We start from the raw sequence: 140608 nt of genomic DNA, 5'->3' as shown, positions 1-140608 counted from the left end.
ACCTTCAAGGGTGTGCACGTTGTCAGGGTGCCCACATGCAGAGTCAGTTGGGCTAGTGGGGGCCGGGGATGGTCAGTATGGAGGCTGCTTCAGCGTTGGGGCAGACGGGCAAGGACTTGGGGAGCCAGTCTGGGGTCTCAAGGTTGGCGGCAAAAGGAAGGAACAAGAATACTCGGTTCATATTCCAACCCAACGCCAGCTCTAACATTTCTCTGGATATAGACATGACAGGCAGGAACCCGGCCGTCGGCTTCTCCCGGAAGGCCCATGCCCATGATTCAGGCCCGACCTTTAAAGAGGAGAGGGAAGAAACCGGCCGGTGTCCTGGAGGGCGGTGGCGGCTACGGCGGAAGGGAGGGAAAATGATTCAGCCTGCGCTTAACCTGAGAAGGAGGGGCTGGGAGAGGGGAAGTGGGTAAGGCTCAATGGGGGAGAGTTTTGAACTACTGTGTAGCAGCGGAACAAGAGTAGGTGTCTGAACCCCGCAGCAAGAGCGAGCCGGGCATTGCCCCCAGAGGCAACGTCCTGGTTCAGGAAGAGAGAGACCAGGTCCTAGGGGACCACCTTGAAGCGGTGCAGAGGAGGTCTCGGCCAGGGGCAGTGAGGCCCGGCTGAGCAGGCCTCGGCCGAGAGTGTCTTTGGTCGTGAGCCTGCACAAAGGCCAGGAGTGGACCTTGTTGCTCTGGGCAGGCTCTTCTCAGCCCCTCAGTCCTCTGAAAACATTCTGCTCCGTGGCCCTCCCCAAGCTCATTATCAAGATAAACTTCCCCCTCTCCCAGTTCCCATGACAGCACAATATACACCACCTAAGCTCTTGGGTACTCCCCCTCCCTCCTCACTCCTTTACGTGTGCGTATATGTTCCTATCGTTATACTCCATCATTTCCCCCTACCTGTAGTTTATTTTAGAGTCCTTGTCCCCCGTACTAGACTGTGTGCTCCTTGAGGGTCATATCTACTAACTCTACTGGACTCTCCCAAGCGCTCAGTGTTCTGCACGCAGTAGACTATCCGCTCCCTGAGAGTAAGGATCCTGTCTCCCACCCCTTGATCCCTCACAAGTGCTTAGTACAGCACTTAGTAGGTGCTCAGTGAATTCTATGAACTGATCGAATGTTTGGAATCTGACGGTGGTACCGGCCTGAGCCCGGAGAAACGACCTCCATTAGCTGGGGTGGTGCTTTGATTCGTCACTGAAAGTCACGCTTGCTCATGTCCTTTGGACGTTTTGGTCCGTTCTACCCAGGGCCAGCGGGGCGGGGATGCAAGGTGGGGGCCTCACTGTCTGTCACGGTTAACCCCGTGTGTGGTATTCCCCTTTCCCCCACAGGTACGCCACCATATACACCATGTTCCCCGTCTTCTCTCTCGTCTTGGATCAGGATGTGAAGCCGGAAATGGCGATGCTATATCCAGAGCTGTACAAGGACTTGACCAAGGTAGGAGCCTGCTCAGCTGAGGGCCGGGGGAGTGATGTAGGAGACGCCAGCAGGCCGGGGACGTTTTTCTCCTCAGCGCCTGCCCCCCCCCGTGACAGAAATGCCCATGGCCCAGGCGGGTACCGTGTGGAGAATGGCTCCTACTTTGCCCGGCCATTTCTTCTACAGTTTGCTGTGCCACCACTGGGAGCTGCACCGACCCCAGCGGTGCAGTGTGGCTGCAGGCTGCCCCCCCCTTCCCAAAAAGCGAGACGGAGAAAACAAACCATGACCAGAGGAGGACAGACCAGCCGGGCCACAACCCCCTCATCCTCCCCACTCCCGGGCCTGACGACAGAGGAAAATCCAAGTAAACGTCCCAAATCGCACTTCTTCCCAGTAGCCGTCTCAAGGCTCTGGCCCGAGTGGTCCATTCCTCTACTCAGATGGCAGAGCTTCCACCGGCTGTGCCCGAGAGGAACCTGCAAGTGTCCAATGGGAGGTTTCCTTCTGCCCCAATGGGAGGTTTCCTTCTGCCCCAGTGGCAAAATTCCCCAGTGTCATCCCCGCCTCCCTCGTCTCCATTTTCGATGGCCGCATCTGCCATTTGCTCCACCAGTTCCCGAGCTGGACTAACCTCTCCTTCCCATCTCTCCTAGGGAAGATCCTTGTCTTTTAAAACCTTTCTCGTCTGGGTTTTAATCAGTATTTACCAAGGTAAGAGAGGCCCCGGATTTGCTATAATAATAACACAGACCTGCTTCTTTAATTCCGTGCTCATCCAGGAAACTTCAGCAAGCACCTAACCCTCTGCCCGGTCAGCTACCTGTTACTTCTCCTTATGGGATGAGCAGGGCTGCCTCAGGGTTCTGAATTTGGAAACAGTTAATGAATGGTCCTTAACCCCCGTTTGGGAGGTGGTATTTATTGTGTGCTTCCTGGGGGCAGAGCATTGTACTAAGTGTTCATTTCAAGCAGACATAATATGGTTGAGTGCAGGTGAGTGGACTGTGTTGCCCCGGGTTTTTTGAGTTGTTGGCATTGACTGCAAGTGGGGTAAGAGCTTTTTTTGGCTCCTGGGGATCCTTGCACTTTTGACTTGGCCAGCTGGGGTCTACCACCCGTCACAGGGCCCGAAGAGAATCAAGCCAAAAGGACCTGGGTTCTAATCCCAGCTCCGCCGCATGTCTGCTGGGTGACCTCGGGCAATTCACTTCAGTTCTCTGTGCCCCAGTTTCCTCATCTTTAAAATGGGAAGTAAAACTGTGAGCCCCGTATGGAACACGGACCATTTCCAGCCTGGCACACAGTAAGGACTTAACAAGTACCCCCAAAAAACCAGCTCTTTCCCACACTCCTCTCCAAGGTCATGAAAGAGGTATGTGTGTGTGGAGGACCAGAGCCAGCCACACACACACAGCCTTCCTCAGGGGTGCTCTCTTTCAGGCGGCATCATCATGTTCGGGGCCCTGCTGCTGTTCGAGTCCGAGTTTGTGCACGTGGTGGCCATCTCCTTCACCGCGCTGATCGTGACGGAGCTGCTCATGGTGGCCCTGACGGTGCGCACGTGGCATTGGCTCATGGTGCTGGCAGAGTTCCTCAGCCTGGGCTGCTACGTCACTTCCCTCGCCTTTCTAAACGAGTATTTCGGTGAGTGGCCGGCGGGGCCCCCCCGGCGGGGGGGCTGGCCGGACCGTGGTGTTTCTCCGGACATCCCCTCTACCCCCCGAAGGGGCGCGGTTCTCCGGGCCAGCGCTGGGCTGCTCCGTCCGTGATCGCTGGGGGAGCCGGGGAGACGGAGACCAGACGTGAATTAAGGCGACAAGCGATGGGTGAGGGGACATTTGGTTTACCCACCGACCCATCCCGGTCTGCGAATGTTCCCACTTCTTCACGTCTCTCTTCCTCTTCAGCTGTTCTCTTCTCCTCTTCACTGTCTGCCTCCTTGCTAACTCTGTGTCCTTTTCTCTCCCACACCCCATCTTCTTTCCCACAGGGATAGGCAGAGTGTCTTTTGGAACTTTCTTAGGTAGGTGGAGCTATGTGCCATAAAGATTGTCACACTAAACCACTAGAAAGGTGTCATCTTTGACGGTGACCTGGGGTCCAGGTGTGGGAGGACAACTCTCGGGGCCCCTCACACCCTAGGCCAGGTCGACAAACCCCTCTCTCCCCACACAGGGACTCCTTGGGGCAACCAGGTGTCGATCGGGGGTTGGGGGAGAGCACAGGGAGCCGGGAGGGGGCTTTTTATGGCATCCGTCAGTTAGGAAAATCCCCTCAGGATTCCCCCAAATCACGTCCAGGGTCTCAGCTTCAAGTCCAGGCCTGAAGTTAGCCGCTTTTCCTCTCAGAACCCGTTCCCTTTGGCGGTATGGAGGGGCTCAGCCTTTGGGAAATCTTAAAGGGAGTTTAGCAGTGACCGTTCCCCGCAGGCTCACAAAGAGCACAGCTGCCGGGTGGGGAAGGGGAGGTGACAGCAGGGAGGGGACAGAAAACTGGGGGCTATGACGAATGGGAAGGAGGAGCAGACAGGGCAGTGAGGACAGAGCAGGGAGCAAGAGGTCTGCCGTCTCCTCCTTTCACCCTGACCCACCCAAGACTCATTTGTTAAGAGAGTGGAATTGGGAAGAATTAGTAGTCGGTCCCAAGTGGGGCACCTAGACAGCCCAGTCAGGGCCGGCTTCCCCCAAGTAATCCCAGAGTTGATGGGGAAAGGGTGCGGCGGCCACAATCGAGTGTGCTTGTCAGTGATTCCAGGCTGGCCCTCCTCTTCCTCCTTCCTCTCTTCCGTTCTACCCCTCTTCTCCTCTTTCCCCCTCCTCCCCACCCTCTCCCCATCCTCCTCCTGCCCCTGCTCACCACCAACTCCCTGGAAGGGTGCAGGCCGATGCTCTGACTTTGGATTCGGTTGCCTCAGACGTGGGGTATTTCCAAATTACGTTCCCACAGGCGACTACCGCCCAGGTCCTGTATGTCCTGTGCTTGTGGTCATAGCATCTGCTGAAGTAGCCCTTCAGGAAGGGGAGAGGCAGCCCATAGCAGAGCGTAGATATCATTGTGGTGGTGAGCTGCCGGCAGGGAGGCTACGGTGTCCCAGGGCGAGCCCCGGAACTTGCAGCCTCGGGTCGGGGCAGCTCGACCACCCTCCGGCTGGCCTTCACCTCTCTTTTCCCCTTCCTTCTCCAGATGTTGCCTTTATCATGACCGCGACCTTCCTGTGGAAAGTGTCGGCAATCACCGTGGTCAGCTGCCTTCCCCTGTACGTCCTGAAGTACTTGAAGCGCAAGCTTTCTCCCCCGAGCTACTCCAAGCTGAGCTCATAGAGCGACAGCCTCAGTGTCCCCACGGCGTCTGACCCCGCGCATCCGTCCCCCCCACCCCGGTGAGGACGGCGACGACCCCGTGGCCTCGGGACCTCAGGCTTCGGGATGGGCCGAGGAGAGGAAGTCGCCGACCGTGGTGGCCGGAGCCTCCGAATGAAGGCCTCTGAGGGCTGGGGGGCCGGAGTGGGGGCCGGGAGCGACCAGCCGCCGCAGACTATTCCAGAGAAAAGAACAATCCTCTCCTTGCTCCTGTGTTCCAGTAGGTGGTCTTTCCCCTCTTTCGGTCGCTCCACTTATATCTGCGGCCCGACTTCCCCCTTCCACTGGAAATGCTCCTTAATGGTTTCCCTGCTGCCGAGAGATGTCTTTCCCACTCCACTGTCCCGCAGACCCGAATGGAAGTTTGTTTCATGCGCTCTGACAGTTTCCTAAGCGAGTCAAGCCCTTTCCTTGATGCCGGTGGAGAGAGACCCTTAATCCGACACGTTCGGCGTACTAAAATGCAAAAGGTCAAAATGCCAGCGTCTCTATCTGCTACCGCCGTCGCTCTCGTCTAGTCCTCTCCAATCGAACAGGGATTAATGTGCCCGGCTCTCTGCCCAGCAGCACGTGTGGCTTTGGGTTTGGAGGCCCGGGGCGCCTCGCTGTCTCCCCCCGGGACAGTTGACCCCCGGAGGGCTTAAGCTTGGTCACTTCCGGGGGCCGTTGAAACAATGCACAGAGTAGCCAAGTTGCGCCAAGCCTGCAGTGTCTCTGAACGTGACTCGGCCGAGCCTCTCGCGTGTAGAGCCCTTCAGAGACGTCAGTGTGGCGCAGCGTCAGAGGCGCCTCTCCAACCGGTATCGTTCAAGCCGTTCCCGGTCCAGGGCAAGATCCAGCGTCGTGTCCCACTGTAGAGCCGCCCGCCAGGCTTTGCCTCAGCTGATACATTCCCTCACCTTGTGATCCATTCCCCAGGCCACTCAGGTTTGGAAACGGCAGACACACCACCATTAGTCTGGCAGGAAACGTCTTCACTTCCAAGCCGGAGCGAGCCGCGGCCGGACGATCGGGGGCTCGACTCCGGCCGCCAAAACTTCCTTCGCGGACCGGGACTCGCCGGGGTGCTGCAGGCCGGGGACCCCGGCACCGTGATGGAGGAGCCCCCTTCTTCCCTCCCTGCGCCGGGGGGGGCGGTCGGTTGAGCCTTAGCCGGGACGGCGGTTAACGTCAATGGAAAGTCAGTGAACGAGGCACCTTGATTAAAATCATTCTTTCTTGGTTCCTTTTTACACTCACCCTTCTGCTGTCCTCTGTGCACTGGGTGTCCGATATTTGACTGGCGCCTTGCTGTGGGGGGCGAGGAGGGCCGGGAAGGCCTGGAGTGCCCAGAATAATAATAATAACGTTTGCATTTGTTAAGCGCTTACTACATGCGGAGCACTGTTCTAAGCGCTGGGGTAGATACAGGGTAATCGAATTGCCCCCTGTGAGGCCCACGGTCTTCATCCCCATTTTACAGATGAGGGAACTGAGGCCCAGAGAAGTGAAGTGACTTGCCCACAGTCACACAGCTGACAAGTGGCAGAGCCGGGATTCGAACCCATGACCTCTGACTCCCAAGCCCGGGCTCTTTCCACCGAGCCACGCTGCTGAATGGTGACTCCCACCCCCGTTCTCATTATTATTAGCAGCAATCATGAATGGTGTGAATGCTTCTACCGTGTGCAGAGCACTGTAATGAGCACCTGGGAGAGTACCGTACAACAGAACCCGCTTTCTAGTCCCCGGGACAAAGTCACTGGACACGGTGAAGGGGGTAAAGCACGGTTTCTGCCCCCACCCCCTCGCCCCCCTGCCCCTGGACGGAGTCCTTGTGAGAAGCGGCGGCCACTGATGCCCACAAGATGGCGCTGGGATCCCGCGGTGGGAAGGGCTTTGGGCATCTTGGGCGGGATGTGCCCCAAGCCCCTGGTAGCCACTCATTATTTCGAGTCTTGCCCGTCCCCACCGCACCACCACCTGCCTTTTGTCCACTTATATATTATCCGTTAAGCCCTTACCATGTCCCAGGCACAGTCCTAAGCGCCGGGATCGACCCACGCTCCCAGGTTGGACAAAGCCGGGACAGCGGTTGACGTCAGTGGAAAGTCAGTGAACGAGGCACCTCGATGGAAATAATTCTTTCTTGGGTCCTTTTTACACTCACTCTTCTGCTGTCCTCTGTGCACTGGGTGTCCGATATTTGACTGGAGCCTTGCTGGGGGTGGGCGAGGAGGGCCGGGAAGGCCTGGGGTGCCCAGAATAATAATAATAACGTTTGTATTTGTTAAGCGCTTACTACGTGCAGAGCACTGTTCTAAGCGCTGGGATAGATACAGGGTAATCAAATTGCCCCTAGTGAGGTCATGGGGTTCCCAGTCTTAATCTCCATTTCACAGGTGAGGTAACTGAGGCACAGGGAAGTGAAGTGGTTTGCCCAAGGTCACGTAGCCGATACGAGGTGGAGCCGGGGTGAGAACCTGGGTCCTTCCGAATCCCAGGCCCGTGTTCTGTCCGCTAAGTCACACTGCTGATCAACTCTGATGCGACACACTTTTGTTTTCCCGCTTCTCCGAAATGCAGGTACAAGGAGTCGCTCCCGAGGCGATTGAATTCACCACGTATCTGCTTTCAGTTCTCTAGAGTTTGGAGGCGGGGCCAGTGCCAGCAGAGAAGTTGGACGGGGGTAAGGAGGTGCAGCTGAGAGTTACCCTACTCACTGTGGTGTCTGTTAAGTGCTTAATGTATGCCAAGCACACTTTTTAATGATATTTTCAAGTGCTTTCAATGTGCCAGGCACTGTATTAAGCGCTGGGATAGATACAAGCTAATTGGGTTCATTCATTCGTTCAATAGTATTTATTGAGTGCTTACTATGTGCAGAGCACCGTACTAAGCGCTTGGAACGTACAATTTGGCAACAGATAGAAACAATCCCTGCCCAATGATGGGCTCACAGTCTAATCGGGGGAGACAGACGGAAGAGCCAAACAGCACGAAACAAAAACAAGACATTATCACGATAAATAGAATCAAGGAGATGTACACCTCAGTCCACATCCCACATGGGGCTCACAGGTTTAATTCCCATTTTTCAACTGAGGAAACCGAGGCCCAGAGACTCTGTGAAGTGACTGGCCCAAGGTCCCCAGCAGACAAGTGGTGGAGTCAGGATCAGAACCCAGGCCCTTCTGATTCCCAGGCGCGGACTCTATCCGCTAGGCCATGGTGCTTCTAAGCACCGAGTCAGACCCAAGATAATCAAGCCAGACGCAGGCCCTGGCCCACTTGGAGCCTCCAGTAACCCCTCCAGTGACCCGTGAACTCACGTGGAAAGGCTCCGGCATTTCTGGATGACTGATCCTCTTGATTGCAGATACTTTTGAAAAGGAATACCCGAGTTTAACCATCAGACACCTGTGTTTCCCAGATACCCCTGGGAAAAGCAACTCAGTGTAATGGAAATCAGTCAATGGTATTTATTGAGTACTTATTGAGTACAGAGCACTGTACTAAATATTTGTGAGCGTACAATGTAACGGAGTCGGTAGACAGTTTCCCTATTCGCAATGGGTTTACCATCTAAAAAGTCAGGAGACCTGCGTTCTAATCCCAACTCCAGTTCCTGGCTGACCTTGGACAAGTCAGTTAACTTCTTCGTGCCTCAGTTTCCTCATCTGTACAATGGGAATTAATACTCGTTCCCTTAGCCGGAAAGCTCCATGGGACAGAAACTGTCTGCTCCGGTTCTATTTACCACAGTGTGTTTGAGTCTGCCCCACCCTCCAACTCTTCTGGGAGCCCCTCACCCTGCCACGGTGGGATTTGGGGAAGAGCAATTCCATATTTGCCCTCCCCACCCCCTCTTTGGTCCTGAAATCATTCAGTGGTATTTATCGAGTGCTTACCGTTGGCAGGGCACAGGGCTAAGTAGAGGGCAAGACAGTCAGTAGGCGTGATCGCTGCCCGAAAGGAGCGTGCGATCTAGTGGGGGAGAAAGGGGATAAAAACAAATCACACATAGGGGAAGCGGCAGAGTGGAAGGGTAGGTTCACTGATGTTCTGGGAGCTGGGTGGTAGGTATAGGCAGGGAGATGATATAGCGCTGAGGGGATAAAGGCCCGAGGGTCTAGGCAATGCAGAAAGGAGAGCGATTAGCCTGAGGAGATGAGACTTCTTGAAGGAATTAGGGTTTTAGCAGACCTCTGAAGATGGGAGAGTGGTGGTCTGTCAAAAAGGTAGGGCGAGGGAGTTCCGGACAGGAGGGAGGGCTGTGCCCCAGCCCGACACAGGTCGATGGAGGGGTAGGGGCCGTCGGGGCCGACCAGACTGAAGCCAGGCCCACCACTGGGCCCGAGCGGGGTCTGAGCGGTGGTGGGCAGGTGGTAGGAGCACCCCGCCACCCGGGAAATGGACCCGGCCGGCTTCCAAACCGGCGGGAAGAGAGCAAGAGCCCAGGGCCGGGAGCCTGGAGACCCAGATTCCAGTCCAGCTCCGCCCCTGGCCCACCGTGTCCTCTCAGGCGGGTCATTTACCCTCTCGGACTTCAGTTTCACCTTCCGTAAAACGGAGGAAAACCCCCCGCTCCTCCCTGCCCTACAGGGGTGTTGGAATAATCATGTCAGGTATTGTTGGAAAAACGAAACACCCGACCCAGTCAAGGTTCTTCCCACTTGAGTGCCAAGTCCCCGAGGGCAGGGGAAAATACACACGTACACTCGCTCCCTCACTGAAGATACAGATCCGGAGGCATCGGTGCCCGAGAAAACACACATACACGGGGGTGGACATGATAAACACAGAATCGCCCTTCCCAAATCCCCCCCCCACGGGGCAGGGCGAGGCCCTCGGGACCCCAGCTGCGGTGGCAATTAGGACATCGGCCCCAGGTGCGGCGGGGGGAGAGAGCACGAGGAATCTGCCGCCGCCTCCGGCCCGTCGCCCAGGCTGGCACCGTCAAGGGGGACCGGAGGGGCGGGCGGACCCTCCGCCGATGCCCACTCCGATGTTCTTGCCCCCCGACGCTCGTGGGGTCCACGGAGCCGGGACGAGAGACGAAGCCGAGTGGGTCGGGACTGAGTCCAGGTGAGCAGGGAAACGGGATCCCCACCCCAGGCCCCGGGATGCTTCCCCTCTCCCCCCTCCCTCGGGACCCCCCAGTGAGGGTGGGGGGCATCTGACCCAGCTCTGCCCAGCTCCCCTCCCCCCGCCCGGACCGAGGGCGTGGGTTCTAATCCCACCTCTACCCCTCGTCAGCTGTGTGACTTTGGGTAAGTCACTGAACTTCTCTGCGCCTCAGTGACCTCATCTGCAGAATAGGGGTGAAGCCTGTGAGCCTCATGAGGGATCACCTGATTACCTGTATCTACCCCAGCGCTTACAACAGTGCTTGGCACATAGTGAGCGCTTAACAAAAACCATCCAAAAAAAAAAAGGAATTGCGAGAGGGAGCCGACTCGGGGCCGCATTTTTGATGGAAAAATGTGTGCCGAATCCAGCAGGGGACGCCGGACACCACGAAATCGCTTCTTCCCTCTCCCTCCTCCCGCCTCCCTCTTCCCTCCCCGAGAGCCCGTTCCTGCCTTCTCCCTGAATCACACCGTTTGTGCATCCACCTGGACCCTTGTCCCCATAGCCCACCTGATCCCGGTCCCAAGATCCATGAGAAGCCACCTGGATCCTTGACCCGGGAATCCAGTAGCCCTGGGGTAACCCAAGCCTTCTGTGCGGCCTGTAGGGTGTGTGCACGGTGGGGAGGGTCTGGAAGCGGTCACCGGGCCAGCCCGAGGCAGTGGCCCTGGGCAAGGGGCAGTGAGGCCCCAGCTTGGGCCCGGCTGGCCCGGTGCTACGGCCAGAAGAGAGACCCCACACCTGAGCCTCTCGTATTCCACGGGGAAAGGCCGAGGGGCGTTGGAGAGAGCAAAGGAGAAGGCTGGGGGTCAGCCCAGGGGGCTGGCTCTGAAAATAACAATAATATGTATTGAGCACTTTCTCTGTAGCAAACAGTGATTTCCCCCAGGTGGAAAGATGTCTGCCGGGGTCAGTGCTGCGCCCCGAGATGGCATAGCTTTGGATGGTAGCCGATCTGTGCGGGCAGAATGGCAGAACAGGTCACATTTGAGGTGGTACCAGTAGGCCCCATCAGGCAGAGATGGTGACCAAGGGGGCAGCTGTTTGGAGCAGGGCAACCGGCGGGGAGCCCGAAGGAGCGAGACCGGCTCTCTCGGGGCAGTGGTCAACCGGTGAGGCAACCGGTGTGGTGACCGGCATGGTAGCCAATGTGGTAGCCGGTGTGGCAACTGGTGGTGGCAAGCTGAGATGGTAACTGGGCCTACCTGATGGACATGGCAGGTGGTGTGGTAACCGCGGTGCTCACCACGGGCTAAACAGAGTGGTCACCGATGCAGTTACTGGTGTGATCACCTGTAGAATACCTGGTCCGGCAACCGGGGTGGCAATTGGTGTGGTAACTGGCATGGTTTCCGGCACTGTAACTGAGGTTGTTGCTGTTATCCTTTCGGGAATTGTTGTCATTTCTGAATTGTTGAATTTACCTGAGATTTCCTCCCTGGGAATCTGTCATCATCAACGCATATATTCATTGGTCACTCACTCTGTACGCAACACTGCAGTAAACGCTTGGGATCACAAAGTCACCCCTCCTCCTGCTGATGGTGCAGCGAATGGAGGAGCTTACCGGCTGTCCTCTCCTCTCTAGACTGCGTGCCACGTGGGAGCCAGGGGTCAGGAAATATGCCCAATGTCCCGGCAGCTCCATCTCCGGCCCCCACCCAGCGACTGGCTAAGGTTTCCCAGCTCGGGGTCCCGACCTTAGTCTGTCCCCCGCCTGGCGTGCCCTGTGGGGACCCGGATCTAGGGTTGATGAGCAAAACTATCCCAAGCCACCTGCTCACTGGGTCTGTGTCCCCAGAGTTGATTGAGTGTTGGAAATGAAACCCGGAATACAGAAGGAATGGCTCTGCTGGCCGGCAGAGGAGAAAGCATCAGGTTTATCGTGTAAAGTTTCTATACCAACCCTAGCTCCTAGAGTATTAGAGTTTATTGAGCACCCACTGGGTGCAATGCACTGTACTAAGCTCTTGGGAAGAACTAAATCATTTATCAGTTGCATTTATTGAGAATTTCCTGTGTGCAAGAACACCATCCTGAACATTTGGGAGGGTACAATGCAACAGTTAGTAGACATATTCCCTGCCCACCGGGAGCTTACATTCTAGAGGAGAGAGATTTAAAAATAAATTATGGATGTAAACGTAAGGTGCTGTGGGGCTGAGGGCGGGGTGAATATCGAGTGATTAAAAAGTACAGATCTAAGTGCATTAGGTGACGCAGAGGGGAGAGGCAGTAGGGGAAATGAGGGGAGGTTTTCAGAGGAGATGCAATTGTAATTAGGCTTTGAAGGAGAGGAGAGTGGTGGTCCATTGGATATGAAGGGGGAGGGAATTCTAGGTGGTGGGCAAGGGGTCGGTGGTGAGATAGACGAGCTCTAGGTACAGTGAGTAGGTTGGCTTGAGAGGAGCAAAGCGTGCGGGCTGGGTTGTAGTAGAAAATCTGCGAGGTGAGATAAGAGGGAGTGAACACTCAGGGGTTACGTAACAGGGAAGCAACACATACACCGCCCACGGAGGCCTTTACCTTCTAACGGGAGAGACAGAGTCATAAAGATATTTACAAACAGAATGGTCAAGGTCAATAATTGAATGTATACGACTGAATATCCACAAAAATGCTGAGGATGGGTAGGAATAAGTCCATAAACGCTCAAGATGACTGATGGGCTATACGACTTGGGATGTCGGAATTAATCAGGGAAGGCCTGTTGGAGGAGGTGGGCTGTCAGGAGAGCTTTGACTATGGGGAGAACTGGGAGGTGCAGCATTGCCTCGTGGGTAGAGCACAGGCCTGAGAGTCAAAAGGACCTGGTTCTAATCCCAGCTCCGCCACTTCTCCCCTGTGTGTCCTTGGGCAAGTCACTAAACTTTTCGGTGTCTCAGTTCCCTCATCTGCAAAATGGAGATTAAGACCGTGAGCCCTATGTAGGACAGGGACTGTGTCCAACCTGATTATCTTGTATCTACCCCAGCTCTTAGAAAGTGCCTAGCACATAATAAGTTCTTAACAAATACCATAATCATTATTTATTATTATTGTTATTATTAACAATATTATTGGTCTGATGTGGGGAGGGAGTTCCATGCCAGGAGAGCAGCCTGAGTGTGGAGAGGGAGGTAAACAGGCCACAGAGCGTTGGGAATGGCCACTGTGTTAGTGAGGAGGATGGTTTCATCTGGGATCCAGCACTCCTCCGGCCCCATCTGGGTGGAGGCCACCCACCCACAGCCTCCGGCCTCCAGGCCTCCACGGTCCTGAGCCGGCTCGCCTGGGCAAGGTGGCGTCTGCATGAATTGGGGAATGGAAGGGCAGAATATTTGTCCAGTTGCTTTGCCCCATGGAGATGTCCCAACTGGATAATTCCTATCCTAAAATGGTTGTGGGGGTTTTTTTGGCCCTGAATCATCTGGTTGTGTTGTCTACATGGGCAAAAGGAGGCGAGTCAGGCTCCAGCTGCCTGCTCCTTGGGCTGGGTTCAGCCTGCTTCCAGATGGTTTTTAACAAGTGTGCGGGCACCCTGGAGACTACAAGTCTGCTTGATTGACAGGTGTCGATGAGGGCTTGCCCTGCCCCCTTATATATCGCTCCCACCCTGGGGAGATCCTCTGGCTGTGTTTGTGGACCGGGAAGGAGACAGAAAAATAGAGTATTTCAAACCATTTAACTCCCCCCTCATTGACCCTCTCTGCCCCTGCCTCCTGCTCCCTAGGTTTGGCTGTGAACACCACCCCCCCCCGCCCGATCAGTGTGAGGGCGCTAAGGCAAGGGCAGAAGTAAGATTCTCCATTTGCAGAACTGGATGGGGCATTAGGCTCAGAGGGGAGGAGACCCATGGAAGGGAAGGGGAAGATGGACAAAAGAGAGGGACTGCGGAGCTGGGGATTGGGAAGAAGAGCAGGATCGGGTACGTGGGAAAAGTAAGATCAGGAATTGTGAGGGAAGCAGGACTGGAGATGGGGGAAAAACAGGGCCAGGGATTGGGGGGAAGTAGGATTGGGGATTGAGGGGGAGCGGCCTGGGAATGGTGGGAAAGCAGGGCTGGGAATGAAATGGGAGCAGAAACCAGAAATTGGGGGGGGAAGCAGAGCCAGGGATTGGGAAGGGTGAGGGTTGGGGGCAGGAGAGGAAAGGGACTGCAGGTTGGGGAAAGTAATCCAAGCAACAGCGCAGGTTTAATGGAATCGCGCGGCAGGAAGCTAATGAAGAAGGAGACCTCGGGCTGAGGATAATGGTGCCAGGCGGGGAGTGGGTGGGGTGGGGCCGGAGGGAACCAATGATGTCCCGGGGCCTGAACGGGGGATTAATCCAAACGGAGAAATGATGAATCAGTCATTCTCCACCTCATCCCGTTCAGTGAGACTGAGCGGGGAAATGGGAGGCAGCATTAGAAAAGAAAACTTGATTTTTAAGGTCTTCAGCCCTAAGTGATTGCATCCCTGGCCCCCCACTCTCATGGTTAGGGAGGGACCGACTAACACCCCTGACTCTCCCTCAGTGAACCACCACAGACCATCCAGCACCCCAGATTCTTCCCTCTCCATCCCTGACTCTCCCCCAGTGACCAAGCGTGGACCATCCAACACCCCGACTCTCCTTCTCCATCCCTGACTCACCCCCTCAGTGTCTTGCTTGAGGTCAGACAGCAGTGGCCCCGAGCAGAGGTGGGATGAAAGCCCCTCCCCTGCCTCCAGCCTGTCAGGGGGACCCACGGTGACATCAGGGAGGTGGTCCTGACCAACCTGATGTCTCGATGTCCACCACACCTTGTGTTCGATTGTCGTCGTCCCAACACAGTCTCCTAATTTACCATCCACTGGATGAACAGGCCAAATCAGGGCCCTCCCCTGGTTTCAGAGATTCAGGGGAAAGCATACTGGGCAGAGAGTCTGGAGGCCCGGCTTCTCACCACAGCTCAGCCTCGGGAGCTTCTGCATCTCCTCGGACAAGTCACCTTTCCTCTCTGGGCCTCAGTGTCCTCAAGGTGTGAGGTGAAAAGAATATCCTCTGCCTCTCCGGGCCTCACCCGAGTGTCATGACCAGAAAATGCTGGACCCTGGGGGTGGCCACTGGGGCCCCGAGCCTGGGCTGTAGCTGGGAATAAAGGAGGCAGCCTGGCAGGCAGATGGATGGAGGGTCAGACAGCTAGATGGGGAATTCAGAACAGTTTACTGATCAGGGAACAGAAATTGTCCTAGCCTAGAAACGGAGTAGACCTGGAGCTTGGGGCTCAGGCCGGGCCTGGGGTAGGAGCGGGAAATCAGGCTGCCTCTTTGGACTCCTGATGTTAGAGGCTGGACAGTTCCCAGGCCAGTCTCTCTCTGTGACTTTACAGATGTGATGTCCCTTTCCCCCTAAGTGAGAAATGCACTCGAATTGCAGCAGGAAGGATTTGGGATAAACTGTAGGTGCTAATGGTTGAGACCCGTCACCTCTGCCAAGGCCAGAACACAGACTGCAGGCCGCAGCTGGCCACCCTTCGGTACGGTCGGCCTAACCAGGCCCTTCATCTCTTTCCCAGCAGTGACCCTCCAAGGGCACTGCCCAGCCAGGACAGGGGGTGGGAAGGTGGTGGGCCGGAGCCTCGAGGGATTGTCCTGGCCTCGCTCCCCGCTCTGATGAGAGGAAAACTGTGCATGGCCCTGGGCTGGTCAGAGCTGATTCATGGTCTTCGGAGTGGAAGATCTGTCCAGCGGCTGAACAGTCACCGTCACGACGGGCAGAGGTGACCACACACTGCTGCAGCTCTTGGGAGGGATGGACGGAAGGAAGGAGGATGGGACGGAGGGAGGGAGGAGGGGGTGCTGAGGACTCGGGCTCTGAGCGACTTCTGCCGTGCCCTCCGCTGCTCTGTGTGGCCAATGGCCCCTGGTAACTCAGGTCACCAGCCTCTCAGCTACCTCTGGGGCTGAGCCTCCACTCTCGGCTGCCTCTCCTTCCTCTCAAACTCATCTTCCTAAGTGTCTCGCTTTCAACTCTCCTGTCTTGCACCCCTGGCTCACACCCTTCCCCCCACCTGGACTTCCCTCCCCCTTCAAATCCACCAGACCACGGCTCTCCCCCAGTTTCAAAACCTCCTGGTAGCCCACCTTCTTCGGGAAGCCTTCTCTGATTCATTTTTCTTCCCCCACCCCTCCGCCCCAGGTCTTATCCTCCCAGCTATTCATTCATCCGTATTTATTGAGCGCTTACTGTGTGCAGAGCACTGTAGTAAGCTCTTAGAAAGTACAATCCAGTAATAGAGAGAGACAACCCCTGCCCACATCAGGCTTACAGTCTAGGTGGCGGGTTGGGGAGTGGGAGGAGACGGGACGACAGACATCAAAACAAGTAAATAGGCATTACTTGGCCATGCATACCCTTAACACTCCTGCATATGGTCTATTATTGCGTTACTTTTTTTTTTACTCATCCTGTACTACTAATAGTAATAGCAGTCACTGCAATAGCAGCAGCAGCAGCAGCATTTACTGAATGCCCTCTTGGTGTGAGGCACTGTACTAAGCCCTTGGGAAGTGCAGAATAACAAAGTTACATATTCCCTGTCCGCAGTGAGCTTTTACCCTAATGGGGGAGACAGACAAATGTTTACAACTCGAACAGGCAGAAATAGAGTAGTCATATAGACACGAGAGGTAAGGAGGTGTAAATTCATTTTGAGTGCCGGACTGGGCTGAAGGGATGATATGGCTCAAGGGGTTGGGGTGGGATTTTAGGAGGACTTTGAATGTGGGGAGAGCTGGGGTTTGGCAGATGCAGGGAGGGGGAAATTGCAAGCCGGGGGACGGCGAGAGTGAAGAGATGGAGGCGGGAGAGTTTAGAGCAAAGTACCACTGGAACGTTTGTCTGGGAGGAGCGCAGATAGTAAACGGGGCCCGAGTTGGAGAAGATAGTTGGAGAACGCGGAGAGATGTGAAACCAACTGTGGGGAGTTTTTGTCTGATACAGACAGCACGGGGAGCCAGCGAAGCGTTATGAGAAGAGGAGAGGTGTGGGCTGAGCGACGCTTCAGGAAGATGATCCGAGCAGCGGCGGCGGGCGGTAGAGATGGGAAGGGGGTGAGTCTGGAGGCTGGGAGAACCGCGAGGAGGCTGGCACGATCATCTAGCCTCGGCGAGAACAGAGCTTGCCCCTGGGCGGTGGTAGTTGGAAGGGAGTGGATCCAGGAAATTCTGGATGGGATAAACCGGGTTTGGCAGCGGACTGGCTGGGAGAGTTGAATGACGGAACGGGGTCAAGGGTCGCATCAGGATGTGGGCTTTGGAGATGGGAAAGATTATTCTTATTAGTGTATGTGTTAAGCACATACTGTGTGTCAAACATTGTTCTAATCGCTGGAGTAGATGCAAGTCAAGCAGGCTGCGCACAGTCCCTGTCCCACGTGGAGCTCACAGTAGAAGTAGGAAGGAGAACAGGCTGCGAAACCGAGGCACAGAGAAGTGACTTGTCCAGGGTCACACAGCAGGCGGGGGTTGGAAGAGCCAGGGTTAGAAGCCAGGTCCTCTGACTCCCAGGCCCCTGCTCTTTCCACTAGGCCGTGCTGGTGGTTTTGTCAGCCGCAATGGGAAAGTTTGGGGGAGGAGTGGGTCTGGGGGAAGGATGAGGAACTGTGTTTTAGTCTTTGTTGAGTTTGAGTTGTCCTCAGGACGTCCGAGCAGAAACAGCCCGGTGGCCAGAGGAGATGCGGGTTTGCAGGTCAGATGAGAGGTCGGGGCTGGAGAGGCGGATGTGGGAGCATCGGCCGTACACAGGTGGGACCTCAACCCGTCCGAGCGGGTCAAGTGAGAAAGGGAGCCAGAACAGGGAGTCTAGGGAGACGCCCAAGGCGCGAGGGAGAGGGACAGAGCCGGCGATCGGAGAGGGAGGAGGAGAACCCAGACAGGAGGCTGCATCAGCAATATCTAGGCCTGGGAGGGTTTGGAGGAGGAGGAACCATCCACCTCTTCATTTTCCCATTCTGTTTTATTCGTCCTATGAATAATTTTTAGTGGGAAAGCTCTTTGAGCTCAGGGATGATGTCTTTTCCTCTATTGCTCTCCAAGTTCAAAGTACAGTGTTTTGCGTACACGAGAAACAGCGTGTCCTAGTGGATAGAGCACATGCCTGGAAGTCAGAAGGGCCTGGGTTCTAATCCCGCCCCATCCATTTTCTGCTATGTGATCTTGAGCACATCACTTAACTGCTCTGTGCTCGGTTATACGCTGAGGAGCAGCGTGGCTTAGTGGAAAGGCTTGGGAGTCAGAGGTCGTGACTTCTAATCCCAGCTCCGCCACTTAGCCGTGTGATTTTGGGCAAGTCACCTCACTTCTCTGGGCCTCAGTTACCTCATCTGTAAAATGGGGATGAAGACTGTGAGCCCCACTTGGGACAGACTGCCTACCTCGTATCTACCCCAGCGCTTAAAGCAGTGCTCGGTACATAGTAAAGCGTTTAACAGATACCATTATCATTATCTCACCTGTAAAATGGGGATTAAGACTGTGAGTCTCTTGGGGCGACATGGACTGTGTCCAACGCGATTAGCTTATATCTACCCCAGCACTTAGTACAGTGCCTGGCACATAGTAAATGCTTAATGAATGCCATTAAAAAACCCAACATGAGGCGCTCAGTAAATATTATGGATTGCCTGTTTGGGTACAGGTGTGCCTGCAATTATGCACGTGTTTTCGTGCGCGTGTGCTGTGCTAGTCCAGGCTGATCTAGAGAGAGTCTCACTGTCCGGCCGAGGGTCTCTGGGAGGGGGTGGTGGGGCTCTTAATCCTGCAACCTTGGAGACCGGAGCCTCCAGAGCGTTAGAAACGGTCCTCTCTCTAGCAACGGGGAGCCTGTGAAGCGCACCTCCGGGCCAGTAAAGCCGCCGCGGCTCCGCCCGCCCGGAGGATGCGGGGGGGAAGCCGGGGAAGAGGCTTTGGCACCCTTAGGCACTTTGAAAATAGTTTTGGTTCCCCGGCGATGTGTGCCACAATGATCCCCTGAAACAACAGCCGCCTAAAAATAGCCTTGTTTTCTGTCCTGAGCTCCTTTTAACTCGGTTAGTCATCCCCGACCCTTAAAATAAACCGGAGAGCAGCCTCTCCTGGTAGTGGCTATAAACAAATTTCGGAGGAGGGAAGAGGAGGAGGAGGAGGAGGAGGAGGAGGAGGAGGAGGAGGAGGAGGAGGAAAGAGGCGAGGGCGGCAGGGAAAAAGGAGAAGGAAGATCGGAGGTCTGCAGCACCAGGCACGGTCCAAAGCCTGGGCCGTGCCGCCAGCCAGGACGATCGGCAGCCAGGGGTCTGGATTCTGCTCTCTGGGATCTATCTGCGCGCTCGGGACTCCGGCTGCTGCGCTCGGGGCTCTGAACTCTGCGCTCTGCGCTCCGGCCTCTGAGCTGGGCGCTGTGCGCTCCAGGCTCTGCGTTCTAGGCCCTGCGCTCCAGGCTATGCGCTTTGCGCTCCAAGCTCTGCGCTCCGGGCTCTGCGCTCCAAACTATGCCCTCTGGGTTCTAGGCTCTGCACTCCAAGCTATGCGCTCTGCATTCTAGGCTCTGCGCCTCCAGGCTCTGCCCTGTGCGCTCCGGTCTCCGCGTTGGAGACCAGCCTTCAGTGCAAGCTCCCGCTGTTGCAAGCTGCAGCCGCCGCCCCGGGGCCTGCGAAAACTCCCTCGGAGCTGGAGAGGGGCCAGCGTGCCAAGGCAACGGCATTAAACAGAGGGAAACAGAGCGGGGGAGCCCGTCATTTCGGGAGGGAGAGCGCTCAGGGCAGGCTGCGAAAGAAAGTCCGGGGCGCTCTTGTCCCCCCTTTTAAAGGGGCAGCGGCCGGCCGAAAACCGACAGGACCAGACACCCCGGCTGACCCCAACCGGCCGAGGCTGGGGAGCTATTTGGGCACGGGGCTGAGTGTGCACGGGCGTGTACGCGTGGGGTGTGTGTGTGTGTGTGTGTTTCTAAGTGTCTGGGTGTGTATCCGTGAGCAGTCGCTTCAAATTTTGGCTGCGGCTCTTCCCGAATCTGAAACTTTTCCGGCTGAAGGCATCCCCGATTTTCCCCCGCGATTCCCGTGCCCTCCATCCCCCCACGGAGTCCTCCCTGATCTCCATCCTGTCCCGCCCCTCTGGGACACGGGCGGAGGCGGCTGTCCTTTAAGAGAGGGTGACCCTCTGGTCTCCCCGAGCGACTGACCGCCCCGCAGCTTAAAGGCCGCCAGCCACCTACGTTTAAAGCGGCAGCGGCATTTTCGAGTCTCCCCTCCCTCCCTCCCTCCCGCCGGTCTCTTACGATCTCATTTCTCAAAGGCTTACTGCATGCCAGGCACTATACTGAGAGCTGGGGTAGATACCAACTAATCAGGTTGGATGCAGTCCTTGTCCCACATGGAGCTCACCGCTTTAATCCCCATTTTACAGATGATGTAACTGAAGCACAGAGAAGTGAAGTGACTCCCTTAAGGTCACACAGCAGACAGGTGTACTTTCCAAGCTCTCAATACAATGCTCTGCACACAGTAAAGGCTCAATAAATACGACTGAATGAAGTGGCAGAGCCAGGATTAGAACCCAGGTCTGTCTGACTCCCAGGCCTATCCCATTAGGCCATGCTGCTTCTCTATGAAGAGTTAGGGTCCAAAGTTCACTGATCCAGGCAACCCAGCCTCTCCCCGAAAGAAAGACCCTCCCTCTTTCTAGGCCTCAGTTAAGCCGAGCGATGACGGTCCCTCTCTATAAGGCCGCGTCTGCTCTCCTCTCCAGCCGATGTCCCCTATGGCATTCTAATCCATCAGAAATGAATAATATTTACGGAGCACCTACTATGGGCAGCCCACTCTATTGGATGAGTACTTCATGCAAAGCCCTGATCTGACTTGTGAAGAACTGGTAGAAGAAATATAAGAGGTGAACCCTGCCCCTAAAGAACTCACAGTCTCCTGGGGAAGTAGGGAACACAGATTGATTCATAGATCATATGAGAGTAAGCGGGTGGAGAGAAATAATAACAGTGGACTTCTGCATATGTGCATTTTCAATTATTCTATTTCCTCCTTACATAGTACACCTTTACCCATTTTATCCTTGACTTTCCTTCCTCCTTCCACTGTTTGTAAATAATTTTTACCCGCCTCCTCCATTAGATTATAAATCCTTGAGGGCAGGGACCCAGGTTGTTGTTTATTTTTTCACTGTACTCTCCCAAGTAGTATAGTGCTGTGTACTCACAGTAGGCACTCAAAAAATGTCACTGATTGATTAGGTGGATTAATACATTGATGAAAAATAAACAGCCAAGTCCATGAGAGCTGTGGAAGCTGATGGGGAGGTATGATCTCGAAGAGTGGGCTTCCTGGAGGAGGTGACATTTGAGGCAGGAACTAAAATGATAAGAACTGATACCATTCAGCTTCCCTGGGACACCAGGGATTTTTCCTAGCACCAGTTCTCCCAGAACTTTCAAGCAGGTTCACGAGGAGTCCTGAAAGGAGCTCTCCTCCCCTATATATACACCCCCCCACACACACACACCCCCAACACACACACACCCCCAACACACACACACACACACACACACACACACACCAGATCTCCCCATTGTGGTGCCTGGGGAGAAGAAGACTTAATGTGCTGCCCCTGTGACTGATCCATCTGGCTGGATTTTTCCATTCTCTCTGCCCCCTCATGGCTTAGAGACAAGTGGTTTCCCCAACAGGACAACCAACCCTTGGACAAAGTCTCCCTGGGTCAGCTCCCTGTTCCACCCAGGCCAGGACTGTCCTGCGGGTCACCTGGAGGAGTCACAGGCTGGTTGCCCTCTTAGACTCTGACCCTCTGGTCTGGGTTGGGCCATCCAAAAGCCCTGACTCTCCCTGCAGTGACCCAACATGCAACATCCAACACCCCTGACTCTTCCCCTCTCCATCCCCGACTCTCCCCGTCAGCACGGACCATCAACTCCAGTTCCATCATGAGGTGGACGAGATACCACCACAAACCCTCCGGTGGCATTCTCTCTGACACCCTCCCCTTGCGATGAACTCCCTGCCGGATCACGGCCCTCCCCGTCTTCAAAGCCTCTTGAAATGTCAGCCGCCTCCCATCTAGGAGGCCTTTTTTGACTGGTGCTCACAAACTGCAGGCCTTCAGTCACCCCATCGGCCTCCTTAGCACTCCTGTGTGGAATAGTTCATTCAGTTGCCGATCTTCATTTTATTCTGCCTGTATTTCTGCCTGTTGTGTGGTGGGTATTTGCCTCCCTGTTTGCCCATTAAACTGTAAGTGCCTCAAAGGCAGGGACCATGGGTTTTATTCCTATTGTATGTCCCCGACCCTTATACAAGGCCCTGCCACAGGCAGTTCCCACTACAGTGCTTTGTGATCACTCGGCCTTCTCTTGGGTGACCTATACACAATAGGTGCCCAGTACAGCACTCTCCCCTCAGTAGGTAAATGTTGACCACCACCTGCATCACCCCCAACAAGGGGAGTTTATTTAGCACCCGCAATTCCCAGAGAGAATCCGCCCCCGCAGTGAGTTGTCATGGCTGGTGTTTTCAAGGGTCCCATTTTGCGGGTGGGGGTTGACCCTAGTGCCAACTCCTCTTCCCTCGAGTGATCCCGGGGAGGCCTGGCTCTCTGGTCTTCCAGCACTGGAAGCCACCCTGGGGACGGGCGGGCAGTCACTCATGGGGTGTTTTACGCCTCCTCCCCAGTACTGTGGAGAGCTGCCAGGGGTGGGGGGCCGGGGCCGGGGGAGAGAGCCGGAGGGGGAAGGGTTGAGAGGGGAGCAGTGCGGGACAGGCTTTGAACGGGCCGCCAGACGTCTGGAGGAACCCGAGTGCGCCTTCCTCAGAGCGGTACTTCACTTTCAGTGAGGAGACCGCAGAGCTCCTGTAAAATACTACACGGGCCCGGCTGGGCTGGGGCTGGGCTGGGACTAGAGTTGGGACTGAGCTGGGGCCGGAGCTGGGACTGGCTGGGGCTGGGCTGAGTCGGGGCTGGAACTGGGACTGGGCTGAGTCCGGGCTGAGGCTGAAACTGGGCTACAGCTGGGATTGGGCTGGGTCTGGAACTGGGACTGGACTGGAGCTGGAGCTGGGACTCGATTGGGGCTGGGTCCGGAGCTGGGATTGGGCTGGATCTGGATCTTGGACTGGGCTGGATCTGGAGATGGGAATGGGTAGGATCGTGATCTTGGACTGGGCTGGATCCGGAGCTGGGACTGGGCTGGGGTTAGCGCTGGATCTGGATCTTGGACTGGGCTGGATCTGGAGATGGGATTGGGTAGGATCGTGATCTTGGACTGGGCTGGATCTGGAGCTGGGACTGGGCTGTTTCTGGAGCTGGGATTGGGCTGGAGCTGGAGCTGGGACTGGGCTGGGTCTGCAGTTGGGACTGGGCTGGATGTGGGGCTGGGGCTGGAGCTGGAACTGGGTCCGGGCTGGGAAAGAGAACCGGGCTGGGCGGAGGCGGGGTCCGAGGCCGTTGCGATCTGGGGTGTCCGGCCCCCGTCGGGGCCAGGCGTCGGGCTGGGAGCCGAGCCCTCCGCCCTCCGCCCTCCGCCCTCAATCTCGGCGGCGGAAACCCTGGCCCGGCCGGCCCCGCTAGTAAGAGTCATTTCGCAGAATGCGATTTTCCTTGCTGACGCTGCCAGGGGAAGCTCGTGTCCAAATTTCCACCGCGGGGGAAGCCTACGATTTTACATAATGACTTCAGCATGCACCCCTGGACCCCCGGACCCCCTGACCCCCGGGCCCCCGGACCCCCGGACCCCCAGGCCCCCGGACCCCCGGACCCCCCGACCCCCCGCCCTACGGGGGCGCAGTTTGTCTCGCCCCGGCCGGTGGGGGGCGTCGGGGGCGGGGAGGTGGAGCCCCCTGTCGGGCTGCCGGCGAAGCGGGACCCCCGGGGGCTGCAGCCGGGAGGGGGGCGGGGGGCGGGGGGCGGGAGGGGGAGGGGAGAGGAAAGGAGCGGACCCTGCAGCCGTCGTGATGTCAGGGGTGGGAGGGGGAGGGACAGGAGGGGGAGGAGGAGGAGGCCGGGCCTGCGGGGGGGGGGGGGGAAGGGGAGGGGAGGGCGGAGGGGGTGGGGTGAGGGGGGCGGGGGGTATTTTCCAGGTTTAAAAAGGCAGCGGCCTGAGCGCTCCGCTGCGTCAGAGACTTTGAGATTCTTCAAACTCGCAGAGACAAACCCGCCCGGCTGGGGAGGACTAGGGAGGGGGCGGATTAACTTCACAGCGGCCCCCCCCAACACACACACACACACACACACACGCACACACACACAAACACACATCCCAGCTCACACAGGCACATACACAACAGTCCCGTCATTTCGGGACTGCACAGGACCAGAGCCCTCCCCCTCTCTCTTTTTCTTTCTCTCTCTCACACACACATACACACACTCACGCTCAAAACACACACACACCCCAGCTCATACAGGCACATACACGACAGTCCCGTCATCTCGGGACGGCACAGGACCAGAGCTCCCCCCCTTCTCTCTCTCTCTCTTTCTCCACACACACACACACAGCTCACACAGGCACATACACAACAGTCCCTTCACCTCGGGACTGCCCGGGACGAGAGCCCCCCTCTCTCCCCCTTTTTTCTCTCTCTCTCTCTCTCACTCTTCCACGCACACACACCCAGAGATTCACACCCACACCCCGCTACATCCACGTCTAGACCCCGACCCTCCACCAGCCCCTTAGAGACGCTTTCAGAAGGAGACCCAGACACTCAGACCCCCACACACCCACACGGACGCGCCGGCAAAGATAGCCAGGCACCCCGCAAACCCTCACCCCTCCATGCCATCTCCCTGGGGCAGCTGCTGTTAGCGCAGGAAACGGCTTGGAGTTCCTCTCTTCTGGAGGGCGGGGGTGGGGGGTGGGGGCCGGAGGGGAGCAGAGCGCTCCGCGGAGTGTGGGGGGCGAGGGCAGAGGGCGCCTCGCTCCGGCCGCTCCCGCCGGGTGGATGCCCGGTCCTGCCTCCGGCCGCAGCTCCAGCTTCCCGGTCACCGTGTCCGGCTTTCCGCTCGGGCCTCCGGCCTCGGCCTGTCGGGCAGCCCGGTCGGGGGGTCTCCAGGTGGCCGCCGCCTCCATGAAGTCTGCCGAGGAAGGTAAAAGCGGGGTCCCGTCCGTCCGAGCCACGTCGCCCCCCCCCCCTTTCTCCCCCGGCTGCGGGATGCTTTGGGGGAGGGGGCGGGGATGACCACGGGGCTGGGGAAGCAACGTGGTTTAGTGGAAAGTGGAGCTCCGCCACTTGTCTGCTGTGTGACCTTGGGCAAGCCGTTTCCCTTCTCTGGGCCTCCGTTACCTCCTCTCTAAAATGGGAATTAAAACTGCGAGCCCCCCTCCCCCCGCCCCGGCCTTGGGGCGATCTGATTTCCCCAGCGCTTAGGACAGTGCTCGGCCCACAGTGAGCGCTTTACAAATACCATCACGATGAAGACGGTGTCGTTATTATGTTAAGGGGTGGGCGGGGGGGCAGTTCGGCCCGAGGAGGGGGTCCGGAGGAGCTCGAGGCGGGTGGTCGTCGTCCCTTTCCCTCCCGATTCCTCTGCCCCGGCCCTTGGATCCCGTTTGAGTCGAGGGTCAAAGCCAAGGGCCCCAGGATTCCCAGCCAGGATGGCTGGTCCTGGAGGGGCGTTGGCGACTCCGACTGTCTCTCCCGGAGTTCGAGCAGAGGGAAGGGTCTTGTGCCCGCCACCCCACCCCTGGAACCCTCCTGACATCTAGTAGGGGACCCCAGAAAATCAACTTCCCGAAGAGAGGAAACGCCAACCTCGTGAGCGCTTTCTCCCACTCCTCCCTTTCTTGTGGGAGAGACGGGGGCGCAGAGACGGGGAGGCAGAGACAGAGAGACGGGAGATGGAGTTGTTGGGGAGACGGAGATGAGGGCGAGACAAACGGGGGGAAAGGGGAGAGGGAAGGAGGCAGAGATAAGGAAGAGAGGCAGAGGGCGGGAGTAGGGACAGAGACACGCAAGAGAGAGGGAGACAGAGAAGCAAAGGTAGAGATGGAGACACAGAGAGAGACGGAAGCAGAGATATCCCCAGCTGAGATACCCCGAAGGGGGTCAGAGACAGGGAGAGAACGGGGGGGGGGCGAGAATCGACCCCAAATTTCCTCTGGTTTTAGATCTCGAACTAGGCCGCGGCGCCACCATCGCCGGCAAAAACCGATGCCCTCGTGGCGTTATAAAAGACGGGTACTGGGCGCTTCCCCCATCTCCCCTCCTCTCTTTCCCCCCATCCCAACGGGGCGGATCCGGAGAAAGTTCAAAGAAACTACCGATCGACCCTCAGGCTCGAACCCCGAGGAGCCGGAGCCTGGGCTTTGCACCCTCCGAAATCCGAGGGTCTCTTGCCCCTTGACCGGGCCCCGAATCGCGTTGCAGGAAGCGAGGGGCATGTCTGTCAACTTTTTCTTCTCTCTTTCCACTGTCTCCCTTCTCCCATCCGCCCGTTGGGTACAGAGCACTGCGCTAAGCGCTTGAAGAGTACGCTACAACAGAGTTGGTTAGACGAGATTCCGGCCCACAAGGAGTTTATAGTCTGGGGTGGTGGGGGGGCGCGAGGGGAGACCCGTAAAAAATAAATCGGGAATAGGTGCAAAAGAGCTGTGGGGCTGAGGGGAGGTGGTGACTATCAAGTGCTTAAATGGGGCAAGTGCACAGGCGACGCAGCAGAAGGGAGAGGAAGAAAGGGAAAGGAGGGCTGAGGCGGGGAAGAAGGCCTGTGGGAGTCCTCTGCTCGCCCTTCTCCCCCTTTTTCCCTTTCCCTTCTCCGCTCTCCCCGTCCCCGGGTCTCCCATATGCTTGGCACACAGTAAGCGCTTAACAAATGCCATTATTATTATATTCTAGTGGGCATCCCTCGAGCTTTGTATATGGACGTCAGCAGAGCCACTACGATCCTGCCCCGGGCCCTCACATAAAAGTAATAATAATAATATCATAATAATAATGATGGTATTTGTTAAACGCTTATTATGTGCCAATCACTGTTCTAAGAGCTGGGGCAGATGCAAGGTCATCAGGTTGTCCCACGTGGGGCTCACAGTCTTCATCCCCCTTTTACCGATGAGGTAACTGAGGCACAGAGAAGTGAAGTGACTTGCCTAAAGTCGCACAGCAGACAAGTGGAGGGTCGGGATTAGAACCCACAACCTCTGACTCCCAAGCCCCTGCTCTTTCCACTAGGCCACGCCGCTTCTCCACCAAATGCTCTCCCGGCTCCGGAGGTTCAGGCGGTGCGGCCTACAAATTAGTACGGCCTAGTGGCTTGAGCGTGGGCCTGGGAGTCAGTAGGTCGCGAGTTCTAATCTTAACTCCTCCACTTGTCTGCTGTGGGACCTTGGGCAAGTCATTTTGCTTCTCTGTGTCTCAGTTCCCTCATCTGTAAAATGGGGACAAAGACTGTGAGCTCCGCGTGAGACAACCTGATTACCTTCTATCTACCCCAGCTCTTAGAACAGTGCTTGGCACATAGCTTAACAAATACCATTATTATTATTATTGTTGTATTATTGTTATTCTCTGTGCCTCAGTTCCCTCCTCAGTAAAATGAGCCCCACAGGGGACAGGGACTGTGTCCAAGCCGATTTGCTTGTATCCACCCCAGCGCTTAGAACAGTGCCTGGCACATAGCGCTTAACAAATACCATAATTATTATTATTCTCTGTGAGAATAATTCTCGAGACTCTGAGCCCTTCAGGGGACAAGGACTGTGTCCAACCCGATTTGCTTGTATCCACCCCAGCGCTTAGTACAGTGCCTGGCACATAGCGCTTAACAAATACCATAATTATTATTATTCTCTGTGAGAATAATTCTCGAGACTCTGAGCCCTTCAGGGGACAAGGACTGTGTCCAACCCGTTTTGCTTGTATCCACCCCAGCGCTTAGTACAGTGCCTGGCACATAGTAAGCGCTTAACAAATACCATAATTATTATTAAATTATTATTCTCTGTGAGAATAATTCTCGAGACCGTGAGCCCTTCAGGGGACAAGGAGTGTGTCCAACCCGATTTGCTTGTATCCACCCCAGCGCTTAGTACAGTGCCTGGCACATAGTAAGCGCTTAACAAATACCACAAGTATTATTATTATTATGGTCCGGGTGCGGGGTCCAAGCTTGGGTCGAGCTCCCTGGGTGGAAGGAGCCCGCGGCGCAAATAGGCCCGGGACCCGCAGAGTCACGCACTGCAGCGCATTGCGGTAGACACTCCTCCGCACCCGGAGCCCCTCCGAAGAGAAGGTCTCTAAACCTGCGGCCCTAACGGGAATCCCGTCGAAGAAGCCCCCAGGCCAGGGCCGAGAAGGCCGGAGCCGCTTTAGAGGAACGGAAACAATAACAATAATAATAATAATAATCGTGGTCTTTGTTAAGCGCTTACTATGTACCAAGCGCCGTTCTAAGCGCTGAGTAGACCACAAGGCAATCAGGTTGGGACAGTCCCCTGTCCCACATGGCGCTCACGATCTCAGTCCCCATTTTACAGATGAGTGAAGTGACATAATAATCGCAATAATAATAATGATGGGATTTAAGTGCTTACTATGTGCCAAGCACTGTTCTGAGCGTTGAGTAGATACGAGGCAATCAGGTCGGGCACAGTCCCTGTCCCACATGGCGCTCACAGTCTCAATCCCCATTTTACAAATGAGGGAAGTGAGGCATAGAGAAGTGAAGTGACATAATAATCGTAATAATAATGATGGGATTTGTTAAGCGCTTCCTACGTGCCAAGCACCAAGCGCTGGGGGAGATAGAAGGTCCTCACGTGAGGCTCACAGTCTTAATCCCCATTTTCCAGATGAGGTAAATGAGGCCTAGAGAAGCGAAGTGACTCGCCCGAAGTCACACAGCTGACGAGTGGCGGAGTGGGGATTAGAACCCGCGACCTCTGACTCCCAAGCCCGGGCTCTTGTCACCAGGCCATGCCGTTCGGTACCGGGCCTGTTGGGACCCCGGGTCTACTCCCCGGTTTCGAGCCCAGAAATCAGGTTTTGGGGTCCCGACCTCTCTCCTGAAGGGGCCGGGGGGAGCGTTTCGCACAGAGTGTGGGGAGAAACAGGGGCGGGTTGCCCAGTGGTAGGGTCGGCGGGGGTAAGGGGGAGGGGGTCCACAGGATCGCATAGTCGGGGAGACCCAAATTGGGGGTGAATGTGGAAATGTAAAGAGTTTCCCGGGGCCTCGGGGGGTCGGGGGGCGACCAGGGGAGGAAGGGCGGTGGCTCCTCTCCATCTGTTGAGGTGCCGGGACTCCTGGCTTCACTGTGGATCAGCTGAGAGATCAGCTGCAGTGGGCCCATGAGAGGGTGTATGCCGCCGGAGAGTTGTGTACCTTCATACACACTGGGCGTGTACACTCTGCGCCCCCTGGGTGGGTACACTATGGTACCCGGAGGGGTTCCATGCCCGCTCGAGCGTGCACTCACTGGCTGTTTGCACTATGGTTTGGGTGCGGGCATTAGGGCATACCAGTGTCTGTACACTTCGGTGTGATGTTCGCAATGCGGTATGGGTGTGTATACACTACGGTGCACTATAGATGCCTAGGCTGTGTGTGCGTCTCTGTGTCTACACCGCGGCAAACCATGCGGTGTCTGTACACTGTGGTGTCGCGTTCGCCCTTTGGTATGTGCGTGTACACATTGTGGTGCCCTGTGGGTGTCATCGCTATGTGCCCTTAGTGCGTTTGCACCGTGGCGTGTGTATACGTCATACCGTGGGTGTCTATGCTGTGTGTCCTTTGCACTGTGGTGTGCGTGCATATTCAATTCAGTCGTATTTATTGAACCCTAACTGTGTGCAGAGCACCGTATGTGTGTACCCTGAGGCATACCGTCGGTGTCTACGCTCTGTGTCCTCAGTGCGTTTGCACTGTGGTGTGTGTATATGTGCGTGTACCCCGAGGCGTACCGTGGGTGTCTATGCTATGCGTCCTTAGTTGTTTGCCCTGTGGTGTGTGCATATGTGTGTGTACCCCGAGGCGTACCGTGGGTGTCTATGCTATGCGTCCTTAGCGTGTTTGCCCTGTGGTGTGTGTGTATGCGTGTACACTGAGGCATACCGTGGGTGTCTCTGCGGGGCCTTGTACCCTAAGATATGCTGCGCGTTCTCAGGGAGGTGAGCTTGGGCCCTGGGACGTGCACACTGGGGTGTACCATGGATGGGTAAGCTGCGCCTGCAGCGTGAGGTGTCTGGGGGTGGGCGTGTGTTTTTGGTGTGTTCCCACCGTGTCCACTGGGAGAGATTGCCCCGGGGCAGAAACTCTCGCTAGGAATGGAGCCCGAGGGGAGGAGGAAGGGGAGGAGGAGGAGGAGGAGGAGGAGGAGGAGGAGGCTGCAGGCTAAACGTCTCTGGGCCCCAGCGATTCCTCTTCGCCGCCCGGAGCGTCCAGCGGGGGGCGCGGGAGAATAATAATGACGGTATTTGTTAAGCGCTTACTATGTGCCAAGCACTCTTCAAATAGTAATTACAGTAATGAGGGTATTGGTTAAGCGCTTCCTGTGTGCCAAGCACCGTTCCGGAAAGGAGAAACAGAAGCGGCTCCATCGGGTTGCCTTCCTCGTGGGGAGTGTCGTGGTACACGCGCACACACACAAACACACACACAGACACACACAGAGCACAGGGATGTATCCCAACCCCCCTCCTCCTCCTCTCTCTCTCTCTCTCTCTCTCTCTCTCACACACACACAAGCAAACCCACTGCCGCACACATACCTGACTACTTGTTTGGTTTTGTCGTCTGGCTCCCCCTCTGAGAGTGTGAGCCCGTCGTTGGGCAGGGATGGTCTCCCTCTGTTGCCCAATTGTACGTTCCCAGCGCTTAGTCCAGTGCTCTGCACACAGTAAGCGCTCGATAAATACGGTTAATGAATGAATGGACACACAAACACACCCCCACCCTCTCGCACGCACCTCACCCCAAGCACTCACACCCCCACCCACGCCTACACACACACACACCCCTCACATTCAGCCCCTCCACAAAAGCACACACACACCTCACATTCGGCCCCTCCACAAAAACACACTTACCGGGACTTTACACCTACAGAGACGCGCGCACACACTCGCACAAACACGCTCACCGGCAGTCGATCGTGTTTGCGGAGCGCTTACTGTGCGCAGAGCGCTTGGGCGAGCCCAGTGTAACAATCCGACACATTCCCTGCCCACAAGGAGCTAACAGTTTAGAGACGAGTTTATGGTCTCCCCACCCACGGATACGCCCACCGCTCACCTCAGTGTACCCGCATACTCCACAGCACACGCAGTGTGTACACCCGTGGAACACCATGGGATCTGCGCACACGGGCACCCTTAGAGAAGCAGTGTGGCCCGGTGGGTGGAAGGCGGGCCTGGAGTCAGAGGGACCTGGGTTCTGGTTCCGCCTCTGCATTTGTCTGCTGTGTGACCTAGGGCGAGTCTCTTCACTTCTCTGGGCCTCAGCTCATCTGTCAAATGGGGAATAAGACTGTGAGCCCCATGTGGGACGGGGACTGTGTCCAGCTACTCCAGCGCTTAGAGTAGTGCCTGGCACATAGTAAGCGCTCAACAGATACTACAATAAGAAGAAGAAGGATAACCCAGTGCACCCACAGTGTACACCGGTGTCCAGAAAGAGCGTAGACCCCTTCGTCCGTATTCACACGCTCCCACGAAGGCGCACACACTCAAAGATGAGGGCAGATGCTGGCATGCATGCCCCCCTCCTTTCCGGCCTCTGGGGCGGGTCCCTCGGTCAGTGCCAGGTGGGCATCCCGAAGGTGACCCCGGCGTTGAGGTTGGCACGGCAGGGTCCGGTCTCCGAGGGCCGCTGGGGCCCGCCCCAGGCGCTGGACCGTGCGTTCAGGCGCGAAGGCCTGCGCTAAACCCTGCGCGCTGGGGCGCAGCTCCGCTCTAGCTCCCCGTTCCGTGGAGCAAAGCCCGGGACTCCAGGAGGACCGCTGAGCACCTGGCTGGGCACCGCTGCGTATAATAATTATAATAGTATTATTATTAAAATGATAGTGATGGCATTTGTTAAATACTGTATGCCAGGCACCGTTTAAGCGCTGAGGTAGCTACACGATCATTATGTCTTGCCGAATTGTCCATTCTTAGTACAGTGCTCTGCACGTAATAAGCGCTCAATAAATGCGATTGAATGGATGAACTGGATTGGATCCAGTTCCTGTCCCACACGGGGCTCCTGGTCTTCACCCCCATTTTACAGATGAGGGAAGCGAGGCCCAGGGAAGTGAAGTGACTTGCCCGAGGTCACCCAGCAGACAAGTGGCAGAGGCGGGATTAGAATCCAGGTCCTTCTGACTGCCAGGCCCGGGCTCTTGCCACTAGGCCATGCCCTTTCGGGGGTCCTGTCAGGGCCTCCGTGGAACTGACCCGGGCCGGCGACTCGAACCTTTCGATGTGTTGGGAAATCTCCTCCTCCTCCTCCTCCTCCTCCTCCTCCTCCTCCTCCTCCTCCTCGTCCTCCTCCTCCTCCTCCTTCTCTTCGTCCTCCTCCTCCCTCCTTTTTCCTCCTCCCCTTCCTTGCCCTCGGAGGAAGGCTGGGAAAGAAGTCCCCTTTTCCCCCTGCCCCGTACCCCGCGGTAAAGAGAGGGGCGGAGGAGAAAGAGCGCAGAAGGGAGGGGAAAAGCTGGGGTTGAACTTCTGCTTTGGTGTGTGGAAAGGCAAAGGAAAAGAGCTGGTTGGACGAGGGGGTCATTCAGTCGTATTTATTGAGCTCTCCCTGTGTATAGAGCACCGTACTAAGCGCTTGGAATCCCGGCTCCGCCACCTGTCAGCTGTGTGATTTTGGGAAAGCCACTTCACTTCTCTGGGCCTCAGTTCCCTCATCTGTAAAATGGGGATTGAGACTGTGAGTCCCACGTAGGACAGCCTGATTACTTTCTATCTACCCCAGCGCTCAGAGCAGTGCTTGGCACATAATAAGCGCTTAACAAATCCCATCATCATTATTATTATTATTGTTATTCTCTGGGCCCCAGTTACCTCATCTGTAAAATGGGGATTAAGACTGGGAGCCCCGCGTGGGACAATCTGATTACCTTCTATCTACTCCAGCGCTTAGAACAGTGCTTGGCACATTATAAGCGCTTAACAAATACCATCATTATTAGTAGTAGTCGTAGTATTAAGGGGGGGAGAGCCCCCCGGGGGTGGGCGCGTCTACACTGGGCCGGGCTTGTCTGCACCTGCGGGGGCCCTGGGCAGGGATGGGAGTCGCTGCTGGGTGGGGAGAGGGAGAGGTGGAAGAACCCGGGGGCCCACGGACCCGCCCGCCGGACCGTCCCAACGCCCACTCCACCGATGGTCTTTGAGGATCGATCAGTCAATTGATCAATCAATCAATCATATTCATACATGCATTCAATCGTATTTATTGAGCACTTGCTGTCTGCGGAGCACTGTAATAAACGCCTGGAAAGTACAATTCAGCAACAAGAAGAGTGGCTTAGTGGAAAGAGACCGGGCTTGGGAGTCAGAGGACTTGAGTTCTAATCCTGACATTGCCACTTGTCTGTTGTGTGTCCTTGGGCAAGACGCTTAACTTCCCTGTGCCTCAGTGACCCCATCGGTAAAATGGGGATTAAGACTGTGAGCCCCACCTGGGACAACCCGATTGTCTTGTGTCTACCCCAACGCTTAGAACAGTGCTTGGCACATAGTAATCGCTTAACAGATACCATTATTATTATTAGAGACAATCCCTGCCCACAACGGGCTCACAGTTGAGCGCTTACTGCTTGCAGAGCACTGGACTAAGCGCTTGGGGGAGGACAATACAACAGAGATGGTAATAATAATAATAATTATAATGATGGTATTTAAATGCTTACTGTGTGCCAAGCACTGTTCTAGACACCTCTGCCTCTCTGTCTTTCTGTATTTGTGAGCGCCTTAATCCCTCTGCCTCTGTCTGTGCTTCTTTCTATCCATAGCTCTGCCTGTCTCTCTTTCTGGTCCTGTCTCGGCCTGGGTCTCTCCGTTCCTGTCTCTGACTCTCATTGTCTCTCTTTGCTTTTATCTCTGTCTCTTTGTCCCCGTCTCTTTGCTTCTATCTCTGTGTGTCTCCTCTGTTCCTCTTTCTGACCGTCTCGGTGTCTCGTTTTCTGCTTCTGTCTCTGCTCGTCTCGGTCTGTCTCTTTGTTTCTCTCTTTGCCTGTGTCTCTCTGTACTTGCCTCTATCTCTGCTTGTCTCTGTGCTTGAAGAAACAGCACGACGTAGTGCATAGAGCACGGACCTGGGAGTCAGAAGGTGCTGGGTTCTAATCCCGACTCCGCCACTTGCCTGCAGTGTGACTTTGGGCAGGTCACCTCCCTTCTCCTGTGCCTCAGTTCCCTCATCTGTAAAACGGGGATGAAGACTGTGAGCCCTCCATGGGACAACCTGATTACCTTGTATCTACCCCAGCGCTTAGAACAGTGCTTGGCACATAGTAAGCGCTTAACAAATACCAACATAATTATTCTCTGGGTCTCATCTGGCAAATGGGGATAAAGACCGAGCCCCACCTGACGACCTTCTATCTATCCCAGCGCTCAGAACGGTTCTCGGCACGTAGTAAGCGCTTAACCAATACCATCATTTGTCATCTATTTATTATAATATTATTATTATCTTATTCTCTCGGCCTGTGTCTCTGTGTACCTGCTTCTGACCGTCTCACTGTCCCCCCGTCTCTCTCGGCTCCTCTCCCTGCCTGTCTCTCTATACCCATCTCTATTTCTGGGTGCTTTTTTCGGTCTCCACTTCTACCCTGGCCTATCTCTCTGCTTAATTTCTGCCTCTGCCTGTCCCTCTCCCCCTCTCTATCTCTGCCCCCCACCCCCTTCTCTTGTCTCTGCCTCAGTCTCCCTTCTCCCCCGGCCTGCCGTGGCCCCCAGCAGGAGGGAGGTGGGGAGAGAAAAGGACGGGAGGCCCTTCTCTCTCTCTGCTCCTTACGTAGGGGGAATTATTTTAAAAAGGAGGAAGCCGGCTGGTCGGCGGAGCTCGAGGGTTGTTTATACAATCCCGGAAATATCAACAGGGAGGGCGGGGGTGGGGGTGGGGGTGGGGGAGGTGGGGGGCGGGGCGGGGGGTGGGAAGAAAGAGGGGGGAGGGGGAGGCAGAGGTCCGGGCCTAGAGTCACATTACAGTCGGGAGCTGGAGCGAAGAGGAGCTCGACCTCCAGCCCGACCCCCTCCCCAGCCCGGAGGTCGGGTCAGCGGGTTAGCCCCCGGGACGAGGGACAGAGACAGAGAGATCGAGAGATCCCACCCAAGAGACCCCCCCCCCAAAATCCGCGGCCGGGACCTCCCGCCCCCCCTTCTTCCCCCCTCCCCGGGCAGGGCCGAGAGGAGGGGGCTGGACGACAGGTGTCCAGGCCCAGGAGGAGACCCCCCAGAGACGGGCAGAGACTGGGCTAGAGGGAGAGAGAGAGATAGAGAGAGGGAAAGTTGCTCCCCCTCCCCCAGTCCGCCCCCTGCCCGGTCCGGGGGGGGCGGTTTGGACCAGGCGGGCCGGGCGGGGGGCGGCCGGGGGGTCCCCAGCTCCCAGCCATGACGAGCCTGGAGGAGGATCAGGAGTTTGACTTTGATTTCCTCTTCGAGTTTAACCAGAGCGACGAGGCCGCTGCCCCCCCCGAAGCCGGGCCCGGGGCTGGCAAAGGTGGGTGACTCGAGGCTCCCCCTCCCCAGTGGCCCCCCGCACATGTCTTCTGGACAGCGGGGTGCCCGGGGAGGGGGCGGGGCCGGTCCTGGGGAGCAGAGGTTTGGAGGGCACTGAGCCCCAGACGTGAAAAAAGTTGCTTGGTTTTTTTTTGGGGGGGGGGGGGGGAGGGAAGGTGCTGGTCCCGGGGCTGGAAGTTTTGGAGGGAGTTAAGGCCGGGAGACTCTGAGGTGTGAAGGAGGAGTGGGTGGGCTGGTCCCAGGGCACAGAGCTGAGCCCGAGGGGTGCAAACGTTTTGGGGAGAGGGGCTGGGCCGGGGACTCCAAGTCTGGGGGGGGGTGCTGAGGCCGGGGGGCGGGGCGATAAGATAGGGCTGGTCCTGGGGGGGAGCGATTTGGGGGACGCGTCCACTTCTGACCCCCCATCTCGGCTGGGGTGGGCGGGTTTGGGGGACTGAAGTGGGGGGTGTCACCTCTGTCCTCTTGGCTGGTTGTCTGGGTTCGGAAAGGTCAGCCCTCCATCCCTGTCTTTCCCAATGTCCATAATCCCCCTCCCCCCGGCTGCCACCCGGGAAGCCTGGGGATTTTGAGACCCCCTGAACTGACCCCCCCCCCCCCCCGGGAGGCCCTAAGGGATGACCCGCAGCTTCCTCCGGATCAGGCCACGATGCCCGCTCTCGGCGGGCCTGGCATTTCCCCACCCCCCAGCTGGGTGGCAGGCTGAAGAGGCACAGGGCTAGGGGTTCCCCTTCCCCGCCTTCTCGCCCAGACGAGGGCTCAGCATGTTTCCGTACCCCCACACCCCAGTGACAGTGACAACACCCCGTTGTAGCATCCAGCTCCCCTTGGATTCTAGCTTTCCCTGGGCTTTCTGAGAGGGTGGGACATACCGTACTCTCCCAAGCGCTTAGTGCAGTGCTCTGCACACAGTAAGCGCTCAATAAATGCGATTGACTGATCATTAATCAGTGGCATTTATAATAATAATGATGATGGTGGCATTTGTTAAGAGCTTACTATGTGCCAAGCACTGTTCTAAGCGCTGGGGTAGATAGGAGGTAATCAGGTTGTCCCACACGGGACTCACAGTCTTAATCCCCATTTTACAGATGAGGGAACTGAGGCCCGGAGAAGTGAAGTGACTCTCCCAGAGTCACACAGCTGATAAGTGGCGAAGCCGGGATTAGAACCCACGATCTCTGACTCCCAAGCCTGTGCTTTTTACAGAGGACTGTATTAAGTGCTTGGGAAGTACATTACATCAGAGAAGCAGCGTGGCTTAGGGGAAAGAGCAGGGGCTTGGGAGTCAGAGGTTGTGGGCTCTAAACCCGGCTCCGCCACTCGTCGACTGTGTGACTGTGGGCAAGTCACTTCACTTCTCTGGGCCTCAGTCACCTCATCTGTAAAATGGGGATTAAGACTGTAAGCCCCGCGTGAGACAACGTGATAACCTCGTATCCGAGAGCTTAGAACAGTGCTTGGCACATAGTAAGCGCCTAACAAATACCATCATCATTATTATTTGTTACAACAGAGTTGGTAGATATTTTCTCTGCCTTATTTTCCTCGGCCTCTGACTGTACCCGGGACCCCAGTCGGGTCTCCCTGACTCATTGGCTCTGTAAAAAAGTCCCCACCCGGCCCCCATTTCCACACCACACTCCGGTCTCACCTCTACCCATGACAAATGCACCTGTGGGTTCAACGATGGTGTGGGCTGGTAGGGTCAACTGGCTCCTCTCTAAACAGGCCCAATAGAGTTCCCAGGAATCTCGGGGTGCAGTGGAGAGCTATTACCACCTTCAGGCACCACCACCCCCACTTCCTCCCAACCCCGATCCAGCCCACGGCCTTCTCCTCTCCTCTTGGAGAGGACAGAGCTGCCATTTAGCTCAATGACCAGATAAAACCAGACCGGACCTCGCCCTCCGTGGGTGTCCATCATGGGCAGAGTTCTGTGCCGGGCACCCATCACGGGCAGGGTGTGTTCTGGGTGCCACTGGGGAAAAGAGTGGGTGATAGGTACTTGTCGTGGTCTGGCTGGATGCTGGGCACTCAGTTACGGGCAGGAGTTGTGCTGGGTAGTCGCTGTAGACTGGGTTGGTGCTGGATGCCCATTAGGGCAGGATGTGTACTGCGTGTCCGTCGTGGGCTGGGGAGTGCTGGGTGACCGCAGTGGACAGGACTCAGTGTTGGGTGCTTGCTATGGCAGAGTATGTGCTGGGCGTCCACTGTGAACAGAGTGTTTTCTGGGTGCCCTCTGTGGATAGAGTGCGTTCTGAGTGCCCGCCGTGGAGGGCAGACATCAGAAGCCTGAGCTGAGACTCCTGTCCTCAAGGAACTTACAGTCCAGTGGTGAGACGGCTGCCATAAATTGATGATTATGGACATTTAGGACATAGAGGAGATCGAATCATAATAAACCCTGGTGGAGAACGAACAGCTAAGGTTTAGGGGCAGAGGTGGTTGATGGAGTGACATGACCAGGAAGTTGGGGCGATTCCTCCTGTCTTCCTCTTTCCTTCATCTTCCTCTTTCCTTCCTCCTCTCTGCTCCTCTCCTTTCCCCCCTCTCCCTCCTTCCTGTCTTTCCTTTTCCTCCCTTCTCTCTTCCCCTCTCTCCTCTTCCCCCCTTCCTCTCTCTTCTCTTCCCCTCTCTCCTCTTTTCCCTTTCCCTCCCTTCTCTCTTTCCCCCTCTCTCTTCTCCTCTGTCTCCTCTCCTCCTCCCCACCCTTTCCTCTCCCTGAATTTCTCCACACCCTCCCAGTTTCTGTTCTTTGGCTAGTGTATTTTGCGGTCTCATCTCTAAGCTAAAGTCCAACCTCTTCCTCGGAGAGATTGGCTGTGGATTCATTCACAAGAACTTGTCCTCCCCTGGAATCCCAGAGCAGGACTAGCTCTCGTCCCCTTCTAATTTCTCCTTCCTGCCTACTTTCTCCTCCTTTCGCCGTCGGGGCTCCGGGGTCGGGACAGGCTGGGGCACCTTTCAGGTCGACTCCGAGGGGCAGGAACTTGAGTTTTGGTTTGCATTTAAGAATTTATACGGCATAAATAACTGATGAGCTCGACAGGCTGCAGAGAGCAGGCTGCAGGCTGCCCCACCCTTTCTGTATTCAGATCCAGGTTTCAGCCCAGGACGCAGGGTGGGTTGAAGGTGGCCATCCTGGGCAGTAGGTGATGGACTTGGAGTTCTCCTCTTCCTCTTCCTTTTCCTTCTCTCCCTCCTCCTCTTTCTCCTCCTCCTTCTCATTTTCCTCCAACCAGGCGAGATTTCCTTCCGCAGCTGAGGCCGAGGCAGAACAATGATTCCGTTGAGCTGTAATCTCCTTATCCCCCTTTAATGATTGCCAGCAAGTCCAGGGGTCTGAAGAAATCAAAAGTAACTTATTTATGGGCTTAAACCATTTTATTATGAATTTTCATAACTGGCCTTGTGCCTCCGCTCTCCCTTTGCCCTTCGTTCCAAAAGTGATAATGCCAACTGTGGTATTTCAGGGCTTGCTATGTGCTAAACACTATCCTAAGCGCTGGGGTGGATACAAGATAATCAGGTCAGAGAAAGTCCCCATCTGACACGGTGTCCACAGTCTAAGTAGGAAGGAGAACAGGTATTGGATTCTCATTTTCCAGAGAAGTGAAGTGACTTGCCCAAGGTCATACAGCAGACGAGGGGTGGATCCGGGACTAGAACTCAGGTCCCCTGAGTCTCAGGCCTGTGTTCCTCACCCTAGGCCATGCTACCGGTCTTCAGTGGGCCGGTTGGCTTCTTGTTTATGACACAAGAATCGCCTTAAATTTTGAAGGAATTATTTTGGTTGCCCAAACGCTTTCCTTTCTTCTTTTAGCTCTCCACTTTGCCTCCTCTTCCTCCCCCTCCAGTGGGACGAGGCTGGCTGACCTACACTCCTGCCCCTCGACCTCTCCCAAGGGACCAGGGTGGGGTCAGGGAGGCTGGCAATTTCTTGTCCATTTCTGTTGGCATCTTCAAAATGGTCAGGGGTTAATGACATCAGAGAATGTTAAGGGATGGGACTGTACTAGGTGCAGAGCACTGTCCTGGGCACCTCCTGTGTGTAGAGAGAGGGAAATAAACACCCCTTGTATTCAGAGCTCTGCCAAAGAGCAAAAACTAAGCACCCACCGTGTGTAGGGCACTGTCCTGGGTACCCACCTTGGGGGGTTCTGGGATGCTGGGGGAATACAAGGAAGAAACAAGAAGAGAAGCAGCATGACTTAGCGGATAGAGCCCGGGCCTGGGAGTCAGAAGGACCTGAGTTCTGATCCCGGCTCCACCACTTGTCTGCTGGGTGGCCTTGGGCAAGTCACTTCACTTCTCTGTGCCTCAGTTCCCTCTTCTGTAAAATGGGGATTAAGACTGTGAGCCCTATGTAGGGCAGGGACAGTGTCCAACCCGATTATCGTTTCAACCCCAGCACTTAGAACAGTGCCTAGCACACAGAAAGCGCTTAACAAATAACATACTTATAAATGGGGAGGCGAAAGGCAATTCCCCCCCCCCCACTCCCCCCACCCCCGGGTCTAAAGGGACAGTCAGAGGCGTGAGAGGCCATCTGGAGTCGAAAAAGCATGGCCTGTCCTACCTCCTCGCCCTGCCTGAGATGGAGCCGCTGCCCGCCACGGCTCCATCTCAGGCAGAGCGAGGCGGTCCTGGCTCCCCCAGTGGCCCCACTACGGTCCGTGGGCGGCCAGGTGTGGCCAGCGGGACCGGACGTTAACTTTCCACCGCCGCTCAGCTCTCCAGCGGCCGGACCCGAGGCCCCCGACCTCCACCAGACCCCCTCCCTTGCACTGAGGCGCGCCTGGTTCTGTGCAGGAAATGTGCCTGCTTTCATGGTAATCTGCCCCTCCATCTCTCTCCCTGCCGGGTCAGATCTGCCAAACCCACGGAAAATAGAGCACGCTAAGGGCTTTGATCGGGGAGAGGCAAGAGGAAAGATAAAAACCCAAAAGGCGGGGGTGGGGCCAGAGGCCGGGCCTGTGCTAGCGTTGACCCAGTGTCTGGGGCATCTGCAAACTAACGAACCCTCAGAATCCCTTGGCGTGAGTCCAATTTGACCACGTTTGATGGACATTTCCCGCTCATTATAATTAAAATAATTACGGTATTCGTTAAGCGCTTACTATGTGCCAGGCACTGTACTGAGTGCTGATACAGTGCCCAGAACAGTGATCTGCCCTACGTGGGTGCCCAGAATGTGGCCCTGCCCACGATAGGGGCTCAGAACAATCCTGACGATGAAGGTGGCGGGCCTCAGGATTACTCATAAGCCGTCGGGAAGAAAGTTTGGAGTTGTCCCCGAGCTGGGAGCAGAGCCCACGCCGACACTGGGACCGTGTATACCATTCAGGGCCCAAAGCAGAGCGCCCGGCTGATGGCGGTGCCCGAATTATCACCAGGGTAACGCTGCCGGTACCTGGCTCACAGCCAGAACGGGCCCAGCGGGCCGTCGGCTCGCCCCGTCCAGAGAGTTGCCATTCTCAAATGTATTTCTCCGGTGGGCAGAATCGAGGACGGGCCCCGGAGCACCATTGCTGAGTGCAGCTTGGGAGCGGAGCACTGGGCTGATCAGACACCAGGTCGCCCACAGCCTACAGTGGGCCAGCGAGGTGACAGTGAAGGAAACCGGGGTTTCGTGTGTTTGGCCAGACTGCCAACTAGATGTGAGAAAGGGCTTCTTTTTTTCTCTCTCTTGCTTTCCTCCTTTCTCTCTCTTGCTTTCCTCCTTTCTTTTTCTTTCTTTCTTTCTTTCTTTCTTTCTTTCTTTCTTTCTTTCTTTCTTTCTTTCTTTCTTTCTTTCTTTCTTTCTTTCTTTCTCTTTCTTTCTTTCTTTCTTTCTTTCTTTCCTTCTTTCCTTCCTTCTTTCCTCCTTTCCTCCTTTCCTCCTTTCCTCCTTTCTTTCTTTCCTCCTTCCCTCCTTCCCTCCTTCCTTCCTTCCTTCCTTCCTTCCTTCCTTCCTTCCTTCCTTCCTTCCTTCCTTCCTTCCTTCCTTCCTTTCCTTTCCTTTCCTTTCTTTCTCTCTTTCCTTCTTTCTTTCTTTCCTTCTTTCTTTCTTTTTCTTTCTTTCTTTCTTTCTTTCTTTCTTTCTTTCTTTCTTTCTCTCTCTCTCTCTTTCCTTTCCTTTTCTTTCTCTCTTTCCTTCTTTCCTCTTTTTTTCTCTTTCTTTCTCTCTTTCCTTCTACTCTCTTTCTCTCGGGCCAGACACTGTATTAAGCACTGGGCTAGATACAAGATTGTCATGTTGGACACAGTCCCCGCCCCACAAGGGGCTCACAGTCTTAATCCCCATTTTACAGATGAGGTGACTGAGGTACAGAAAAGCGAAGTGACTCGCCCAAGGTCACACAGCAGGCAACAGGGCTTTTCCTCAGTCGTCAAACTCCTCCCCTTGGAAAAAGGCAATGTAAATTTGTTGATAAGCCGGAGTTATGGGTCACGTGGGCATCGGGGGATTCACTGAGCTTTTCTACAGTGGACCTATCTTGGTCAGTGGTGGGGAGCTGGACACTCACCTCTTGCCCATTGACTCTCTGAGGGCAGCAGTGGGCATTTTGAAACCTAAAACTCACTAACTCGCATTTTCTGTGCGGTGTTCTTTTATTCTCTAGACTGTAAGCTCGTTATGGACAGGGAATGTGTCTATTGTTATAGTGTACTCTCCCAAGTGCTTAGTACGTGTTTTGCACATAGTGTGTGCTTGATAAATACTAATTGAATGAATGAATCCCAAGCCATTGGTTTGAACTGGGCACTGACGGGTTTACTGCAGTGTGTGCGTGTGTGTAAATAAGAATTGATAATTAGCAGAACTGTGGTCTTCTGAGCGTAAATAAGAACTGAGAAGTAGCAGATATACTGTCCTGTTGGCATGTGGGTGTGCATGTAAATAGGAATTGATAACAAGCAGAACTGTGTTGGTGTGTATGTGGCCGTCTGGGTGTAAATAAGAACTGAGAAGTGGCAGATCTATTGTATTGTTGTATGTGTGGGTGTAAAATAACCTCAAGTTACATCACACTCCTGTTGGATATTATTGTTAGCTGGAAGGAAAGTAAGAGTTTGGTTGAAAATTAGTCTATCCAGGAGGTTACATTTGACTCTCTATAGAGGCACTTCACTGTCCCGTGAGGTGTATCTGGGGAGGCTGTGCCTGCGGTGGGGCTGGTTGAGGGGGTGGAGGGGGACAGATCGATGGATGCCATTTTCTCTCCCCCCGTACAGCCTTGTCTTATCTCAAGAGGAGGTCAGTATGTTTTCACAGGTTTAGGTTTGTTTGTTTGGCTGCCAAGACTTTGTGTCGTGGGGCTATGAGACAGAATGCCCCATAGAGCATTCTGGAAACAACGCTTGGTGAAGAAAATGTGAGTCAGATTAGAAAGGACTTCTGAAGTGAGAGTTGCGCGAGACTGGCAGGAGATCTCGCCCGCTTTGGCTGGGGGTGGGGATGGACTGGGGCACGGCTAGGGCTGGGGCTGGGGTAGGGACTGGCAGACTTTGAAGTTGATTCCCTGACCTACTCTCACTCTTACCCTCCTCTCCTCTCCCATCCTTTTTTTAAACGGTATTTGTTAAATGCTTGCTATGTGCCAGGCACTGTATTATTATCATTATTATTATGGTATTTGTTGAGGGCTTAGTATGTGCCAGACCCTGTACTAAGCACCGGTGGATACAAGCAAATCATGTTGGACACAGTCCCTGTCCCGCAAGGGGCTCCCAGTCTTAATTTCCATTTTACAGTTGAGGTCGCTGAGGCCAAGAGCAGTTAAGTGACTCGCCCAAGGTCACACAGAAGGCAAGTGGCAAAGCTGGGATCAGAACCCAGGTCTTTTGACTCCCCCCAGGCCCGTGCTCTACCCACTCGGCCATCCTGCTGTCCTGTGATTTTTGAGGGTGCAGTGCGTCTCAGCCTACATGGGGTTTGCTCGAAATATGCGTAAAATCATTCTGCTTGCATGGAGGGATGTGGAGCAAAAGTCACTGGTTCACGCAAAGTGGAGAGAGTGCTTAGTGGGAGACAACAGGGCAGGCTGTGTCTGATTTGAGAGAAGTCCGCCCGACCCACCCTCCATAAGCAAGAAAGTTTCTAAAAATATTTTTCTTCTGGTTGGAGTATTGGCGTCAGTTCATCGTGGCCACTCTACCTGGGCATTCATCAGCAAGAGCACTGTGCGGTCACTGTACTGAGCACAGGGTGGGGTCTGAGCATTGATCAGTATGAGCATGGCGTGGTCACCGTGAGTGCAGGGAGGGTGCCTGGGCGTTGATCGGTGTTTTTATGGTGCAGGGAGAGTGCCCGAGCATTAATCAGTGTGAACACTCTGCAACTATTGTACTGAGCACAGGAAGGGTGCTTAGGCATTGATTAGCATGAGCACTGTGTGTGTCAGCACTGAACTGAGCATGGGACGGTGACATTGATGAACCCTGGGCCCTGGGAGCACAGTCAGGGAGGACGGGGGAAGGATGGTATCCTTGGAATAGCCATTAAACAGGAGCAGGCCGGGGTCTCTCTAGACCACCCGTGGGCTCAGCGGCTAGAGCAGTGAGGGCAGTTAAGGAAGCCGACACAGGTGAACCCTGAGTTGTGGGGTGGTGAGGGACACCTCCTCAAATGCAACACCCATGTTTTTGGGGATTGGAGGCCTGACTGGCCCAGAAGTCAGGGGGACCTGGGTGCAAATCCCAGCCCCGCCACTTGTCTGCTGTGTGACTTTGGGCAAGCCACTTAACTTCTCTGGGCCTTAGTTACCTCAGCTGTCAAATGGGGATTAAAACTGTGAGCCTTACGTGGGACAACCTCATTATCCTGTATCTACCCCAGTGCTTAGAACAGTGCCTGGCATATAGTAAGCGCTTAACAGGTACCGTAAAATTCAAAAATTAAGTTTTAAAAAAAGGCACAGTCACTGTCTAAGTACCCCTGGAGCTTAGCCCCGGGCCTGGGAGAGAGGGCCAGTGTTTGGGGATGAAACAGGGTGGTGAGATGGGGGGTAGGGGTGGTGGGACGGGGCCGGCCCTCGGATGGGCAGGAAAGCAGCATTGGATTGGGGAAGGACTCAGTCCTGGGAGGAAGCTGCCCCGGAAAGAGAGCGGTCACTCTGTCATTGTGGTGTGCACACACACACACACACACCCATCCACCCACGGTGTTTCGTGGTTCTGATTCAGCCCGGGCATCGATGCCTTCCACTCAGGCGTTTGTTTCATCTGGTCACCCCGGGCACTGGGCGGCTTTCCTGAATCCCTGCTGGGGGTGGGCAGTGGGAGCTGGTATTCCCAGGTCTGACCCCCCTCCCCCCCACCTCCCACCCCCTTGTGTTCCTGCAGCCCTGGGTCTGTGCTCTGACCCCTCCACCTCACCAGCTCCCTGTGTACCCCAGTAAGGTCCACATCTGTGGCCTGCCACCTCCCCAGCCTCCTGTGTAGCTCCGGATCTGTGCTCTGACCCCCCTGCCTCCCCATGAGGAGTTTCCAGAGGGCCGGGGGTCCGCGCGCCCCGGCGCAGCGTCCAAGCCCCAATGAAGGCCTGGGGTTTGTGAGGGTGGGCAGGGTCGTGGGCATTTCCCGGGGGCGGGGACGCTCTCCTCACCCCAGCCTCTCGTTCCTGTCTTGCAGAACACTATAACTACGCACCGCCGAACCTGAGCGCGGCCCTGCCGCTAGGCATGGCCCCCGCCACCGCCTGCCTCGGCCTGCAGGCCGCCAACCCCGTCATCTCGGTCATCCCGTCCCCCGGCCACCCCGCCGGCTACGGCACGGGCCTCGACAGCGGGCCCCCGGGCTACTACCTCGCCCCCGGCGTCCGGCCCAACGGCGGCCCCACCCTGGAGAGCCCCCGCATCGAGATCACTTCCTACCTGGGCCAGCATGGCGGCGGCGGCGGGGGCGGAGGCGGAGGCGGCGGAGGCCACTTCTTCCACGAGGCCGCCGCCGAGGACCCCGGCCCGCCGCCGCCCCCCAACTCCTCCTCCTCGTCCTCGTCGTCCTCCAAGCGGCCCCCGGCCACGGCCACGCTCAGCTTGCCCAACCTGGAGGCCTACCGTGACCCCTCCTGCCTGAGCCCGGCCAGCAGCCTGTCATCCCGCAGCTGCAACTCCGAGGCCTCCTCCTTCGAGTCCAACTACTCCTTCCCGTACGCCTCGCCCCAGACGTCTCCCTGGCAGTCCCCCTGCGTCTCCCCCAGGACCACCGACCCCGAGGAGGGCTACCCACGTGGCCTGGGTGCCTGCACCCTGCTGGGCTCCCCCCGCCACTCGCCGTCGGCCTCCCCCAGGACCAGCGTCACGGAGGAGAGTTGGCTGGGGCCCCGGGGCTCGCGTCCCTCCTCGCCCTGCAACAAGCGCAAGTACAGCCTCAACGGAGGCGAGGCGGCCCCCTACTCGCCGCGGCCCTCGCCCACGCCGTCGCCCCAGGGCTCGCCCCGCGTCAGCGTCACGGACGACACCTGGCTGGGCACCTCCCATCAGTACACCAGCTCGGCCATCGTGGCGGCCATCAACGCCCTGACCACCGACGGCACGCTGGACCTGGGCGACGGCGTCCCCGTCAAGGCCCGCAAGACCGCGTTGGACCACGCGCCCGCCGCCGCCGTCGCGCTCAAGATCGAGCCGGCCAGCGAGGACCCCGGGCCCCTCCCGCCCCTCGCCGACCTGTCCCCCGAGGAGTTTCCCGGCTTCCAACACGTCCGCAAGGGGAACTTCTGTGAACGTTACCTCTCCGTGCCGCAAGCCCCCTATCACTGGGCCAAGCCGAAGCCGCCGTCCCCCACGGCCTACATGAGGTGAGGGCCCGGGCTGGGGGGCCGGACGGAGGCCCGGCTGCGGGGGGCCTGGGGCGGAGCCGGGCCGGGGGTCTTGGAGGAGGGCCGGGCCGGGACGATGCGCTGACAGAAATCCAACAAGCTCCCAGACGGTTGGTCATTTGGGCTTCGCTTCCTGCCTTTCTTTCTGCCCTCTGATCCTCTGAATTTAGTCCTAGCTTGCCTCCGGCTTAAAAGAGCATTAAGTCGTTGCTATTTAGCCAGTTGGTGTTTAGACACCTCCTCTGTAAAGAATGCTGAGCGCCAGTTGTGTGCAGAGTACTGTACTGGGCGATTTCTGTGGACAGAGTGTTTTACTAAGCTTTGGGAGTATACGGCAAAAGTAGGAAGGAGGGTAGTAGTGGATTTATTATCCTAGTGTTTGTTAAGTGCTTACTATGTGACAAAAGCGCTGTTCTAAGCGCTGGGGCAGATATAAGTTTATCAGGTCAGACAGAGTCCCGATCCCACGTGGGGCTCACAGTTGATGAGCTCCTTGAGGACAGGGATCGTGTCTGTGAACTCTAGAGAAGCGGCATGGCATAGTGGAAAGATCATGAGTCAGAGAACGTGGGTTCTAATCCCGACTCTGCCACTTATCAGCTGTGTGACTTTGGGTGAGTCACTTACCTTCTCTGGGCCTCAGTTACCTCATCTGTCAAATGAGGATTAAGACTGTGAGCCCTAATGGGGATAACCTGATTATCTTGATTCTACCCCAGCGCTTAGAACAGTGTTTGGCAGGTAGTAAGCGCATAACAAATACCATCATTATTATTATGTGTTTTTTTAAATGGTATTTTCTTAAGCGCTTACTCTGTATCAAACACCGTTCTATGCTGAAAACAGTGTTTGACACATATTGTCCTCTCCCAAGTACTTAGTACAGTGCTCTGCCTACAGTAAGTGCCCTTTCAATGTCATCGATCGACTGATGGCCTCTGGTCCTCCCCTCAGGGGAATGACCGAATGACCGGTGAGTGTCAGTCCAGTCCCAGGGCTTGGTGACCTAGGCCCTGCCCGGAGTTCCTCGGTCACTCTCTGGTCCCTGCCGTTTGGAGTTCCCTTGGGACTCCTGGGACTAGGGGCGTGTAGGTGAGCAAAGGTGAATTCAGGCCTGCATGGCAACACTCCCTCTCCCAAACATCTCCGTGAAAGTTAGGAGCAACGGGGCCCAAGCCCGGCCCATGCAATCCGGACCTCCTCAGCTTCCGAATGTTGGATTCCCCAATCTGGACTTGGGAAAAATCCATCCTGCTGTCAGGGAGTGGGGTGGAGTCTTGAATATCTTCTGAACAATCTGGCCATCTTCAAACTGAGCCCTAGGGGCTGTTGTTGCTCACTGTGTGGTAGTTTTTGTGTCTTCACTTCATTAGGTCCCTTCCTCCTTCCTCGCTCTCAGTCCACGAGCCCCTTGAGGTCCAGGGACTGTGTCCAGTTCTCCTAGCGCTCAGGATAGTGCCGTGAATAAAGTAGGTGCCCCATACATCCCACCATCTCCCTTCACCGCCTCCCAGGGCGGTCCTCGGTGCTGCTGACGGGAGAGGCAGGGGTTCCCATTGGCAGGAATTTCTCGGGCGACTGTGCCGGCCAAACTTCTGGTGTCTGTGTCTGCCGGCCACAGACGGCCCCTTGTTAGCTGCGGGCCGCCCGGCCTCCCCTCCTGCCAGCACAAACACTGACCCCCGGGGGAGCCGGGCAAAGGGGGCCCCGACCGTCTGTGGCAGGTAACGCCTTTCCGCCATGCGTTGCCTGCGTCAGCAGTGTTGGCCGCTCCCGTCCGGGCCGGGGGCCCGGATACCCCAGGGGCACTGTGACGTCAGTGGCGGGCCTGTCCACGGTGGGCTGGTCTCCCCCACCCCCCCAAACCTTGTGTCACCTGGTGCGGAGAAGGAGCCGGACTGCGCCCATGGCACTGCTACCCACGTAACAAAAACCAGAGTGTCCGGCATCACCTGGACTCTTCCTCTTCTTGCATTTTGCCCCACCTCAGTCCTGATAGGCTGTGAGGATAATAATAATTATTATTGTGGTATTTGCTATGCCCTTGCTATGTGCCAAGCACCGTTCTAAGAGTTGGGGCAGAGGCAAGGTAATCAAGTTGTCCCACGTGGGGCTCACAGTCTTAATCCCCATTTTACAGATGAGGCAACTGAGGCGCAGGGAAGTTAAGTGGCTTGCCAAGGTCACGCAGGAGACAAGTGGTGGAGCTGAGATTAGAACCCATGTCCTCTGACTCCCAAGCCTGTGCTCTTTCCACTTAGCCATGCTGATCCGGATTTAGGGGGTTCCCAGATGGGGAGAGGGGCCCTGATCAAATCTGGTCCAGGGAGCAGCCATGATGCAGGAGAAGCATTTCCCTAAACACTTGGGTAATTACATAATAAACAGACCAGACACTGTCAGTCAGTCATATTTACTGAGCGCTTACTGTGTGCAGAGCACTGTACCAATCACTTGGGAGAGTACTTAGGGCTTAATATTTAGCCATGGAAGGCTCATAATCTAGAAGGGGGCAAACAGACCTGTTGAACCAAGACAGTGGGAAACAAAAAAACCCACAAAACTAACTATGGCGAACACACACACACACGCGTGCGCACAAACACACACACACACACACACACCTACTGACCTTGTTTGTGTGGTCGGATCTGCTCTTTGCGGTGTCTGGTGCTGTTCTTGCCTTGGCCACCTTTTCTCATCATTGTCTTGGAGTTTCTGCTCAGAACGAGCCAAGCCGCTCCTCTCTGGACTCCAGTGCCCCAAGGTGGTCTTTCTGCCCCTGGGATCTCCCAGCCCACTGGTGAGATTTCCCTACAACGTACCCCCTGCCCCCCTTCTCCTCCCCCAGCACACACACGCATGAACACACGTAGACACACTCACACGTGCCCAGCCGGGCATCTGAAATCAGTGAGATTCAGACGCTTTTCTCCTGGTGTCTGAAGTATGACAAACAGTCAGGGTTCCTTATCACTGGGGAAATGCATTTGACCTTTCTCGCCATGAGGAACTGAGGCATTTTTCTCTCCTACAAATCATCTGATGGAGGTTCCTCTTTAGGCAGGCCAGAGGCAGGCAAACGACACTACCCTAATTGTATTGATTTTTCAAACTGACCCATCTGTTGGAGGTGCCCTTTACCCTTGGCCTTTAGCCTCGTCTTCAGGAGTCAGGGAAGGACGGACAGGACACTGAACACTCAAAGTGACCCGACTCCTTTCCTCGGACACTCAATAGGGCTCCCCGCTTACCCCTCCCCACCCCCTCCCACGCACTGTCCCCAGCTCTAGACCTTGAGGGCTTTGGTTGCATTTCTGTAGGTTCCGTGAGAATGAAACCAAGATCAAAATCAGCAGAAGGGGCTAGAGAGTCTGTGGCTGGCAGAATGAAGGCCACTCCATCCTCTGATGCTGCTCTCGGGCTCTTCTCCTCGGGTCCCGGCCCCACAGGGTTGGGGGCAGGCCGACAGGCAGCCTGGCCTTCCCCTCCCCCCTGCGGGACCAGTCCGCCCTTGCGATTCATCACTTCTGGCAGCCTCGCGCTTCTCTCCCTTTCCCCGGCCGGGGGCAGGAAATGAAGTGTGTGATGAAGATAACCTCAAATAGGAAATAGCTGCGACAGGCTGTTCAGAAACTGTTGAACGCGCCACGGACCTCCCTTTATCGGCGAGGCTGCTGCTCGATTGCCGTTTGGTGCCTATCAGAGTTCACGGAGGGTCTTCGGAGCCCCGTTCCACTGAACCCCTCCACCCCCTAAGGGTCCTCGGGCTACAGCTCGGGAGGATTCTGCCGTGCTGGCTGAGAATCTGGAGACCGGCCGGCGGAAGTGGGGGCGGAAGGGGTAGGCGTTCTTTGCTTTGCGCTGGGGTTTTGTCGGGTTTGGAGCCGTGGGTATGGGCTTGCGGCCTGTCTCCGATCAACCAGTCAACCAATGATAGTTGCTTTTGAGCAATTAATGTGTGCAGAGCATGGTATGAAGCACTTGGGAGAGTACACCAGAGCTAGTAGACATGGTCCTTGCCCTCTAGGAGCTGACCGTCTACTGTATGCAGAGCAACGTGCTAGGTGCCTGCTGTGTGCAGAGCGCTGTTCTGTATCCCTACTATGTGCTGATCCCTGTACTGGGCCTCTACTGTGTGCTGAGCACTCAACTGGGCACCTACTTTGTTCAGAGCACTGAAGCGGGCACCTTCTGAGAGCAGAGGTGCTGTATTAGGCATCTTCTGCGTGCTGGGTGGACTCCATGCTGTGCGTAAACTGTGTTCCTGCCCTTGAGGAGTTTACGGTCTAATCCCCGAAACTGGGCTTCCTCAATCCATCAGCGGGACGAGGGCTGAGAGGGAGGGGAGATGAAACGGTGCTGGAGGAAGTGCAACTAGTGTGGATTTCCCCCGTCCCCCCTCCCCCACCCCCGTGAATGGGATCCCAGAGCCCCGCCCACGTAGATCCACCCTGAGCCACTGCCGGCACCATCCCCAGGAGTGGTGAAGACGCAAGGAGTCCAGGCCACCAAGTGTGGCCACGCGTTGGAGCCGCCCTTGAGCAGGGGGATCCCCCGTTCTCCACGAGTCTGGGACAATGGGTTGCTGTGAGAGTTGTCCGGCTTCTCGACGTCTTCTTCTCCCTGTCCCACAAAACCTGGGTGGAGGGAGCGCAGGAGTGAAGGGCAGGGCACTGGACGCAAGGATGAACGAAAGGCCAAGACACCTTCCCTCTCTGTCTCCCCCGTTCCCATTCAACTCCTGCAAAACCAGAGCAGCCCTCCAGGAGATGGCCCCCAGGTTTGCCCTGTAGAAGGCTCAATCTAGTCCTTGCGGCTCGCCAGGTTAAGGACTAACCCTGCTCCCTGTCTTCAGCCCGGCCAGGTCTCGGCCGGAAGCCATGAGGGTGGACCCAAAGCCAGGATCTCATTTCTCCTCCCTTTGGTCCTCCACCCCCCCCCCCGAGACTCTCAGAGGCTCTTGTGTCCCCTCTGTGGGCCAGAAGTCTACAGGTGGCCTGGGCCAGCCTGGGGGGAAGGGGTGAATGACTCAGCCCGAGGAGACCAACAGCCCATAGGCCTTTGGAGGAAGTTTATCACTTTGCTAAAAAAAAATCCTCTAGCAATTGGCAAAACAGGCCGTGTGTCCTCTTCTTCCCCCACCACCCGCCCCAGCCTCAGGTGGCCTCCGCGAGCCAGCCTCCGGCTCCTCCAGGGCCATGGGGCTGTCTGGCCGGCAGGCCAGTGGGAAGGGGATCCCCACGGGCAGTGTGATGGGCAGCGGTCCTGCTGAGGCGGATCCCAGCCGTCGGAGAGGACACGTGCATTCACTGTTAATCTTCCATCCCCTCTCCCTCTTGATTTGCAGCCCGTCTCTGCCAGCGCTGGACTGGCAGCTGCCGTCTCATTCGGGGCCCTACGACCTGCGCATCGAGGTGCAGCCCAAATCCCACCACCGGGCGCACTATGAGACCGAGGGGAGCCGGGGGGCCGTGAAGGCGTCGGCCGGGGGCCACCCCATCGTCCAGGTACCATTTCCTGCCAGGCTGCGGCGGTGGGTGGAAGAGAGGGGCAGTCGGACAAGCAATCGATCAATTGTATTTCTAACGCGCTTACTGGGTGTGGAGTGCTTTACTGAGCACATGGGAGAGTACAGTAGAACAATATGCAGACATATTCCCTGCCCAAAATGAGCTTCCTGTCTAAAGGGGTCAGTCAGTTGTCCTGCGCTATACACTGCTGGGACAGCTCGGTGTTTGGCTGGCCTGCCCCCAGTCTCTAGGGAGGCCAGAGTGCTTGGTTCTCTGCCCGAGGGTGACAGTCTAGGATCTAAAGTTTCTGTCTCCTATATGGAGGAGGTTCAGCCATCTGATTCTACACCAAAGGGGAAGTCCAATGTCCAGCCACTCTGTCCTCTATCCATAGGTCTACCATTTATCCAGTTCTGTGCTTTGCAGTGAGAGCCTGGTGACCATCCGACCTGTCCCCTGTTTGGTGCTATACCATGGGGACAGTCCACTGTCCAGCTAGTCTGCCCTGTAGGTAGAGGGTGACCATTTGGCCGGTTTGATTCTGCTGGGGCAGCCATTCTATGCCCTGGCCTGTGCAGACGTATGCCCGGCTGCCTCTCTGCCCACTGTCTCTATGGTCAACGTCCAGCCTCCTTCCACCACCGTGTCCTCTGCTACTGCAGAGTTCCATGGCTCTAAAGTGGCACCCGTGTTCTCAGAGACTGGGGGAGAGAGGGGGAAATTCAGTGGCTCTAGGGTGACAGGAAGCTGGGGTTCCTGTCCCATTCTCCATTCTGCAGATTTGTAGAAAGGGTCTCGTGTGAGGAAATTGGAAGAAAAGCACTGAGGGAGAAATAGATGAGAAAGATGTCATTAGTGTGATTTGGCAAGCCCCTGCTGGCATTTGTCCGGGTCTCGGGGATGTGATGGTCATGTGACCCAAACCCTGGCCCTCGTGCCCTCTGGTGATGCTTTAACTGAGGGAGCTGAAAATGGAGGTGGGGTGTGGGGGCGGGGTGACTGTATGTGTGCTGGGGGCAGTGAGGCTGGAAAGCGCTGCCTCTCCCTACTGGTTCTAGCTGGGGGTCACAGGCTAAGGTCCAGTTCTGCCTCCCTCCGCTTCCCCACACCCTGTGTGGGCAGCCAGGGCTCTGGGGGAACCACAGGAGAGCCTTGATGTTTGCCACCTGATCAGTGGTGGCCAGTCATGAATTCAAGAATAATTAATCATGGTATTCATTAGATGATCACGGCTCACCGAGCTCTGCACTAAACAGTGAGCTCAAAATGAGAGAATAAGGTGGGATCCAGTCCCTGTCCCACATGGGGCTCACAGTCTAAGAAGGAGGGAGGGAGGGAGAGCAGGTATATTATCCCCATTTCATAGATGAGGAAGTCAGAGGCCCAGAGAGACCAGAGGGACCGCAGGCCAGGGCCTGAGCCCCAGCTAGAAACTGGGTCTCCTGGTTCCTGGTCTTGGTCTTTTTCCACTGGGCCACATACATGCCAAGGGACTTTCTTCTTAAAGTGATTGCCTTTTCTTAAGACTCTCCCCACTGTCATCTCCTCGGGAAAAATCCACCGGGAAGAATCCTGAGCAGCGACTCTCGGTTCAGCAGAAATCTGCAGAAAGTTCTGCCTCACCCCATTTGCCTCTTCCAGCTCTCCTCTGCCCACCATAATGGCCTCTGCTGGGGGTTGGGCCCCAGAGTCCTGTGCTCCCCACCAACCCTAGTGGACACTGCTGGGCCGAGGGGGCTGGGAACCTGTGCCTCCTGAGGGAACAGTTTGTTTTCCGCACCCACCATGCCTTCTGGGGCTTCACGCCCACAAACCCGAAGCACTTTTTCCTCCGGGGCAGGCCTCAGTCCATCCTCGGACACGTGTTGGGTCACCATGGCTTTGGGTGCAGGGGGAAGAGGTGGTGGCCATCTTTGGCATCTCTGGAGTGGCTGCTCTAGTCACCGAACAATTGTAGACTGGTTGCACTTGAAGGGCCGGATGAGTTGCTCCCAGGCCTGGGGCCTCACCCACCAGTGGGAGAGAACGGAGAACCCCGGCCTCCAGGCCCCAGTCCCCGACCCCTCCCCGCTCTCCTCTGCCAAATCACAGCCTGGTCCTCCTTTTCTCTGGGCCGAAGTCTTTCCAGCCCCTGGGGATTCCCTTGGTCTTTGTTGGTGAACCAAGAAGACCCTTCTTGAAGCAGAGATACTAAGAAGGTGCCCCAGGCTAGTGCCCTTCTGCTCTGACTGACTCCCTTACCCCCAAAACAAAAGCTCACTCACCTCTCTTCACCTCCCTTCCAGCTCTCCTCCCTTCATCTCTCCCTCCCCCACTCCCTAATAATAATAACAATAATAGCATTTGTTATTTGGTCACTGTATGCTTAGCACTGGGGTAGATACAACATACACAAACTGGGCTCAGCCCCTGGCCCACACTGGGCTCACAGTCTAAGTAGGAAGGAGAACCAGTGTTTAATCCCCATTTAACAGAAGAGGAAAGTGAGGCACCGAGAAGCTAAGTGACTTCCAGCATGGTCTAGAAGTTAAAGCTTGGGTCTGGGTGTCAGAGAAACTGGGTTCTAATCCCAGCTCCACTACTTGTCTGCCAGGGACCTTGAGCAATTCATTAAATTTCTCTGTGCTTCCATTACCTCTTCTGTAAAATGGGCATTAATCTTGTGAGCCCCATGTGGGACATGGACCGTGTCCAAGCTGATCAGCTTGTATCTTCCCCAGCGCTTAGTACAGCGCTTGGTACATAGTAAGCACTTAACAAATACCAGTTTAAAAACCACTTCCTTCCACAGTCCTTTCTTTCCTTCCATGCTTCTTTACTCTTTCCCTCTCTCCCTCTCCTTCTCGTTCTCAATCTCTCTTACTTCTCTCCTTCCTTCCTGCCTCGCACCCACCCCCTCCCACCATTCCCTTCCCTCATCTTTCTCTATGTCCCCAAGGTTTTAGCCATGAAAAAAACACATGGCACAGAAGAACCTGAGAAAACTGCACCCCCTTCCTCCTCCTCCACCACCACCACATCCTCCTCCTCTTCCACCATGCCCTCCACCTCCTCCTCTTCTGCTTCTTCCTCCGCCTCCCCACTTCCTCCTCTTCCACCTCCTCCTCCTCCCCAAGAGGGAGATGAGGACGACCGTGATGAAGGAGTTTTCCAGTGACCAGAGCCGGCAGAGGCCAGGCCGGGACTATGGAGAAGGACCCCTCCAACTCCCGCCCACCACCCCGTTTGAGATTTCCGGAGGGCCCACACTGAGCACTGGGGGAAAGGGAGAGGGCAAGCCCTGGTAGGGCAGGAGACCCAGCCCCCGGGAGCTTCGTTCCCAGGCAGCCCAGGAGCAGAGCGTCTCCCCAGCATACTCCCGCGGGCCGAGCTTGGAAGCTTTCCTTCCCGCTGCCGCCGTCTGACGGTGGAGCTGGCTCTGGGGATGGCGTGACTCACTGTGCCGTTTCCCCACCTCATAAACATTTTGAAAAAAAGATGGTTTATTTTGCTTCTAGCTTAAGATGTACTACATTAAGGCTTTCACCCAATGAGACGCTCTAGAAGAAATTGGGCCGAGTGGCCTCGTCCCCCCCATCCCCTTTTCTCTCCCTACCCCCATTTCTCTCCTCTCTCTCTGTCTCTCTCCTCCTTCCTTTTCATCTCTCTCTGGCCCCATTCCCCCCCTCCATCTTCTCTCTTCTTCCTCTTCTTCTCCCATCGACCCACCCCTCCCCGCTCCCTGTTCCCCAGCCTAGGTTTTGATGTACAGAGCCAAGTGCCAGCTCCCAGCTGGTTCTTTCCTGGGGCTTAGGCTGTTACCCTGGGTTCAGGGCTGTGTCTAGTAAAGTTGAAGCTCTCTCCTTTTGCTTTGTCTCCAAGCTTCCTCCCTCCCCTAACCTGGGAGTCCATTGTGGGACAGGGACTGTATCCAACCTGCCTCTGGCCTGGAATGCTTTCCCTCTTCATATCCAACAGAAAATCAGTCTTCCTGCTTTCTAAGTCTTACTGAAGGCACATCTCCTCCAAGAGACCTTCCCTGACTAAGCTCTCATTTAATTTTCTCCCACTCCCCTTGTGTCGCCCTGACTTGCTCCCTTTATTCGCTCCCCACACACTGTCCCAGTCCCACAGCACTTTTGTCGACATCTGTAATTTATTTCTATTAATGTCTGCCCAGCCCTATAGGCTGTAAAGCTCCTTGTGGGCAGGGAATATACCTGTTACATTGTTGTGTTGTACTCTCCCAAGCGCTCAGTACAGTGCTCTGCACATAGTAAGCGATCAGTAAATAAGATTGATCGATTGACCTGCTTATTTTGTATCTTAATACATTGCTTGGCACATGGTAAGCATTTAGCAAATACTATAATAATTATTATTATTTGCTTCTGGCCTGCTGTCTAACCTTGGGCAAGTCACTTTACCTCTCTGAGCCTCAGTTTCCCTACCTGTATAGGCAGGGGGAGAGGGGGAGATCCTGTTCTCCCTCCCTTTAGGGCTCCGGTGAGGTTCAGATGGGGCAGAGGGTGTGCACCTCTACTAAGCATTTGGGAAAGTATAGCACAAATGCTTAGTAGAGTGCTCAGCATGTAGTAAGTGCCCAATAAATACCATTGATGTTGACCAACCATTCAAGACCCAGAAGATCCCACGGCCCAGGGGAATGCAGTTCTCCCGGTGGTAACCGGCGCCTGGGAGATTACTGGGGTGCTTCCGCCTTCCTCAGACTGTCTGGGGGCACTTCACCCCCATCTCTCTGGCCACATAGGAATGGCCATCCCAGAAGTTGTGGCTGAATGGGAGCTGGGGTGACCGGTAGTGGTGGGTTGGGAAAACAGGTGTGGAGGGTGCACAGATGATGAGAGGCTCCCCAGTCAATTGCATTTATTGAATGCTTACTCTGTGCAGAACACTGTACTAAGCGCTTGGGAGGGTAAAATTCGACAATAAACAGACACATTCCCTGCCCACAATGAGCTTACAGTGTAGAGGGGGAGACAAACATTAATATAAATAAATAAATTCCAGATATGTACAGCAGTGCTGTGGTGATGGGCGTGGGGGTGGTGAATAAAGGGAGCCAGTCAGGGCAACGCAGAAGGGGAGTGGAAGACGAGGAAAGGGGGGCTTAGTCAGGGAAGGCCTCTTGGAGGAGATGTGCCTTCGATAGGGCTTTGAAGTGGGGGGAGAATAATTGTCTGTCGGATATGAGGAGGGAGAGAGTTCCAGGACAGAAGCCGGACGTGGGTGAGAGGTCAGGGTGAGATAAACGAGATAGACGAGATGGAGGTACAGTGAGAAGGTTAGCAGTAGAGGAGCAAAGTGTGTGGTCTGGCTGGGTTGTAGTAGGAGAGTGGCGAGGTGAGTTAGGAGGGGGCAAGGTGATTGAGTGCTTTAAAGCCAGTGGTGAGTTTCTGTTTGATGCAGAGGTGGATGGGCAATCACTGACATTCTTGAGGGTCCCCCATTTTGGGACCCTTCATCTCCACCCTCTTCCAGTCCCCCCAGGCCTTGGGTGGTGGTGGTGGTCTGGGGGAAGAGGGGGCTGCCATCAAGGAAGTGATCACTTCCTTGATCTTCTCAGTGTCTCTGAGGGAGGCTAAGAGTCTTGGATTCCTTCCCCTGAGGGGGAGGTGGGGCGGGAGGGGGAGAGGAGAGCAGGGGAGGAAGGGGAAGCTCCCACATGAGGGTGGGCAGGAGGAGAGGGGAGCTTGCTCAAGGCTGCCAGAGTGAGGATGAACCAGGAATAGAGTTGAGTCACCCAGCTCAAACTTCAGGGCACAGACCCAAGAGGAATTTGAACTTCTCTTTTTGAGGGTCCAGATGAGTGCTAGTAGCAGGCCAAGAGCCTTGCCATGACCCTCCAGCCCAGGACTCTGCCACCAGTGGGGACACTGGGACATTTGGAGGAACCATGGACTGGTTGATCTTTTGGACACCCATCCTCTAGTTAGGGATGGACAGTCCAACACCCCTGACTCTCCCCTCTCTATCCCTGACTCCCCTTCCCATCCCTGACTCTCCCTCCAGTGATCCAGAATAGACCGTTCAACAGCTCTGACTCTCCCCCAGGGGTCCAGCATGGATGCTTGTCCGTGGATATTTTTTACCTCCATCCTATCCTGCTGTTGTTTCCAGCAGCAAAGCTTCCTGTAGGCACAAATCCTCCATTCTCTCCCCCAAATCCAGCCTGCATTGTCTCCCCATGGACTCCAGACCCTCCTGGAGTGGGTTAGTCTGTGTCCTTCCCCGGAAGGGCACCATGACCCGGGGAACCAACTTGTTGGGGAGGTGAAGCAAGGGGAATGGGGGAGAAGGAATAGTGGACTGTGGGGGAAGCTGGAGTTTTTCCTTTCCAAGTCATCCCAGCTCTCCTCTCTGGCAAGTGGAAGTCCTCTCCTCTCTCTGTTGGCTTCCTTGTCTGGCTCCCCGGCTCCTCCTGCCCGGCTCCTGGGAGAGCAGATATCTCAACCCCTGACTCCAGAGGAGGAAACAGGCCCAGGGAGGTTGTGACACGCTAGAGATCAGCCAGCAGACCTGGGTCGGAGCCGGGGTGAGAACCCGAGTCTCCGGACTCCAAGCCCTGTGGCCTGTGCATCCAGAAGTATTCCCAGAGCTGGACTGTGATGGAGGGGTGGCTCCCCGGAGCCCTCAGAGTTAGGGATCTAAAGGAAGGAAGTGCCAGAGCCAGGGGAACTCCACCCACTGTGAGCGCATCGCTGGCGACGAGCTGAGGACGAGACCCACTCCTCGCTCTTCGGCAGCCAAAAATAAATCAATCAAATCATGCACATCCCCGGAGACTCGCCAGGGATTCTGGGAACACCCATCCTCACACCTGCTGCCTTCGGCTCTGCAAACGAGACCCCAGAGATTGTTCCATCAGTCGTAGGTGTGGTGCCTGGGCGGGCCGGCTGGCTCCTGCTGGCCAACGGGTGATGGTGACTGTTGCTGGGTTTGTTGCCGTGGGGGCCAACGTTCAGTGATGGAGCTAGGGGTTGGGGAGGTAGGACCGGGCAACTGTGAAGGGAAGCAGGCCTCAGGGACCCAACGGGCCCAGAGAGTGGCCATCTTCGGGCTCTCTGACTGGATATCTTCAGGTTTGGGCCGGCCCTGGACTGAGGTTGACTCAGATGTCTGTTGTCCCTGTCCCCCGCTCACCTCACGCTCTCCCCTCATGGTCCCTGTAACAGCATCACTGGACACTAAGTTCTGCTCTAGCATCTTCTGCAGCCCGTGGCCTCTCTCCCTTGAAGCCTCCTCCTCACAGCAAAAGCGTGGCCTAGTGGAAAGATCACGGTCCTCGGAGTCGGATCTGGATTCCCGCCCCAGCTCTGCTTCTTGCCTGCTATGTGACCTTGGGCAAGTCACTTAACTTCTCTGGGCCTCAGATCCCTCACCTTAAAATGGGGTTTAAGACTCTGAGCGCCATTTGGGACATGGACTGTCTCCAACTTGACTAACTGGCAACTACTCCAGTGCTTAATACGCTGCCTGGCACATAGTAGAAGCAGCAGAGAAGCAGCGTGGCTCAGTGGAAAGAGCACGGGCTTTGGAGTCAGAGGTCTTGGGTTCGGATCCCGGCTCGGCCACTTGTCGGCTGTGTGACTTTGGGCAAGTCACTTCACTTTTCGGTGCCTCAGTTCCCTCATCTGTAAAATGGGGATTAAGACTGTGAGTCCCACGTGGGACAACCTCATTCCCCTGTGTCTACCCCAGCGCTTAGAACAGTGCTTGGCACATAGTAAGCGCTTAACAAATACCAACATTATTATTATTAGTAGTAGTAGTAGGTGCTTAACAGGAACCATCAAAAAATGCATTTCTCTGTGCAGCCCAGTGATGGCCATGGATGCGCAGCGCTGTGTGAAGTCGTGGACCTATGCAGACTAATGCATGGCAGCAGCATATCTGGCCAACAGACAGTGAGGAGGATGCCCAACTTGAATGCCCCAGCTTCTGGACTCTGCAAGGGCCCAGGGTGGTCAGGGGTCTCTCCAGACCCCCAGCAGACGGACCTGCCCACAGGGCATCTTTTGTTAATAAAAATAATAATAATAATAATGATACTTGTTAAGTGCTTACTATGTGCCAAGCACTGTTCTAAGCAATGGGATAGATACAAGTTAACCAGGTTGGGCACAATCCCTGTCCCACATGGGCCTCACACTCTTTCTCCCCATTTTACAGATGAGGTAACTGAGGTCCAGAGAAGTTAAGTGACTTGCCCAAGCTCACACAGCAGACAAGTGGCAGAGCCAAGATTAGAACCCAGGTCCTTCTGACTCCCAGGCCCGTGCTCTATCCACTAAACCACGCGGCTTCTGATCCTTAGGTGTGGCAGTGGGAGCCTTGGGGCAAGAGTCAACGCAGGCAGGAATGAGACAGATCTGTCGGGACCCGCTGAGCGGGTGCTGGCAGGGTTGGGTGGGCAGGGGTCTCTGCCCACAGGGCCCCTCCCCCCGCCAGGGATTTCCAGGGATTCTATCTTTCCTGATTGTTACGTTTGTGAAGCAGTTTTCTTTTTCTCCATTTCTTTCTCATCCAGAGGGTTCTGTTGGGTCAGGGCTAGCCTGCCAGAAAGCTGGGAGTTCATGGGAGCACCAGCAAGGCCGTTGCCTTGGAAATAAGCAGCCGGTTCCTGGCCAGCCTCCTCCTTCGTTCCAGTCAGTGGCCGCTCCTGGGCCCCGCCATCCCCCGCCGGGCTCCCGGGAGTCCCGGGGGTCCCGGGGCTGAGGGGCAGAGGAGGGGGCCAGATGGCAGGTTACGAGCCCGGCTCAGTCACCGGGCACCGCCGGGTTGTCGGCGGGAGGAAAGTGATTAATTTTTTATACGTCTGCCCCAGTAACAAGACATCTGCCCTTGCTTCTCGAGGCGATATTTCGGGACCCAAGGTTCTTTCCTCCCCTCAATTGCCAATTCCATAAAAAGTGAAGAATTTTCATGGGTCAGTTCCTCGCCCCCGCTGCCTGGGGGAACAGACAGGGCTGCCCAGGCCCCGAGTTTTCTTCCTTCTGAGAAGCAGCGACCCAACCAGGCCAGAGAGGGCAAGCAACCCGTGGGACCTGGAAGCCAGCCGGGCACCAGAATCACGCTGACCCCCAGAAAACGGAGCAGGGAGTGGGCAGGCAGGTGTATGTGACCAGCCGTCTGGCAGTCACCGGACTTAGTGCTTTGTGCTGCCCGTGCCCAGGCTTGGGCCACCAGGCTTGGCCTGACCTTCCCTCGGCCTCTACAGGGCAGGATCCGCGAGAGGCCTAGGCAGGAGGCAGAGGTGGGACTAGGGGATGGTCGCTAGACAAGGGCAAGGGAATCAAGCACCCCCACTCTGAGGAAGAGGAAGCCAAAGGGCACTTTGTCCCTGGCTTCAGGTGGAAGAAGGTATTTTGTGGAGGATGCAGCAGGAGAGATTTCAGGTAGAAGTAAAGAAGAACTTCCCGACGAGCAGGGGGATGAATGCTGGAACGGGCTACCGAGGGAGGGGGTGGAGAGAGCAGACACCTGCCTGTCCTGGCCAGAGTGACACGTTCACCTGCCTGGAGGCAGAGTGCTGAACCAGATGGCTGCTCGGGCTCCGGGGTTTAATGACTCCAACTGCGAGGTCCTGACCAGACAGAGGTGGCCACGGATAGGACTTTTGCTGGCTCATGGGAGATCCCGTCTCCCTTGGTGTGGGGCTGTAGCCTGGCTGACCCCAAAACGGGCAGGAGTCCAGTGTGACCTCTAGACTTAAGCCCTGCAGTGACGGATTGCGGTGTTCAGCTGCTCTGTCTGCCGTGTGTATGTTCAGCATCCATCCTCCCTCCGTCGGCATTGCTGCAGCTGAGTGTCATGGCTCAAAAGTGGCAACTGGGCAGGGGAGATGTCTCTGAAGTGAAGGTGGGGGTTCGGGGATCTCTCAGAAACGGACTGTAGATTTAGGGGGATTCTTCACAGCGGTACATGTGACGTCCTCGTGGAATGCCATGAGTCCAGCGTGACCTGCACAAAGTCATGTCCGTCTCAGGTTTGGGAGCTGCACTGGCCACCGCTGGTCATCCCTGCTGGGTGGGGGATGGACTTGAGTTTGGGCCTGACCCCTTGGTCGGACCAGGGGCTGGGGTTCAAGGCTACTGCAGCCAGTCTGGGAAGTGGGTCTTTTCCCCGGAACCTGACTTTTGTAGAACGAACGATCATCACGGTGGCATTTGTTAAGCACTGACTATGTGCCCAGCACTGTACTAAGCACTAGGTCAGGTATAAGACCATTAGATCAGATGGAGTCTCTGCCCCATATGGGGTTTCCAGTCTCAGGGTCAACTCTGTCCCTCCTTTCCCAAGCCCAGCAGCAGCAGGACTCCCAGCAGCTCCTGAGCTCTGGATACCCAAGACTGCAGCCATTCAATTTGTAAAAATTGTGTGTGTGTGGGTATTTGTGTGTGTGTTGGTGGTCGAGGGGGAGGGGAAATGGGTGCCTGTCCACAACTCTGCCCAACTCCAAATTTCCCAGCCCGGAAAGCTTCCCGGGTACCAGCTGTACTCCTGTTGTGGCTTACGCGCCTTACCCGGGGTAAATGCGTCACGAGACTCTCCGGTCCGTTCCTGGCGGGAGATGGCTTCTCAGCATGGCTTTAATCAGGAACGCTCATTTAGTGTTTCGGTGCAAAACATTCTTCAATCAGAAGATAATTCAATTTTCTCTTCTCTGGGAGCACTCTGTGCCAGGCTGTGAAACGTCTTTATTTACGGTGTCTTATTGTGTTTTCCACGTAGTGGTGATTGAGACTGAGAGAGTTGCAAAGAAAGAGAGATGCAGAGAGAGATGAAGAGCGGTGCAGAGGGAGAGCGAGAACAGAGGTAGGGATGCAGAAAAAGATTCAGGGAGACATCAAGACCCCCCAATTTCCTTGAGTTTCTCCCCTATTTTTGAGGCAGTGGGGAAATCCAGGGCCGCCGGCCAGGACGCAAAGAGAAGCCTCAGTTCAGAGGTAGGCGCCTCCGAACTTTGACAGAGAAGGGAAGTCTGGGTTCCAGCCAGAGCTGTGTGTCTGGGAAAGAGGACAGAGTACCACGGGACCGTGGGCATGTTCAGTCTTCAACACCAGCCTCCGATTCTGATCCTTATGAGGAAATGGCTTCGTCATCATCCTCGCCATCATCCGTATTAACTGAACACCAAACAGTGTGCAAAAGGCGCCCATCGTGAGCAGAACACTGCTAACCTCCAGTGTTGTACTGGGCACCTAGGGTGTACGGCCACTTGTCAGCTGGGTGACTTTGGGCAAGTCACTTCACTTCTCGGTGCCTCAGTTCCCTCATCTGTAAAATGAGGATTAAGACTGTGAGCCCCACGTGGGACAACCTGATTCCCCTGTGTCTACCCCAGCGCTTAGAACAGTGCTCGGCACATAGTAAGCGCTTAACAAATACCAACATTATTATTATTATTATTACGGGGCACTCTCTGTAGAGATTTGATGCTACTATATACAGAGTACTGTACTGGGTGCATATAGTGTGCCAAGCACTGTACTGGCCACCTAGTGGCCGACGCTCAGTCGAAGCTTTCTCTCTCTCACCTCCCCCGAGACAGGCCCAGCCCCAGGAATTTTGTTTTCCCAGTGAGGCTCCCAGGGTTTCCTGGCCTTAGAGAAGAAAGGTTCCCTTTCTTCGGCTCTGTTTGCACAGGGCCGCTGCGGAACGCAGCTGGCCCACCGAGAGAGCTGCCTCTTCCGGCCGGGGCTGTGGCTCGGGCCCCGCCTCTGCCCCAACAACCTTGGCCGGCGACGGCCACTCGGAGGCCCAGATCCTGGCGCTGACCGGTTCAGGCTCGGGGAGGACCAGGGGGCAGCAGGACGGTGCTCGCGATGCTCTCACTGCCCAGGGTTCCCAGGACAAAGTGGAGACGCTCATGGTCGGTGGTGGAGGGACACCAGTCTCAACCCCAGTGAGAGTCGGGAACACATGGTAGCCTAAGGACCAACAACCCGGCATGGCTTCTGGACTCCCGCCCTGGATCCAGAAAGCCATAAATTACGATTCTAAAAAAGCATTCCCAGTCCTTCCTGCTGGAAGCATTTGTTCTGGCTTGTCCTGACCGCCCAGATAGAGGAGCTCTGGGGCCCCGAACTGTGTCCATCGTGAGAGTGGACCCTCGTATTCGAAGAAGGCCCCGCTGATGGGTCAGTCTGTTTGCGTGGCCAGAACGGCCAATACAGGACCCACAGTTCTCACCATTATGTACCCAAAAAACCCCATTCCTTCTTGTGTTTTTTCTTCTTTTCAGAGTATTTGTATACTATGCACTGGGGTAGATACAAAGTATTCAAGTTAGACACAGTCCACATCCCACATGGAGCTCACAGACTTAATCCCCATTTTACAGATGAGGGAATTGAGTCCCAGGGAAGTTCAGTGGCTTGCCCAAGGAAGCACAGCAGATAAGTGGCAGAGCCGGGATTAGAACCCAGGTCCTCCTGACTCGCATTATTCTGGGGGTGGTGGGAGAGGATGGGTGCTTCAGGCTGCAAACCGAGTTCCAGAATTATCATCGCAAAATCCAGGGTTCCAGAGTGAGTGTGAGAATGTGTAGACGTGAGACATAGAGACAGATGGAGAAAGATGAGGAACCAGATTCTATCAGAAAGCTCATCATCTTTTCCTCCTTTCACACATTCACCAAATGTTACCCAGGAGGGTAGCAGATGGTCCAGCCTGAGAAACTCCCCAATCCTGAACCGAGAAATCATCCCTTTCCTCAAATTCCAGCAGCTGTCAAAACTGCTTTGGGAAACCCAGGGAAACACGGCATCGGTTAAGGTGTAAACACTGCGAGACACATGTGGACTGTCTGTCCGTCTGTCCCACAAGAGCCAGCTGCAGTGCCCACCCCTCAGTATAGTGCTTTGAATACAGTAGACACCCAATGCAGCGTTCTACATAAAATAGCTATTAAGAACAGTGTTTTGCCCAGAGTAGGTGCCCAATAGCTCAACTGTAAAATGGGCATTAAGACTGTGAACCCCACGTGGGACATGGACTGTGTCCAACCTAATCAGCTTGTATCTCCCCCAGCCCTTACAACAGCGCCTGGCACATAGTAAGTGCTTAACAAATACCATTAAAAATAATAGAATGATCTGCTCAGAGTAGGTGTCCAGTGCTTCCTGTATTGAAGAGACAATTCATTACAGCTCGTGGCTTTAGACCTAGGGTCTGAAAGTGGGTCAGGAAACGGTGTCCTTTTCTGCGGAGGAACCGTTACCCGCCGTACAAGTTGGAGGCTGGTGGGCCTTGAGGGTGCCACGGCCCCACAAAACCCTATTCAACCGTTCCCTGCTTCGACAGAGAGCCAGTCTGAATTATTCCTTTCTCATGAGACGTCGCTTAAGCGGGCAGCAAAGCGTGGTCTGTATTTGTATCTGTCTCTCGCCCAGATTTGCTGACCGCCCAGAGTAATTACCAGCTCTATTTTCGGGTCCCACTCTAAGTAGGCAGCAGTGCTAGGTGCTTGGCACTGGAGAAGCTAATTGTGCCCAGGTCACTGCCCCGAATTCCGGGCGGTCAGCTGTGGCCGACAGTGGGAGAATATGCTGGCTGAAATTCCCACTGGCACGTTCCGACGCTGTGCTTCCATTCCGGTGCTCTTCATTTCTTGGCTTAATGGAGAAAATCTCCGCCACAGGTCCACTGTGCTTCTATATGATGGTGGTCTCTTGGTTCACTATAGCCGAAAGCTGGAGGTCTCTCGGTTCACTGTGGCTGCTGCTTCATTCATTCATTCGGTCATATTTACTGAGCACTTATAGTGTATGGAACACTCTACTAAGCACTTGGAGGAGTACCACGCAACAGTAGGCAGGGACATTTCCTGCCCACGGTGAGCTTACTGTCTAGAAGATGAGCTTAGCTTTGGGAGTCTCCTGGTTCACCGTGGCCTTAAGCTGGGGATCTCTAAGTTCATTGTGGCCATGGCTTTTTTTTTGGGGGGGGGGGTCCCCTGCTCACCGCAGCTGTAACTTTAGGGGTCTTCTGGTTCACTGTGGTTGTATGCTGAGTTCACTGTGGCCATAGTCGAGAGGGGGTCTCCTAGTTCACTGTGGCCATGGGCCTGGGAGGGTGTACAGGAGGGAAACCAGCACATTATTGTTATTATTATTGACAATAATAATAGTATTGGTTTAACACTTCTATGTGTCAAAGACTATTCTAAATGCTGGAGTAGATACAAGTTAATTAGGTTGGACACAGACCCTGTCCCACATGGGGCTCACAGTCTTAATCACCATTTTACAGATGAGGTAACTGAGGCACAGAGAAGTGAAGTGATTTGCCCAAGGATACACAGCAGACAAGTGGCAGAGCCAGAATTAGAAGCCAGGTCCTTCTGATTCCCAGGCCCATGCTCTATCCACTAGGCTGTGCTGCTTCTTGGTTCCCTCACGCATCCTGGTGCCCCTGTTGGCACAGCCAGATGGATTGCGGGGCTGACCTCAGTCCCGAGAGATGAATGGGAGGTCATTCCTGAGACTTTGCCCTCTGCCTTGTGCTGGGGAGGTCTGGGCCCAGCCAGAGGCCAGTTTGGGATATGTCACAGCTGTCCCTACAAACCCACAAGTTGAGCTCCTTATGGATTCGAAGGGCTGACCAGCCCTTTCCCGGGACCTTTCCCAGGGTCTTTTCCTGTCCCCATGCAGGGCACCGCTCCATTCTGCCCCCAGCCCAAAACGTGGATAGCCAGCGCTGCCGTGTGGGTCAGCCGCCCGGGGACCGCTCCGGGCACCTGTTAGCTGCCGGACATCAGACGGCAGGGCCCTTTCGTCTGGGGCTGCGTGGATATTGGCCCGGTGCCAGGGCAGGGGCCCGGTAGAGTTAATGCAAATCACATGTGCCGCCCGCTTCCTGCCCGGCGAGCCAGGCGTCCGGCCCCGTCCGGCCCCCGTGCGGCCCCGCCTGGCTCTCGTCCACGGGCGGAGCGGGACCACGCGGAGAGAGGAACGGGGGAGCAGAGGCACTGACTGCTGCCGTTAATTAAAAAACAGATCGGCCCATGAGAATCAAAACCAGAAACCACTGAGAGGTGCCGAGTCCAAACTGGGTGTCAGAATCATCTAGCTCACGTCCAGGGAGGCCCAAATGGGTAGGAAAACTGAACACGCTGCCTCACTCTGTTCTCCCTCTGTGCCTCTCTCTGTGTCTTTCTCTCTGCCTGTGTTCCCAAGTCTCCACACCATCTTTTTCTCTGCCTCTCTCTGTCCACTGGCCTGCTCCCACTGTTACTCGCCTTCAGCCTTTCTCTCCCTCAGCTCCACACCCTCAGAGATATGAGTGATGGGTGCATGTTTATCCGGGATTGTGGTCAGGACAGGGTGCGCCTTTGTGTGGAGATGGTCAGTGTGTCTTCGCGGCTGCTGAGGCAGGTCAAGACATTTTCCTCAGCTTTCCACCACCTTGGCTGGCATGGTGGAAGAGGTCCTGGGGAGGGGGTCGGGGGGCTGGGAAATGGAACAGGTCCCCATCTGCCCCCGCCCTCTACATCTGCCCCAGCCCTGCCCTGCCTCTGTCTGTCCTCCCATCCTGCATCTATCAACCAAGGATTTTTATTGAGCTCTTCCTGTGTGCAGAGCACTATATTCATTCAATTATATTTATTGAGCAATTACTGCATGCAGAGCACTGTACTAAACTCTTGGGAGAGTACAATATAATAATAGACACGTTCCCTGCCCACAGTGAGCTTACAGTCTAGGGGGGAGACAGACATTAATAAAAGTAAATTACAGACGTACATTCTAAACGTTTTATATTAAGTCTAACAAAATTGATATACACAATTCCTGCCATCAGGAAGCTTGTAGACTAGTGAGAGGGACTGTTAGAGAGAGAAAAGTTACCAGCCCACTCCTCCTGCAGGGAGCATGCGTGGTTGGGTCAAATGCCATTACACTGTCCAGAGAATGCCGAGAAGCAGCATATCCTAGTGGATAGAGCACGGGCGTGGAAGTCAGATAGACTTGGCTTCTAATCCTGGATTCTAGTCTCTTGTGTGGGACAATTTGCTTCATTCTCTGTGCCTCACTTCCTCCTCATCTGTAAAATGGGACTTAAGACTGTGAGCCCCACGTGGGGCAGGGACTGTGTCCAACCTGATTAGCTTGTATCTACCCCAGTGCTTAGTACAGTGCCTGACACATAGTAAGCGCTTAACAAGTAGCATTAAAAAAATAATTTCTGGAAGGAAGGAGAGAAATCCAGCTGACCAGGTGGGGTGTCCACAGAGGTCGGATCCTGGGTCACATTTCTGAATAGTGAGGGATGACTTTGTCAGGGCTACCGCTCGACTGGTCAGGGCCATCACTTTGCTGGTCAGGGACACTGCTCAGCTAGTCAGGCCCTGCTGCTCAGCCTGCCACTTGGCTGGTCAGGATCATCACTTGGCCAGTCAGGGCTACCCCTCGGCTGGTCAAGGCCACCACTTGGCTGCCCGAGCTGCCGCTCAGACGTCAGGGCTGCCGCTCTGCTGATCAGACTCACCGTTTGTCCGGTCAGGTCCCGGCATGCACATTCCTCCATGTCTGGCCCTGAAGCATCTCGGGACCGGGACACGGGTGCAAATGGGAGGAAACTGGAGAAGGGTTTTGTGCCTAATTTGCACACTGTCTTTACAGGAAACAAAGAGTCCAGTTTGGCTTGGCCTCACGTTAGAGATGCCAATATCCAGTTCCCCGGTGCAGAGTCTGCCAGCCGGGGCCAGACGCTCCAGCAGACTTAACCAATTAGGGGCGGGAGGGCGGTGGCGGGCGGGTGAGCCGTGGGGAGGAGGGGGGCTCGGCCCCCTCCTCCCCATCTGGCGGCCGGATCGGCTCAGCACGAAAACCACAAATATTATTACAGAGCGGCCTGCTGGGACGCCCTTGTGGCTCACAGATGAGCGAGTCGCCAGGTGAGGACAGAGGGAGGAGCTTCCATTGACCCGCCCAGGGCTGGGCCTGGCCTGGGCCTCTGGACCTCCTGGGCCTCTGGACCTCCTGGGCCTCTGGACCTCCTGGGCCTCTGTTCCTGGCCAGGGCCTGTGGACCTTTGGACCGCTGGACCATTGGACCTGAGCTTGGGCTCTGGGCCTCTCGCGGACCGGCATCTCAGCTGACGCATGGGGTTTGAGCTCCTTTTCCCCTGGAGAAAGCATATCTCTCAGGGCCAGGTGCTCAGTCCACTGTTCAGCACTCAATCCAATGCTCAGTGAACACTGTGGATGAAGATGACTGGGGGTTGGGATGACTAGATGATCCTGGGGGGGAGGGGAGTAGCCTGGGCGGCCTGGCACCCTGCGTGAGCCCTACCCCCAGCTTGCCCAGAGTTTTCCCCCGGGCATCCGCTGGCCTCAGAGGAAAGGGAAAAGGGGATCGGCAAGAGAAGGGCACATCATGGGGTGAAGCAAATTCCCATCCACAAGCTGTATTTCCCGAGACACCCCGACTCCATCCTTGCCTTCGGCCTCCGGCACACTTGGGTCACTGTATTGAGTGCCTGGAAGCGTCGAACACCACGCTAAATAGCTGGTGAGGGGGGATGTGCGAGCAGTGGAAAAGATATTGTCCCTGCCTCAGGAGCTTCCAGTTTAAAGGGGAATTCAAGCTGACATCGAACAGTAAATGAAAGTTTCAGAGAGCCAGAGCATGTCTGTGCATGCTCTGGATTCAAAAATCAGTGTCAGATGGACAGATGCGTGACAGGGAGGATGGGGAAATGAAGCAGGGAAGACTTCCTGGTGGATGTGCACTACAGCTATGCAGAGGGGTTTTAATGGGGGGCAGCTCGGGCAGGCTGTGGTAGAGGGTGCTGGTGGCAGGGTGAAGAGGGCGGACAGAGGGGTGAGAGCGGAGAGCAGCCGACCCTACTTCGGGCCCTGCGAGATCTGGGCACCCCTGGGGGCCTAAAGCTGAAAGCAGAGCCGGGGTCTAAGGCGGCCCTTTGTAGAATAACGAGGCATCTTCTAAGCGCCCTTGTAATTGCATCAATATTGCGCGGCCCCAAGCCGGGGGAAGGGGCCGGCGGGAGGCCCAGCGTGCGGCACCTGTCCCCAATTCTCCCCTCGCGCCCGGGCCCCTCGCGTATAAAAGTTTCATTGATTCCTCGCCGCGTGTGTGTGTGCACGCACTCAGCCCGGCTCCGCTGTCTGTTCTCTCGCCAGCTGCACGGCTACCTGGAGAGCGAGCCGCTCACCCTCCAGCTGTTCATCGGGACGGCCGACGACCGCCTGCTGCGGCCCCACGCCTTCTACCAGGTCCACCGGATCACCGGCAAGACGGTGTCCACCACCAGCCACGAGGCCATCGTCTCCAACACCAAAGTCCTTGAGATCCCCCTTCTGCCGGAAAGCAACATGCGTGCGATGTAAGACCCTCCCCCCGCTCCCCGTCGAAAACCAGTCCGTCAATCGATCGATCACGTCCTGGGTGCGGAGCACTGTACTGAATGCTGGGCAGTCACGGTCCCTTCCTTCAGGGAGCTATTACCGGTGCAGAGATGATAATAATAATTGCGGTATTTGTTAAACGCTTACCGTGTGCCAGGCACTGTACTAAGCTAATCAGGCTGAACACTGTCCATGTCCCACCTGGCGCTCAAAGTCTTAACCACCATTTTACAGATGAGGTACCTGAGGCACAAAGAAGTGAAGTGACTTGTCCAAGGTCACACAGAGCCCAGATTGAGACCCGGAAGCTGACCCCTTTTTCCTCTGGGTTGCCCAGGTGGCCACGGGGAGGGAGGCTTAGGTGAGGGGTCCTATGGACATTGACCTCCCTGGGCAGACTGGCTCCCAGCCGGACTGGGGAAAGGGGTTCGATGGTCAAGTCATGCTAGGTCCTTGACGGGACGGGGGGGGTCCCTGCTTGGTCATATTAGGTCCGTGCCCGGGTGGGGGTCCAAGCCGGGTTGGGAGTTCAGGCTAGCGGCGAGGCCCTGGGAAGGATTCAAAGGACGAATCCCTCTGCCCGACACCAGCAGCGACACCAGCAGCCACTGGGGAAAGGTGGGGCATGGAAAAGCGAGGAGATGCGGTGGGGGGCAGCGGGACTTACTGAAGCGCTTAGTACAGTGCTTTGAACACAGGAAGTGCTCAGTGAATACGATTGATAATAATAGTTGAAACTGTGAACCCCACGTGGGACGGGGACTGTGTCCTACCCGCTTTGCTTGTATCCACCCCAGCGATTAGTACAGTGCCTGGCACATAATAAGCGCTTCACCAGTACCATAATTATTATTATTATTATTGCGCTCTTCCTCCCAGCTCTCTGGCCCTCACACCCCTCCAGCGCCCCTCCCCACCCCACCCTGTGCGTGGGGGGGGCGTTAACCCCTTCCAACCACAAGGAGATCACCCAGCCCCTGACCACGTGTCACGTGGGCAGCTGTGAGCGGCCACTTCCGGCTTCCTGCCTCCTCGTGTGGTGCACCTGGGACCGCCCCCGTGACTCCCTTTTCTGGTGGGGGAATGAGCCCAGAGCTGTGAAGTGTAGGAGATTTAGTAGCAGCATGGCCTAGTGGAAAGAGCATGAGCCTGGGAGCCAGAGGACTTGGATTCTAAACCTGGCTCCGCCGTGTGACCTTGAGCAAGTCACTTCACTTCTCTGGGCTTCAGTTCTCTCATCTGCAGAATGGGGATCCAATACCTCTTCCCCCTCCTACTTAGAATGTGGGACCTAATTATCTTGCAGGGCTTAACACAGGACTTGGCACATAGTAAGCACTTAACAAATACCACAATTAAATGATAATGATAATTATTATTGTATTGAATACCGGAAATGGGATGGCCCCTTAGCTCAGCTAGAGCTAGCAGGAGACCCTGTCACAGGCCTGTGGAATAAGGCCCGGAAACACTGTGAAATTGTTCACAGGCCTTTCCAGCCATCCGTTCTGAGCGACACAGCCAGCCGCTATGATCTATGTCCCTGTGGTAGTGCGTTCGGCTGGGTGGCTTCATCTGTGTCAGACTTTATATCACTGGACAGTTTGGTGTCCAGCCGGTCCAGCCCCTGGCTGAGATCATTGTGGCCCCGGACACCTCTCTGTATCAACATCCGATCAATCAATGGTATTTATTATTATTATTATATTAATATTATCCCTCTACTTGCTAAGCACTTACAAAATGCCAACTGTGGTACTAAATGCTGGGATAGATACGAGATCATCAGGTCAGATAATAATAATAATGATGGTATTTGTTAAGCACTTACTGTGTGCCAAGCTCTATTCTAAGCGCTGGGGTAGATACAGGGTAATCAGGTTGTTCCACGTGGGGCTCACAGACTTAATCCCCATTTTACAGATGAGGAAACTGAGGCACAGAAAAATGAAGTGACTTGCCCAACGTCACACAGCTGATAAGTGGTGGAGCCGAGATTAGAACCCATGACCTCTGACTCCCAAGCCCGGGCTCTTTCCACTAAGCCACGACTGTCCCTGACCCACATGGGGCTCACTGTCTAAGTTGGAGGGAGTAGAATGTAATCCCCCTTTTACAGATGAGACAGGCAAGTGACAGAGTCAGAATTAGAACCCACATCCTCTGACTTCCAGAAGGGCAGACTGCTTCCCTATAGGCAGACGCTATCCTCCCCCTTGTAGACTGTGTTTCCCCCTTCTAGACTGTGAGCCCGTTGTTGGGTTGGGATTGTCTCTATCTGTTGCCAAATTGTACTTTCCAAGCACTCAGTACAGTGCTCTGCACACAGTAAGCGCTCAATAAATACGATTGAATAAATGAATGAATGAAAACATAAATCTACCTCAGCCACAGGTCCTGACACTGAGTCCCCCTACTTGGAAGTGTCCCCGTGGCCACGGGAGGCCGGAAGGGGAAGCGGAAACTCTGGGACAAGGGAGAGTCGGTCAGCCAATTGTATTTATTGAGCGCTTACTGTGTGCAGAGCACTCTACTAAGCTCTTGGGAGAGTATGCTTTAACAATATAACAGACACATTCCCTGCCCACAAGAAGCTTACAGTCTAGAGGACTGTAAGGTTGGAGCCCCAGGGGTCAGTGGCGAGTGGTCTCCCGCCACAGACGGCTCAGACGCCTGCATTTGTCTTGCTTAGCATCGACTGCGCCGGGATCCTGAAGCTGCGGAATTCGGATATCGAGCTCCGGAAGGGAGAGACGGACATCGGCAGGAAGAACACGAGAGTGAGGCTGGTTTTCCGCATCCACATCCCGCAGCCCAACGGCCGGACGCTCTCGCTGCAGATCGCCTCCAACCCCATCGAATGCTGTAAGTGGTGGCTCCGACTCCCGGCACCGACCTCGCCTCCCCTCCCTCCACCCCCTCCCCACCATCATTCATTCATTCAATCGTATTTATTGAGCGCTTACTCTGTGCAGAGCACTATCCTAAGCACTTGGAAAGTACAGTTCGGCACCATCGACCGGAGCGATGAGAAACAGAGCAGAGCAAGGTCCTGGCCCTGCCGCCCAGAGCACAGAACAAGCCCCATTTCTCAGTTCCCTGTAATTTCGGGGAGGTCGGGGGTGAGGAATTGAGTAGGGTCCCATGGGGCATCCGTGGCCCGTGCGACCAGCTGGTGGCTTGGATCATCAATGGTATTTATTGAGTGATTACTGAGTGCAGAGCCTTGTGCTAAGAGCTTGGGAAAGTACAGTTCATCAGAGTTGGCAGACAAGTTCCCCGCCCGCAGTGAGCTTACAGTCTGAAAGACAAGGGTATTGTGAAACCGCTTACTTTGTGTTCCACACCGTACTAAGCGCTAGAGTCAATTCAAGATCGACTGTTCCAGTGCCACTCCCTGATTCCCGATGGGCTCACGGTCGAAGTGGAGGGAGGCACGTAAAGCATCCGAGAGCAATGGGCTTCTGGCGGTGATGAATGTCCGGGGCTGCTGAACCAGATAAAGAAATCATTGGTTCTTGTGGGGCGAGAGGGCATCCTTGGTCGCCAAAATGTGGAAGTGCACTTTCTGGGTGCAGAGACCCAGGGCACTGCAGGAGGTAGACCTTGCAAGGGGTGGTAGTGAGACCTAGAGACCCCCGAATTGAGGGGGCACTGGGGAGGAGGAAGGGAAAACAGAGGCAGAGAGATAGTGGGAGGGGAAGACTGCCCTTCATGACAGGATGCTGATGGACTCTGCAGGTGCCCCCAGCTCCCCTCCCTCCTGCAGGGGCACTCAGCTCCGGCCTCCACGGCACAACTCGAGGTCCGCACACGGTCAGAAGCCCTTTGTTCATTCATTCATTTATTCAATCGTATTTACTGAGTGCTTTACTAATTGCGTGGAAGAGTACAATATCACAACAAACACAATACAGCAACAAACATTCGTGCGGGATGTGGGGAGAGGAGGGAGATGCTTGGGTCTGTCAGGCAGTCAGTCTTATTGAGCCCTTACTTTGTGCAGAGTACTATACTGAACACTTGGAAGGGGGGAGCAATATGACATTATAACAGACACATTCCCTGCCCACAGTGAGCTTTCAGTCCAGTGGGGGAGACAGACATTAATAGAAATAAATAAATTACATTTGTGTACAAAGGTGCTGTGGGGCTGGGAGAGGGGGATGAATAAAGGGAGTCAGTCAGGGTGATGTAGAAGAGAGTGGAAGAAAAGGAAAAGAGGGTTTAATGAGGGAAGGCCTCTTGGAGGAGATGAACCTTCAGTAAGGGTTTGAAGGGGGAGAGAGTAACTGTCGGATGTGAGGAGGGAAGGCGTTCCAGGCCAGAGGCAGGACGTGGGTGTGAGGTCGGCGGTGAGATAGACGAGATGGAGCAGGCTGGGTTGTCGTAGGAGAGTAGATGAGGTAGGAGGGAGCAAGGTGATTGAGTGCTTAAAAGCCGATGCCCATCTGTCTGTATTCCAACACGGCTCTCTCCTTCCCATGTGACCCCCGCAGCCCAGAGGTCTGCCCAGGAGCTGCCGCTGGTGGAGAAGCAGAGCGCCGACAGCTACCCCGTCATGGGCGGCAAGAAGATCATCCTGTCCGGACACAATTTCCTGCCCGACTCCAAGGTCATTTTCGTGGAGAAATCACCAGGTATTCATTCCCCTCAGAGTCCGGAGCATCCTGGGGTGGGATCCAGGTAGGGGTCCGGGGTGGTCCGGGACACCGTCTGGGCCATGGGGGTATTGGCTCAATGGCTCGGGTACAAGTTCGCCACGGGCATCAGGGCAATGGCTGCCAACAGCTCCCTCACGGCTCCAACTGTGGCTAACAGGAATCACGGCTGTGGGGTTTGGGGCCCCGTGGGATTTTGGATCTTCCCTGAGATGTGCCCAGACACAGATGCGCCCTTCCACCTCATTTGTATTTATTAAGCAGTTGCTGTGTGCAGAACACTGTACTAAGTGGTCGGAAGAGTATAATTTAACAATAAACAGACACATTTCCTGCCCACAAAGAGCTTACTGTCTGGACGGCCAGATGGGAACCACCTGTCTCTCTGTGTTGCTGTCTTTCATCTCTGATTTGGTCTCTGCCTCTCTCTGACTGTCTCCCTCTGACTCTGGCTCTCTCATATCTCTGTGCAAACCCTCCCTATTGCTAGTCCCAGCTCTGGTCCTGTGGGTAGTGAAACTCTCCTTCCCCTCTGCATCATCGGCACCTAAGCAACCCTCACTCAAATGGCTGGGGGCCCTCCTCTAGGTAATAATAATAACAGTGGTGGTATTTGTTAAGTGCTTGTTACGTGCCGGACACTCTACTAAATGCTGGGGTGATTAGAAGCAAACCGAGTCGGACACAGTCCCTGTCCCAGGTGGGGCTCACAGTCTCAATCCCCATTTTATAGATGAGGTAACTGAGGCACTGAGAATTGAAATGACTTGCCCAAGGTCACCCAGCAGACAAGGGGCAGGGGTAGGATTAGAACCCATGACCTTCTGACTCCCAGACCCATACTCTATCCACCATGCCATTCTGCTTGTGGGATTGTAAACTCCTTGTGGGCAGGAATCATGTCTACCAACTTTATTGTACTGTACTCCCTCAAGTGCTTGGTGCAGTGTTCTGCACCCAGTAAGAGCTCAATAAATACCATTAACTGCTTGATTGATCTCCTCGAGCAGCCACTGAACCATAGTAATTAGGCAGATCTCTTCTGGTTGGGCCAGTCAGCCCACAAAAGGCTCAGGGCTGCTAACGGTCTGTGCACCTCGAATCCTCCCTCCCCTTCAGCACAGGCCTGGATGTCTCCCTCCCCTTCACTCGGCTGGGGGGCTTTGGGGCACCACAAAATGGCAGGCCCCTCCTGCCATGGATGCGAAACAAACTCAGGCTGGTTTACTTTGTAAATGGAGCTGAAACTGTGTGTCTGAGGGAAGAATTGTCAGGCTGGATCCAGGGAGAGAACCAAGCTGTATTTTACTGGGTTAAATGTGGACGTGGAGGAGAAGCAGAGTTCAAGATGGGAGGAGGGGAAGGAAGGAGAAGGGAAGGCACAAGGGGAGGAGAGAAGGAGGAGAGGAGGGAAAGAGAGGAGAAGGGAAGCGACAAGGAAAGGAGAAGAGGAGGAGAAGGGAAGAGACAAGGGGAGGCAGACAGGAGAAGAGGAGGAAAGCCACTCAGAAAGGAGAAGAGGAGGAAAGCCATTCGGAGGGGAGGTTTGAAAGGTGGAGTATTGAGTCCCTCTGGGTGCAGAGCACTGTTCCCAACAGCTAATAATGATTTCTAACTGCCAAGCTCTGTATAAAGCTCTGGGGCAGATACAAAATAATCAGCTGGGGCATGGTCGTTGTCCTACGTAGAGCTCACAATCTAAGTAGGAGGGACCAGTTTTGGGATCCCCACTTTACAGATGAGGAAACAGCCCCAGAAAAGCTAAGTGATCTGCCCAAGGTCACACAGCTACCTGGGCAGATTATCGCACTATGTATCTATTGGATACAGGTGTTGGGCGAACTACTGGGTGCATATATTGAGCACCTACCCAAGCAGAGTACTGTACCGATATCTACTGGCTACAGGGGATTGTAGTGACTGCTTGAAAGCCAAAAGTGGGAAAACAACAAAACAAACCACGGTCACTGCCCTCACAAAGTTTACACTCTTCTCACTTTCCTCTTGTCCCACCCAGAAAGAGATAAAAGTGTATTCAGCCTTACCCCTACTAGGTATTTCTTCATTCAGGCAAGTGTCTCTGTAGGTTTAATTCATCATTTCCTGCCTCCCAACCTACCATCACCTGCTGATGTAACCCAGCCTCATTTGCTTCACCCCATGACAGACTTTCTCTAGCTGTTTTTCGGCTGAACCACTAAGCTCAATTCGGATTAAAAACACAACCATAATGTCAATTATCCTCCCGTCTCCCTCTGGGATCTTTCTTTTCTTTCTTTTTTTTTTTATTTGGGAAACCACCACTTGTGAATAGAGCAGGAATGAGGGCTGATCTCTCTGAGGAAGTTGGAGGATTAAAGGAGGTGATTAAACTCATCTGAAAGTTTGTTTTTTTCCTTTCTCTCTTCGCCCTGCGTTAAAGTTTGTCTCTCTCCATCTCTCTCGCTTTTTCTCCTTCTCTTTGTGCCCGTCTTCCTTGTTGCTGGTCTCCTCTCTGTTGCTCTTCCCCTCACTCCACCCTACACCTGCATCCCGAATCAGAAGCTGGAGGTTAATTGTACATTTCCAGCAATCATGTCGGTGCCCCTCCCTGCCAGAGACTCGAGATGGGTGGCCTGGCATCCAGGTGGTGCCTGCTTCCCTGGGCGATTGTCTCCTGGAAGTCTGGGGTTCTGGGGAGCCCTGGAGGCTTCCGGCTGCCCCGAGCTTGTGTTTCCTCCCTCCGCTCCGGGGAAGGGCCGGGGCCTGGGTTGGGCACTCCGAGGAATCTCTCTAGTCTGTGTACTGGGAGCTCTGCACCCTCCACGATTGTCTCCTGGAAGCCGGGAGATCTGGGGCAGCCCAGAGGTTTCCGGCCTCTACCTAGTTTAGTGTGGTTCCTCCCTCGGCCCCAGGGAAGGGTCGGGCCCAGGGCTGGATGCTGGACTTTGGGTAAATCACTTAAGTTCTCCGTGCCCCAGTTACCTCATCTGTAAAATGAGGATTAGGACTGTGAGCCCCACGTGGGACAACCTGATTACCTTGTTCGTACCCCAGTGCTTAGAACAGCGCTCGGCGCATAGTAAGCGCTTACCGAATACCAATATTGTTATTAATGAGAACCAGCGTGGTTTAGCTGAGAAGCACAGGCTTGGGAGTCGGAGGACGTGGATTCTAATCCCTGCTCCGCCACTTGTCTGCTGTGTGACCTTGGGCAAGCCACTTCACTTCTCTGTGCCTTAGTTCCCTCGTCTGTAAAATGGGGGTTAAAACTGTGAGCCCCACGTGGGACAAGCTGATGACCTTGTATCTCCCTCAGCGCTTAGAACGGTGCTCGGCACATAGTAAGCACTTAGGAAATACCATTATTATTATTATTATTATTATGGGGATGAGGATCAGGGGGAGGTACTGGGGTCTCTGGGAAGTGGGGATTCTCTGGGCTCCTCGTGCAGGGTGCCTGTGTCTCCCGGCGGGGGGTGGTTGCTGCTGAGGTGGCCAAGATGACTCATAGGAAAGGGAATCCCTGAAGAGGAACCCTGTCTGTACTTGACTTGACGGGGAGGCGGAGGCGGCCCCGGGCTGGGCTCTGCCCTTAACCCTTCGAAGATGCTTTCTGGCCTTGGAGGAGGAAAATAAAGATGAAGCCGCCCGGGGGGTGGCATGCGGCCCCCTTGGGTTTCCAACTGAGGGGGCGAAGTCACTGTTTGCAGCAGAAGCAGCGTGGTTTGGTGGCATGAGTGTGGGCTTGGGAGCCGCAGCTCGTGGATTCTGATCCCAGCTCCGCCACTTGTCAGCTGTGTGACTTCGGGCAAGTCACTTCACTTCTCTGTGCCTCAGCTACGTCATCTGGAAAATGGGGATTAGGATGGTGAGCTCCATGTGGAACAACCTGATGACCTTATATTTAGCCCAGTGCTTGGCTCATAGTAAGCACTTAACAAATACCATCGTTATTATTGTTATGATTATTTGTCCACAGATGGCTGGGCCGGACTCATCCCCGGCCAGACCCGGGAGCTTTCACTCTTTCCGATTCTGCTTCCCTGGAATAATTCTGCAAGCAGGGTGTCTGAGGCAGCCTTAGAGAGAAAGGCCTGGGGCAGGTTAGGAGAGTAGGAGACAGCATGGCCTGGTGGAAGAGAACATCCAGGAGTCGGCAGACTTGGGTTCCCATCCCAGTTCTTCCCCCGGCCTGCTGTGGCCCCTTGGGTCGGTCGCCTAACCTCTCTGAGCCTCCGTTTCCTCTATAGTAAAATGGGATTGATAAAATCCCTGCCTCTCCTCACCACCCAGGGATGACTGAGTGAAAAGGAGACAACTGTTGTGAAAGCTCTTTGGGGAAAGGAAAACGTGCTCACCATGGCAAGGGATTCTCTTTCAAGGGATTATTCTTCCAGTGGCTGATTAGTCACCAATCCGCTGTGGAAGATATGGGCAAAGCCGGCACCCACAGGGGCAGAATTCACTGCCAGAGCAGGGGCAGGACACCATACCTATAGGACCAACGGATGGAAACAGGGAGGGGTGAGGGGGAATAACCGGTGCCCCCCACCGACCTTCGCATTGCTCGTACCTCATCTTGTGATGTGGGCACTATCTGAGTGTGTGTATGGAAGCCAGGCCCGTAGCAGCCCTTCATCGGCACTTGGGGAAGAGCCCCCACCCCCAGGATTCTCTGCCTCCAAAGTCCACTGGGCGAGAAGGAGTCAGGTGACCCCCCCCCCACTCACCTGGCCTCGGCAATGCAACGTGGTACACAGTGGTGTCCCTTGTATCAAGCAGTACGTGAGCTGTGTAATGTGTACCCGGCAGTGCAGGGTACATATTTAGCAGCACACTGTACCATGGTACAGTGTGTAATAATAATAATCATAATTATGGTATTTTTTAAGCACTTAACTAGGTGGCAGGCTCTGTACGAAGCGCTGGGGTGAATACAAGCAGATTGGGTTGGACAGAGTCCCTGTCCCACGTGGGGCTCCCAGTCTCAATTCCCCATGTTATAGATGAGATAACTGGGGCCCAGAGAAGCGATGTGACTTACCTAAGGCCAGACGGCAGACAAGTGGCGCCATGATGCTTCACTGTGCGTGTGCAGTAATGTGCTACACATACGTAATAATTCACTGTGCGTATGCCACAGGGCACTATATGTATAATATGGGTGGTGGATGTACAATGTGTGCAGAATGCATGTTCGTGTACAATGTGTGCAGTGCATGCGTGCCCTGGGTACGCAGCAGGGCACTGTACCTGCACAGCATAGGGGGTCGTGTGCTACAACCACCTGGATGAGCTCTGTATATACGGGTCCTCCCCTCTCCACCCCCGTTATCTCCCTTCCCCCTCCTCTCCGCCACCCTCACCTCCCAACTCCATGTTAGATTTCCACGGGACAGGCCCAGGGCTGGGGAGTGGGAGACAGAGGCTGCTGAGCTAAGGGGCATCTGAAACTCTCCCCAGAAATTGATGTAAGCCTAGCCTCTCGGGGAAGCAGCGTGGTCTAGTGGATAGAGCACAGGCCTGGGAGTCATGGGTTCTAATCCCGACTCCACCACTTTTCTGCAAGTCACTTCGCTTCACCTCTCTGCGCCTCAGTTATTTCATCTGTGAAATGGGGATTGAGACCATGAGCCCCGTGTGGGACAGGGATCGTGTCCAACCTGACTACCCTGTATCTACGCCAGTCCTCAGAAGAGTGTCTGGAACATAATAAGAGCTTAACAAATACCAAATCCCTTTCCCACCTCTGACCTCACCAGGGCCTCCTGGCATCCCTGAGATGCAGGAAGTTGGGGTGGGGGTTCCCCCCATTTTACGGGTGAGGACACTGAGGCCTGGAGAGGTTAAGTGGCTTGTCCAGGCGGTCACCCAGAAGAGAAGGGCAGAGGCAGGATCCTCCGACCCGCAACCCTGCTCTTTTCTCCCTAGGCTACTTCTTTACGTCAGCCTGCCTCCCCTCAGCCTGGAGGCCAACTGGAGTCCTAGAGGCAGAGGGGACACACGGACACTGGGGCCGGGGTCGGGGATGAGGGAGGCAGGTTAAAAACCAACCGAGGGTTTCAGGAAAGCTCTTACCTCCCCTAAACAAACTCTAAACAAACTCTCGGCTCTTTTCATGTATGTGGCGGGCGGGGGTGTTGGGGGGGGGGGTGGCGGTGGGGAGAGCTCGGCTCTAGAAAAACACGGCCGTGCAGATGACTAATTGTCATTGTGTGTTTGAAACGGCCTCTCTCTGGGCCTGGGGAGTGTTGGAACAGAGCAGCGGGGCCCTGTTTGTGCAGAAATCTGCTCGCTGCTGGGTGTGGGAGGGAAGCCGTCCTGGTGACTCAGGCTGTGGGGACTTCCCCAGTGATTTGGAATATTTTTACTTCTGGGCTTCTGCACAGTTTCCTCCCAGCAAGGCAGGCGGACAGGCAGGCAGGCAGCCCTTGATAAGGCAGACACACAAAGGATCATTGAGGAACGTGTCTCCCCCAACCCGCCGCCGGGCGGAGGCGGGGGTCCAGGGTGGGTGGGAGGAACAGATCCTACCGTTTCCCGGGAAGCGGGCCGGGATGGAGTCCCTGGTCCGGGTGTCCCAAGCTGGGCTTCCAGGGCCACTGGTCCGCCTCGGACTGACTCGGGAAGGAGTTGGAAGAGGGTGGTGTCGAGAGAGAGCTTTAGGGGCCAAATGTGATGTGTGGGGGGCAAACCTGGGATCTAGGGATGGGGATGGCACTTTTCCCCCATTTCTTAGACAGGGCCGAAAGGAGGGTCCCGGAGGCTCCCCTCCCACCATCCCTTCCTCCCCCGGAGCCGGTCTGGGTCCATCGCCCCCATCTCCGGCTTCCCGGCGGGCGCTAGAGGGGGTTCCCTCAAAGGAGGCCCTCGTGGTCAGCGGGGCCAGAGGCCCGGGGCGACCCCAGCGAGCGGAATGCCGGCAATGCGTCTGCTTCAGGCGGGTGTTATGTCTGTAATTTGAATTATTTGCATTTTGGAAAGGTATGAATTGCTCTGGTGGAGCGGGTTTGGGCCCGGTCCAGGAGGGCGTAGCCGCGGGCGCCGGACCAGGCGGGCCAGAGCACATGTGACACGCGCACAATGGAAACTTCTGTGGCTGCTTCGGCCTCCGCTCCCGCAGGCAAATTGGAACGGGGTGAGGAATCCCACAGGCTCGCTCGGCAGCGGGAGCGGGAGGCCTGACCGCCCTCTCCCTGGCTCTCCCTCCCCCGGCACCGTGGGGTCCCCCCACCAAAGAGCCTCTGGGTGACCCCCACTCTCCACCTCCTTGCCCCTCTTGGGCTCGGCTGTATAAGCCTGCAAAACATGTTTACTGTCAGAGGCTGACGTCGGGCCTGAGGTTTCCCTTCTGGAGCGAGGCCCAGTCCGGAGGCTCGGAGATTTCCCTCTCGGTTCACCAGACGTAACATGAGGAATCGTCTCCTTGTTTTCATTCCTTTCGGGCCCCGCTCCGTAGACCTTTCTCCTCCTTGGGCTTTTGTGAGAAGAAATGGCACTGGAGTCTCCTCCGCTTGCCTGCCTCTGTCCCACCCTCCTTCCTCAAAGCAAAGCTCTGGACATTCTCAAGAGGCTCTCTCTCTCTCACCAAAATAGAAAAACCCCAAGTGCTAGCCGCTGCCAGCTCCCTCGGAAGGCAGCAGAAGTGCCCACCCTCTGTCCTTCTGTCCGACATCCTTCCCTCCTCCCCCAACCAGAACTCGTTGTGGGCAGGGAATGTGTCTGTTTGTTGTTGTATTGCACTGTCCCAAGTGCTTAATACTGTACTTTGCACACAGTAAGTGCTCAGTAAATACGATTGAATGAATGAATGAATGAACGAACCAAGGTGCTTTCCCTCCTCTGTTTAGATCGTGAGGCTGAAATCATCTTAGGGGCGGGCAATGCGAGCTCGTTAAAGTGAAAACATCAGAAGCTCGCACAATCCAATGGGAAGAGGGAGGGGTGAATTAGTTTAGGGATTCGTTCATTCATTCAGTCCTATTTATTGAGCCCTTACTGTATGCAAAGCACTGTATTAAGCACTTGGGAGAGTACAATATAACAATTAACAGACACATTCCCTGCCCACAATGAGCCTATAGTCTAGAGAAGTCCTGTCCTCTGCGATTTCCATCTTTTTCTTCCAAAAAAAGGAAAAATCTGCTATGCTTCCATGCCAAGAGCGGGATCAGATCAATACTCTGAAATTCCAAGCTGGAGCTGAGCAGGCACGGAGGTTCTGACCCTCCGAGGCTGAAGAATCATATTTATTAACCGTTTACTATGTGCCTTGCACTGATCTACGCGCTGGGGCAGATGCAAGATAATCAAGTTGGACAGAACCCTGTCCCGTATGGGGCTCACAGCTTAATTGGGCAAGGATCTTGTCTACCACGTCTGCTGCATTGTACTCTCCCATGTGTTTAGCACAGTGCTCTGCCCATAGTAAATGCCCAATAAATGTCCTTGATTGACTGACAGAAGCAAGATGTGACCCGGCCCCTCCCTTTATCCTGTGGTGTGAGGTGACAGCCCCAGAGAGGTTTCTGGAGTTGTCAGAGTCCTGATGGTTTCAAGATCAATTTGAGTTTATTTTTAGTGTCTCAGTATTATTTCCTGGAGGGACAGAGGGCCCTTGGAGGATCCATTCTTAACACAGATAGAGAAAAGCATCTGGAGAATGGATTACTCCGTATTCCTTGTGGTCCTGGAGAGTGGATTGCACTGTGATCCTCGTGGCCCTGGAGGATGCACTGCAGTGTGATGTTCACGACCTGGTGAATGGTTTGCAATGTGGTACCCGTGACCTGGTAAATGGAGTGGTCTGCGACCCCTGTGGCCTGGTGGACAGGCTGCCCTGTGATCCTTGTGGCCCCAGCAGATAGATTACCCTGTGATCCTTGAGCCCGGGTGGATGGACCATTCTGTTATCCTCGTGGTCTGGCAGACAAGATCGCTCTGTGACCCTCGTGGTTCTTCTATGGGGCCTCGACTCCTTAGCGGGGCCTCCCACTTGGCTCTGAGCCCTGCTTGCTTCCCACCTTTCTGAAAGGATTATCCCCTCCCAAACCCAGCCCAGTTTATTTTTTACACTGGGGCTTTTGCGTATTATAGGTCTTTTCTCCCCTTTTTTCAGGAGAAACGGGGTGGGGGAAACGACTTGGGTTGATAGTGGAGTGGGGTGGTGGAGGGGGAGAAAGAGCCTTTTTTAAATGTTTTTAAGTAACTCAGAATGCTTTCACTTGAAAAGTCATTGCCTAAAACTCACGGCATAGCGGTTGACTGTGCACAAAGGGGCATCTGTGCACAAGGAATATTATTTGCAGACATTCATCATAAACCAGGCGGCCTGCAGTGACACTCTTTGCTGAGCACAGGAGGTAGAAGAGACGAAAGGCTCCCTCACTGCGGCCCTGTTTCCAAAAGAGCAGCAGACGGCGGTGGGCGGGGCCAGGTCCAAAATAACGACATTCACATCTTCCCCACCTAGGCCGCAGCCCCTGGGTTGGAGGAGACTGGCCTGAGCACCCCCACCCTGCCAACTCCTGCCTGCTCCCATCCGTGTCTACCCGATGGAGAGCGGAATCCACCAGCTCATGCCCTTCCCACCCTCCGGTCTGATTGGCTGCGTTTGAGATGGCGTTGGGCGAGGCGTTGTCCATCCGTGTGGCCTTTGCTCTTTATGCCAGGGCCCCCAGTGGGTGTCGGGAACCCCAATCACGGACCAGTTCCCTCCAGAGGCCCGATGGCGGAGGCTGTCCTCCGCAAATTAACCGTACCCTTCGTGCTTCTGGTAAGGCCTTTCCCTTTGGGCTGGCTCCACGCAGGGGCTCACTTAAGGTCGGTCTGGGTTGCCCAGAGAGCGGGCTCGATGCCCGAAGACGGGGAGGCAGATGGGCCAGGAAATCAGTCTCTTTCTCTTTCTCCTAGATGGTCACCACGTGTGGGAAATGGAAGCCAAAACTGAGAAGGAACTGTGCAAGCCAGTGAGTATCCCTCCAGCACCCCCTGTGCCCCTTCCCCGCTCCCCAGTAGTAGTCCCCTGAGAGGCTGGGAATGGGGGTCCTGGCCCCAAAGGCCAGTTGGGATATCAAGGTCAGTGAGATGGTCAGGGCGAGGTGGGGAGCCTGAGACTTGGGTCACCCCCGTCAGGAGTTCAGCAAGTGCGGACCGTGTGTCCAATAGGTTCAAAAAATGTTTGGAATGGATTTCCCTGTCCTCGGCCCAAAGACGGCTGCTTGATGTTATCAATGAGTAGTATTTATTGGATGCCTGCTGTGTGCTGTGTACTGGAAGCCTATGTTGTGCTGAGTGCTGTAGTGGCTGCTTGGGAGAGTATAAGAGAAAGGACAGGCTGGACGCCTCTGGCCTCCAAAAAAGTGATCCCAGGGAGTAGCAGGAGGGAGCTTAGGGGAGGGCTATTTCTGGGTGCCCTCTGCCCTGTAGCAGGGCATCTCTCTCCAGTCGTGCCTGGGCAAAGCTGTTCCTCACCAGGGCATCGGCAACTCCATTCGGCAGTGGCTGCAGGGTTTGTCCTGCCAGGATAGGGCACACACTGGGCACATGCCAACGGCTTCCCTCCGTGAACATCCTCACGGCTTCTGGTCCATAGTCCCCTGCCTTGGTGTTCAACCACCTTGGGGTGAATAAATCACTGGCCTGGGAGTCAGAAGGACCTGGGTTCAAATTCCAGATCTGTCACTTGTCTGCTGTGTGTGACTTTGGGCTGCTGTGTGTGACTTTGGGCAAATCACTTAACTCCTCTGTGCCTCAGTTACTGCATCTGCAAAAGTTGGATTAAGACCGCGAGCCCTAGGTGAACTGTATCCAACCTGAATAGTGTGTATCTACCCCGATACTTGGTACTGTCCCTGGCCGGGCAAGTCACTTAACTTCTCTGTGCCTCAATTACTTCATCTGTAAAACGGGGATTAAGACTATGAACCCCATGTGGGACACGGACTGTGTCCAACCAGATTATTTCACCCCAGTACTTAAAACAGTGCTTGACACAAAATAAGCACTTAACAAATACCATCATCATCATTATTAAGTGCTTAACAAATACCGTAAAAGAAAGAAAAAAGAATACCACCAGCTACCCACTCGGCAGCCCCACAGTCCAATCTTCCCCATATCCCTGCAAAAGAGGGTCAGGGGTGAGGGGGAGGGAGGATTCATCTTCAACCCATCTTTAAGCTGCCTGACTCGGAGCTATGGCTGCCCCTCCAGCGAGAAGGGGCCTGGGCTGCCACGGTCTGGAAGGGGAACAGGTCGTTCGAAGCCTCGCCAGTGGGAGACACATGTAGATGTAAAGGGAGCCCCCGGTGCTGACGGGCTGGGCCAGACACCCGCCAGCGTTTCAGGGGCGGCGGGGGTTGTGTGGCTTGGGTGTGGGCATGTGTGTTTTGGTGTGGGTGGCTGGGCCGGGGTGTGTGTGGTAGAGGTGTGTGGGGATCTTTGTGGTATTAGTCGTGGTGCTGCGTGTGTGTGTGTGTGGCAGGGGGTTGGAGAATGGTATCGGGTCCGGTCGTCAAAATCTGTACCAGCTGGTTTGCTTGCAACTGAGTCTTCAGGGCATTTGACCTGGGATCATTTTTGCCACTCCTGGAATGGGCCGACAGTTCCTTATAGGTCCAGCTTCTCCCCCCTCCCCACTTCCCACTTCCCATTCAAGGTGATGGTAAACTCCCATCCTACAGACACTAAACTCGCCCCTCCTGAAATCCCAAGACACTCGCCCGCTCCCTCCCCGCTCTCCCAGTCCCATGCTTATCTGCCATTGCCCCCTCTCTACCTCTCACCATGCCCATTCTCCCCACTTTATTCATATTGATGTCTGTCTGTCTCCCCTGCTAAACTGTTGGCTCGTTGTGGGCAGGGAACATGTCTGCTAATTCTGTTGTATTGTGCTCTCCCAAGTGCTTAGTACGGTGCTCTGCACACAGTAAGAGCTCAGTAAATTAGATTGAGTGACTGATTGATGGTGGGTGGGTCTTGCAGACAGTGCCCCTCTGCTCTCTGCTTCCTCCTAGGCCTTTCCCTCCTCCCCATAGCTGGCTGAGGTGGGTAAATTCAGTTTGGCCTGGCGAAGTCTAATTCTATCGCAATTCACCGTGCCACCAAGGCATAAGGTTGATCATTTAACCTGGCAAGGGAAAAATCAATCTCCCAAGTTTCCCAAAATGCTTCCTTGGAAGAGGTTTTTGGGTCCCATTTCATCTCAAATTCCAGGGCCATCTTTAGGAAGCTCAGCTTTCCAAGTCAGGGAGGTCAACATGCCTCCTGCCCTCATCAAATTCAACTCAACTCACTGGTGTTTATTGAGCACCTACTGTGTGCAGAGTGCTGGTCTGGACACTTACCATGTGCAGAGTGCTGGACTGGGTGTCTACTGCATGCAGAGCAGTGTCCTGGGCAGCTACTATGTTCAGAGTGGTGGATTGGGTGCCTACTTAGGTTATGGAAAAACCATATAACAAGGGTAATTCGGGGTTCCTCTGAGCAGTTTCTGCACCGACTGGGAGACTTGTGACATTGCCCCAAACGTACTGGACACACTGCCCTTCCAGCACCCTCCTGAGTGATCCATCGATCAATCGATGGATCAGTCGGTCAACCAGCAGGATTTAGTGAGTGCCTAGTGGGTGTCCCGGATGCTCGGGAAAGAGCAAGAGCAGTAGAGACACGATTCCTTGGGAGAGGACAATACATTCCCTGGGCCCAAGGAGCTTATGGTCTAACGGTTGGAACGATTTGAAATCCAGCAAATCCCACCAGCTTTCTGGACACGGACCCTCTCCTGGTCCTCTTGGTGCTGGGAAATTTAATATTCCAGATTCATTCATTCATTCAATCGTATTTAATGAGAACTTACCAAAGGCAGAGCACTGTACTGAGGGCTTGGGAAAGTATGATATAACAATAAACAGACACATTCCCCGCGCACAACGAGCTTACAGTCTAGAGAGGGACAGATGTAACATAAATAAATAAATTACAGATATGTACATAAGTGCTGAACCTAAGTGTCTGTCGGATTTGAGGAGGGAGGGTGTTCCAGGGCAGAGGCAGAGCGTGGGTGAGGGGTCAGGGGCAAGATAGACGAGATCGAGGTACAGTGAGAAGGGTCATATTAGAGGAGCGAAGTGTGCGGACTGGGTTGTGGTAGGAGTGGGATTCCAGCTGTGTGTCCGTCAGGTCCCAGAGGTCCCGGATCAGCGCGCAGGCCTGTGGCGAGGGGGGCACCGGCCGGGTGGGCCTGGGGGATCTGACCGGTCCCCTTGTGTCACTTCCATGTGCAGAATTCACTGGTGGTGGAGGTCCCGCCTTTCCGCAATCAGAGGATCACCAGCCCCATCCAGGTCAACTTCTACGTGTGCAACGGCAAGCGGAAGAGGAGTCAGTGCCATCACTTCACCTACCTTCCGGCTCATGGTAATGACATCTTTCTAACCGTGGGCGGGGGCAGCGAACGCTTCCCGGGCTTTTTCTAGACGGCCGGGGGGCCCCCGTGGGGGCGGTTCCGGGGGTCGCCGGGAGACCTGTGTCCCGCTCTGCCCCCCGCCGAAAACGTCCCCACCGTAGACTCCGGATTGGCCCCCCGCCACTCTCGCCATTAGGGGCCACGTGGAGGGAGGACAACTGGCCTAGGCCGCCTCCTACCAGACTCCGGCCGCTCGGGGCCGGGGAGAAATGGGGACTGTTTCAGCTTCGACGCAGCACCTCGAGACCACGGTGGTGTGTTTGTGGGGGGGTGCAACTGTAGTGAGCAGGACCAGGGGAAGGACCCTGGCTCGAAGGCCTGAGAAGTGACCCGCAGGCCCTAGGGTCTGGGAGGTTTCGAAGCCCTGTTAAGAATCCCCATCCCCGCTCCCCCCAGCGCCTTCCTCCTCCGAGGATTTCTGATGCGCGTGTGACATTTCGGACCACCGGGCTCATTAAGACCGTTCTGGAAACCACCTAGGGCACCCCCACCCCCGGAGCCGTCGGGCCTCTCGAGCACCCAGGAGATTCATCTTAAGCCCCGTGCCAGTTTCTTGGGCTCCTAATGACCGGGGGGAAGTGGCGGGGAGAAAAGCAGGCCGCCACTTGAAACCCCCGCGTGCTCGGTTCCCGGGCCTGTCTCCGGCCTGCGGCTGTTTGTGCTGGCTGGGGCCCCCGGTCCCGTCCTCTCGCAGCCGTGACTCACCTGGGTTTTGCCCGTGGGGGCCCCTGCGAGTCCGGCTCGTTAGCAGCCTCTCTCTCTATCAGATGGGCAGCCGCCGCCTGCACACCCGCCGCTTCATTTCAACTCGCCGCCGTCCCGAGGTGCGGCTGGAGCTCTGGCAGAGCGAGGCGGCTCTGCTCCTAAAACAAACAAACAGCCTCTTCCTCCCGCTCTTCCTCGGCTCCCCCACCCCGCCTCCTCCTCCTCCCCCTCCACAGACTCTACGTTCTTCTCCTCCTCTTCCTCCTCCACGTCTTCAGTCCATCAATGGTATTTATTGAACGCTTGCTACGTGCAGAGCAGTGTGCTAAGTGCTTGGGAGAGTACGATATAAGAGAGTCAGTAGACACGATCCCTGCTCAAAAAGATCTTCCAGGCTAGTCTTACTCCTTCTCTTCTTCCTTCCTTTCATCTTCCTTTCCTAACTTTCCCGGCCCCCCGCGGCCCGGTCCCTGGCCAAAGAATCTCCCAGCGTCCGTCACTGGTCAGTAGTTTTCACGCAGGAGCGGTGGCCAGGGAAGGCCCTGAGGTCTAGAGGTATCGTCTTAGCAGTGCCAGGCTACGGCCTCATTGGGCAAACATCCAGAAGGTCTTCTCGGATGGACGGACGGAGGGACAGATGGACTGCAGAGGGTGTTAAATATGATAGCTGCCTAGTATATTGGAAAATGAGAGGTAGGAAGGATCGCATGTGGCTATGTCAGCATATCTCCTGGTTAACTTGTCCCCATGAATGAAGGCCCCTCTAAGAATTGTGTGTTCCATGTTAAGCATATTTTATGTTTGAATGAGGCGTTCCTGGATCAAGGCGCAACCGATATATGTAAATTAAAGTGTTCGGTTTTGCAAAAGCAAAGTGGATGTGTCTTAACTAAGCTGCAGGCTCAGTAGACTCGGAAGGCAGTGTGGCCTAGTGGAGAGTGTACAGGGCTGGGAGTCAGGAGACCTGCGTTCTAATCCCAGCTCTGCCCTAGACCTGCTGAGGGACCCTGGGCAAGTCACTGCAACTCTGTGGGCCTCAGTTTCCTCACCTGAAAAAATGGGATTGAGATTCCTGCCCTCCCTCCCTCTTAGAGGGCTAGCCCCGGATGGGACAGTGATCGTGTCCGATCTGACGATCTTCACACGGGGCCGGACAACCAGTGCCCATGGTTAGAAACCGCTGCCATTCTGGAGAGTTCAAACCGGCCCATTTAACAAGTAAAATACAGCTTGTCAAAGAGAGTCGTCTTGAGAACGAGAGCCAGCAATGAGCCCCTTGGCTGGCAGCTCCTCGGATGATTGAGCTGTTTCCGCATGCCGCCCAAGGCAGAGAGAGCGAGAGAGACCGAGGAGAATATAGAGTCTGAGGCCACAGGGAGGAAGCGTGTGGCCTAGTGGGAAGAAAAAAGCCAGAGGATCCAGTGCCCAATCCCTGCCGGGCACCTTGGGCTAGTCACCTCACCTGCTGGGCCTCAGTTTCCTCCTCTGTGGAATGGGAACGACGAGCCCTGCCTCTCCCGACCTCGCAGGGGGCATTGTGAGAGGAAAGGGAGTTGAACTCAGTAAGCACTTTGGGGAAATCAAAGCTCTCGGCCAACCCGAGGTGTAATCTCAACCCGGTAACAGTCTGAGGTAATAGTCACGACGTGCGTACTGGTCAGAAATATTTCAAAGCGACAATCAGTCAGTGAATCGTATTTATCGAACACCTAAGGGGCGACAGTACAATAGAGGTGACAGGCATGATACCTATCCTTGAGACGCTTACAGTCTGCCGTGGGTAGAGAGCTGTACCGAGAGTTTAGGAGAGCATAATAGAATTAATACTGGTGGTATTCATTAAGCACTTACTGTGTTTTTTTAATGGTATTTGTTAAGCACTTACTATGTGTAAAGCACTGTACTAAGCGCTGGGGTAGGTAAAAGATAATCAGGTCCCACATGGGGCTCACAATCTAAGTAATTAGAAGACCAGAACTCTGCCCCTGAGGAGTGGAAAATCGAGCAGGGAGGCAGACCCTGAGGGAGGAGTCACCACTCTTCTAGGGGAATTTTAGCAGGCTCTGGCTTGAAGTTGTTTTGCATTCAGGTGCAAAGATTCCCTTTTCATTGCTTCTTAGTGGAGCTGGGAGGCATTGGACTGGGGTGGACAGTAAAAGTGTGAGCGAGCTGTCCACCCCCGCCAGCTGGGAGAAGCAGCCGCAGAGCGAGTGCGAGATTTTCACTAGGAAAGTATTTCTCAGAGGCTGGGTCTGGGGGACCATCCAAGCAGCCGGTCCCAGTGGCTAATTGGATGAGAGAGGTGGCCTCCAGGACCTAGGAGGACAGGCTGTGGTCGGTGGCTCCAGCTGGGCTTTGGGGAGCACTGGGGCATCAGGCCAGCGGGACCACGGAGCAGAGTGGACTCTGGATTTGACCGCCAGCTATGGGCCAGACAGCACAGCCCTCCTGCGGTGGACAGGGAAGAGAGGGCAATCCTCTGACCAACGACTCGGCCCCAGACCCATCCTGAGCCGCAGGATGGCCGGCGAAGAGAGCAGTCCGGAGAAGGGGAAGGACTGGTCCCGTCCTCGGTGACCATCGGCTGTCGCGTCTGGGACTTGGGCTTAGGCGGGGAAGCAGGGCCCGGAGGCCAACGGTGACCACAGGTGACCCTGCAGCCAGACCAATGCCCAGTACGTCTGGACACTCCCAGGGGCCGCTGCAGCATGGGGCTCGTGCCCGGGGAGCGACAGAAAGCACTTGTGACCAGGGAGGAACAGAGCCGCTCGCCAGGACCCAAAACCCTGGGCCTCTCCTTCCTCTCCACATTTGCTAAAAGACCGGATATCCTCACCAAACTTCCATAGATGCTCCATCCAGTTCTGCTTCTCAACCCTTTCCCAAACCCTACACTAGCCCCTGCCCAGCTCCCCAAAGCCCCCATCCTGCCCCCCACATCAGCCCCAGCTCCCTCTCCACCACCTGCCCAGGGAATGAATTACTGGAGCCTTTGACTCAATGTGGCCCTCACTCACCAGACTCAAGGCCTGCCTCAGCAAAAGGTGGTGGGACCAGCACCATCCTGGTTCAGCCCCTCAGCCCACCAGGCCCAGGGCTCTGCCCCCTAAGGGAGCACCAGGACACTTGGGCTGATTGCCTTCCTGGACACTCGGCCTTATGGTCAGCAGTAAGCCATCAACACCCCTGATTTTCTCTTCTCCATCCCTCATTCTCCCTTCAGTGATCCAGGACAGCCCATCCAGTACCCCTGACTCATCCACTGACCCACCACGGACCATCCAACATCCCTGATTCTCCCCTCTCCTTTCCCTAGTGAGCACACATGTCCACTTGTCCCTGAACCTATCCAGTCTGCCTGTCCATGAATTTGCACCACCACGTGACTGCTTGGCAGGATACTGGACCCCAAAAGAAGGAAAACAGGATGGTTTACCCTTGAATCAGTTGGCCTATGTATGACCACCTACAGGAACACCCCTCTCCTGTGAAGAGCTCAGTCAATGGCCCAGACTGTTGTCCAGGCAGATCTTGGGCTTGTCCAAGCAAACGTCCAGCAGGCATTATCAACCCTGACCAAGACATAGGGACATATGAGACTCACCTGGAGCTGGGTCCAGTCACTGGAAAGGTCAGAATGAGCCTCTTTTGGTCACCGCAGGAGTGACTGGATACATCCACAAGAAACTTTCGACGAGAAGTCAGATCGGGAGTCACTGGACTGCAGGTCCTCCCCCTCCCCCTCAACCTGACCCGGTTGTCCAGACCCAGTCTCCTGCCTATCTTCACAGACTCCGGCCAAGCCGATCGGGAGAGGGTCCCCCCTGGGGTCTGTTTGTGGCTGATGTCAAAAGGGAGCTCGGGTCAGTCAGCCCCATCCCCTAGAGGCCAATTCTGATCGAGGCCCTGAGTAGGCAAGGACACTGAGGCCATATGGCTTGCAGAAGGGCTCTGGAGGAGCCATCTTGGGTGGGAGAAGGAAAGGGAGGCCCTGCAGCCTCCTGCCTCCAAGCTCGGCCCTCAGCAGGGCCAGCGCTGGATCCCATTTTGGTCATTCTATCCTCCCCTATCCCCGACATTCTTCCACAACTGCCGGGCCTCTGCAAGGTGGTGCGGCTCTCACCTGCGCCCGTGGTCAGTGACTGACAGGCACTGGCCGGTGATCAGCACATATCCACAGCTGATGAAGGCGGATGCCTGAGCGAACCATTGCCCTGGGGTGACCCAACCTTCCAAACATACACCGACATGAACAAAGGTGTAGATAGATGCCCCCCTACCTGTCCTGCAGAGGAAGGAGCAGACCCTTGGCCAGGAATGGTAGCCCCCACCATCCTCTGGGAGCCTCTGGACCCTCACCTTCTCCACAGACACAAGCAGAGAGGCTCTGAGATGCCTGGGCCCAAGGGTGGCCAGAGGGTTTGAATTCAGAGCTAGAGGCTGGACTGGGCCAAGGAGAGGGGTTGGTTCTTCCCAGAACCACTGGTTCCAGCACCGATTCGGGCACCAGTCTACTGGTGTGTCCCCAGCTCCGGAGCCCGCATTTCCTCGGCTCCAACCCGCCCAAGGTGGCTGGGTCACCAGGTCAGGCCGGGCGGTCCTTCCATATCGCTAGGGACGTTGCCCTTATGTGGACGTGATGGGGAGCCAGGATCAGAGAGGCCAACCATCGCCGTGGCCGAGGGCAAAGGAATTCTGGGGATGCTGACCGTGGATGGCGGCCAGCCAGACCGAAGAGGACGGACAAGAGTGACACAGAGCGTTGGGGCCTTGGGACCGGGGGCAGCCCCTCCCCCTTCCTCTTTCCACCCCCTCCCACCCCCCCAGTGACCGGTGGGTGGGGAAGGAGACCTGATGTGGACCCTCCACCGATGAAGCCCCTCTCTTCCTCCCTCCGTGCCTGGGTGGTGAGGAATGAAGCTCCCGCACCCCTGAGACCCGAGGCCTGAAGCAACACCTGTCAGCAGCAGCCTCGATCAGAGACCTACTATGTGCAGAATGCTCTACTGAGAACCTACAGTGTGCAAAGCATTGGACCAAGCTTCTGTCGGGTACCAAGAGCTTAGTACAGTGCTCTGTAAATAATAAGTGCTCAATAAATACCATTGATTATTCGATTGTACTGAGCACCTGCTGGGTGCAGAGCGTGGTTCCGAGCGCCTACTGTGTTCAGGGTGTTGAACCGAACATCTATTGTGTGTGCAGGAGTACGGAGCCTCTAGGGTGTTCAGGCCACTATACTAGGCATCTAGTATGTGTAGAGTACTGCACCACACACCTGCTGTGTTCAGAGCTCTGCACTAAGCAGCTACTGTTCATTGAGCCTGTGTAAGGTACTTGGGAGCATACAGTAGAAATGAAAGATGTGGTCCCTGCTCTGGAGCGGCTCACCAGCTATCCACTGAGGAATTTCAACCCCTTTAAGACTCGCCTCCTCCAACTGCCCGTTTTTCCGAGAGGCCAATCCAACCGTAGGACGGGGTCAGTGTCAGGGTGGATGGGAGGAAGGGGGAGAGGGGCAGAATGGCAACCGGTAGAGTCTCGGTCGGACTCGCACGGGACAGACGGAAGGTGGTTTCGCCGCACGATTGCGGCTCCCGTTCAGGTCTCCGTCCGTGCCACTTGACATCAGCCAATGTGGGGCAGGGCCTGGTGAGGTCTGTGCTGGGGAAGGGTCCCCGAGGGCCCTGGAGAGTGGACAAGACCACCTAGCTGACCGGCCACACAGGATGCCCGCTTCCCCTCCATCCCATGAAATGGGGCAATTCTGCTCCGGTCCCACCCTCCTCGGGGCAGTTGAAGAGGCCCCCGTCTCCTTGGATGCTGGCCTCGGGAGTCAAATTCCGCTCTCGTAAACACGGACGGCCCGATCTGTCCACTAGTGGGCCCGCAGGGGTCGGATGGTGGGGCCGGCCGGACCAGCCTCACCGGGACCACCTCCCTGGCCGGTTAGGGGCTCGGAATCACCCACGGAGCCGAAAGATCTGTCCGGGCGCTGTGGCCGTCGTTCGTAATAAACACGATCCCGCTCCGCCCTCCACGTCTCATGGCCTGTTTCCGCTCGCCGGGCACAATGTCAAACCCAAACCCGCGCCCCTGGCTCAATGTGATGCCTGTGGCGTGTGACCCGGGGGGTCACTCCGGGGTCCAAACTGCGGGGAGGATCCCTCAGGCCGGGGCCTGCCAGGGCCCCCGGTCCACGCCGGTCTGAGTGCTCCGGGGAGTCTGGGTCGGGGGATGTCTGCAGGGCCCGAGTAGTTTGATTCCTAGCTGCCCAGAGGCATGAGCCCCTGCTGCCCTTGGCGGCCCCAGCTAAAAGATGGAGGTGGCCCAAGAGCCAGCCGACTGCCCTGGCACTGTCACCCTGGCATAGCCGCTAGGCCTGGAGCCTGCCCAGCCTCTACCTTAAGAGCCCCGAGGAGCTTCCGGTTCTTTGCTCTGACCCCTCTCCCCAAATGCTCCGTGACCCAGCTCCACTCAGGCAGATAGGGTTGAGGAAGCGGAGTCTCACTGAACCCGGGTGGCTTCCCAGGCCCCTCTGCAGGGAAGGAACCCCGGGCAGCTGTGGGGCAGTGGTGGGTAGTGGACTGTGGTCCTCTTTGGGCTTTTCCAGGGCTGCATTATCCTGGTGCCCCCTCCCTTGCCCCTTCTTCACCCCTATACCTCCACCGAAAGAGATGCGCCCCAGAGCTCCAGTCCTCTGTCTCCCCCTTCACAGCCAATAAACCTCTTTGGAGTGAGAAAGCAAAAGCAGGATGCCTGGCCAGAATTTATTACAGCATTCGTTACAATACCGGGCTCAGTGCCGGGGGAAATACAGAAAATGGGCCCGGTCACTGGCCCACATGGGGCTCATGGCCTGAGAGTTAAAGAGAGCAGGGATATGATCCCCATTTTACAGATTAGGAAACTGAGTCCAGAGAGGTGAAGTGAGTTGCCCGAGGTCACCCAGCAGGCCAGTGGCAGACCTAAAAGTACAACCCAGGTCCCCTAACTGACTGTCCCACACTCTTTCCACTTGGCCCCTCTCGGCACCAATAAGCTGGCCGTGCTTCCTTAACAATGGGTGGGGTGGGAAGGGGCCGACCCTGGCTCTTACCAACGTGGCCTCCTGCTAATGACCGCTGGCCGTGAGCTTAACTGGCCGTGGTAAAATGAGGAGAGAGCGCCGCGGGTGAGGGGGCGACCTAGGGAATCTGGTCAGCGTTGACTGGTGATCCTGGTTCTTCCAGCGTCACGTGGAGGCTGGAAGGGGGACCCCTATCCAGCCCCTGTCCAGGACTGCCCTCTTGGCCCTGCTGCTAAACTCAGGGGAAGGGAGGTGAAGATAAGCAGAGGGCCAAGCCAATGGCCTCTCCCCGCTGGCCAGCATCTGGCTGCCCTGCGCTGCCCGTCCTCTGCCCCTCGTCACTCAACTTCCCCACTCCCTCACCCTCCCGCAGATCCCCAGGCTTCCCCACCCAACCCCGGCCCAGGGCCCAAGCTCCTCTTCTCTGTCCATCAAGGCGATCTCTGTCTGGGCTCCCGGAGGCGGCTGATATCACCGCTCTCTGGCTCTTACTGGCTCAGGCTGAGAAGCAGCGTTGCCTAGTAGATAGACCACGGGCCTGGGAGTCAGAAGGACCTGGGTTCTAATCCTGCCTCTGCCACTTGTCTACTGTGTGTGCTTGGGCAAGTCACTTCGCTTCTCTAGGCTTCAGTTCCCTCATCTGCAAAACGGGGATTAAGACTGGGAGCTCTATGAAGGACATAAATCGTGTCCATCCTGATTACCGTGTATCTACCCCAGCATTTAGAACATGTCTAACACCTAGTAAGCATTTAGTAACAGGTACCAGAAAAAAAAATAGAAAAGGCCCTGGACCTTGCGGACCAGAACTCTGGTCTCCCTGGCCAGGCCAGGACACCGGCCAATGCTAGGCCACGTGAGCCAGGTGGCTTTGGCTTTCTTAAATAGTATGATTGCCTCTCTCTGATTGAAGCTGGGTTTCCCTCAGAGTCCAGCCAGGTGTGGTGGGGTCCCGGGGGGGCAGCGGCCGGCACCGGTGACTGCCCCCTAACATCCCACTGGCCAGGCAGTGCCAGGAAAATCGGCTCCAGCCCAGAGGGGCTGCCTCTCCAGGTGAACCCACCCTGGATGGGGCCCAGGACTCAGACTGATACTTTCGAAGGTGTCTCTGATGTCGGTGGTTCAAACTTGGCAGGAACCCCCCGAGGGGCATGAGCAGTTCATGGTGTCTTCTTTTCTGTCCGCCTTCTTCCTGGAGCCCGTAGGGGTGGGGGGTGGAGCCTGCCAGCTCCCTAAGAAGGAGAAGGAATTCCTAGCTTCCAGGGGGACTCTGAATTGTCTGCCTTTGGACTGGAACCTGTCAAAACCTGATTGAGTGATTGATTGCCATCTTAGGCCAGCAGATCTGGCAGGAGGGAAACCATGTCTGACCCGACAGCTAGCTTCAAACATTTGACTTCTTCCTCTGACGCCAGCTGGGTCACACCCTGTTTTCCATTTAACAGCAGGGTGACCCTCTCCATTTTTCTCTCCCTGCCGACCGCCTCGCCTCCACACTGGCGAGCAGAGAGCTGGGGGATGCGTCGAGAAGGGCCGAGAAACTCGGCCGGGTCTGGGGTGGGTCAGGCGCCAGAACGACAGCTGGATGGGGAGAAAAGGGGGAAGACCCTTAAGGTTGCGGGTCAAAGGGGTTAAATTTGTGACCTCTGAGTCCCCCTGGCTCCCACCAGCTGCCCTGGGAGCGAGAAGGGAAAGATATCAGATGCCAAGTGGGGTGAGGGGCAGTCTCTCAGGAGAGGGGGCCTAGTCCTAATGGCATTTATTGAGCACCCACGGTGCTTGTCCAGTAGTAAAGCTATTTCTTGAGTGTTACTGTGTGCAATTCACTGACTCAAGCACTTGTCTGGAAATAAAGGTATATATCTACCTGTCTAGTTGTCCTTCATACCCCAAAAAGACATCACTGACAGTGAAGCTCACCCGCCTGTCTTTGTGAATGCGGGGTGCACAGCCCTGGCCGCAGTGGGAGAACAAAAAGCTGTTTCTTGTGGTGTTGTCATGTTTCAATGTTGGTGGCTCCTGGGCTTCTTTTCTTCTTTATCTCCTTGCCTCTCTCCTTACAAAGCTTTTGCTTGAAGAGAGCGGCTTCTTTCGTGGTGGCAGCGCACCACGCTGGTCTGTCCTCAGCAGTAGACTCCCGGTTTTCTACTAAGATCCAGCGTTGTCTGAGGTTTTGTTTTACCGTATCCTCAAAATATCCTCAAGATGTTTCTTCTGCCCTCCTGGGTATCGGTTTCCCAATCTCAGCTCTCCATATTCAGCAGCTGTTTGGATCTCCTGCTGTCACTCATTCTCACAGTGGAACCTGATTTCGCTCCAGAACGTCATTATCCACCATCTTGTTTTGCCATACGATTGTACATCTGGCCCGGAGTGACCCTCGGGGAACTGCTCAAGGAGCCAGATGTGGTCCGTGTGTGGGGTCCGGGTCTCCTGGCCGTAGAGGAGGTTGAACCACACTACCACTCTGTAGACCTTCAGTTTGGAGGTCTGGAGCCCGGTACCTCATGGCCTCCATCCTTTGACTGACGTCTCCAAGAGGTTGTGCTGTCCTTCTTGATTCTGTTTTCTACTTTCTCATTTCTCGTGTCAAGAGTCAGTGGTCTGGCTAAAGTACAGGAATTCTGAAATGGTGTTCAGCTCTGCGTTTCTAATATAAATATATAAATTTTGGGCGGGGGGGGGGGGGTGTAGGGCCTCTGTGGGGCAGGCTGATACATTGCCACCATTTTCTCTAGATTTGTTATCATCAGCCCAACGGGCCTGGTGTATTTGGCAAATCATTGATTTGCATCTCTTCTTGGGCGTGGGCCTCTAGGATGCAAACATTTGAATAAAGAAGCTTTGTATACCATGAGGTTATAATGTCACCTTATTGAGCACCCACTGGTGATGGTGCACCTTATGAACACCTGACTGGTTGGAAAGCTATTTATTGAGTGCCCGCTGGGTGCATTGTACTGTACTAGACTGTGAGCTCTTTGGGGGCGGGTTATGTATCTATCAAGTCTATTGAATTGTACTCTCCCAGGTGCTTAGTATAGTGTTCTGCACACAGTAAGCGCTCAGTAAACACTATGGATTGACTGATCTCTTTGGAAAATGCACCAGAGGCATTCCCTGCCTACAAGGAGTTTCCACTCTAGTGGGAGAGACTGACAGAGAGCTATTTACAAATAAAGCAATCAGAATAAACAAATTGATAGTACAATAGATTTTATGGCTATGCGCAAGTGCTAAGGGAAGGCATAAACCCAGGGGAAGCAGCATGACCCCTTGTCTGTTGTATGACCTTGAGCAAGTCACTTAACTTCTATGTGCCTCAGTTACCGCATCCGTAAAATGGAGATTAAGCTTGTGAGCCCCACATGGGACATGGACTGCATCCAACCTGATTAACTTGTATCTACCCCGCTGCTTAGTACTGGTACATAGTAAGTGCTTAACAGATTCCGTAAAAAGACAGGAAAAAAAAGATGTCAGTCAGTGCTAGAAGAGGCTGATGAGTTGACGGGCGTTGGGATGTTGGGGGTTAATCGGGGAAAGCTAGTCGGAGGAGGTGATTGGGCTGACCTCCGGGCTGGGGGGGGCGACCAGAGCCAGGATATGACTGCAGTAAAGGCAGCAACAGCAGCAGATAATCGCTCGCTCGCTCTGGCCTCTTTCGGAATCATCAGGAAACGCACCAGCTAGCTGGCGTGTTTTGCTTTGTCTGTCCACCTGAACTCGGTTCGGGAACTGCCGGAGAAACACACGGGACCAGACTGTACATCAGTGGCTGAGGGCGCATGACGGGTCAGGGGAGAGAACGGGGCGTCTGGGAGGCAGGACAACCCCAGGTTCTGGCCTCGGCTCTGCCTGCTGGGTGACCCCGCACAAGTCACTTAACCTCTCTGGACCTCAGTTCCGGCATCTGGGCAGCGGGGAGGCCGGTCCCGGCCTCTCGGGGGTGTCGTGAGGAAAAAACAAGGGAGTTGACGTGGGAGCGCTTTGGGAAACTCAAAGCTCTCTGCAGATCGACACGGTGTCTCGTTGACAAGATGAATTGGCCGTCCCCTCCGCCCGGCCAGCCCCATGCGGGGGCAGGGGGTGGGGGGCTTGTGGCCCCTGGACTTTGGTCAGCTTAGAGAGGAAGCGGGCGGGGTGTCAGGGCTTTGGTGTGAAAAGTTCCTCCAGGATGGGCGGTGCCTGCCTGGCTTCTGTGAACAAGCTCTCTCTTTCTCCCTCCAGGGGCTGCTCCTTTCCCTCCTAAACCACCGAGCATCCTCTGCTTAAAGGCCCGGTGTCCCCGCGGATGCCTGACATGGGCTTCTGTTGGCGGAACTTGGCAGGGCAGAGACTGAGGAGTCCTGCTCAACCAAGCGGGGCCGGGATTTCTGGAGGAGGAAGAGCAGACGGCTCAGAGCAAGAAAGGATGCCCTCGGGGTTCCTCGGAAACTCAGGCACACGCTGCTCTACCTTGGTCTCCCGTAAGCCCGAGGGAGTGGCCCTGTTCCCAACGTAGCCCGGGGTGAAGGTAGAGGAAGAGAGCGCACTGACGCAGCTTATTGCCATAATAACAACAACAACAATAATAATATAAAGCAAGTATGCTGCTTATTAAGCTCCTGCTACGTGCTGAGCACTGGGGTTGAAACAAGGTTATGAGACTGGCCACAGTCCCTGGCCACAATCTATCTTATCCCCAGTGTACAGATGGGGAAAGTGAGGTCCAGAGAGGGTACTTGACTTGGCCGAGGCCAGGCAGCAGGACCGGGAGTTGGGACTCCTGAGCTCCGTCCCCTGGGCCGTGGTCTTCGGGGCCGCAGGTGTTTGATCTGGGCTCCAGAGACCCCGGGATTCCATCTCTTGAGTGTGGGGACCAAGGGGGCCACTGAGGAATCCATCCAGGCCTGACCCGGGCTGTGCCCGCCGGGGACAGCAGGTGGGATCAGTTGGGAGGACAGGTCCCAAAGGGCGGAGGATGAAGCAGATGGGGGGTCAGGAGGAGCAATCTTAGATCCTCGAGATCTTCGATCGGGCTTCACCCGGGGAGGGGTGAGGGCAGCCTGGGCCATGCCTGCGGGGATCCTGGGGTCTCCCGACACTGGGTCACGGCACCCCAGGAACTGCCAGGAGAAGCAGAGTCCCACCAAGGCCAGAGGACTGGCAGAAGGCAGGTGCGGTACCTGAGGCTTCTTGGAGGGGTGTCTGCCCCCACTGCCAGCCCCAGCCCCCACCCCCACCCCAAACCACAGCGGACAGGTGAGAGGGTGCCCAGTAGGTATCCAAGGATGGTTCTTTACCTCACCCATCCGTTCCCAGTTCGGTGGGGGCTGCCAGCCTCTCTGGGAACAGAGGGTCCGGCGGGAGCCCAGCTCGCCCAGCTGCGGGGGAAGCTGACAGGACTCAGACCTCCTCCTCTGGATGCTTGAAAACCCCCCTGGGGGTCCTGGGCATCCCAACATGTCCCCCGCCCAGGAGGAATTCAGAAAGTTCAGGAACCAGCATCGGAGAAGCCTGCAGGTCCCTCCCTCAATCCGTCAATCCATCAGGGAAGCAGCACGGCCTAGTGGATAGAGCATGGGCCTGGGAGTCAGAAGGACCTGGGTTCTAACCCCGGCACTGCCACTCGTCATTTCATTTCTCTGGGCCTCAGTTACCTAATCTGTAAAATGGGGATTAAGACTGTGGGCACTATGTGGGACGGGGACTGTCTGCCGTGATCAACTCATATCTATCCCAGTGCTCAGATCAGTGCTTGACACCTAGTAAGCACTTAACAAATACCATTACCGTTACTATTATTATTACTATCATTATCAATCAATGAGAGAGATTCCCTGCAGGCCTGCTAATGGCGCGGCAGCGCTCAGGGGCTTGGACGAGGACAATAAAAGCGTCCAGGAGCAGCCGGTGGAATGGGTGGGGATTGACAGACAGAAGGACACCCCGGGTTTCTACACAGAGAGAGGAGACCCAGAAGAGCGAGGATAAACCAGGAGTAGCCCGGTACTGTCAGGGTGAAATAGCAGAGTAATCAATCGAAAAGTCCAGGTGAACCTAGACCTGGGTGTGGGGACCACAAAATACATGGAACCGATGGTGACTGTTGCAAGCTATGTGTCGGACGTTAACGGGCGAAGGGAGCCTTCTTGGAGGAGGTGGGATTTAAGGAGGCTTTGAAGATGGAGGCAGCTGTGGCCTGGCAGGTTGGAGGCAGGCGGAGGGTGCGTCCCGGCCGGGGAGACGGAGATAGCTCAGGGAAAGCTGGCGCAGGTGCCCATCGATCGATAGATCGATGGGATTTATTGAGCGCCTACTGTGTTCTGACCAGTTGAACCCCGGCCCCTAGTCCCCAGTACTAAAGCCCAGCAGTGGAGGTGCTGGGTCAGAGGCCAAGAGCCCACAACTCAGGTCACGGAGGATCGGCCTCCCGGACTCTCAGTGAGTCCCCGCAACTAGCCCCCTCCGCCCTCCCTCAGAGCACCCGCGGGCAGTGTCTGGCGGCAGCCCAAGGTGGGATCGTAGGTTGGGGGGTGGGGCTGAGGTCCCGGGTCAGACACGGACACCTGTTCTCTCCGGCTGCTTCACCTCAGCCTGGGCTCTGAGCTCCTTCCCAGCAAACCTCCGGTCCAGAGTACCCGTGGCTCTGCCAGCTCCCACCCACGCCTCTCCCCTGGCCAGGAACGCCCACCGTGCTCAGGCCTGACAGCCACACCCCTCCCTCCTCCGGAGCACTTCCAAACAGCCACCGCCTCTGGGAAGCCATCCCTGATTCCCCCCTCCCGCCCCCACCCCCACACACACCTTGCCAGTTATCCCTTCCCCTTCGCCACCTTCGGACTCCTTGGCATCGACCTGGTTATTTCACGGTTATTATTTTTATCACGTATTCCGACTCTCGCCCCCTTTTCACTCTAGGAAATTTGACCGTTTGTGTCCAACTGCCTGTAAACTGCTTGAGTGTGGCGACTAGATCATGAATTTCTTCTGAAGGTTCCCCAAACTCCGGTCCCCCGGTAGGCCCCTGGCACCTCCTGGACTGTAAGCTCCTCGTGGGCAGGGAACGCGTCTACCGACTCTGTTATATTGCTTGTTACAGTGCTCTGCACACCGTAAGCACTCAATAAATACTACTGCTCGGTGGTGATGGTGAGGAGGAGGAGGAGGAGGATGGTGCCGGGAAGGATGGTGGCGGCGTCTGACGATGATGGGCGGCGTTCGGATGGAAGCGCTCCAGCACGGGGTCTGGACAGTCGCCTCAGTTGACCGAACGCCCTTTAGGAGGGAACCCAGCGAGGGCCCTCCACTGCCCGGCTGCCGGTCTCCGGTCTGGCCCGGCCCGTCCCCCCCGCTGAACTCCGGGAACCCTCTCCCCCTGCTCGGGCCGACCCGGGGGTGCAGGCCCGACGCCGGGACCGGCGGTAGCAGTAGCCATGTAGTAGTCCATCCAAGTGAAAATTTTTCCTTTGATTCCTACAAATCCGCGCAGCTCTCGGGCCCAGCGCTTCCCCTACAGCCCGGCTATTTGCAAATAGATTTTTATAGCACATTAGTGCCGGAGGGAAATCCAAAGAAAATAGTCCTTCTCCATATTAGAACCAGCTGTGACTTTCTTGAGCCGATGACTCATTCCTTTTTTTTTTTCTTTTTTTTATTGGGTGGGAGAAGCAGGCACAGAGGCACACAGAGTCTTATTCAAGACGTTGTTTGTTTTGCAGAGGGTAGCCTAGCCACAAGCCAGCTTGAGCGCACCGATCTGCAGCCCGTGTTTATTTAACATTTTTTTTTCCTCTTTCCCTCTCTCTCGACAGTCCCGATGATAAAAACAGAACCGAATGACGACTACGAGGTCGTTCCCGCCTGTGGACCAATGAACCAAGGATTAAATGCCCTCCCCAAGCCGTTCTACAACCAACAGATGGTCATGCCCCCCGACCCCGGGGCCTGCCTCGTGGTCGGCTTCCCGTCCTGCCAACAGAGCAACCCGGCGCTGCCGGCCTCGCCCGTTGCCAGCCCCGAGCTCCACGAGCTGTCCCCGGCCGCTTACGCCAAATGCCTCCCGAACCCCGGGCACGGCCCCCTCGGACTCCAGCCGGCGCCCGCCGGGGGCGGGCCCCCACGGTCCGTGGCCGGGCCGCCGGGCCCCGCCGGCCCTCCGTCTCACGTCGCGCTGCAGCTGCAGGTGAGTCACCACCTGAGCGGAAGCTCAGATTACCTGGGTTACCACCAAGCACTCTGTCCCAACACTCCCTCTTCTCCAATTCCGTCCGTTACCCGAGAACCAACTTATTTGCAGTCGTGCAGTCCAACGCGCCCAGGCACATCGGGCCCGCCGCCGAAGGGTCAGAGAAACACGTCTCCTCCGGCCACTGCCCAGCCACTGTCACTGCCCGAGTTGCCCGAGGACAGTGGTCAGAACGCGGCCCCTCTCCCAGTAACGGTCAAGCGCGAGCCGGAAGAGTTGGACCAGTTGGACCTGGATGACGGTAAGAGCTCCCCAGTGGGAGGCGGTGGCAGCCCCCCCCCGGGGCCCTCCGCTGGCCGCCAGGGGACCCCGGACCAGGAGGGGAGCGAGGCGGGAGGCACCGGGCTGGCCCCCCGGGGCTCCGGCCTGGGGAACCTCGGGGGCGCTGGGACGGACGGGCCGTGGCGTCGGTGCAGCCGGGACCCGGGCCCACGGCAGGCGGGCAGGGGGGTCGGGGCGGCGGGTCGGGCCGCGGTGGGAGGGCCGACCGGGGCCGACTCCCAGCCCAGCTGCGCGTCGATGCTCCGTCGAGACCGTGGTTGGGGGAGCTTGGAGGGGTGAGGGCTCCAATCTGATCCAGCCCGGCCGACCCCGAATTTCCCACCATAGGGATTCGGTCTCCAAACGGGCCTTAGTCGGACCTAATGCCAGGGCGATAGGAAATATGCCCATCGGTAGCCTTTCTGAAGTGCCGTTCGTGCTCAGGTTCCCATGCCCGAGAGGGCCCAGACCCTTCCTCTCCTTAACCTGCACTGGGAGTCCACCCTGGAGGGCAGACTGAATTGCAAGGAACAGACCAGAGACTCTTGGAAAAAAGGCAAGGCCATTGAAGCGTCTGGGCCAAACAGCCAGTCTCTTTCTGGGAGAAATGATAACAGAGGATGGTTTGGCTGGCTTTTGGATTTAATTTCACTTAAAGAGAACCTCGGGGCTCTCGACTACACGTTTACCTGCTCGTTAACGGCCGAGCGGGTACGAAGGCCCCTGGCAGCAGGCTCTTACTCCGGATCGGGGAAGCCTGGCGGACGTGGGGCTTCCCGGCCCTGGGAGCCGGAGCTGCCTCCGCTCATTAACGCTCGGCTCGTTAACGTTCTACCGTGGCCGGGGCCCAAGGCCGGGGCCGAGCTCTCTCTCGTGTGGGAGTCGGGGGCTGTCTGTGCAGAGGTATTTCCAGTCAACCCGGGAATGAGTTGCTTCATCGCGGAGATTCAGATCGATGGCTGCGTGCAGAGACTCACCTCAGCGTCCCATGTTAGCCCCAGCTCCCCGGGCCCCGGCAGGAGACGGGCGGGTTCCCGCTGCCGAGGAACGTGGGATGGGGCTCCTCCCCCGCGCCTGCCCCTTCGCCCTCCCAAGCTCCATTTTGGGAGTGCGTTCCGCCACCGTGCTGAGGCTCTCCGGCAGCCTCACAAAATGGCAGCAAAGGGCCTAGGCACGGGGCCGGCCTGCCAGGGCGCCACAGTTCCCGCAGAGGGGCGGCCTAGTCGGTCTCTCCCAGGAGAGGGAGAAGGAGGGAAAGGAGGGATTGTGGGGAGATGGAGTTGCCTTGTGCCCCTCGCCCCGGGGGATCGGCGAAGGAGCATTAGCGTAGTGTGGGACAGGCTTCGTCAGGGAGTGGCCAGGCTGATCACGGCAGGATTGGGCCTGTGACTTGTTCTGCCGGGCCAGGGATGGGGAGAGTTTTGATCTCTTTCCCACGGCCTGAGCCATCCCACCCCTCCCCGCTCCCCCACCTCCAGGACAATGGCGTATGGGTGGCAATCTTAGATTAGAAGGGGCTTCCTTCCCTGGCAGGATCAGTTGGGGTCATGCTTTCTCTCCTCCATTTCTTGCTCCATCAGGTGAGGGCATTATTCCCTCCCATGGTGGCCTTTCAGAGCTCCAGAGGGCCCTGAGCCATGCCCACCTTCCTCTCCCCCCGCACATCAGCCCCACAGCCTGTCCAGCCCGGACTTTGCCTCCAAGAGGGCACCAGGATGCTTGGAGAGATCATCAGCTGGTTGCTTGCCCTCTTGGACGTCCACCCTCAGGGTGAGGAGTGGACCATCCAACACCCCTCAATCCTCCCTCTCCATACCTGACACTCCCCCAGTGACCCAGCATGGACCATCAAACACCCCTGACTCTCCCCTCTCCATCCCTGACTCTTCACCAGTAACCCAACATGGACCATCCAACATCCCTGACCCTTCCTCGTCACTCCCAATTCTCCCCCAGGCACACAACACAGTCCATCCAATACCCCCATCTCCCCCCTCTCCAGCCATAACTTTCCCCGTTGTAATCCATCATAGATGGCCCATCCATAAATTTATCCAAAACCTGCTGATATTTTCAGCTCAGGCAGCTTCCTGTGGTAACGAATTCCATATGCTTATTATTTTTATTATTATCCATAAGTTGGTGCCAAAAAGTCTGTTTTGGTTCATGTGTGGATTCCATTTTAGACTTCATTTTTCATTTCACTTGTAACCAGTTCCACCCAACTCACCAGCAGATGCTCTGAATTTGTCCAAGTCCCTGCTGAGGCTCTGGGGTCAGTCTGCTCCCCGTCCTATGGCATGATGTGACCGGTCACCGTCTCGAGACTGCAAGCTCGTTGTGGGCAGGCGATATGTCCACCAACTCTGTTATATTGTATTCTCCCAAGGCCTTAGAACGGTGATCTGCACACAGAAAGGACTCGGTAAATACGATTGATTGATCGTAGCTGCCGGCCAAAGAGACGTCCCTTCTTCCTGCCCCAGAATCTGGGATCCTGCCCCCGCCCTTCGGACCAATCATGGCTAGATCTGCGGACAACCCTTGCCGTCTCTTCTGTGCTGGGGGTTTATTAATGGAGGGAACAAGATGCAGTCCAAGTAGACTTGGACCATCTCGTTTAGCATAAGATCACGCACAACGCTGTGACTGCATCGGGGCCACGTTTCTTTTGCAGAGTCCTGGGCTGGAAGAACCATATGGTGGTTGCCCTCCTGGACACCCACTCTCATGGTTAGGGATGAGCCAACACCCCTGACTTCTCCCTTCCCATCCTTGACTCTCCCTCCAGTGACTCAACACAGACCACCCCACACCCCTGACTCACCCCTCACCATCCCTGACTCTCTCCCAGTGACCCAGCACAGACCATCCAACCCCCCTGACTCTCTCCTTCCCATCTCTGACTCTCTCAGTGACACACATGGGTCAACCAACACGCCTGACTCTCCCTTCTCCTTTCCTGACTTCCCCCTGATGACCCAGAACCGACACTCTAACCCTCCTGACTCTCCCCTCCCCATCTCTGACTCCGACTCCGGCTCAAACCATCTCCCTCCAGGAGCGGGTACTGACTGCCCCAGCTGGCATCCGACCTGGTCTTGCTTGCATGCTAGAGTGGCCACGTTCCGGTTGGAACATACTCCGTCCAGACCCAATTTAAGTGACACGGCATCCTGGGGCTTGTTGTTTGAGACCTCAAAGTGGTGCCCCGCAACTCTCCCCCCCATCTCTGGTTGCAACAGTTGAGCAGGCAGGAGGAGCAGTCTTTGCTGGAGGAGAGCAATCTCCACCCCAATTTCTCAGTCGGTCAATCAATCAGTCAGTGGTATTTATTGAGCACTTATTGTGTGCAGATCACTGTACTAAGCACTTGAGAAATTGCAATACAAAAGAGTTGGAAGAAGTAATCTCTGCCCAAAAGGAGGAGAGGGAGTCAGTCAGTCAATCGTATTTATTGAGCACTTACTGTGTGTGGAGAACTGTATTAAGTGCTTGGGTGAGTACAATATGACAATAGACAGATACATTCCAAGCAGATATTCTTATCCCCATTTAACAGAAGAGGAAACTGAGCCCCAGAGAGGTTAAGTGACCTGTCCAAGGTCACACAGCAGGCCAGTGACAAAGCCGAGACTAGAACTCCTGTCCTCTGGTCACAGGCTCTGCGCGCAGCAACTGATCAATAAATATGAGATGTTAATGAGGGTGCTGAGCAGTTAATGATGAACTAGAAGGGAAAGAAGGGATTTGGGATAGTCTGTGCTAGGTCACTGGGGGAGAGTCAGGAATAGAGAGAGGGGGGGAGTCAGGGGTGTTGGATGGTCCATTCTGGGTCATCGTGGGGAGATTCAGGGATGGAGAGGGGATAGTCAGGGTGTTGGATGGTCCAGCCCTAACCACAAGAGTGAATGTCCAGGGGGGCAGCAAGCACAATTCCACAGTGCCACTGTTGGAGACAGAATCCTGGGCTGGGCATATGCGGGATTACCCAGGAACAGCACTTCTGATGATGGTTTTCTATCCTTTAGTCATCTCTTTTATGGGAGTAAATGTCATGCTGTGTAGGACTATAACTCTGCAAAATTCCACGTCCGTTTGGGGGTAGACATAAGCTCTAGAAACCTTCCACTCCTCCCAGTTTAGACTTTTCAGTTAGCCATATGTGGCAGGATCACAGGAAGGGTATCAAATATGTATTTTAAAAACAGACTCGTTCAATAAAAGCTGCAGTTCGTGGATGTAATCTGAGCTGTTTCACTAATATCCTTGTCTGGTATTAGTCCTTTTGACAGCTGACTGCATGTCCTTTGGGGTCAGTATCCTCCCTAGATCCCTAGTGAAGCGTGTGCACACACAGAAGTCAGCACACGCACACACACACACACGTGAGGAAAGCCTGCATGGTACCGCCCTACTTTGGAGCCGTGTCACGGGGTGTCCCGAGCAGTCCCTGGGTTTGGCTCTGGTGTGGGTGGGAACAGGGTGGTCGGAATGCCTGTGGTATTAAAATCATAATCATCATAATCATAATCGTGGTATTTGTTAAGCACTTACTATGTTACTCTCCATACTGTGAGCTCATTGTGGGCAGGGAATGCATTCATTTGTTTTTATATTGTACTCTCCTAAGCCCTTAGTACAGGACTTTGCACACAGTAAGCGCTCAATCAATACGATTGAATGAATGAATGAATATGTGTCAGGGGCTATAGAAAACGCTGAGGTAGATACAAGATAATCAATCAATCAATCCTTTTAATTGAGTCCTCTGCAGTAAGCGTTCGGGAGAATACAGTATAACAAGAGTTGGTAGAAACATTCCCTTTCCACAACGAACTTAATCGGGTTGGCCGCAGTCCCTGGCCCACATGGAGCTCACAGTGCAGTGGGAAGGGACAACAGGTATTAAGCCCCCATTTCACAGATGAGGAAACCGAGGCCCAGAGGAGTGAAGTGACCTGCCCGAGATCCCACAGCAGAACGGTGGCGGAGCCGGGATTGTAACCCGGGTCCTCTGACTCCCAGGCCGGCGTTCCCGGCATTGGGTCTGGCGAAGCCGTCGCCTTCGGCCAACCGAGCCCCTAGATCGAAGCCGTCCAGGGTTCTGGGCTCCCGTCACAGCCGCGCCTTTGAGCCCTTCTCGCGGCCCTCTCCGGTTTCCGGGCGTCCAGATGGCGTTAGAGCAACACGCGGGTCGTCTGCAAAGCCCAGCGGCCCCGTCTCCCCTTCAGTCTGGATCGCGTCGTCTCCCTCCTCGCCGCCCCCCTCCCCCACTCCCGTCGGTCGGTCGGTCGGTCTGTCGGTGGGTGGAAACAAAGGACTTTTTCTTCATGGAAACTTTGAGTCATCTGGCTCCGGGCCCGGCCCGCGAGGGGCTCCGCTCCGCCTTCCGAACGATGATTGAGAGACTCCACGCTCACGCTCTCGGGCTTGCCGAATCGTTCACATTGGGGCTGCAGTGCTCCCCGAGCAGCGGGGGGAGTGCAAACAAATGACAACTGGAAGATCGGGCGGGATCGGCCCCTTCAAGGGCCTGAGACCCCCAGAGTCGTGCCCCTGGTTCTCCCCACGAACCGGCCTGAGATCAGCCCCGCGCCTACCCGTCTTGCATTCCGCTGACCCCAGAGGCAGACCCAGCAGTTGGGGCAGAGTTGGGGTGACTCGGGGGGCAAAAGAGGGAGACCAGAACCCAATCTCTCCCAAGGGTTCGGGTTGGGGGCGGTCCTCCCCTGGCCTGCGGCAACGGTCCGACGGGTGGGTGGAGTGGGCTAGTCAGCCGGGGCAAGTCCGCCTGGTCACAACTACCAGAGAGACCTCCCCAGCTAAGAAAGGGTTCTAGAAACGGAGAGTTTCACTCGTCACTGAGGGCCCGGGTTGTGGGGCAGGTGATGCCGGCTGAGTGGGAGATCGGTTTCTGAAGGCAGCCGGACTTTCCTAGGCCGGCCGCGGGGGAGCCCCTGAGCTCGGGAACCCTGCCCGAGGAGTTTTTCCGACTCCGCAGAAGTTCCTGAATCTGTCCCGGGGCGGACACCGAGGCCGAGCGCCGCCCGGGCGGCCGGTAGCCAGGCGGCTGAGGGCTGACCTCATCGGCCCAACGTCTTTCCAATCCAAAGCCCGGCCACGATCGGCAGCTTGGAATTTTCTAGGCAACGGAATGGAAAAACCAGTAGCTTCCGTCCACGTGTCCTCTGTCTTTGCATGTCCCTCCCTGCGTAATGGAGCCCAAATTCTTTTCTGTTTCAGACCGACGGGGTCGGGCTGGGCAGGGGTGTTAGGACGAAGGGTTTGTAGTGCGTGTATGTGTGTGTGTGTGTGTGTACACACGCTTGCGATGCTGGGGGAAGGGAGGGAGGGGAGGGGAGAGTGAAATCCCCAGGCCTGTGGAAGTCTCCTGGCATAGCGCCAAAGACAATCTGTGGCCAGCAGAAGCAAAAAGCTTCTGAAGAAATACTGTTCGGCACTCACTCCCCGTCTGCGAAATCTGAGATTTGTCTGAAATATTTTCGAGGCCGTCCCAGCCCTCGCTCAACCACGAGGGCGGGAGTGACTCGACTGCTCAGCTCCTCATTCCCTCAGTGCCCGCCTCCCGCCAGGGGGGCCAAGGGCTCCCCCTCCCCCACGCCTACCGACTCCCCAGGGGTTTGTGAGGGCCGAGGCCACCTGCGGCTGGTCAGCCGGCCGGCCGGAAGCCCTGGGGCATTCTCACCCTCAGTGAATCAGGTCCATTCATGCTTTGGCTCTTCTGGCCGGGCACGAGCCGCCAAGAGCCCCCGCTGATGGGGCCTTGGGGGCAGGTATGGGTCGGCCTCCGGGCTGAGGGGCAGCGCCTCTCCGGCTGTCGCTCTGGCCATGGCGGGCACGGGGAGACCCTCGGAGGGCACAGTGGCCGCAGTTTGAGGAAGCCAGCTGTGGGCAGTCACCCAAGGTTGGTGTCCCTTTGGGAGAACGGTGGACCGGGCAGCAGGCGACAGCTGAGCCTGCATCGGTAGGGCGTCTGAGTTGGACGGTGGCAGCTGTTCCCCGCCGATAACCCCGCACCGTTGCTCTCTGAGGCCCCGGGAAGGTATTATGAAGTTCATTAAACACTAGTAGGTGCCAAGATCTCTGTATGCCCAAGAGATTCTGATCACACAGTCTCCATCCTTTACTGGGCTCACTGTCCAAGACAGAGGAAGAGGCAGGGGTCTTCTACTCATTATACAGATGAGGAAACTGAGGCCTGGAGAGGTGAGGTAACTTGTCCAAGTTCACACCTCAGGCCGGGACTAGAAACCGATTCTTCTGTCACTCGGACCGCGGGCTGGAAGGACCGTGGGGCTGACCGAGAAATTTATTCATTCAATCGTATTTATTGAGTGCTTACTGTCTGCAGAGCACTGTACTAAGCGCTTGGGAGAGTACAGTACAACAGTGAACAGACATAGTCCCTGCCCTCAGTGACACTGCTTGGGATCTTACGATATAGAATCTTAAATTATTTTGGGATCTTAGGAATGTTGGAGGGTCCATGGTGGGTCACTGGGAGAGAATCAGGAATACAGAGGGGAGAGTCAGGCGTGTTGGATGGTCTGTGCTGGGTCACTAAGGAAAAGTCAGAGATGGTGATGGGAATATCAGGGGTATTGGAGAGTCCATGCTGGGTCACTGGGGGAGAGTTAGGAATAGAGGGGAGAGTCAGGGGTGATGGACGGCTCATGCTGGGTCCCTTGGGAGTAGCGAAGAAGTCAGGGATGGAGAGAGGAGAATCAAGGGTGTTGGATGGTCCAGCCCTTCCCAAGAGGGTAGTTCCTCCCAGAGTCCTGAGCCCCCGCACTGGAGACAGAGACCTGGGCTGGACAGGCTTTGGAACTGACACAATCGAGGTGTTGTCCTCGGTCCCGTGGTTTTTGTAGCTAGCAGTGTAGGTAGAAGTGGATTTTTCTCCACAACCTCACAGAAGCTTAGTTTCTTCCACACAAGAATAATCATTTTTATGCTTTTTTTTTTTGAGTTGCCCGTAAAGCTTGAAATTGAGGCTTCTTATTATTGTTGTTATTTTTACCATTAATAATACTAAATATTTTATATTAATTTTGGCATTCACTAAGCACTTAGTATTACTAAGGCACTGTCATAACTGCTGCGGTAGATACAAGATAATCAAGTAAGACAGAGTCCCAAACGGGGCTCACAGTGGAGGTGGGAGCAAGAACCCCATTTTACAGATGAGAAGACTGAGACCCAGGGAAGTTAAGTGATTTGCCCAAGATCACACAGCAGATAAGTGACAGAGATGGGATTAGAAACCAGGTCCCCTGACTCCCAGGCCTGTGATCTCTCTCTTTAAAAATCGGTCAGTTAACCAACCAATAGTGTTTATTTAGTACTTATCCGGTGCATAGGAGCACATAGTAGAGTTAGTAGGTAGGATATCTGTTTCCGAAGAACTTAAGCTGAAGCAAGGGAGACAGGTACTAAAATAATTTTTAAATGGGGGAGAAAAAATAGTGGTGTCAAGATCTGGACTTAAATATTCGTTTGTTTTTTAAGCACTTACTGTGTGCCAGGCACTGTACTAAGCAATGGAGTAGATTCAAGTTAGTTTGAACCCAGTCCCTGTCCAATTTGGGTCTCACAGTCTTAATCCCCATTTTACAGATGGGGCAACTGAGGCACAGAGGAAGTGAAATGACTTGCCCAAGGTCACACCATAGACAGGTGGCAGAGCCAGGATTGGAAGCAGGTCCTTCTGACTCCCAGGCCCGTGCTCTATCCGCTAGGCCATGGGGAGAGCAGGGGACGGGAGGAGAGGGGAAGGGGGTACAATGTCCAAGTATTTAGCGATGCCAGGAATCCGAATCCAATGTTTTTAAAAAGAAACACACCCACTGGAGGGGCAGGAGGCCTGGGTGGAAATGAAGAGAGCCGGGCAGCAAGAGGCAGGGATGGCGTGGCGTTGTGGGCAGGGGCCCAAGGGAGCCAGACTCAAGATAAATGGAGTCAAGACTCCCTCTCTCCCTCCATCCTTCCCAACCACGGGCACAGTATGGAGGAACTGATAACCTCTCCTCTGCCCATGAAACAGGACCGAGCCTTCCGCTTCCTGGGAAAAAGTGGCTTTGGAAGTGAAGAGAGATAAGTGCTGGGCCCCGGCTTTGGGTGGAAAGAGGTATCTCCCGTCTGTCCCACAATTGTTCGTGGCTACCTCCTCTGAGGAAACAGATACCGGAGGAGACTGCCAGGGCTCTCCAGCAGCCTCTCCGACAGACACTGAGGCAGCCGTTCAATCATTCAGTCAATCGTATTTCTTGAGTGCTTACTGTGTGCAGAGCACTGTACTAAATACTTGGGAGACTACAATATAACAAAATTGGCAGGCACATTCCCTGCCCAAAAGGAGCTCAGTCTAGTCCTGTCCCCATTGTCACACCATGGGGAGAGCACAGTGTCTGTCTGGTCCATCACCTGTGCACAGGATGGCCGTTTGTCCAGTTCTCTACTGAGGCGACAGTCCGGAGTCCGGGTGGTCCGTCCCCTATCCAGTATAGGTATAGCACTGGACGCCTTTCCGTCCCTGCGTGGTACTTACTGAGCGCTTACTCTATGCAGAGCACCGTACTGAGCACTTGGGAGAGTACAGTATAACAGAGGTGGTAGGCACATTCCTTACCCAGAGTGAGCTCACAGTCTAGGTCACTGTGGGTGACAGTCCGGGGTCCGGCCGGTCTGTCCCCTATCTGTGGAATGGTGGCCAACAAGGCCAGGCTCCATAGCTGTGGGCCCCGCCAGCCCCTGACTGAAGGAGGGCCATTCATCAAGTGCAGAAGAGACTGTGTTTGTGTGGTGGTTCCCTAGGCGCTGTCCTCTGGGACCACGGGGAGCCCCGCCAACAGGGAGATCACCAGGGAGGGGAAACAGGAGGAAGGAAACCTGGCCCCCGGCAGCCTCCAAGACAAGAGGGAGAGTTCTAGCCTGGCTAGAGGCCGAGGCCCCTTCCGCAGCCAGGAGGCCAGCATGGGATGCCCCATGCCGATAAGATTTGATTTTGAGGTAGTGGGAGGGAAGGGGTGTCCTACCACCAGCAGGTGCTTTTCCAACGGAGGTGATGGGCTGCCCCGAGCCATCCCCACTCTCTGACCCAGTTCCCACCAAGCCAGAGGCAGGCTGGGGGAGGCGGCCGGCAGGGCGGAGGGTCCAGCCTGCAGGTGCGGAGCAGAAGAGACCTGACTGCCCTTCCAGTGGCCCCCATGCCAGCCGGAGCTACCGGGATCGCACTTGAGTTAGCAGCTAGGGCACCGCCAGCCTGATTTCACACGGGTCCGGCACCAGGCTGGAGTCGGGGCAGACTCATCCCCGCAGCCTGGCCTTGATAGACATTTTCTGCCCCTCCTTAAGTTTATTCCTCATTCTGAGCTTCTTTGCACACTTTTCACCTCCATCGTGTGTCCTCTGAGCCCAAAACACCCAGCCCCAGCAGCAGCTAATCCCAAACATTCTGATTTACCTGGTCCTGGAGGGCCTCGCCAATCACTGCTTCATGAACCGCTCCACAAACTGACTTTGAGGACGTCGCTCCCACCCCTCTTGTCGGGCCCTACCGCTATCCTCAGTGGACCTGCCGCTATAGTGGGGGTGGGGGAGATGGGGGGGGAAGGGGAATGAGTGTGCTATCAACCCCCCATGTCTGTCCTCCTCCTGCTCCTCCTCCTCCTCCTTCCCACCCCACTGATGGCTGGTGTAGGCCTGGACCCTGGGAGAGGTCTCTATCAGTGCCCTGCAGCTGCTGTTATTGTAGATATGGCAGGAAGTAGGGACCGGAAAACAGACAGGGTTCACGGTCTCCTGAAAAATCCAGAAATGTCTGTGATTTACCCAAGGCTGAGGCCTCTGCCAGTTAGAGAGGTGGGAGGGGTTGGGGCCGGCTGGGGCGGAGAACCTGGGGGCGGGCGGGGGTGGCTAGGGGACTGGGGATGGAGCAGTTGATGGAGCCTGCCGGGGAGAACGTGGACTATGGGCTGGGAAGACGGTGGGCCGGGAAGCCTGGTAGTGATCCCCATACCATCTCTGCCTGCCGAGGTGGGGCAGAGAGCCAGGTTTAGCAATCCCCTGCCTGCTCCTCAGAACCCCGGATCCTGAAACTCACCCCTCTGAGGGTCAGGGCACCGCCCAACCCCAGGGGGGCAGAGGGGAATATGGAAATCTTGGAGAGAACGTTTCCATCAGAGCTCCAGCCAGGGGCGACCAATCCAAAAGGGGTCTGAAACCAGTCCATCACCAATTCCCACTGGGGCATTTGTACCATCCCTGCCACATCCCCAACTCTGTTAGAAACGGATTGAGCTTCTGCAAGCAGTACTTTCTCCAATCGTCTCTTACTCGCTTTCCTCTCCCATCAATTTCTTTTATTCCTGCCTGGCAATAAGTCAAAGCTCCTGGGGAAAAGCAGCCTGCTCCTCCCTGCCCCCACCTCTTCTTCCTCACGCATTCGATATCTCCTTCCTCTCACCTCCTCCCCTTCCCCCGCACCTCCTGTCCCGCAATCAATATACTGAGGACTTTTGAGAGCAGAGCACTTGGGAGAGTGCAATATAAGAGAGTTGGGGGACACTGTCCCTGCCCACAAGGAGTTTATAGTCCCCTCTCGTCGACTCCCTCCCCTGCCTTCTCCCCTTCCTCCCCCTCCCCAACTCCACCTTCCTCCTCCCTCCTCTCCTTCTTCTCTTTAACAAGAAGGGTTCCTCATCAGACTCTCCAGATAAGGAGGTGTCCCCCTCTGCCCTTGGACATTTTCCACTGCTGGTTGACATCTGTAAATGTTCGAGGGAAAGGATTTCCTTTGGAAGATGTTTCCCTTTCATTCTGGTCTTCAGATGAGACGCGTTATCGTGCGTGGGGTGGGATGGGCATGGGAGAGCGTGGAGGGTGGAGGAACGGGCTTCAGTCCCAAAGTAGCCGGTGTCGGTAAGGGCGGTCCACCCTGCAGCTGACCACCGGCCGGACCTGCCCGGAGAGAGGGGCGGAGGGAGGGAGGGAGGGAGAGAGAGAGAGACGGGGTAGCCATGCTGCTCTTGGCTCTGATCCTGGTCCTCTACAATGTCAAACTTAGAATTGCCTTTCTATGCACTTTCCATTTTTTTTTTCCACAGTAGCTGTTGCCAGTGAGCTGTAAACTACCATATATCACTCAGATTTAAGAACCTAAACTTTAAAACAAATTAAACTCTTGTTGACATTGTAATAAAAATCAGAATCAAACCGAACAGCTCAGTTAAAGTGCGCTTCAATTATTTTATGGATTTGAGATGGTTTTCCAGGATTCCCAGACTCCCAGAGCAGAAAGCTGTTTCCCCCTTGGCAGATGTTGGTAGGGGGGAGGAGGGAAAGCCGGAGGCCCGGGGGGGTCGGGGATTGTCGAAGGGGGGTAAAGTGATGTGGCAGAACCAGGGTGAAATCTCCCTGTCATCTGAGGGATACCTTAACCGAAGGATTGGAAAGCGATTCCATTCAGGGAGCTGGGTGTTTGAAAGAAGAAAGTTGAAAAGGACTGAAAACGTGTCCCTGCAACCTGGCTCTTGCTAGGCATCTGTACGGGCCTGGTGGATGCAGGCTGGCATCCTTCCCTAGGCCCATGGACAGGGTCTGCTCTGAGCATGGCTACAAGCTGAATCCAGGCCGGGAGACCCTCCCCTCACCAGCCTCACCCCCACCCCTTCATCGCCCTTGGCTACAGCACTTGGCATTCTGTTAGTAACTCTCTCTCGGCTTTTCTCTGTCTCTGCCTCTCTCTTTCTGGCTCTGCGTCTGTTTCTCTGTCTCTCTCTGATGGTCCCTCTCCCCGCTTTCTTTATAATAATAATAATTTAATAATTTTGGTATTTGTCAAGCGCTTACTATGTGCCAAGCACTTTTCTAAGCACTGGGTAGATACAAGGTAATTAGGTTGTCCCATGTGGGGCTCACAGTCTTCATCCCCATTTTACAGATGAGGTAACTGAGGCACAGAGAAGTTAAGTGACTTGCCCAAGATCACCCAGCAGGCAAGAGGTGGAGCTGGGATTAGAGCCCAGGTCCTCTGACTCCCAGGCCTGTGCTCTTTCCACTAGACCACACTGCTCCTCTCTGTCTTTGGCTCTCTTTCAGTCTCTGGTTGTCTCTCTGACGGACTCCCCCCCCCCCCCCCGTCTCTCTTTTTGCCTCTCTCTGTCTCTCCTTCAGTCTCTCTCTCTGTCTTTCAGTCACTCCTTCCCTCTCTCTTGGCCTCTATCTCTGCCTCGCTCTTTCTCTCTCTCAAAATTGTCTCTTTCCCCCACCCCTCTCTCTTTGTCTCTGTGCCCCTCTAGCTCTGTGCTTCTCTCTCTCTACCTGTCTCCCTTTTGGCTTCTCTCTTTCTCTGTCAGCCCGTGTCTCTCTTTCTGTCTCCGCCTTTCTCTCTTTTCTCTTTCCTTTCGAAAATGGAAACGGTGGTTTCCCCTGGCTTCGGTGCCCACTTTCCACACTTTATACTGCTTCCTCTCGTGATAAGCCAGAATGAAAGTATTTCAGAAATGCGGGTTGGCGGAAGCGCGATAGCAACTGGAAATCTAGAGGGGATTGGTTTGACCAGAGGTGAGGTGTCCCCGCCTGGATCCAGTTGTCCTGCTGGGGGAGTGGGTGGGAGTGGGAAGGTTGGATCGCTTTGATCAGAGCCGTGGAGCGGGGTGGGGTTGGTGAGGGAAGAGCTGGCGCGAGGAGGGCACTTCCACAGGGTCCGGGTAATAGAGGTGTCCCCCTCCCCTTTCTTTTCTATTTCCTGTTCTGCCCACTTCCTGTGCTAGACTGCTTCCTAGGGTGTACGGCAGGCTGCAGGGTTCCTGACCTCTGACTCGCAAGCGCTTGCACTCTCTTTCTCTTTCTCTCTCTCTCACTCTCTCTCTCCTGCTCTTGTCCGGCCTCCACAATCATGGCTCCGTGCTCTCCTCGGTGGGGCTGTTGGATGGGTAAGCTTCTGAAAGCCAGGGATCAGGTTTAGTACCTCTACTGTACCCTCCCAAGTGCTCAGTACAGTGATCTTCATATAGTAGGCTGTAAGCTCCTTGAAGGGAGGGATCAGGCCTACTTAGTCCATTGCACTCAAGTGCTCAGTACAGTGCTCTTTATACAGTAGACTGTAAGCTCCTGGAGGGCAGGGATCAGGTCTACTAATTCTATTGTACTCTCCCAGGTGCTTAGTTCAGTCTACACAGTAGACTGAAAGCTCCTGGAGAGCAGGAGGTTGTCTGCTTTCTCTACTGCACTGTCTCAAGCCCTTGGTAATAGTACTCTGCAAACAGTAAGCTTAATCAATACCAATGATCGATTGATTGGTGGAGTCGGAAGGGTAAAGTGCAGATTGCTGAAACCTCTACGCCTTCCTTGCGGCTGAGTCTGCCCCTGGGAAGACACACTCCGTGGGTGTTTCTGACCTACAGACGGCCTCTGACCCAACTATGGTGTCTAGCGTACAGTATCGTGACTATAAGCTCCTTGTGGGCAGGGAATGTGTCCAACAAGGAACTTCAAGCTCAGGGCAGTTCTCCCGACGGGACAGAGATTTTCCAAATTCAATCAGTCGATAGTATGGTTGAGCCCCTTCTCCGTGTCTGTTTATTGTTGCAATGTACTCTCCCAAGCGTCTAGTACAGTGCTCTGCCCACAGTAAGCGCTCAATAAATACCATTGGATTAATTGAATGAGTAATTGATACGGGCTGGTTGGTTCTGGTGGGGCAGTGCTGCTCGATCACTGCCAGAACTCTTCCCTCTGCCTTCCCAGAGTCCCTGGCCCAAAGTCATTCCTGTTTGAGAAAAAGGGTCCTTGGGGATCCAGGTGTCTCTAGATGAGAGAGGCGTCGTGGCCCGGGCGGAAGAGCACAGGGCTAGGGATCAGGAGACCTGGGTTTTGATCCCACATCTGCCCCGGTCTGTCGAGGGACCTTGGGCAAATCACTTCAACTCGCTGAACCTCTGCTTCCTCATCAGCAGAATGAAGGTACCAGTTCTCCCTCCCTCTCAGACTGTGGGACAGAGACGGTGCCTGATGGGATTATCTCGCGTCTTCCCCAGTGCTCAGCACAGTGTGCTACACAGTGTTTGGCAGTAATTGCTCAAAAACAGCAAACTACCTAACTAGAATTAGAAGGAGCAGGGCATGTGGCAAATCTCCCACTCTCATCTGCAGCATCCTTTATTCACCCCTCCCTCAGCCCCGCCACACTTAAGTACGTATCTGTAATTTATTTCTATTAATGTCTCTCTCCCCCCTCTAGACTGTAAGCTCCTTGTGGGTGGGGAATATGTCTATCAACTCGCTTGTATTGTCCTCTCCCAAGCGCTTAGTACAGTGCCCTTCACACAGTAAGGACTCAATAAATACCACTGAGTGATTGACTGACAGACTGATGGAAACCTGGCTTCCATGGCCACAGTTTTTACCTATCTGCAGGACCAAACCTTTCCCCAAGCGGCTCTGACATTGCCCAGTGGGGCCTGGGGGGCTATTGTGTGCAGAGCACTGTACTGGGCACCTGCTTTGTGCCACGCATGTCCCAGGTTTTCTGTGAACATAGCTCTAGACAGGGTGTCTTCAGTGTGCAGAGCACTGTACTGGCTATCTACTCTATGCAAAGTACTTTAAGATAGATCTACTTTATGCAGAATTTTGTACTGGGCTCCTACTGTGAGCAGAGCACTGTATTGGGTTTGCAGTGGGTACAGAGTTCTATACCGGGAGCCTTCTGTGTGCAGAGTGTTCTCCTGGGTGTTTGCTAGTCCGGGTACCAAAGAGAAAACATTGTTTAGTCTGGGGCGGACAGCCTTGAGGAGCTGATTGTGTGCCGTTGATGGGTCTCAAATCCTTCCTCAACCTGTTTAGTCTGCTCCCCCAACACTTTCAGGGGGTCTTTGGTCTCTGATGAACCCGGGGGTGGTCTGGGGATGGTCAAGAGGGGAAGGGAGATCGCAGGGGGCTTGCTCTCCTCACCTGCAGTCCCGGCCCCGTTCTCCGGCTGAGCCGCCCTCACCCCCACCTACCTTAAGGGGGCATGGACCGTGATGACGTTCCCCTGTCCCCCAAACAGCAGGACACAGTACGGGGGGCAGGGGGCAGGGAGAGGAGTGGCATAACCACATGATCACCAGGGCCCCGGAAGTCTCGCCCCACTGGAGAATGCACTTTATCCCCCAGCATCCCCTCCCACTCCCACTGCTTGTCTTCACCACTGGGCCTCAGTTTCCCACCTGTAAAAGGGGTCTGGCAACAGTCCCAGTGCCCCCGGGAGCTAGCGGGCTAAAAGAGCAGCCGTCCAGAGGGGACTTGGCACCATCGTGTCCACCACGTGGGCAGTGCTGGGTACCCGCCCCCAGCCCGCCCTTCTCCCTCGCTTTAGACTTTGGCACCCACCCGCAAGCCCTGGGGACGCTGGCTGGCACAGCCTGGGTGGAGTGGGTGGGTGGGGTCTGCAGGTGGCACCTGCGAGTGGGTGCCCGGGGGATCCACCCAGGCCGGCGCACGGTCTGAGCCCGGTTCGGGCTGGCCGCCGCTCGCTGCCTTCCAAGGTGGCCCAGAGGCTTGTGATCTGGACTGCCTCTAGTTGCTGCTCCCCACTGATGATACAAAGACCCCCAAATCCCTCCCCACCACTGCTCCCCAGACCCAGAAAAGCCCTGCCCCACTTCTTCTTCCCAAACCCCACCTCCCCCGAGTCCTCCCCACCACCACTCCCCTGGAGTGGTGTGTGTATGTATGTTTGTGTGTACCCACGTGTTGGTCTAGGACCCAAGATGCCTGGCTCCGGTGGCGGGTGGTCCCAAGTGAGGCCACTGACCTGTTCTGGGCCGACACTAAGTTGTTTTCTGTGTCTACTTTCCTGGGGGCTTGTGTGCGTGACAGCTTGGGTCAGAGGTTTTTCACTGTGGTGTCAGGATGGGGAGAAGCGGGACTTGGAGGTGGGGGGAGGGCTGGGAGTGGGCAAAGATTTGGGGGCAGGGGGTGAGGATGGAAAGTGAGCAGAGATTTGGGGTGGGTTGTGAGGATGTGGAGTGGACAGGGATTTGGAGTTGGGGGATGGAGACTTGGAGTGGGCGGGCTTCAGAGAACCAACAGGTCAGACAGCTGCCATCGCGGGTCTTCCCAGCCCTGATTGGACTCTCTCAATTTTTGTCAGAGCCCCAGAGGTGAGAGAGTCTTGAGGTACATGGCCATCGCCCTCATTGCCTCCCTATCTTCCTCCTCTCCCTCACCCAGCTCGCCCTCGGAAAGTAGCATCTGTCCTGGCTGGGACTCTTCTGGGCCAGGGCATGATGCTGAAGTTAGCCCGGGAAGAGAGACAGCTGATCGGTCGGTCGTAAACTTGGATTTAAAGGAGGTGGAGTCTCAGCCGGACAGTTCCATTGGAAGCTCCTTAAGGGCACGGGTCCGGCGTTTGGCCCCAGTTGTACTCCGGAGCTCTTAGTACAGTTCTCGGCACACGGTTGATACTCAGTATGGTGCTTGGCACATAGTAGGCAAGCCGTAAATACTGCGATGATCCAATCTATCCCACGGGGGATGATGTTTATGTTGTCGATTCTGGAAGGAAATCAGACTGAGAGACTGGAGACTGAGCTTTAGGGCTATTTAATCAGCATCATCGTCGTCATCCTATTTGTTAAGCCCTGCCTATGTGCCAAGCACCGTTCTAAGCACTGGGATAGATAGAAGGCAAGCAGGTTGGACACAGTCCCTGTCCCACATGAGGCTCACACTCTTAATCCCCATTTTATAGAGAAGTTAAGTGACTCGCCCAAGGTCACACAACAGACAAGTGGCGGAGCCAGATTAGAACCCAGGTCCTTCTGAGGCCCCGGCCCATGCTCTACCCACTAAACCACACTGCTTCTTGCCTCAATAGTCTGCATCGTAGCACAAATCCATTCTCACCCACAAATCCGCCATGCCAATTTTATCTTTCTTCTTTTCTGATTTGGTTCCATTCCCGCCCCTCACCTGATGCCAGCTGCTTCCCCAGACTGTTCGGTCCCGCACTGACCAATGTTCAACAGGCCTGCTCTCTCTCCCTTCCACAAGAGCCCCGGCCCCACATCCCAGGCCCACTTTCCGGGTCCCCGCATCTTCTGTGACGCCGTCCCATAGCAACGCCGAGTTAAAGGGGTCGTCCAGAGGGAAATGTCTCACCTCAGAAGGTTGAATTTCCGCAAAGCGCTTCGTAAAACCCACCAACACAACCTTCGTCTTCTCGACCAAAACAGAGAAAGGGCCAAGAGGCGTCTGCGCGTCTTCCCCACGCCTTCCCCGGCTGTGGCCCCGAGCACGGGGTATGATAGGGAGAGGAAGGGAGGGGTGAGGACACCCCAGTGACCCTGGCGTGCCTGGACTACAGATCCCAGCGAGCTCTAGGCCCTATCACCGGAAGGCGGACTGAACCTGCTCCTGTTGGACTCACACTCTTAATCCCCATTTTATAGATGAGGTAACTGAGACCCAGAGAAGTGAGGTTTCTTGCCCAAAATCACACAGCAGACGTCTGGCAGAGCCGGAACTAAAACCCAGGTCTTTCTGACTCCCAGGTCTGTGCTATATCCACTAAGCCCCGCTGCTTCTCGGAGTTGGTAGGCACAGTTCCTATCTACCAGGAGCTTAAATAATAATAATCATAATAATCATAGTCACTGTTAAACACCTTCTATGTGCCAAATACTGAACTAAGCGCTGGGGTAGATCAGGATAATCAGGTTGGACACAGACCCTGCCCCTTGGGGGGCTCCTAGTCCAAAGGGGAGGGAGAACAAGGTATTCAATCCCCATTTTATGGATGAGGAAACAGAGAGGCACAGAGAAGTGAAGTAACTTGAAACTTGCCCAAGATCACACAGCAGACAAGTGGCAGAGTTAAAATTAGAACCCAGATCCCCTGACTCCCAGACCCATGCGCTGTCCGTTAGGCAACACGGCTTCTCAAGCGCAGAACAAATACGGCAATTATTATGAGTAGGAGAGCCTCAACCCCTCGCTGTCCCGAAGACCCAGCTCCAACGCCACATGCCCAGCCAAACTGCCCACCACAGCAGTCAAGCGCAGCCCCCTGGACACCCACCCTGGCCGGCCCAGTCTCCCCACGGGGTCTTGGTCCGTACCCCGGGCGGATGCCCGGTTTGGGGGCGGAGAGGCAGGGAGAGATGAAAGCGGGAGACCGTCCACTGTCAGCAGTTAGGCTGCGGCGCCGTTATCTTGAGGACATCTGCAAGGAGAGCAGGGGTGGGGACTCTTCTCTGTTTGGAGGCGGAGGAAATGCTGATCACATCTTGTCCACTCTTTCACGGTGAAAACGGAAAACAGCGTCACAGCGCGGTGCTTCCGTCGGGAGGGTTTTCTCTTTTCTTGTTTTCTCCACCGCCTGGGGCCGCGGTGTGCTGGAAGCTAGCTTCTTTCCCGGAACGAGGAGACTCTCTGGTTTGTTGGTGGTGGCGGTGGGTGCTGCAGGTGAGGGGGTGGCCAGGGAGGAGGCCCACGGCCTCCTCCCTCTCCCACCAAAGGCACCTTGCCTCTCCTCGCTCTCAGAGAGGTACATCATAGTGCTTCCAGGAGGGCTAGAGAGAGCATCATGGAAACAGCGGGGCCTATTGCAAGGAGCCAGGGCCTGGGAGTCAGAGGACCTGAGTTCTCATTTCAGGTCTGTCTGTTGCTTGCTGTGTGACCCTAGGCAAGTGTCCTCCCTTCTCTGTGCTTCAGTTTCCTCATCTGTAAAATGGTGGCTCGATACCCGTTCTCTCTCCTACTTAGACTGCGAGCCCCCTGTGAGGCGGGGATTGTGGGGAACCCGATAAACTTTGTATCTGCTCCGGGGTTTAAAACAGTGCTTGGCACATGATGAGTGCTTAACGGATACACTAATAAGAGTAATAATAATAGCAATGATAATAACAGAGTGAACGGCGGGCAGTGAAAAGAGCTTGGGGTTTGGAATCAAGAGACCCAGATTCTAGTCCCAGCTCTGTCCCTGACCTGCTCTGTGACCTTGGGCGAGACCTTCTCTGGGCCTCAGTTTCCTCTGTAAAGTGAAAGTAGATCTGCTTTTCCTCCCATTTAGACTGTCACGGGCACGGAAGGCAGCACCTGATGATCCGGTGCGTCCGTCCCCACCCCAGGGTCCAGCACGGCGCTTGGCACAGGGTACGCAAGCGCTAGAGTCTGAGGGCAAGGGGCCCGGTTCCCTCCATTGTGTTTTAGCCAAACGGAGTCAGTCCGGGCCTGGGCATCCAGCGGGACCGGACACACTCTAGGCTGTAAGCTCGTCCTCTAGACTATAAGTTCGTTATGGGCAGGGAATGTATATGTTATAATGTTAAATTGTGTCCTCCCAAGCACTCAGTACAGTGCTCTGCACCCAGTAAGCATTTAATACCTACTATCGACTGACTGACTGACCCTCTCGGGGCAGACCGCTCGGGATGACTTGGCCAAGTAAATATCGAGATGAAGTTACGTCCTCCATTCCCTGTGACCTGCTGGGAGCTGAGTGTTATACTGGGCACCTTCTGTGTTCAGGGCACTGTCCTGGGTGCGGAGCACTATACTGGGGCCTTGATTTTGTCTCTCTTGCCACCGACCCCTCTCCCACATCCTCCCTCTGGCCTGGAACTCTCTCTCCCTTCATAGGACCGCCCCACTCCCTCCCTTCAAAGCCTTATTAAAACCCCATCTCCTCCAAGAGGTCCTCCCTGACTAAACCCTCATTTCCCCTACTCCCTCTCCTTTCTGCGTTGTCCATGCCCTTGGGTTTGTTCCTGCTGAGCCCAACCCCCCACCACCAAAGTCCATATCTTCCAATTCCCCAATCTCTAATTTATTTCACTATCTGATACCCCCCTAGACGTGAGCTCCTTGTAGGCAGGGGTCTTGTTTACCCACTCGTGTGTATCGTTCTCTCCCAACAGCTTAGAACAGTGCTCTGCACACAGCAGGAGCTCAATAAATACCACTGAATGATTGGGAGAGACAACCCAGACGAAAGAGAAAACTCAGTGGGGGAGGTATTAGGCTTCGGTTGGCAGAGATCCCATAGAGTGTGAGAGTAGATATGAATGGTAAAATCTGGTGAAGGGCTAACTATCTATCTAGCCCCGGATAGATGAATGGAGGAGAGCAGAGGCCACGTGTGAAGGAACACGGACAGTCTGGATCTGTCTCCGAAGATCAGAGTCATTCTTGGAGCCAGCCTGCTGCTGAAATCAAGCCCCAGACCACCGTGGCACAACCGACAGACTGTCCGATAGGGAAAAGGGGTTTCTGTCGACCCCCAAACCGGGGCTGGCTGCCAGCTCCAGGACCCTAATCAGCTTTCCCGGAGGGAAATCAGCTGGCATTCCCGGGGGCCAGAGATCCCGGGGGCCGGCTTTCCCAGCATGGGGGTCTGGTGGAGCGGGGAGAGGGGGGAGGATGCTGGCTCTCCCACTAACCCCGAAGACCTACTGGAGCAATTGAGAAAAACAAAAGTTTCCACTCAAGAATGTTTGAAAGAAAAGTTAAATATAAGGGAAGAAAAGGCCCTCCTCATTAAATGCAATTGCGGCCAAGCAGTTCACCACATCCTGCCCTGGTGCCATCTCGAGCTGAGCACAGGGAAGGTTCCTCTTTCAGCCTGCTGACAGGTCCAGCCGGTCACATGTTACCTGCAATTCTCAGCCCTCGCGGGCTCTTATTTTTGACTCGGTGTCAGTGGAAAAGCTGAATAAGAAGATGGAAAGTATCAGCAGAGAGCAGGCATTGTGGGAAACTGTAGGTGTCAACTACAAAAGCAACAGTATCAGAAAGAGAGAAAACCACCAAAAACACCCAGAGTACAACCGCCCCCTCCCCGTCCCCACCTCCCCCACCCCCCCAGTCAGGAGCTGCTGCCGGCCAGCCCGGCGGGGTTCAGCGAGAGTGAAAGTGGGGACAGGGAGGGAGAGGGTGCAGGCCAGGAGGTCGGAAACCCCTCCTCCGGGGCTTTGGCTCTACCCCGTTTGGCCCCGGGACCGCCGCCGGGAGCAGGAGGTCCTGGGGTGTGGGGACGGTCCCTCCGGTCACCCGCGGACGCACAGGGCCCGGGGCTGGCCAGAGCGGGGGATGTTGGGTCATCTGTGGTCCACAGAGAGGCCCCGGCCGGACCCCGGTACAAGCCTGGCCTAACCAGGCCGTTGGGGCCACGTCGAGGATGGTGATCCCCCTCAACTGGACTCCCTGGGCGGGCACGGCGGGGGAAGGATGGGGGGGACTCCGGCCAGCCTGAGCCCCTGAAGTTCCCCAGACAGACCCGGGGGGAAGACTCCCTCCGGTCCCCTCCAACCCCCTCCCCCCCCAGAGCCGCAGTGGGAATTCCCCCTCCGAGGGTGTCTCAGCACCACCCTCCCCTCACAAACCACAACCCTGTCCCCTTCAAAGCTTCTGAAAAGCCACCTCCTCCAGGGGAGCTTCCCTGATCGAACCCCCTTACTGCAGCAGTTGATGGTTTATTGATTCACTTAGTCACTTGTCTCTCCAATTTTTATCTATTCTTTCACTTTTGTCCCTGCAGAGTCAACAGTGCGAATCTCTACCGTGCCTCCAGTCACCCCTCCTCTCTTAGAATATAAGCTCCTTGAGGGCAGGGGGTCACATCTGATAATGATAATAATTATGGTCCCTGTTAAGCGTTTACTATGTGCCGAGCACTGTTCTAAGCACTGGGGTAGATACAGATTAATCAGGTTGGACACAGTCCATGTCCCACATCGGACTCACACTTTAATCCCCATTTTACAGGTACCTGAGGGTCAGAGAAGTCAAGTGACTTGCCCGAGGTCACACAGAAGACATGTGACAGAGCTGGGATCAGAACCCAGGTCCTTCTGACTCTCAGCCCCATCCTCTATCCACTAAGTCTCGCTGCTTCTCTTTCACTTTTACATTCTGTCCCCTAACTGCACAGGACGGTGCTCTGTTCACAGAAGTTCTTCAGACACTTGTCTACCCAGCTTGGTACTCTGCGCACAGTAGGTACCCACTCAATCAGTCATATTTATTGAGCGTTTACCCTGTGCAGAGCGCTGTACTGAGTGTCTACGGTCCCTGCCCACAAGGTCTAGAGGACGTGCCTAGTATTTGCAGTTCTCTCTAGGCACCCAGTCCAGTTCTCTGAACATAGTAAGCACCCACTACCGTCCTCTCATCATAGGAGGCAATCAGTCAGCATTGCCGTTAGTTACCCATTGACCTCAAACATTCGGGTGCCGGAGGGAGGGAGACAGAATGAGAGCTTGGGTCAGCGGCTGGCCATGGGCTCCCCCACCCGCTCACACACACACACATTCCCCTGCTCTCCACCCCCGGGTCAGGGACGCCCAGGACCGGCAGGGCGTGCGCTGAGTGATTCCCCCCGCCCCCGCCCACGGGAGGGCATCCCCTTGGAGGTTCAGGTGCACCAGTGGGCAGGGAGGGGAAGCCCACGGTGCCGTTTGCTTCCCCTTTTCTCGTTTCAAGCAGATGATTTTGTTCTTGCGGTCTCAGCGCCCAGAGGGTGGTTCCAGGTCTTGAGCGGTGTCACCTGCGCCCCAGTCACCTGCCTCGGTCTCCCCCGCCATTCCCATCCCCCCCACCACGCCCAAACGCTGGCCTCTCTCACTGGCTTCCTCCACCTAGGTTGGGGGGGGTCAGATTGTCCCCACACATGCCAGAGTGGGGACGGGAATGGGGATGGCATGGAATCTCTTAGCATCCTGGGAACAGGGAAACAGAGAGAGGTCAGGTAGACCGTCCTCCTGCCTCCAGGCTGGGCTCCACTCATGTCAGCCCAGGAAGATTAGAATCTTGACTGTCAGACACTAACATCGCTTTTTTAGGGTCGGCCCCGTGGCCTACGCAACTCGGGACTGTCTCCAACAGGGACAAGAGGGCACTTGGAGGAACCGGATGTTGGTTGCCCTCCTGGACACCCAACTTCACAATTAGGATGGACCATCCAACACCCTTACCTCTCCCCTCTCCATCCCTTACTTCCCTCAGTGACCCAGCACGGACCATCCAACACCCCCGCCTCTCCCCTCTCCATCCCTGACCCTCCCTCGAGTGTCCCAGGATACACATTCATCCATTGATCTGCCCAAACTCGTCTGGACCCTGTTGGTTTTCCCTGCTGCATAGTTGCCTAGGCTCCAAATAATTAGCCAATGCTAAGGAAAGATGTTTCTCCTCTTTCACTTTTGAAAACCCAGCAACTCCCTCAAGGAGAGGTTTCAGAGAGAGATTTTCCCCACCAACTTGGAGGGATAAAACCACCATGTGATTCATGGTCCTCTTTCAATCAATCGATCCTATTCATTGAGTAAGTTAGTGATGGTATTCGTTAAGCGCTTACTCTGCGCCGAGCACTGTTCTAAGCACTGGGATAGATACAAGGTAATCAGGTTGTCCCATATGGGGCTCACGGTCTTAATCCCCATTTGACAGATGAGGTAACTGAGGCACAGAGAAGTAATAATAATAATAATGTTGGTATTTGTTAAGCGCTTACTATGTGCCGAGCACTGTTCTAAGCGCTGGGGTAGACATAGGGGAATCAGGTTGTCCCACGTGGGGCTCACAGTCTTAATCCCCATTTTACAGATGAGGGAACTGAGGCACAGAGAAGTTAAGTGACTTGCCCACAGTCACACAGCTGACAAGTGGCAGAGCTGGGATTCGAACTCATGAACCCTGACTCCAAAGCCCGCGCTCTTTCCACTGAGCCACGCTGTGAAGTGACTTGCCCAAAGTCACACAACTGAAAAGTGGCGGAGCTGGGATTAGATCCCATTAGGCTCCCAAGCCTGTGCTCTTGCCACTAAGTCAGGCTGCTTCTCTATTTGAGCGCTTACTATTTGCAGAGCACCGTACTAAGCACTTGGGAGAGTACAGTGCAACAGAATCAGCAGATACGTTCCCTGCCCATAATGAGCTAGAGAGGACATCTTTTGATGGGCCTCTGCGGGCCCCGCCCCTGCCTCCATCTGTCACGCACCAGGGTAAAGTGAGCTCCTAAGCATGCAAGACCAGCACTACTCAAAGCCTCAATCCACCCCACTGGTCAGGGAAGCCAAGTCTCCCCGGTCCGGCCCTCAACCTGGTAGGGGTTGCCCTTCGGGCGATGGAGGCTTGATTCGGCTCCCTCGAGCACGCCCACCTGCAGTTAGTACTCTGTGCCAACACGGCAGAGTCCGGCATGGCCCCGGGCGCTCGGCCGCGAACTGGGAGCCAGAGGTTCCGCTTGCCCCGGGAGGTCCACCTCTGTGGAGTCCTCCGTCATGGGGGTCACCACCATGGGGCCCTCTGCTTTGGGGTGGGAATCAGATCCACGCGGTCCCCTTCCCGCAAGAGGCTCCCGGGAGAAGAGGAAGGGATGGCAGGGATCTTATGCCCATTTTCCGGATGAGGGAACTAAGACCCAGAGAGGAGAAGTGACTTGCCCATGGTTACCCAGCGGGCCACTGGCAAGGCCGGGCGTAAAGCCTGGGTCTCCTGATTCCCAACCCATGGTCTTCCCATTCGGTCACACTGGAGCATAGGAATTGGGGGGAGGAGGGGGGGATTTAAGCGCATACTATGTTCCAGGCATCGTACTAAGCGCTGGGGTTGATACAAGTTAATCGGGTCGGACACGGTCCCTGTCCCATATTGGACTCACAGCCTTTGTCTCTATTTTACAGATGAGGTTTACTGAAGCAGGGAGAAGCGAAGTGGCTTGCCCGAGGTCACACAGCAGACAAGTGGAGGAGCCGGGATTAGAACCCAGGGCCTTCTGACTCCCGGCCCGCACGCTATCCACTGGGCCATCCTGCTTCCCGGTTAATCGCTGGTTAATGAGCAGAGGGTGGCCCTCAGTCGGGGGAGCGGGAGAGAGGAGAGGCCAGAGGGAGTGTTAGACAAAGTAATTGCTCCAGGAAGTTGACGTTAGCCGGCCTGGGGCCTTTATCTGGATGGCGGGCCCCCAGCCGCGGGCAGTCCATGACGTGGGCAGTGGCCCCCCTGCCCTCCACGCCCCCCCGTAAAGGGCAGGGAGGCCGGAAGGCAGGCCAGCCCCGCCGCTGACATTTTCCCTATCTGGGGCGGATCGGGGGCCGCGGGGGATGCCGGGAGGTGCGATGGAAAGAGAGGGGTGCCGGGCCCATCGCACCGGCAGCCCCTGCCAGCCTCCCTCACTTCCTGCCCGTCTGCCAAAAATCACAAGCTGATAAGTGGACAGCGCTGGAGTGTGGGAAACGGCTCCAGCTGACCATCTCCAGGGAAACGGAAGGATGACCGAAGGCCCGCGGGAGGAGCGGACAACAGAGGCGCGTCAGAGCCGACGCTGACTCCGCCGGGGCCCGGCCGCCCCTTTCCCCCTCGTCTCTTTGACTTTCGGCCAAATTATCGGCAACCTCCACCTCCGGCCACGCTAGTCACTCGAGCGGCCTGGCCCGGTGGGTCCGAGGCCGGAGGCAAGCCATCTCCCCTCCTCGGGCCTCGGTGTCAATAGCTCGATAGTGTTTATTGAGTGCTTACCGTGTAGCCGAGTACTGTGCTGAGCGCTTGGGAGGGTAAAATGTAACAATCAACGGGCACATTCCCGGCCCACAGTGAAGTTACAGTCCAGAGTCGGAGACGGACATTAATATAAATAAATAAATTATAGATTGTTTCATAAGTGCTGTGGCCCCGGGACGGGGGGACGAATAAAGGGAGCAAGTCAGGGCGAAGCAGAGGGGAGTTGAAGAAAAGGTAAAGAGGGTTTAGTCAGGGAAGGAGGAGATTTACCTTCAATAAGGCTTAGAGGGCGGGGAGGGTAACCGTCGGCTACGAAGAGGGAGGATGTTCCAGGGAGATTCGACCCCTGCTCCCTCTTCCACTGTGAGTCCTGTGCCGATCGGATCACCCTGTCTCGACTCCAGTGCTCAACGCGGTGCTTGGCTCAGAGCAAGAGCTTAGCGAATGCCACTTTTAGTTTTGTCATTACTGTCGGGCTCCTGCCTGTGGCACCCGCTGGTTTGAACAATATGGTTCGTGGACAACCCGGCACACCTGAAGGTCCTTTCTTCCTCCTCCTCTTCTCTCTCCTCCTCCTTTAAAAAATCTTGTGAAACCCCAGTATTACAGAGTGGAATTCCTGCTCCACAGAAGCAGCCCTGCAGCTCCCAGCTGGGTGTCAGAGCAACTGATATGTAGCCCCGCAGAGAGCCTGGGCCAGGGGTGGTGGTTTGGAGTTTGTCGGGAGAGCTGTGCTCAGCTCTCCCGACAACCCGAGCTCGGCTCCCCGTCTCTGGCCGCTGGGCTCAGGGGGGCTGGGTGGGGGACCTGTTCTGAGCGAAATCTGTCAGGTGTGTTGCTGGTGGCCTCTTCCCAGAGGAAACAGTTACGGCTCCCGGGAGTTCGATGGGAGAGGCCCCAACACAGGGCCCGGTGGGAGAGATCACAGGGCAGCGTCTCTCCTAGACTGTAAGCTAGTTGTGGGACGGGAACATGTCAACCAACTCTGTTATAGTGTACTCTACCCACTGCTTAGTACAGTGCTCTGCACACAATAAGCGCTCGATAAATACAATTGATTGTTGGGTTGTGGGCCTTGTGCGAAAGTCTTCAGGGCAGGGCGTTGTGGACGAACCCAAAGAGGTGCCCGTCAGCGGAGCCCACGGTGGCAAAGGGCCTGGTGGTTGTGGACGGGGAATATATCTGTTTACTGCTGTACTGTCCTCTCCCAAATGCTCAGTCCAGTGTTCTGCACCCAGTGAGCGCTCAATAAATACGATCGAATGAATAAATGAATGAACGAGAGCCTTCGGAACTGATTCCGAAGCTGGGCCCGCCAGGCATTGAGAGCGAGTGCCGTGTAGATGGGCGGTGAAGTCCCGTCACGTCTAATAACACTGCCTCGTTCTCTTCTCCCTGTGCTTTCTTACAGTAAACGAGATCATCAGGAACGACCTCTCCAGCACCGGCGTCCACTCCTAGCGGGGGGCATCGGGGTACTCCCCGGCCCAGCTTCCCCCGGGGCCGGAGGGATCTCGGACTGAATAAACGCTGGACGTTCCTGGCCCCGCTCCGCTCTCCCACGGGGCTCAGAGCGACGGCCGAGACTCTCCTCTTGGTTTCAAGAGCAACTCTCCGGCGTCCGCGACGCCAAGTCATCTCAAGCAGACACGCGGGACTGAGGCGGTGGCAAGACTGGCAGATGGTGGCGGGGGTGGGTCGGGGAGAGGTAGACCCTCTCCCTGGACTCATCCTTTGGACGACTGGACCTTGCTACCGGAAGTGCCTTATTCTTCCCGACGGCACCGAGGGCACTTACGGGAGCCGAGAAGAACGCGGTTCCTCCGGGGTTTCCCCGATCCTGAATTCTCGGGAGGGGAGCGGGGAGCCCGTGAGAAAGAGACTCGGGGGTTCCTCCTCCTCCTCCACTTCCTCAGCCATCGAGGGCAGCCCGCTGCCTTATGCCACGCATTTCCGAACCTCCCACTCGGGCCCGCTCATCTGCTTTCCCACCCTCGACCTCCTCCTCCTCCTCCTCCTCCTCCTCCCCATCCACGCCGGCACACCACGGGGGCCGTGTCCAGCCCGGCTCTTAATCTGCCTTCGGACCCAACGCAGACGCAAGTCAAATAGCACAAACCGGTCAAGTGGACGGACAGAGAATGCGATCTCCGGAAGCGCTTGCCCGTGGACGCCCACGGGGGCAAATGTTAGGCCGCGGTGGACCGGGGCGAGGTGAGGCCCCTCGGCCTACCACCCCCCACCGAAATGGGACCTCCCGGTCGGCGGTAGCCCGGGCCCGTGGAGGGGAAACTGCATCTCAGACCCCAGCCCGCATTTTCAGCCAATATGGTCGAGGGCGCACGGCCCTCCGACGGGCGTGCGTGCTTTCTCGTCTGCCGCGGCGGAGCAGAGCACTTTAGAGAGCCCAGAAAGACGCATGCGAACCAAAGCCGTTCTGGACCAAACGGCCAAAGATTCGACGACTGTAAATAGCCATTTCAAAGAGTGTAAAATATTTCTTCCACTATAAGATTATTATTCCGCCGAAGCCTTATAAACTCTCTGCTTTGGGTAAGGAAATACTACCAAAGAGAGAAGGTTTTCATACGCAGCGCTGTACTGTATAGTATGTTGGGGGGATTAGTTCGTAGAGACGGGGTACCCACTAAATTAAACGTAGCCCTTAATATTGCATTTTTGTACAATTAACAGCTTATTACTCCTTATCACTAGCGGTGACCTAGTATTTCATATAACCAAAAAAGCATGGTTCAATTAAGCAATGTTTAATCTTAATGTTGTGCCTTACGCCCCCTACCGGACATTTCCTTCCAGCGCGCTTCCACTGGAAACCTCCAAGAAATCTCTCCCAACCAACGTCAGAAAAACGACAGAACTTGCCCTCCGGAAGACAAGACTTTCCCAAAAGCATCCTGTACGATGTCTTACTTTCTCCTTCCTTTTTTTTAAAAGAAAAAAAATATATAGAAACAGGAAAAAAAAAACTCAGTAAGCCATATTTGTAACATTTGCACATTACTGTGAAGGGCAGAGGGTGAAAATATGGCTGTATGTATGAAAGATGCTGTTACAGGCTCTGATAGCTGGCTGCTTCCTTTCCCTCCCCCTCCGTTTAACCCCTTATCTACCCTGTATTTAGCTTCCTAGAAGCTGCATGGAACATTTCGTATAGACTGCCATATAAAACAAAGAGTTGGATCGTTGTGTCAGCTCCCTTTGTAGTTAGAAAGTAGACTCAATAAAGCAATATTATTTTTTTTTTGCCTGACTAGTCGTAGCATGACTTATTTTTCTCCTTCTTCTTCCGAGCACCCGCTACATGGCTGGGGCTCCCCGGAGGTGCCTCGGTGGGGTGCAGCTGTTTGGGCCGGCTGCGTTCGCTCGTTCGCTGGCATGGGAGCCGGCGGGATTCCCTCCCTTCTCCCAGCTCTTCATTCCCCTGCTCAGTTGGAAAGCAGGAGCTGCCAAGGAAATACGTGGACGCAGGCAATATTGCTCTCAGATGGACTCCGGGCTCCAGAGCCACAGGGGGCGGGGGGGAGGAGCGGAGGCTCCAGGGAGAGCAGGCCATTTTGGCTTAGACACGTCTAGGGCGCGGCTGCGGCTCTGACCACACACACGCACCCTCACGCAATTCAGCAATCATCTCAGCAGGACCCAGGCCTGGCGTTCGGACGGTCTGCCTTTTTCCCGGACTGTCCCGCCCCACTCCTCCGCCGGGCTACACGGCTTTTGGGCCCGGATGGGAAAATGAGGGGCTATCCCTCGGTCCGGCCGTCCGAGCGGAACCGAGTGAGACCCCCGGACCACTCCGTCGACAGCTGGAAGGGCGTTGGGGTGGGGGAGGGCGGGGTCTTGGAGTGGGTGCCAGGCCCTGGGCTGAAGGCGCCTCTCCCCTGGCCTCCCTTTTAGACCGGAGGGAAGAGTTGCAGAGTGGAAGCCAAAATCTCTCACCTCTGACCAGGTTGGCCGTCCATCCAGTCGGTCTGGCCCCTGGCCTGTAACGGGGAAGGGCGGTAGTCAGCAAAGTGATGTCCAGTGGACTTGAGAGCCATTGGCAAAATAATTAACAACTGTGGTATTCTTTGGGTGCCTCCATGTGCCAAGCACCGTATTAAGTTCTGGGGTAGATACAAGGTCATCAGAACAGATACAGTCCCTGTGCCATAAGGGGCTCACATTCTAAGTGGGAGCCCTCTTTACAAACTCAAGTTTCCCACTTTACAGAAGAAGAAACGAAGGCCCTGAGAAGTTTAGTGACTCGACCGAGGTCACAGAGCCGACAAGTGGCGGAGAGGGATTAAAACTCAGCTCTCCTGACATCCGGGCCTGTGCTCTTTCCACTAGGCCACACTGCTGCCTTTTACCCTTCCTCTCGGACCCCACAGCTGCCTGCTATGTTGCCCCGGCAAGCAGCCCCCCTGAAACAACCCCCCAGCTCCCCTGCCCCATTTCACCCCTATCACTGGGTCTCTCTTTGTACAGCTGTAGCCAAAGGCCCAGGTTCCCTCCTGAGCATGGAGGGCTGGCTCCCTGGAAAATGAGGCTCCGGGCCTGGACAGGCCAGGAGAGGGACTTATAATAACGGTCCCTATTTGGCACTCAGTGTGTAGATACCGGCGATAATCAGGGGGAACACGGACCCTCCCTCCCTCCTCATCCCTGCCCAGGGCAATATGGCCCTAAACTCCACGGCCGGGATCAGTCTCAGGTCGGGGACGACACAGTCTGTGACTGACGTAGAGAGCTCACGTCTGGGGGCGGCTTCTACGCACCAGAGGAGAGGAGATAATAATAATAATTCTGGTATTTGTTAAGAGCTTACTATGTGCCAGGCACTTTACTAAGTGCTGGAGTAAGAGTGCTCTGCACACAGTAAGCGCTCAATAAATATGATCGAATGAATGAATAAGATAATCGGGTTGGACGCAGTTCCTGTCCCATATGAGTCTCACAGTCTTAATCCCCATTTTACAGAGACCCAGAGAAGTGAAGTTACTTGCCCAAGGTCACACAGCAGACAAGTGGCAGAACGGGGATTAGAACCCAGGCCCTCCTGACTCCCAGGCCCGTGATCTATCCACTAGGCCTCGCCGCTTCTTAGGTTGTCCAGGATCTTATGGTGACTGCGGTCCTTTGGCCCATCAGGGCTGGAGCGGTCGGTGTGAACGACGGGGCTTTGTGGCTAGATACCGGCCCCCAATTAAGAATGTTTTCCGGAGGTGTAAAGACGACACGAGCTTAGGCCAAAGCCGGCTTGGCTCTACAACTGAAAGACTGCTGTGACTTCACTGGGGATCTGATCGGGCGGGGAGGGCGGAAAGGCTGGACCCTTCCCCAGATCAGATCCTCCTTTGAGAGGCAGCACGGACTGGGGGAAGGAACACAGGGCTGGGAATCAAGAGACCCACACCTAGTCCAGCCTCTACCCCTCCCCAGGCCCTGTCCCTGAGCCTCTCTGGGCCTCAGCGCCCTCATCTGTAAAATGGGGAGATCATCCCTGCCTCATTGCATCTCGGGCGGAGGCAGTGAAACTTCAGGGGGATCGCTGATATCTAGCACTTTGGGAACTCTAAAGGACCTCCGGGGTCTCCCCTCTGCTTGGCTCCCCGGGAAAAAAGCCTGCAAGACCCTCCGGGAGAGGCTCGCACCAGGAAACTCAGAAACCGCCTCCCTGACTCGCCCAGTTCCTCTTGCTTTCACTGAGGTTCCTAGCAGGCTGGAAAGCAGCCCCTGGCCCTCTGAGGGGTCAGTACCCCAGATCAGCTGCCTGGGAGATCCCCTGGCAGACCCTGGGACATATGTGTTGTTGGATTCTCAGGGGTCCAGAGCCAAACCTCTTTTTCCAGGAAGAAGAAATGGGAAGAGAATGTGTTCAGGGAAAAGACCCCGCCCTGCCCCTCCCGACACAGACTCTGCTACTAGCTCCCAAGTGGAAGCAGCTGAGGCTTCCAGATTCAAACTGCCTGTGGCTGGCAAGGGTCTTCTGGTACTGGTAGCCAGGGCAGGGAGGCTCCGGCAAGTCAAGGCCAAGGAAGGGGAAAAGAGGAAGACAGGGGAAGGGGAGTCAGGGGGTGGGAGAGGTCCAGCCCTGTGGGAGTTCCCCATCTCCCCGCCCCTCCCACTGAGAACACGTTTGCTCCGCCCTTCAATCCTGAGCCCTGCAGGGGGGCACTGGAAATGGCAGCCTCTTCTTGGGTCCTGGACCCTGCCCTGACCGGAGCCACGAAGTCAGAGGCAGGTGGGTGAATCCTCACTGCCCACCCTGCTCTGAGCGCTGCCTAAACCCCCAACACTTCTACGGAACCCAGAGTGACCCAGTGGATAGAGTTTGGGATTGGGAATCGGAAGGACCTGGGTTCTAATCTCAACTCCACCACTTGTCTGCTGGGTGACCTTGGGCGGGTCGCTTCATTTCTCCATGCCTCAGTTACCTCGTGTGTAAAATGGGGATGAAGACGGTGAAGACGGTGTGGGGTGTGGACTGCGTCCAAGCTGATTAGCTTGTATCTACCCCAGCTCTTAGTACAGTGACCGGGGCCTAGTAAAAGCTTAACAAGTAGTATTTTTTAAAAAAGCACAACAGCAGAGGGAGAGAGCTCGGCCTCCTGGCTTTGCTGTGTGGCCTCGGGCAGGTACTTAACATGTCTGGGTGATGGGTCCAGCCCCCATAGGCTTCCCCCCCATCGCCCCTGCAATGTGAGTTTGGGGTTGCCCTGCTCAGCTGCAGGGGGAAGAAGGATGGGGAAGGAGGCAGACCCAGTTGAGGGCAATCAGGCAGATTAGGACAGGTCACTGAGACGGAGGGGCAGCAGGGAGACCCACGCAGATCGGATTGCTCCGTTCTAAGTGGGGAGCGTCTCTCCTACCCCTCTGTGGGCCGTCGGACCTCCCCACCCGTGGGATCACAGAGGCCTTGGCCGGCTGCCCGCTTCTAGGACCGTCGAGGTATGCCAGCGCACGTGTACATATGTTACGTGTGCGTGCGTGTGTGTGCGCACGGTGGGAGGTCTGACCTCAGGTTGGGAGGGCGAGTCTGTGCAGGACGCCCGGACGGGGCCCTGGGGGTCGCAGGGTGGAGCCTGGATCATCGGCGCCCGCTGGGAAATAGTGATATAACGGGAGCCCGGGACGGGACGGGTCCTGCCCCTCTGCTCCCGTGCCCCGTGCCCCCTGAGCCCGGTGGACTAGGGGGACCGGGCCCAGGGAGGCAGCCCCGCCAGTCGGGGCTGGTGGGAGTTGGGGGGATCTTGGAGGCCATCGGGGTCACCCCAGGGCTTGGGGCAAGCTCGGGGTGATCAAACTGCGCTGTCGAGCAAGGAGCAGGAGCCCTCTGCTCGTCCCAGTGCTACACCGTACGTATGTACATATCTATAATTCCATTTATTTATATTAATAATGTTGGTATTTGGTATTTGTTAAGCGCTTACTACGTGCGGAGCACTGTTCTAAGCGCTGGGGTAGACATAGGGGAATCAGGTTGTCCCACGTGGGGCTCACAGTCTTAATCCCCATTTTACAGATGAGGGAACTGAGGCACAGAGAAGTTAAGTGACTTGCCCACAGTCACCCAGCTGACAAGTGGCCGAGCCGGGATTCGAACCCATGACCTCTGACTCCAAAGCCCGTGCTCTTTCCACTGAGCCACGCTGCTTGATGCCTGTTTACTTGTTTTCGTGTGTATAGATCTATAATTCTATTTATATTGATGCCTGTTTACTTGTTTTGATGTCTGTCTCCCCCCTTCTAGACTGAATCGCGGTGTGGGCAGGGATTGTCTCTTTTTACTGCTGAACTGTACTTTCCAAGCGCTTAGTACAAGGCTCTGCACCCAGTAGGCGCTCAATAAATATGACCGAATGAATGAATGAATGAAGGCACCCTGGGGGTGGGGTGGGAACTTCACCTGACAGCCAAGTCCAGGAACCCGGGCCATCTCGGGTCAGAATGGCCTCCTGCCCAGCCCGGGGCCCTGCCTACGACAGGGACACGTGGAGAAACTGAGTCACGGTTGTTCTCATAGTTAGGGATGGACCATCCGACGTTCCTGACTCTCCCCCAGTGGCCCAGGATGGACCTCTTCACACCCCTGACTCTCCCCTCTCCATCCCCGACTCTCCCCCCGGTGACCCACCAGGGGCCTCCCACTTCCCCGACTCTCTTCTCCCGGAATCAAGGACTGTGTTCGGGTCTGTTCCCGCCCCCTGGACACATCCCACTGAAGTTACGGGTCCCAGCCCCGTCTCCGAGGAGCTTATCGTCACACAGGAAAGACCAGGGGACCGATCGTGTAGTAGGCAGAAGCAAATACTAAGAAGCCCCTGAGAAAGCAGACGGATGTTAAACTCCCAGGTTCTGAGGGGACTTACAGGGGGTTGAAGCAGGGAGGAGGGGGGAAGGTGTGGTTGCCAAGTGGAGGTGGAGAACAGGCCGCCTAGGAGAGAAAAAACAGCGAGGCCTAAAGGATGGAACGCGGGCCCGGGAGTCAGGAGGACCTGAGTTCGAATCCCGACTCCTCCTCTTTCATTCATTCGTTCAATCGTATTTATTGAGCGTTTACTGTGTGCAGAGCACTGTACTAAGCGCTTGGAAAGTACAATTCAGCAGCAAATAGAGACAACCCCTTCCCAACAATGGGCTCACAGCTGTCTGCCGTGTGACCTCGGGCAAGGCGCTTCACCTCCCTGCGCCTCGGTTCCTTCATCTGTAAAATGGGGATTGACTATGAGCCCCATGTGGGGCAGAGGCTGTGTCCAATTTGATTTGCTTGTATCCATCCACCCCAGCGCTTAGTATAGCGCCTGGCCCTTAGTAAGCACTTAAATACCAGAATCGATATTATTATTCTCTGTGCCTCAATTCCCTCTTGTGTAAAACGGGGATTGAGACTGTGAGCCCTATGTGGGACAGGGTCTGCGCCGAACCCGATTACCTCGTATCTACCGCGGCGTTTAGTACAGTGCCCGGCACATAGTAAGCGCTTAAATCCCACAGTTATTATTATGAGTTATTAAGGCGAGGCTAGCTGGGACTGCGCAGCGCGGCTCGCCCCGGGGTGGGTGACTGGTCTGTTCTGCACAAACAAGGCAGAGAATCACGCCTCCGTCTCCACGCCCCGACTCCTCGGAGCCGAGGCCCCCGCCAGCCTCCAGCCCGCTCGCTTGCCGTGTTGATCAACAGATACCCACCTGGGCCATTGTCTCGGCCCACGATCTCGCTCCCCGCCTGGCTCACGGGGCCGACCCGGCCCGGCCCCGGGCGGGCATCCCACGCCCCGGCTAACGAGCTTGGGAAAGGCAGCGTCGATGACTCGGCCGGGGGAGTGCGGGTGTGTGTTTTGGCACTGCCAGGGAGCCGGAGTTGGCAGTGGCCTATGGAAGCCTCCTCCCCCTCCGCGGTTAGAGTTCAGACCATCTGGCCCAGTGCAACCGACCCTCTCCCACCGAGTGAGAAGCCAAGCGGCC

At 55.6% G+C, this 140608-nt stretch overlaps 2 protein-coding genes across 8 annotated transcripts in view; both read left to right on the top strand.

The window, feature by feature from the left end:
- Positions 1-6021, top strand: part of ATP9B (ATPase phospholipid transporting 9B (putative)) — a 185023-nt gene extending 179002 nt beyond the window's left edge. For 4 of the 6 annotated variants that reach the window (XM_029052669.2, XM_029052671.2, XM_029052672.2 and 1 more), the window contains 5 exons: positions 1331-1439; positions 2078-2135; positions 2865-3068; positions 3415-3447; positions 4608-6021. In XM_029052669.2, the coding sequence (XP_028908502.1) occupies positions 1331-1439; positions 2078-2135; positions 2865-3068; positions 3415-3447; positions 4608-4744 (541 nt within the window). In that variant the 3' untranslated portion in view covers positions 4745-6021. The remainder of the gene's footprint in view (positions 1-1330; positions 1440-2077; positions 2136-2864; positions 3069-3414; positions 3448-4607) is intronic. The other 2 variants (XM_029052670.2, XM_029052674.2) reach the window with 1 other exon arrangement.
- Positions 6022-24848: 18827 nt separating this feature from the next.
- Positions 24849-134412, top strand: NFATC1 (nuclear factor of activated T cells 1). 2 transcript variants are annotated; one of them, XM_039910483.1, is made up of 10 exons: positions 24849-24990; positions 45180-46344; positions 51716-51875; positions 70030-70232; positions 72947-73119; positions 74754-74894; positions 84810-84865; positions 88184-88316; positions 103936-104306; positions 132553-134412. In XM_039910483.1, exons 1-10 carry the CDS (start codon positions 24972-24974, stop codon positions 132553-132555), a joined length of 2424 nt encoding a protein of 807 aa, XP_039766417.1. In that variant the 5' UTR covers positions 24849-24971; the 3' UTR covers positions 132556-134412. The 2 variants fall into 2 exon arrangements, with proteins under 2 accessions (XP_039766417.1, XP_028908749.1); XM_029052916.1 differs by lacking the exon at positions 24849-24990 and adding an exon at positions 35193-35544.
- Positions 134413-140608: the final 6196 nt, after the last annotated feature.

The sequence above is a fragment of the Ornithorhynchus anatinus genome, chromosome X2, assembly GCF_004115215.2.
Source record: "Ornithorhynchus anatinus isolate Pmale09 chromosome X2, mOrnAna1.pri.v4, whole genome shotgun sequence".
Taxonomy (NCBI): domain Eukaryota; kingdom Metazoa; phylum Chordata; class Mammalia; order Monotremata; family Ornithorhynchidae; genus Ornithorhynchus; species Ornithorhynchus anatinus.
This window is presented reverse-complemented; position numbering and strand designations above follow the sequence as displayed.

Bases quoted from the DNA above. Each gene is read 5' to 3' on its own strand.
- NFATC1 (XM_029052916.1), top strand. From the start codon at position 35,436: ATGACGAGCCTGGAGGAGGATCAGGAGTTTGACTTTGATTTCCTCTTC. The intron at 46,345-51,715 runs GTGAGGGCCCGG...CTTGATTTGCAG, and splicing joins TCCCCCACGGCCTACATGAG to CCCGTCTCTGCCAGCGCTGG. The intron at 51,876-70,029 runs GTACCATTTCCT...TTCTCTCGCCAG, and splicing joins GGGGCCACCCCATCGTCCAG to CTGCACGGCTACCTGGAGAG.